The sequence below is a fragment of the Fringilla coelebs genome (genome assembly GCF_963513975.1).
Source record: "Fringilla coelebs genome assembly, chromosome: 7".
Taxonomy (NCBI): Eukaryota; Metazoa; Chordata; class Aves; order Passeriformes; family Fringillidae; genus Fringilla; species Fringilla coelebs.
The window spans coordinates 30,786,387-30,930,054 of record NC_140035.1 but is presented as its reverse complement, the minus strand read 5'-3'; the positions used below and the strand labels follow the sequence as shown (position 1 = coordinate 30,930,054).

The window sequence follows — 143,668 nt, the reverse complement described above, 5'->3', positions numbered from 1 at the left end:
ATACTAGGAAAGACACACTGGAAGGTTTTTGTGTTTTTTCTTAAATAGCATCAGACTTCAGCTCTGGGAAAAACAAGTGTAGTTGAGCAGAAATCTGTACACATGTTGCAAAAGTGCTGCTTCAAAGCCTGGTGTTGTGTTACTGTGTCAGCAACATTTAAGTGCGGCTTTAAAGGAGGAAACCTTAATATCTGTTCATGTGGGGGTTTTTTTAAATTCACATGAAAGTCAAGTGCTTTCCTGGAAGCCAAGCCGGCATGAGCAAGAGACAATTCACGTGCAAGTCAGCTTCTGAAGGTGACCTTCAGTTTTGTGTTTAGGTGGTAATGCATTGTGTTAGAAATCTTCATCAAAATACAGCTTTTAGACTTAAATCTTTTGTCATTACTGACTTGGTTTTGCTTTTCCCAGCAGACTGAACTTGCTGGGATAACAGAGGGCCCTCACTTTGTAGTTCTCTCGGTGTGTATTTTCTGCTCAAGAGGGAAATAAATTTCTGATTACAGTTTTACTACAGTTTTTACCAACCTTTTAGAAAATGTCTTCTGACTGATACTGCAATTACAACAATGAAGTATACACAGAGGGAGGGCTGCTACTGATTTGTCTGTGGCTGCTTTGGAATGCTTTCGTTTTAAAACAGTTCTCTGCTGTTCCTTCATTTTTTTTCTTTTTTTCTTTCTTTTTTCCAATCTTGTGTACCTCAGTAGCCATAATCAGTCCCTGTATTTACTGGGACTGTGATGCCCTAAGTCAAATCTTAATTTGATTTTTTGTCTTCTGCTTCTTCCTTCTAAAGGCTATTTTACAAGATTTTATTATTCTTTTATAGAAAGACACAAAAGATCATAGAGAAGAAGATTGAACTTAATCTCATGATTGCAGTCACATGATAAATACAACAGGTAAGAAAACACCTCTGCAACATGTAGAGGACAGTGTTCAATACCTGTGGGTGCCCTGTGCATCACAGCAGGACACCAGTTTGCACAGAAGCAGTCACAGCTTTATTTAGGCTGAGGGACAGAACACACAAGGGTGGCAGGTGCCTAGAAGGAGGCTTGTTTACTTCCCAAATTTTCCACTCAGACAAGTGGTTGGATAAACATGAGAGCCTGAAAATCCAGCAGCTATGGCAAGCATTACAAAAAATAAATATACAGGCAAGGCCTTATGGTGCACATCATGGCAATGGGCTTTGACTGAGGGACTGCTCCCCTGAGACTGCTCAGGTGCTGCTCTAAATGCTGAAGAGGTGACCAGTAATTTCAGCCCATTTGTTCCAGTCAACTGCAGTTCCACAGAGACTGAAAATCACTGCTCTACTCTGGCATTTTGTGAGGCCCAAAGCAGTTATTAGTTAACAGCAGCTGCAACGTGTGCCCTGTCCTTGGTGGGCAGACTTGGCAGGAAAGCCATGAGAAAGGGGCAGTAGTTGCTATGGATTTTTGAGTTCAAGAACAGGAGAAAAAACAAAAAGCCCTGCAAATTGTGCCGCGTGTTTTAGGATCACCTGGATCTTTGTATTTCAGCCTAACAATCACTGGCTGGCTGGCCTTGGGGAGGCTCTTGCAGATACCTCAATGTGCCAAATCCCAGTCTGCAGTGAGCCTTCTAAAGCACATGCTAACAGCCAGAATTAGAACCAGCAGAGAATAGGACAGAGGAAAACAACAACAGCTTCAAATATAACTCAGAGAAAGCTGAACAGACCTTCTGCCCCACAGCAGAGGAGCTGAGGTATATTTATTCTTGACAGATACTAGACTAATTTTGCAAAACTCTGATAAAAGCCATTCTATGGTATGGAATCTGTTCAGTGCTTACCTTTTCTGACAGACACAGTTTTCCCTAATAAAAGTAATCTTCCTTTCCTGCAAAATTTCTGTGCCATTCTTTAATAAGAATCTGTATGAAAAAAAACGAAAGCATGCTACTCCATTTCCTTTAAATAAAATAACATCCCTTTTAACTTTTATTTTTGCTTTTCCTTGTTCTTTAGCAACACCAGAACTGTCCTTCAGCCCTTCTTTGGGCTAATTGCTTACAAGGCAAAACTTGTCAAGGTCACTTAATACATTTTTGGATAGTCCTAAAGCCTGTTCTTTCTCTCTTCTGGCTTGTACTCCTTGCTGACTACCTTTAGTATCTGAATCTTTCTGGTGATGGCAGAAGCAAAGGCAGCAATTTGTACATCCTAACACCCCAGTGCTTCTCAGCAAACCCCTCTCCCAGTGCAGAATCCCTGCAGAGCACTGGTTTCTGTGGAAATCCCAGTTCAGACTGAACAGGGCAGGTTTAGCTTTGGCCTCTGCACAGCATTTCCTTGAGGAGTTAAGTAGTAGGCTGTAATGATGTAAACTGGAATTTAGCCAGGGCAGCAAGGTCATTCCCCTCTAAGGTTGCAAAAGACATTTCAATAATACTCTGAACAGCTCTGCATTTTAACTACTTCACTAACATAAAGGGGTGAGCTTGTCACAGTAGGGTCTCTTCACAAGACGAAATCATTATCAGAGGGCAGAAATAATGAATATTTGTGTTTGTACTGTAAAGCCAACTCAAGATGAAATCCCTACTCTTCAGAAATCACTGACAAAGCACCCTTTCACTTTACAGTCCGGGGTCACAAAGTCACATTGCCAACAACAAGGTAAAGCACCAAATCTTAAAATACTGCTATAAGCAATGTTCTGAGTTGTATGTGTGGTTTGAAAGTGAATGTAGCCCAAGCTTCTTACAAAGAATTTCTTGTTAATATTGTTGGCAATTGAGGGAACAAAGCCATTTAGGTAAATACCATCATGTGGCTGTAAGGAAAATTACCCCACAGCTCTGGAACCTGCCTATCAGCAGTTCCTGAGGCTGTGGTTTCTGAAATGCTTTGAACACACAAGTGGCCGCCATGGAAAGAAGCACTCCCACCTCCCTGCAAACATCTGCTGCCTGCTGCTGCATCTCCTGTGCCAACACAAGCTCCCATTGCCTTTGTGGGGAACTGGCTGGGGGAAAAAATCTGCATACAGCAAAACCAGATAATACATGAATAAATAGTTTAAGATGTTCCCAGAACTGCAGTTCCACTGAGAACAGGGCAGGACTTTTCTTCAAGAGGTTTTTCTATGCTCAGAACATGAAGTTTTAATGCTATACACCCAAACCTCACTCCTTTGTCCCAGAGCCTGTCCCTTGTGCTAGGAGAGCTGCAACCACACCTAGAACATTCCCAAGAGATGTTTGTTTGGTGTGATACCTGAGACAGCCCAGCTCTCATGCAGCAATTCCTGGTTTCCCCTTACACCCTCTTCCTCTTCTCCCAAAATAATAGGTAAATAAACAAATAAAGCAGTGGCCAGCAGTTCAAAGAAAATACTTTAAGGCTGATGGCATTAAACTGCTGAGGGTGATTGTTCTATTAGCTTCTAAAATGAAAACTATTAAAGAATTGTGAGCTTTTTAACATGCAAGTAACTATCATTATTGGAGCCATGACCTTTGTCTTCTGTTGACCCTGCCAGATGAAGATGTGTAACTAAGAATCGGGCTTATCATTCAAGAACAGACATTGCAGCCATCAACTCGTCTCATTTCTTCATGAGAGCAGCAACAAAGGAGTAGGTAGAAGGCAGTGCCCAGAAAAGCAAGAGTTTTTGCCAGTTTTTCAAAATGGCTTATACTGCTAGTTCCTTTATTTTAAAGTAGCTAAATTATCCCAGCCATAAAGCTGCTTATCAGTTACTGTTATTGATGCCTCAACTTATGTTTGTTTGCAGGGCTTATTTTATTTTATTTTTAGATTTGAGACTGTGATCAAAGCTTTGAATATCTTGACTATTTGATTTCCTTTAGTGACCAAAGGAGTTTTCATTTCTTCCTCAAACCAGTGGAACAAGCCAACAAACAAACTCTCCAACATTATCTGAAATGTTATCTCTTTATTTTTAGTCACTGACTTTAAAAATAATAAAGTAACTTGGCTCTCTCATAAAGTTTGCTAGTCAAAAGCAATATATAATTTTCACCAAAGTCAGACACTTCTGTAATCAAAGGTTTTGTTCAGGCTAAGTTTCCCCTGTCCTTTGAGCTTCCTTGGCCCTACTCTTCTCTTATTTGCAGTCCTAGCTCTTCTATGGAAGAAATACAGGGAAAGCAGGGACATCTTTCACAGTTCTCTTCCTTTTCCACTTTGAAAATGAAGTTTAATGTAGCACAAAGTTCCTCTTTTTCATTAAAATTATGTTAAGATAAGTTCTCAGTATGAAAGATAACTGACTCCAGTCTGAGAAGGAGGATCAGAGGGGGTTTGACACCTTGGGCTGTTGCCCTGTGATCGAGCAGGAGCACAGGGACTGTTGGGATCACGGCTGCAAAGACAGTGAAGAGCAGGTCCCAGGGCACATTGCTTTAGACTCCTGGTTTTTCTTGTGAGCTGCAGATTGCTCCATTTCCCCTACCACTTCAAAGTAGGAAAAGTACCAAAAAATATAAACACTAAAAAACAGTGCATGAGCTCTTAGTACAAAGAGACTATTTAAACCCTAAAATATCCCATCCTGAAAAGAGCCCTTTTTCATTTGGCATAGTGCAAATGAAAGCTGGATTTCTGAGAATGATCACATCTGTAGGAAAGAAAAATTTACATAGTGCTTGTTCCATCAGTCTGTACAGTATGTTATTTCTGGACTGCATATTCTGTGAGTAGGCTCAGGATACAGAGACAGTTTATCTTTCCTTTTCTATGAAATCTGCTAGCTGATCTCAAGGATTAAGTGGAAAGAAAAACTCACATCAGTTGCAAAATAAATACCCACTTCTAAATCAACAGGTTAAATGAAGCCAGAAAACCACCCTGAATGCCCATCAGTGCAAATCACCTGGAAGCCATCAATGATAGCTTTCCAATTAACCAGCAAAGAATGTTCCAAAAACCATCTCAACTTGGAATAATGCAATGTAAGTAGAACCACTTACAAAATAATTAAAGATGGGCTGAGATATACAAACAGTGGAGATTTCCAGCTGCCCCTCTCAGCTCAGAGGTAAATCAAGCCACTTACACAATTCAGGTAAAACAATTCAGTAAATCCTGTAGAAATGGTGCAAATATCTCTCTATAGATAGATAAATATAATTCAACTGTGGTCGAGACCTCAACTCAGAGATGGATATCAATGCAAACACAAACATGTCAAAAAAAGGAGAGCTTCCTATTTACATTCCAAAAATTTCAGAAGTGCTTAAATAGTTTTCCAGACTAAATACAACTGTGTGATGAATTAACATGGAAATCCTGCATCCAGAGAAATAAATTTTAAGCCTGCTTAGCTTTTTGTTAAGAGAGAAGGAATCTGCAGAGACTCACAGGTGCCGCTCAGGTTGCAAGAGTAGTGTCAGCAAGCAAAGGAATAGCAAAGGGGAAGAGGCTAAAAAACCCCATTCCTTAAAGCTTTAGGAGAAAGAAACCCAAGAAGTTCTATGCACAGCACAATGTTTCCAGTTTTCCCATCGTTTTTTGGGTTTGGTTTGATCTCTGATGACTACCTGGAGCATTCACGTCCCTTTTCCGTATGAATCTTCTGGTGCTGAGCCACAGACTCCTCTTCACTGGGATGTTCATGGAGACTCTCTGCTCTTACAACTGCTCATGTGAATTAACTCCCTGCAGTGAAACCTCCTGATCCAACAGGGCCAAACCTGACCGAAGAGTTCAAAAGTTATTTGGGAGGGGAGCGGGGCCGAGGGAGACGCGCACAGAGAAACTGCAGGAAGTTTCATTTTTCTCACGGAACCAAGGCAGAAATCAATTCTCTCCTTTTGTACAACTCCCTCCTAGGCAGTCATGCCAAGTGGGAGAGGCAGCTGCTGAGCCTTTTCCCTGAACTCACACACTGGGCCACCTGCAGTACCAGGGAGGGAAGAGGATCCAGATGATCACGCACAAATGCACAGGGACAAGAATCTCACATTAAGACCCTGCTGATCTATCGACTTAAAATATATCCCAAAAAATGAAATCCAACAAATTCAGTCTAGGTCATTGTTCTAAATAAGAATAATTAGGAAAGCACAGAAAGGAGGCTTCCTGCAAGCACATCAAATGGACTTGAAAGATTACTAAAATTTCCTAAGTGTTTTATTACACTAATTAGTGAAAAGCTGTTCAACCAGAGATGACCCAAAAACACTGCATGTGCAACACAGCAGCTCACACCACAGAGAACAACAGATTAAGTTTGACTCTGGGCAACAGTTAGGTTTGACTCTGGGTTTTACTCTAAGCTTTGATTTTTTATTTTTGTAGAAGATCCTTTTTATGCTTTAACTTTTAGTCCGTGATTATCAGTTGGAGCTTTATAGAACTGATATTCATTTCCTGTAGATTTACTGAAGTCTTATTCTGTAAGAGTTTTCTGTAGCATCTGCTGTAGCATTCTGCAGATCTGTTTTGATCTCTGTTGTTTTAATTACCATCTTACTAGTTTGCTCCAAATTTACAGGACCTAGAGCCTTACATCAATACTTTTTGTTTAAAAAAATATCAAAGCTTTAGAGACAAGGAAAATACAGATGGCATCTCAAAACTGTTTTGCCTCTGTTTTGATTTCCACACATAATCAGGCTTTGGACATCAACTGTGTGGTTCTTATAGGTGAGGTATAGTTTGCCCAAGCAAAGCCCTGATAGGAACAGTGAATTTTGCTGTTTCCAGTCCTGCACACCTCTCCCATTCCCAAGGAATCAAAGAGAATGCAAGAGCCAGAAGAGTTCACAGCTGCTTAGTATCCAGCCTGAAATGTGGAAGAAGCCATTGTGCTCAGGTTAATGTGCTAAATATTTATTACAAGAAAGCAGACCTGAGCAGGACAAGGAGGCTGTCAGTAGGATGTCTTCATTAAGGAATCTAAAACATGTGATTGTTTCTGACATATTTTTAAAAGAGATTCAGGAGTTACAAGGAAACCACATCTAGAATAATGCAAATGTGGCTATCATCAAAATAAAAAAATATTAACAGCTTAACAGAACTCACAAAACTAAAAGTTTTAATGAATTATTTGTTAAAACTTTTTTCTCCATAGGGAAAAAAAATAAGTCTGCTTAACAATAGGGATTAGGTTAATTTTGCTAACATTTTACTGAAATAATCACTTTAATTGTCATTTTACTTTAAGTTTCTTAATAACTACAGGCTCAGATCTATAGAATTTAGTAAGAATGAAATCAGCAGGGTTCCAAGGAAATGATCTTGGGATCTTTAGGTGTTGCTATTTCTCAAGAAATTAGAAGAATAAGAAATTCCATAGCAAACATTCAATTCAAAATGACAAATTGAAAAGCCTACCTTTTTATTAGATCCAGTCAACACTAATTATTTCTAAAGTAAAATATGAATGGTACAAAGCAGCTTTTTTTTTTAATCCTGTATTCATTTTCCAAATTCAAGTTGACTATTCATTAATGAGATCACACTGCAAAGAATGAAATGTGAACCAAGCCATTGTGCAAGTTTGCTAATCCTGTATTTACTTTTTGCCCACAAAAAGGTTAGGATTGCATGTTCATAAAGGAAAATTAGTGTAAATGAAAGAAATATCTGTTTAAGGGAAGAAAAACTAGAGTAATAGAAATATGGGAAAATGAACAATTCAGAAATGCTGAAGTGCCCTCCCTGAAGGTTGTTACTGAGAGAGATTCAAAAAAGGGGGGGCATTTCTGGGGCTATTTTCTGTAAAACAATAGTGAAATAAGGCTGTAATGTGCATGTTGTAGATCAGAGAGGTTGAAAGGTACTGGAAAATATTAGGCAGGTCCAAGTTTTTAGAGGGAAAAAAGTTCTCATTGCTTTTTTAGACTAGGTAAAGCCTGTCTTGTGATACCAGGGGTGTCTGCTGTCTAAATAGAGCACCAACATCATCTGGGGCAAAGAGGGCTGTGTGTGATCACTGGCACTAGCAGAGATGAGAGTCAGCACCAGGTTTGTTAGGGCTGGTAAGGCCAAATATATATTCCAGGCTTGACATACTGCTGGAGACAAAATCCATCTTAAAAGCCATTACTGGAGGCTGAAGTTTATGAATTTTATGGCTTTGAGGATTATAAACCAAAAGGCAACAACATCAGGAAAAAAACCAACCAAAACCCAGGCTGATTTCCCATCCACCCTCATGCCCCCAGTTCTGTGAGCAATAATATTTGTCATTTGAGATTATGGGCTTTGGAGAAATAGGGTTTGTTAACCCTAAGTGTTTCATTTGCTGAGTTTGTAAGTCCCTTGTGCGTGGAGTAAAAACCAAACAACCCTACAAAACAGCTGTGTTTGCATTTAAACAAACATTAATTGATTGAAGTAATGAGTAACCTCAAAAAATGGTTTGGAAAGTTCACAGCATCCTTCAAATGTTTGTAGACTATTAGAAATTAACTAATTTAATTTTTTTATGTACTCTTTAGCTAAAGCTGTATCTGGAAACGAGGGGTGGAAGGCACACCACACTTGTGTGTAATGGTTAGAAATAAAAGAAATATGAGTTAAATACTCAGAAAGGTTTTCTTGACAGTAAATCTACCTTCAGCCTCCAGTGTCCAGAGGACACAGTTCTGTCACACTTCTGCTCTTTAACAGAGAGGAAACACTGCAGCAGTAGCCTGGCAAGCGGGTCTGGGCTTGTTCTGTTCCTCCATCTCCTGCAAATGGCCTGACACATCCCACAGGTGGGAGAGTGGATGTTGGAAATACAGCATGGTCTCTTCAGAGGCACATGGCCAGTCCTACCTGACAGCTTAGGGGAGCTCTGCAGGGCTGGCTGGAGCCCCCAGAATGGCTGGGAAGGAAACACAGCACCCATCACCAATGTAATACAGTCCCACGGCTGTCCTCAACCAGAGGAAATGAAAAGATGGAAAGGTAGAACACACTGCAGATATGTGTAGTACCTCTTCAAAGGAATTTGACATGTCAATGGTATATTCCATAAAACAAGCCAAGAATTTCTTACTTTCTCAGGTATCACTCTTGTGATGATAGATATCACTGCCTGGACAGATTTTTCTAACCACTTGTTCCATTCAGTTCTTTCAATGGTGTCTATTGCTGCCCTCTGAAAGCAACTGGTTACTTTGAAAGAGGAAATGAAACTTTTTGAACTATTTGGTTTTTAATTTACCTACTAAGACGTTACTAGAAAACTGTCTGCTCTTTATTTACACTAAATTTCATGCCTGTAATTAAATTATATTCCTATAATACTTGAGCCAATTACTGCTGAGTTTTTTCTACAGAAATCATAATTATTGTAAAATGATCCTTTGAGCACCCCATAAATACAATGCAGGATGATGTTCCACAGCAAAGAATGTATTTCCTTCAGTATTTTGCCCTGTCTTTAGTTTAAGCAACATCAACTCCCAGCTGGGATGTAGCCATAGAAATCAGGAACTCTCTGGAATGCATCAACATGCTCAGAAACCACTGAGCTGGTGGCAGCCAAGTCCAAAGCATGTACCTCATTAATTAATCCCACATTTGTGGATTGTACACTGATTTGCTGAATAAGTTCCACTGTTATTCAGAAAATAAAGTGGGTAATCAGAACCAGATGATCTACACAGAAAATTTCTTATTTCCTTAGTTCAATTTTTCTAAAACAATAGTGCAGACAGTACTATTTAAAAAGGATAAAAAGAAGCAAATCTAATCAAAGTTAGCTTGCACTAATGGTAGTTTGGTGCAATAAATATTTGCCCCTGACTGTACCTACATAAAGCTGCATGTGCAGGGAAGGTAGAGCAGCAGACCAAGGGACACTGTTAATTAACCAGATCCAGTCAGAGAAAATGTTCACTTTACCAGAAAAGTTGTTCCTACAATACCAGATGCAGTTTTAGTGCTTTGATTTTTACTAGACCAAGTAAGATCTGGATTTTCCTCATCTCTGTGTTCAGTACTTTAATAGCACTAAAGTTAGAAATTAGAAGACCCAGTCCTTCCACATGAGCTCAAGCACAGAGAGTTAGTCTAATTCAATTTACTGGGACAATTCAGATGCATTAGAAATTACTTACATACACATTTACAAAAATCAGAGATTTCTAGATCCTTTCAGAGGGTAAAAATGAGGGTAGGAGATAGAAATTTCATGCCTATGAGGTAGGCACTGCAGCTGCTCAACCAGCTTCTGGTTTTCCAACACCACATAAGGTGAAGGGGTTCCAAAATGAAGCACATGCTTCTGGTGTATAAAACTTGATGACATTCTTTAACTCCCCAAAGACCTGAGCTCCTAGATCTACCAAAAGAAAAGCTAACTGGAAAGCAGTCCAGCTGCCTGTGCCTACAGCCACATCCAAACCCACAAAAAAATGCTGCTGAAGCCCATGAGGTCAATCAGATGGAGAAGCTGGGCACAGCAGAAGGGCACAGAGGACCTTTCTGCTGAGCAAAAGCCTCAGCTGAACAAACAGTGACTTGATCTTCCTTGGTTCCTGCCTGTAGCACATAACAGCTCAAGGTACTCAGGCATGCAATTATATTTGTACTTTGTATTTGCTAAGGTTGCATGGCTCAGAAGAATTTACAGCTTTGGAATACCAGTGCATATCTATAGATGCTTTTTCACATTTTCCATGATAAACATACTTCTCTATCTGCTAGCATATGGATGAAGCCTTTTTCAGAGTCATGGCAGGTATAGGTTACCTCATGTCCCTGGGCTGCACTGTCTCCTAGTTACACACACATTACCCACCACAGCAGGAGCCTTTATCTACTGCAGGCACTCCTGACAAGGAGCTGAGGCTTGTGAAGGCAGTGGAAAGCTCAAACCTTTTAATTCTAAGAGAGAAATGGTAGCACACATCCACAAACCTGAAAGTGAGGCTGCCACCAAAAGGATGAGGACTCTTGCTCCATGGCACTGAATTGATGTGTAGCTTGATAGAAACTTTCTGCATCCTTAGGGAAGCTGGCACAAGATGTCACTGCAATATTTCAGTGGTCAAGGAATTTATGAATCATAAATTATGAACAATTGGGAAAAAAAAACCCAACTCCTTGAAAAGCTTTAGCCTGTGTCAGGGACTTAAAGATTTGTTTCTTGGGATTGTTTGGGTAACTATCTGCATAACCAGATAATTTAAGGATCCTCTACTGGAGAATTAAGGATCATGTTAAGAAACTTGTTCTGTGATATGGTTGAAAAGCTTTTAAACCTACAGCCTTTTAAAAAAATATGAGGGGAAAAAAAAAGCTGTTCTGTATGAATGTAAAGGATTAGGAAAACCTTGTACTGGATTACCAAGGCCTCTTGCTACATATCCAGCTGGAGGCACCAGTGCTTGAATGAGCAGCAATGCCTCCAAGCACTCTGGTGGTGTTCAAATACACAGGGTTTGCTTTCACTTCTGGAGAAACTAAAACAATCCCAATTAATAATCAAAAGCTTCCATAGCAGACAAATAGTGGTAGATTCAAATTGTCATATGAAATGAGACAGTTTTGAGGCCACATATCCCAAAGACTAAAGCTAAAATCATGATCCATAATTACTGAGAATGCTGATCTTGCATGGGACAATAATGTTCCTGTGGACAACACCAAAGCAGTTTCCTTTAATCTCTTCTAGTTTTTAATTTCTCACACATGGCTTTATTCATATTTTGCCATGTGAAGTACCTTGTCTTTTAGTAAATGAAAGCTGGAAAACATCCCAAACTTTGCCTTAATTCTAAGAACATACTCTTCAGACCAAAATCATATGATTTGAGGGTCATTTTTATTCCTTAATCATGACTCGTGGTCATTGAACCAGTCACAGCAGTTCTCTGCTGCTAGCAGTACCTAAAGTGGTGAGAAAGCTGACACAGCACATAAGCTGTGGCTTGGATTGCTTAGAAAAGGGGATCTTTCATGCTTAGCAATCCTCACTTGTGCAGGGAGAGGAATTTGACTAACCACAAAAACAAAACAACTATTGAGTAATGTGCAGTCTTCATTTTAGTGCTCCCCTGTCCCATTTTAACATGGATTTTTCTTCAATTTTTCCAACTTTTCTTCAAGTTTTCTTACCTCACTAATTTATTTTGCTAAAGAATTAATCACACAGTAGATAAAGTAAGGGATGGTTCTGTTATTTCAATGGAATATATTCCCACAAAGGCCTCTGGAGCACCAGAAAGGACCACAGCAAGAAACATAGACAATCCTTAATAATGTACTTCCTACAGAGCACACCTTGTGATGTGTGGCCTCATCCTGCAGAAGCTGTTTATAAAAGCAATTTTTGTCTAGGATAAAATCAACTTTTTGGGAAAAAAAAACCCTGTAAAATAAGTGAGAGAAAGCATGAAGTGGGCCTTTTACTGGGTGTTTTTATCTTCAATTTTTGATGTGTGGTAACTGTATGACTAAGAAAAAATATCCTTTTTTAATTAAAAAAATGTACCTGTACCAAGGATTTATACCATGTTTGAATTTCAAAGACAAAAGACACTCAGAGAGTAGCAACATATACATCTCTCAAACTGCACTTGGCTAAATTAATCACAAAAGTAGCTTTAGAGTGTCTGGGGCCAATACAAAACAGGAAAAGTATTTCCTTCCTCCAGCTCCCCAGAGCTGGCTTTCTTCATGGGACAACATGTATTTCATAGGGCTGGGTGTGGAAGCAGCTCTCCTGCCCTCAGCAACACCACGTAGCCATCCTGACCCAAAACCCATTGTGAAGGAGAAAAAAAAAAGGGAAAAAAAAATGCAGAGCATGCAAATTCACCCCATCCACCAGTGAAGGAGAATAAGGGAATGATGACTTCCACTGAGCTCTAGTTGCTAGAAACAATTTAAATGGTTAAGTTTTTCTGTCCCTTACTCCAGAAATTAGCCCTCAGATAGAGCCACTGGGGAGTGACAGGTGGGAGAACTGGACTGTGCAATGGGGTTCATGGAATATTTGTTATTCCCCTTGGATTTGACTCCAGCAAGTCTTTCAGTCTGAACAAACCAGTCAGTCTGAAGGCAGGCAGAGAGGTCTAAGGCAGTTGAAGACATAAGAAGAAAGCACAATTTTTAAACTGGACTCCTTAGAGACTCCACTTTTATTTCTCTTCCTAAGCCTGGAAAGAAATTAGTCTTGCTAATGAATCTAGAGTCTGTAAGTATAAAAAGAAAATGGAGGTTTAAAGTAAAACCAGAAAATAAAAATGTTAACAGCACTGAGTTACAAAGAGGTAGATGCTAAGAAGAAATCTTTATTTGTTGGTCCTGAGTGGGATTTGACCTGAGATGGAGGTTTGGGGTTGAGGAGAGAGGATTCCCTGTTCTAAGAGGGCCTTTGCCCATCTCAGCCACATAAGCAGGAAGACAGTTATTTATCTGCAAGAGCTGACAGCCCTGATCTGGCTGTTACTGGTGCAGCAGAGGCCTGGAAAGCAAAACACTTGGGCTGCCTCAGCTCCTGACCACAAGGAGTACAGAAGAAAACAATTTTTGCCTTAGTTTTGTTCTTGGACATAATCAGGACCCAATTCCATTTAAAAACCATCAAGCCCAAAGAGCCCTTTACAAAGGGCTGTGAGGCAAATGTAACACTGAAAACCAACTGCACTCACCTGTTGTCCTAGGGAGGCAAAGAGCTTTCTGAAAGAAGTACAGACACAAGGGCTCAAATGGCAGTTTAGCGTAAATTCATTACAGAAGTTAAGCCATTTTAACCTTTCCAGAAAACAGAAATTCATACAAGTTTTGGACTGAGCATGAATTTCAAAAGCAAAATGTTCACAACCAGCCTTCTGCAAATAATGTGCAGAAACAGCAATTTCACAGACAGAACTAAGAGTCCCACAGGACGGGAGGGCCACTGTCACCACGGTGACAAACTGTACACAGTTCCACCAAGGGATCCCAGACAAGGCTTCCAGCTGTTCTATGATCCAATCAGCACAAACAAAATCATATTACAGTCCCCTTTTTTTTACTAGTCAACATTGAACTGTTCTTGTGAGGAAGAAGCAAATTGTCTAACATGGATAAAAAAATTTGGGTTATCTATGTTCAACAGCTGTCTCTGTTGATAGAGTCTTACAATAAAAATATTGGGGTTTTTTTTTGAATGTACAATCACATTTCTTTTAACTAATTTTACAAGTATTCTAATTGTATCATAAGGAGAAGGGCAAACAACTTGTTCAGATAGCAGTTTAGTCCATTAAATAAAAGACAACAGGCCTGTTTGTTCAAAACTGACTCACAGGAGCAACACAAGCAGCAAAAAGGGTCCTGAGAGGCAAAACTAAAAAATGTAGGATTAGATCACCCTGACATTTCAACTGAAACACTTGGAGTTACATCAGACCATAATCACACTGTAATTACACAGCAGTTTAGGTGTAGAAATGACTGCTTTTACAATTCCCTGCAAAAGAAGAAGAAATTGGCAATAATTCTTCTTCTGAAACAGCAAACCCCATTTTCTTTCTGGCAAGCAGTTGAATTATTAATGTTTGTAAAATATGTCAAGATCTATCAATAGAAAGTGTACCAGGAACAGAAAACACATCACCACCCATGTGTTACAGAGACCTCCCTTAACTTCACTCCTTTGAAATCCAGCTTGAATTCAGAGCTACATAAAACTTTGATGTAAAGCAAATAATTGTTCTGCGTAAAATACAAGCTGGTTTTGTGCTTTGAAGATGTGTGGCAGTAAAGAGAGGGAAGTCACAAATTATTTCCATGGGAAACATATGACTCCACTGCTGCACTCCTATCATTGCTCAGACATCTACTCCTGGGTCTTCTGTTTACACTGGGAAAGGATGTGAAACCTCAGAAGTATTATTTCTTGTATATTTTTACATGTCATGAGCACAATGAATTTGCTTGCTCCCAGGGGCAAATCATAGAGCAGGCTTATTGCTAGAATCAGAATGCATTAAACTCAGGTTTTGATCTATTAAAATAGACTATTTACAGCAAAGGTTTCCTTTCTGAAGGAACTTCCCTTCAAAAATTTTTGCACTTGTAGAGTTTGATGGTACCTATATGCTTAGATGAGGTTGCACCTTCATGCACAGTGTCCTTACTGTGGTTTTGGTGCTAAAGTACAAAAGCTGATCTAGCATAACCCATTTTCCTTTGAGGTCTTCACCAGAGAGAACCATCAGACTGATGTGAGATACCCACATTCCCTGTTTACAGAGGCATTTTCAGGAGTAATAAAAAAAAAATTGCATTTCTGATGCTGTAGTAAAACAAAATGAGTGAAAAATAACTCCCATTCACCAAAAGGCAGAGAAAATACCTGACTTTAGCAAATGACAGGTAAGGAAATTTATTCTTACAGCTCTGTGGGCAGACAGAATAGGATTTTACATACCTCACTGGATTTTTGTCCTGTTCTAGTTCATTTTACACCACTCACCTCTCAAAGTGTCCAAACATCTTTGCAACATCTTCTTGCTCAGAGCCTCTTGGCAATACACAGTCATTCCACAGTTTCTACCAGCCATCCCTACCCTTCTGGCAAGTACCTGCACCATGTAAAAATGACTTTTGGCCCAAAAGACCATTTCTACAAAATCAATTTTTTAATCAAAATTTCATTTGAGAATCCCTTCTTATCCTAGAATCTGAAGTTACTTGAAATTAATATTGTGCATATATTTATGACTCATTAAATATTGACCTTTCCTTTAAGTTGGTCTAGCTTGGTTTTAATTTTTAAGCCTCTCTTAGGGAAAAAAGTGACTTCTCTGAAAGAGTGCAAACAAGAGGTAGGGGTTCATTCTAGACTACATGCAAGGTGAAAGAGTGCATTGGTTCTTTTCAAGGGCAAAACCAGAGAGCATGTGAGGAATGTGCCAACTTTCCATAAATAGCCAATGGACAGCAATTCAAGTTCCTAATTGTATTTCTGTTTACCAAGGACAGGGGAAAGAGAAGGACCTCAAGGAAATGAAACTCTCCAAGTACAAGTATCAGCACAATCACGTTTGCAATATCTGAAAAACATGAGTTTTTCTTTCTAAGGACAGAAAGAGTTCTAACAAGTGACCCTGAGGTAAAGGGTACCATATGAATCTTCTGGTTCACTCAGAATTAATGTTTTGGAGTACACAGATTCTCATATAAAAGGCACAGTAAGCCCTCCTGTGCTGCATAGGCACTGGAGCAGGCTGTTCAGTGACTAATGCACCCTTGCTATTCCCAGCTTTGGAAAAAGCAGAAGAATCTGCTCTCCAGCATCATCTTCCTTATCAGTGGTTGCATGGAAGGCATTCATTTCGTGGCTGAGGTGAAGGTCATTGTGTCAATTAAGCACAGACCTGGCACACTGCAGATGGTGTTTCACCTTGCTGACCTCATAACCACATCTTTTCAATGTGCATAGAAATGTTTTACTGTACCCTGCATCTCTCTTTAAGGAAGTATTTCCACTATCTTGTCAGTAAATCAGTATTCAGAGCCAAATAAAATATAGTCAAGACTACTGATTTTCTTTCCAGATTAGTTTAATCTTTTTCAGTTATAGATACACTGAGACAGGACTGTAGTCTAAGAACTGAGCCTATAACACAGTGTGTTTAGGGGTGCAGTGTGCCAGGGAGGATGGAGGGGAAAGTGGGGATGGTGCAGGCAGGAGTTCTGAGACATTGCTTAACAAATCCCTTTAAAGTGCTACCACTCATGTGGAAGCTCAGGGAAGGAAAAAGCTCAAGCTTGGAAATCAAGCTGAAGATGTCCAGCAGGTCTGAATTTCAAAGTAACCTTTAAAAGTGGCTGACTCCCAGCTCATAGAAAGCCTTTGTATTAACTCTGTTTGAGGGCAGGACAGCTGAAATTTCTACCTTGTCTGTAGTTTTTAGGTAGAAGTTACCAGAATCCAACAATTTTCTGTTGTTTTTCTGCAAAAAGGTTGATGAACAACAACAATCTGTTCTCAAAACATGAGAGCTTCTTTTACAGTGTTGGTTACTATAGAAGATTTTTCTTGCATCCACTCCTACACCTCAGCCAGTGAACAGGACGCAGACTGTTTGGAAAACTTCCATTTTTCACTTGCAGTCTCTCAACTTTAACTGTTCAGTTTTCCTGGCTTTTTTTTTAACTCAGGAAACAGAGCCAATAAGGAGCATTGTTAGAGGCAAAGGGAGAACTCAATATTTGAGTTGGAGTGCCACAAAGCTTAATTCATTCTAGTTATTGAAATGAAACTTCTAGAAAAGAAATTTGAACTTGCAAAAAATATTAAAATCCTAGCATGCAGATTATAACTATTTTACCTCAAAGCAACAAGTTGCTTCCTGCTTAAGGTGATTCATTACTGTGTTCTGCAAGAGCTGTTTTTGTGACTTCATAATCAGAATTCAGGTTTGTGATACTTAATGCAATTCAAAATATGTATTAGTAGTAATAAACCGTCTGACAGTAGAAAACATACATTTCCTGACCCTGTGAGAAGAACTTGTAGCTGTAGTCAGAAAAGTGAGCTGTTACTGTGATCAGCTGTAATTGTCATTCTGATAATACTTTAGCAGTAAGAGACACAAAGATTTTAGCTCCTTCTCATTCCTAAATGTAGTAGTCCATGCAGGGAATCTGTGTAAAGTGCTTGATGCAATAGTTTAAAATAAAAGTTTACCACAGTGTTCAACCTTTAAGTTTATATCCTTCTCATCCTAATAATAAACATTTATAGAATCCAAAAATGAAGTCCAGTGGTAAAAGCAATATTTTTTTTATCTTTGAAATGCTGGAAGAGCCTGTACAGATTTTTTTCCCCATTTTCATTAAACTGTTTAATGTGTTTACATCACATCTAAGTGAAGTGATTTCTGTGCTTACACCAAAGGGTGTTTGAGTTTCCAGTCATCCAGAACCACTGGCATGTACAGTTTGAGTAACAGGGTGTTTCATACAGAAGAATAAAACTAAAGCAGATAAAAGCAAGGCATATCTCCATCCAGGGTGTGTTGGTAAGGGACTTTCTTACAAGGAGATAAAAAGGCTGTCACCACTGAAGAATTTCATTAGCACCTTTGCTAAAAGAATCTGAAACGACTGCAAGATGCTGTAAAATAATTACCAGTGTTACTGTCTAATAGAAGGACCTGCTTAAAGCGTTTGCAGCTTCCAACCAAATTTCAATGCTTAAGGAATTTCTCAAGGAGCAAACACAGCAGTTTCGAGAGCACAGTTGTAGTTTTTCCCCCCATTAAAATAAGATATAGATACAATGACATTTGACATTGTCTAATGTCCTCCATCAGCTTCTGAGTCAAAAGCAGGGAGATGTTCAGCACAGCTGTGGCAGGGCTCCAGCAGTGGTAGGAGGAAGCTTTGTCCTGCCTGCCAAGAATGTCAGGCAGGAGATGGAGAGCAGCGAGCTGAACTTTGCCTTACATAGTGGCTGACAAGGCCAGAGGTCTGTACAGCTTTCATATTTTCATTTGGCTTTACTTCTTACAGAACTGTTAACTCTGTGGGAATCCAGGGGAAAAAAGCTTCCATTGTAACTAATTCATACTGTGCTAAGCCTGTAGTCAGAGGTCAGCTTTCACTCTGGTACCCAGCTACTACAGAATTCTTTTAACATACCTTCTAAAAAGACTTCCCACACACACCACATATTGCCTGATGGGGTGGATTTATTAATCTCTTAACCTACAGAGCCCTGATTTGTCAGAAACACACAAGAGAAAACTTCACATGACATGTCCCACATTTGTATTTCACTGCTGAAGTTTTTCACCTTACTCATGAGCAGCTGAGGGAATATGGGAGCCCCCAAACCTTCAACAGCCATTTTCTTGTTACCTTTACTAAAGGACAACTTCTGTATTCTAGGAAGATTTTATTTTGTTAAAAATTTCTTGGTTTGTCACTATTCTGGTGCCTTGATGTGACATAACACTCATTCTTTCCATTTCATTTTCATAAACTTTTTACCCCTCTAAAATACAAATGAGTGGGTTGGGGCTATTGCAGTAAGGAAGTTTTGGTGGGAATTTGTGTTAAATCACAGAACAGCTTCAAACTCAAACAATATACACAGATTTTTCTCTTCACTGTAGTAAAGAAAAACAAGCAAGTAAGTTGTTGGGGGTCTGACATTTCATAATATTTTAATGTTCTGCCTTGCAGAGTTACTCTTGCTTAGAGATAATTTTGTGTAAGGCTCAGTATTTTGTCTTTCCCAAAATATATTTTGGAGTGTGTGTTCTTTTGTTGTGAATTTTTTGCTGGTTTTGCCAAGAATGTCCAAGTGCTTGAGTTGAGTGAGACCCATGTGTCTGGGATGTTTTTCACCTAGCCAAAAGTATCTTTTCCCCCAGCTCAGTCACTGAATCAATATCTTGTTCCACTGACTAATGGACACTTCACATTAGTTCTAGATCATGGACTGAAGCTGCAAAGGCATTTTGGTGCCTGACTGCCACACGAAGAACAGGAATCACTCCCTCCACTGAGAACTGGCTGATTTTCAGTGAGCACTGCATTATCAGGTCAGATTCTTTCCACCTCTCATTCCCAGCCCCTCCCTGCAGAGGAAATACCATGAAATGTTTTTCCAAAGGAACATGTTTGATTTCACAGATACTGGAAGCTGCCCACACAGGCTTTTTTCCTCCCCATGCACGGAATGGGGTGAACCTGCCAAGGGGCATCAGATGTGCTTTACCCTATTTCCTACCTGAAAATTATGAAGGAACCAGGAAAGCTGAGTTATGGAAAAAGCAGGCTACTGTAGCAAAGAGGCCAAAGGGTTATCCCACAGTGCAACACCAAATCAGGATTCTTCCCAGGGAAGGTCCTTCACATGCTATGAGCCAGTAACCACTGAGATGGCAGGACAGGAGGGAGAGGGGATCTGTGCAGTGCTCAGTGTGGATAAAGAAAGGGGAATTGAACTGCTCAAGTTTCTAGTATGGGTGTTTTGTTTCCTTTTTAGTTCTGATCAGGAGATTTATGGCAAAGGCAGCAAGAACACTGCTTGCCTCTCACGAAGCTGTGTTTCTCCTATACAGGGTGAACATGAGTGGTGCACCCCTGACTGCAGATTAAACAAGAGCTTCTCACACACCCCCTGTATTTTAAGGTAGTTGAATCCTACCTCTCTCATTACACTTATGCTCACACTTACACTGTCAGTTCAAATTTCCAGCCTTACAGCTGGCCTCTGACCATTGTATCCTTTTCTTGACAATGCCAAATGAGTAACTGCAACCAGAACCCCAATCTTAAAAAGACATACAGTCCTAAAAAGTTGGTATTAGTAGCCTTGAGAAGGTTTCTAACCTTCCTACCTGCCTGCAAAGTTAGTAAAATTAATATGGTTCAAAGTTAGTAAAACTAATATGCCATGGTAATATTTCATGGATTTCAGCTATCTTTAATTCAAATTAAACGTCTCACAAGAATTAAAGTTTGTCAAAGAGCCCCACAGATAATTCCATTCAGCAGGAACACCTTTAGTGATCACTGTATCCATTTGACTGAATTCTCTCACTATATTGTATAACCCAATGTTTTCCCATACTGACTAATGAGTGATGCATTAATGGAATTACTATATAACCACAGATAAAGGAAAAAAGGAAAACCATTACTAAGGAACATGTGATACCATGAGTCTTAAAATACTCTTGAGATAGGCCTGCACTACTTGCTGGCTAAGAAACTGCTGAATCATGCCCTTAGACTCATAGCAAAAATAGCATTTGGCAAAGCACATACAAGCTATTAATGTTTCCTATTGTTCCAACCTGCTGATCAGCTGCTAGTCACAGAGGATGAAAAAGCATTCTCTTACCTTTTCTGTCTCCTTGAGAGTAAGAGAATAGCAAATATGTTTTCTCCCACAGTAGTTCTCCCTTTCACAATATCAACTTTTAACAGAAAAAAAACTTTTCAAAGCATTCTGTGAGCTCTCTGCATTTAACACGCCCCAGAACAGGTGTGCCTTCTTACCTAGAATTGCTGGATAGCAAATGTCACTCCTCTCCCAGCTGTACTCCTCCCTGGTGAGACTGATTTTCTCAGTACATGATCTGTAAGTTATTTCTTAGAACTAAGGGGAGAAAAGAACATTTTTTGGTCATCTAAAGACTTTATTAATATGAGGAAAGTGATTCTCTCTGAGATCTAGGAAAATGTGACTGCTTAATGCCCTAATGAGGAGGGAAAGGTTTTAAAAAGTTGAGTTGAAAAGCTCCAGCTGGAGTTAATTATGTTCTCTAAGAGGCTTTGTAATTACTGTGTTTCCTGGCCTTCAGCATCACGTAGGTGAAAGGACAGACAAGAGCAGCCTTCTGAGCTTCTCTGTGTGCCTCATTACCTTCTCCCTTATTCCTTGTGGCCTGGAGTGACAGAGCCCTAGACTGAAGTCCTGGGTTTATCAGCAGCAAGGGTGCCGTGCAGGCTGCTGGGCTGGACTTGGACACGTCTGTCTGAGGTGGCTGGACACCCCTCTCCCAGCAGCACAAGTGCCACCCTCTTTCCAGCCCCTGTGCCAGTGTGCAGGGCCTCTCACTTTGGCCCTGTGGTACCACAGCTACTGCCAGCCTCACCCTGGCACTGTTAAGGACAGGAATAGAGATAAGGGAAGGAATAAGTCAGGTAGAGCAGCCTCTCATCAGAAGTGCCAGGGGACAAGCAATGCAAAATTGTAGAAGGAAGACTAGGAAGGGAAGACATATTTCTCAGTGAGAGTGCTACTTCCCACTTCTCTGGCTGACTTAACCTCTCCACAGTGGCCAACTGCCACCCACATAGTATCTGACTATTTAAAACATCTTGGTGTTTTTAAGAAAAACAGAAAGTGTATTACCCTTTAACCATCTGCTCTGTTACCTTTACCCAAGAGTTTGGGTCTCACATAAAGAAACATTCATATGCCATTTTTAATTTCTAATACAAGAGGGGTAAGAAAAATATCTGTGTGCCACAGCGACTTAAGCTGCACTCTTGCATTTTATCTGTAACTTACCTGTCATTATGTAAATTTTCTTACAAATAAAATCCATCTTTGAAAAGCAAAATAATCTCTAAACAGGAATAGTGGGTGGCCCAGCCCCCCAGTCTCTGTGGAGGGCAGTTCACTCAGAAAGTAGAGGGTGGTGTTTCCAGAGTTTCCTTTACAGAACTGTAACTTGTGGGAGGCTGGGCACATGGGGTCTGTTGGAGAGACAGGCTGAGTTCATTTGCTGCTTTAGCAAAGCTGCTGTATTCACATGGCATAGGGTACTCTGTGTCACATATTTCTGCTATACAGAATGAATCCTAAACACATGATAATCACAGTTAACTTTGTGCTATTTATTTCTCACAAGTGAGAGTAACTCATTGAACTCTTCAGCACAGCTCTAATTAGGTAATTTCTCTTGGTCTCTGCTTGAGAGGCTGCTCTTTCTACTGAAATCCCCAAAAACGTTTTGCTTCATGATCCTAGTATTTTAGATCTCAACAGCAAGTAACTGAGATGCTCAGAATGCAGAAAGGCTGATCCCCTGCAGTCACTGAGCCTGAGACACAACCAACCTGTAATAATTAGCTTTCAGTCAGTGTCAGTAGGATGGTACACAACTCTCTTAGTCCAGGGGACTTCAGAGGCAGCAGGAGGATCTAGAGGCAATTTACTGCAGGGGACCAAGTGATGCTTCAGACTAAGGGAACAGGGAAAGGTGGGAATGTTCATGGAATAAACTGATGATCTGAAGGGTGCAGCGACTTAAATGACTAAAAGAGAAGTAATCCCATGAAACCAGTAATCCTTAATCTGCAGCATGTCCTGTGTCACACACTCCTGCTGCACTTCCTTCTTCCTTTATCATCCCAGGCTCCCATGCCTCTCTTTTTATCAGTCTTACTTTGCTTCTCTGTGAAACCCAGCCAGAACTGTCTTGCATACTTCAAACTAATGCTTGTACTTCAGCCTCCAGGACTGGCTTACTTTCCCCATCCTGCTGTTCTGTGATTGTAGCCAAACTTGTGGCATAATTTATTTAGCATGATGTAACTTAAGAATTACTGAGTCATCCTCAAGCACACCTAATAATGCCTTGTATCACTTCCTCAGGATGGTCTTGAGAAACTGGTCTTTCCCTTTTTATCAAGTGTCATTCACAGATGTAAGCAAAGTTAGCTGAATAAAAATGCACTGTAGGAATTGATACTGACTGTGAGATATTCCTCACTATTTTATTGCTTAAACTTTGACTCAGTAACAGTTTTCACAAGCAGCAATATATAATGACTAAATTGTTTTTAATGTATCTAACAACAAGCAGGAAAGTGTACTAATATCCTCCTATTCTGAAGTATTAACAAGGAGGATTAGAATAGTAAATTTTGTTGCTGATTCTGTCTTTTAGTAAAGAGAATTAGAAGATCAAAATGGTAATAATCATTCTCTGAATATGTATTTTTGTTAATTCAGTACAACATTTGCTTGTTGTCCTCTCCCAGTGTGAAGGTTCTTGGAATTTATAATTGTGTACATTGATCTCCACAGAATTACCTCAAGTAATGCTGAAGTATGATCCCAAGAAATGCTGCACACTTTAGGTAAACTACATAAATAAAAACAGAAATGCTGTTGCCTTGGCCACCATGTTTGGTACTAGGTCACGAGGGTAGTCCATGAAAACCACTAAGAACCCTGCTGGGTGCCCCCAGTTGGCTGCCCTCTTTATCCCCCTTTTCTGGTGTTAAATTTGTCAATGCATACAAAGTTATCTTCAGCAAATACCTGACACACTGGCAATGTACAGCCTCAGAAATCAGCACCTATCCTGAACACACAGGCACAACTCCCATGGTGTGGAGCTCTGTGATGTGGAGGAATGTGGCAAGGGTTGAGGAGAATGCTGACCTGTGCTTCAAATCCTTTGTGACATTTGAGAGGATTTGCCAGAAAGTGCTGAGGTTACTCACATGATCTTCAGCACTTCTGTTTCCATGTTCTGATACTGATCTAATCTCTGTTCTCTGTGACCAAGTGGGAAATGCCAACTAGACACTAGAAGCAACATGAAAAAGAAGTACAAAATCAGCCTGAATTACAGCTTTCTGCCAAACATCCAATTATCAGCCTTGGTCTCTTCTCTTTGCTCTGGTCCATTTAGATAAGACAACATTTAGATTTTATCACAGCTAAGCAGATAAAATGAAACTGTACATTCCTACATAACCCTGAACTTCAACTGGTAACCTGTACTAAAAATCCAAGTAAATAAGCCATGTTATCATTTTCTTACTGAAAATTTACTGTTAGCAAAGCAGAACTGGATAAGAATTCATTATTTGTAGAGGGAGAACATACCTAAGCAATCACCTTAAGAAAAGGACAATCTCTCTTTTCTAATCCAGTTGCCTTTGGTGTGAAACCAAAGACTAGGCCTCCTTAGGTCTGATTCTGTAATTCACAAAGTCTGTTCCTCCTTGGGTCCAAGCAGTCACAAAAAAATAAAGAAAATAGAGGAAACAAACAGTGGGAGAACAGTTTCTTTTCCCTCTTCTGGCTAAGATGAGCCTAATGACACAGATTCAGGGGAAGGAATTAAAGGTGATGAGATGTATTTTTGTTCTTTTGTAGCTACTGTGAATTTTGCATGGAGGCTGCTGGTATCTGCCAGCATCAGGCACTAATCAGAGCAAGAAAGAAAAGGAAATAAAAAAGCCAAAGCATGATTCTACTTCTTTGACAACTGAAAATCTCTGACAAGGCTATCCTTGGATAGTAAAGGCATTAAAATTATAGTTAAAGTTCCTTAATGGATGCAAGACAAAAATGGCTTTATAGTAAGATATAAATCGAGAAACATTGTCTTAAAATGAAGTAAATAGAGGCTTCCCAACACATAAAAAGTTTCTTGGTATTCCAGAGGGGAAAGAAACTTTTCAAAAGACATTTAGGAGATGTTCTTATACAAAACTTTTCTCCCTGGAGAAGCATTTAATTTTTAATTTTTTTTTACATTCCTTTGATGGGCATATACTACCAGTGCTATTTTGTGCATTTCTCTCCAAGAGCTGTTCTTATTCCAAGTGCCTCACTGTGTGCAGGGGTTGTAGGAGATTTTCATACCATCCATTCACTCCACAGATACCTTGAGATTACACTACTGAAATTTTCAGGGGGTTTGTGCAAAGCAGCTGTGTCTGTGCTTAGACAGCCACTAAGGAAGCTCCACAGTCTGGATGGGCTGCTTGGTGTCTCTTTGGTCCCCAGCTGTGTCACAATTTGCTCCCATCAGGCATGGCTAAACAATGCCAAGGTCAGTACAGGATGACAGGGAATAGCATATTGCAGTCAAGCAAATAAAGCCAAAACTGTCCCAAAGAATGGATTCTTTATCTTGATTGGTTATCTTTAGAAGATAAATGAACTGCAGCACACTTCATACTGTAAACAGTAACTTTGACTGGCCTTACTCCAATAGCAGCTGAACAAATATTTCTAACATGGACTTCTCCTCCTCCCTCTTTCCCCACTGGACAGAGCACATATTTGGATAACTCCCTGTCAGTTCTTACATGTGATGTGGTCAGCCAGTGGAAGGAAGCTCCCAGAAATTCAGGAATTCACACATGGCATTTACTTTTTCAGCAGCCTGAGAACCAAGTTGTGCCTTTCTAGAAGCTAGCCCAAAAAATACACAGTCCCAATTTCCAACAGCTGCAGCTCTTACCTAAATCAGCACGATATCAACAGCTAAAGGAGCTCAAAGGAGGCTGGACAGGAGATGTACACATCACATGCAGGCAGGCTCTGCACAGGAATATTATGTGAGAATTCTGAAAAACAGTGAAAATTTGCTGTATTAGCACTTATTAATTGTTTTGACAGTACTAAAAAAATACCCTTAAATTCTTAAGCAGGCTTCCCAAATATTTTACTAATGCTGCAGAACTACTTTTAATAGCAAGTCCAGAAATTACGTATAAACTGAAGGTGAACAGTAAGAGTAGTCCACTGCCTCAGCAGCAGTACTAAAGGAAACACTGAAATTAAAGATCTGTAGAAATACACCACATGCAACTGAAGATCACCTCAGTCTCTAAACGTCCTGAATTCTTTCACTCATTTTACAGAATTACATAACAGGTAAGGTTGGAAGGGACCCTGGAAGTCACTTAGTCCAACCTCCTTGCTCAAGCAGGGTTCCCTAGAGCATTTCACTCAGCACTTCCCAGAGCTCTGACTGCAGCTGTTACACTGTTCTGGCTTCTCTCTGGTTATCACTGCTGAAAAATTGGATGCAAGTCTCAATTTTTTTCAATTTCAAAGAGAACAGCATCCTGTATGATTCAACTAATGAAGCATACATGCTAAAGATCCCATTTCCATTTCACATTTACCTATGTTTTCTCTTTGTTATGCTATACCTTCACAATTACTTCCTACAACAGGGGATACCCGTTCCCTACTCAGTATTTGGGAGTCAGTTGGTTGTGCCTAAATGTAGAGCCTTGCTTTGAATTTCATCTTTTTTTTTTTCTGGACTACTTCATCAGTTTGTTACAGTGTGCTGTTGGCAATAGACACACTGACATTTCACACAGGACATATTTTTACCCACTTTTTTCCAAGGACACAGAACTTGCTCAATCACACTCCTCTCTGCCACCTCCTTCACTTCCTGACAAACAGCTTTTGAAACCATTTGGTTAATTCCATCTAAATATGATGAAAGAGAAAGGTCTCAAAGATTGACTTCGGGAGGTGGGCAGAGGAGAAGCCTGGAACTGTTTGGGCTCCCCAAGGCCTTTGGCAGAGCTCAGGCCTGGCAGGTGCTGTTTGTCCTGTCAGCTGGTCCATCCCTCCCCCAGAGCGCTCACGGGTCCCTTGCACATGCGGCACTGCCCAGGATGGGAGCACAGGCTCTGCTTTGCTCTGTGGCACTGTCCAGGATCAGAGCACAGGCTCTGCTTTGCTCTGTGGCACAGCCCAGGATCAGAGCACGGGCTCTGCTTTGCTCCGTGGCACTGCCCAGGATGGGAGCACGGGCTCTGCTTTGCTCTGAGGCACAGCCCAGGATCAGGATGGGAGCACAGGCCCTGCTTTGCTCTGTGGCACTGCCCAGGATGGGAGCACAGGCTCTGCTTTGCTCTGTGGCACTGCCCAGGATGGGAGCACGGGCTCTGCTTTGCTCTGTGGCACTGCCCAGGATGGGAGCACGGGCTCTGCTTTGCTCTGTGGCACTGCCCAGGATGGGAGCACGGGCTCTGCTTTGCTCTGTGGCACTGCCCAGGATGGGAGCACAGGCTCTGCTTTGCTCTGTGGCACTGCCCAGGATGGGAGCACGGGCTCTGCTTTGCTCTGTGGCACTGCCCAGGATGGGAGCACGGGCTCTGCTTTGCTCTGTGGCACTGCCCAAGAGGGGAGCACGGGCCCTGCTTTGCTCTGTGGCACTGCCCAGGATCAGGATGGGAGCACGGGCCCTGCTTTGCTCTGTGGCACTGCCCAGGATGGGAGCACAGGCTCTGCTTTGCTCTGTGGCACTGCCCAGGATGGGAGCACGGGCTCTGCTCTGCCCACAGACCAGAGGAGGGGCAGTGCTGCGGGACCACCTTGTGGAAGGGTCAGTATGACACAAGGCAGGGGTAGGAGATACAGCTACTGCAGCTGGCAGGGGCCAAGGACACACACACAGAGAAACCCACGCTTTGCTGGTGGTGCTGCTCAAGGCAGGACTCACCCTCGGACTCGAATCTGGTGGCACTGGGATGAGGATATCCTGTTACATTGTTTCCCTCCCTCCTGACACGAACAATGACTTAGCTTAAAAAAGTTGGGATGTTTTCTGAGCCACTCTTTAAATCGTGTCTTGCTGTTGTGGGTAAGGTTTTTTCATCTTAATGAGTTATGCTTAGATATCTACTGTACCTTCTCTTTCCCTTATCAACCAAAGGAAGCGACTCCAGATTTTGTAAATGAAGTAACTTCCCTTACACTTTATACAAAGGATTAAGAACTCTTAACACTGCATGTATGAAAACAGATTGCTCCATCACCCTATACCAAGAGTAAAAAGCACACAGTTGCATGCTTCCCTTGTGACCACAAGGGAAATAAAGTTCAACTAGAAAGAAATATTGACCCACACAAGGACACGCTGAAGTATTTGAAAAAGCATTATTGAGCAGCATGCACTTTGTCCATACTCCCTGCAAGCCTTTTAGCAAATATCCTTGTTCAGTTTTTTCTGCCCTTCAGAGGGGCAAAATGGTGGCCCTTAAGCAGAAGCTAAAGGCATTTTATTCCAGGAATAAAATACTTTTTATTACACCATGCAGTTAAAGCACCCACAAGCAGGAAAGAGAATGTGTAACTACAGAGGGCAAGAGAAAAAAGGACTACTAATCTAATAGTTACTACTAACTTATCTAGTACTAAGTACTTGAGAAAGACAGGAATGCAGAGTACAGCACAATATGTTCCTGGAGAATCTGAAGGTAGGCCAGCCTTGAGGCAGACAGAAAGGCATTAACACCTCCAGAGCGCTAGATTCAGAAAAGCCACACCCACTAGTTGCACTCTTCTCTAGCAGAAACAGTCTTTACTCTGACTCCTAGGACATCCACCACCTACTTTGAAGAAGAACATACAGAAGGGACTTTAGTATTTTAAAATTACTAGATATGAACCTACTTACTGCTTTGGAATTTCTGAGTTAGATTTCTCACCAAAGAAACAAAACAGTTTAAAGTGAAGGGTCTGAGTTCAGTCTTTTCCCTTTAAGAAGATTCAACTTTCATACCCCATTACCCATGCTCACTTTTTGAAAATGCTTTTGAAAGCAAAAGCAGTTAAATATTTCAGAGGAGAGAACTACAGTACAGAATATACAATGTATCTTGCTTTCCAGAGGCAGGGCTGATATCTCAACCATCTGGTAAGCAAAGTAGTTCAACAAGCAAACAAATAGTGGTAGGTATCTCCAATCATTTTACCTTTGGCTGCTGAGCAGTGAATTCCTCAGGGGCTTAAAAAGTCAGAACTTTGCAAAATGTTTACAACTGAGTAAAAAAAAAAAGGCAGCAGTGAAACTATAGAATAGAAAATTGTGAAGGGACTTCTTCAGTTTAAAGAAGTATATTCTTTACCTATTAATTACACAATACCATTCATAAATCTTTTTCTCTGTACATTTACAGGGGTGGATATGTATGCCTACATTTTCAAATCAGTATTCTAACACTTGTCTTAATTTTAAGTGGCAGTGAAGAAGGCAAACAAGCATAAAGGTCTGTTTCTAGGAAACTCTTAGTTCAAACAGGAATCAGTTCAGAGAGCTCCTAGTGAACCAATACAACATCCTTGTCAAGGTCGATTTTGTGCAAACATATCCTAAATACACAAAGCCAGAATCAGTTCCATAAACATTCTGGGTTTAGTATTGAGAAAAACTTGACTACTAAACCTTGACCACTCCTATCTCCAGAGCTCTCACCTACAGGTTGCTGCTACAGAAGGCCATCATCTCAAATTCAGTATGGTAAAGATACATGGCAAAGATACATCTTTACTATCTTTATCATTCTGTTGCTCAGCAGGCCAAGACACAAAACTGTTCTAATGTCAATGCACGATCCAGGCTGAGGTTGCAAGACCTTCACCTATTGTGTCTTAAGCACTGTGGATGGTAAATAAAAATCAATTCACCAAAGAGTAACAGATCAAGATCATTGACAGATTTTGACATTTGTTATTTGCTTCCTCCTCAATGCTCTTTGTTTGTGCTTCATGGCAGTTCCAGCCCATCATGCAAAAAAGCTTTCTACACAGGATCCATGACAAGTGTAGCATACTCAGATACCCACAAACTGAAAAATCCAGGACAAAAGTTTTTATGCAAATTTATTAATTAGCTTTAACAACAGTAATACATAAATCAATACTATGTCCAGCATAAGGTTGTATAATAAAATATTCTGGTAAGATTGATTTCTAGTGCGTACATTTTTAAGGGCAGTTTTCATCCAATTTGGACATTTTTTTAAAAAAATAAATAAATACAAGGCCAAAAATGCTCACTTAATGAAAATCCTGCTAAGTAAGACTTCAGGCTCCACACTGCTTCAAAGCACTACTGAGTACAGGTGTCTGCACACATCTTGGACTTGCACACAAATGGGCCGTGCTCAAGCAGCATACTTTTTTTTTTACATCCAATGCAGACCAATACACACAAATTTTCAAATTTAAACCTCCTTGTTTGTCTTCAAACAAGCAGTCACTTTTCTATTTTAGGATTGTCTTGCCTTCCAGCTGTGATGTGCACATATGAATCCTAACCACATCATGTTTACCAAATACAAGGCTCCAGTCCTCTTCTCATAGTACTGCACTATCTAGTGGAACTATTTATGAAACAAATTGCTACTCAAATTAAACAAGACTAAATTGTTCTTGGAGAAAGGAAGAAAAAAAAAAAAAGTCTTTGGGAACAGGCAGGAACATGGCATGCTCCCAGCTCTATTTGTCACATTTTTGGAGCTCTCTAGACTTGAGAAATACATCCTCTCTGGGATGGCTGGTGCTTAGTACTACAGCATTACATTTTAGGCACCCTGGGTTCTGTGCACTGTAGACAGCACAAAAAATAGCTGCATTTTCAGCTTTGTCTCCCTGATGGCCAATGAGTCCAAGGTATACAGTGGCATTCAGATGTTTTTCAAAGTGCAGTACAGAGGCATTCACTGACATTTGGACTACCTTTATTTATATTTGACAACATTAAAATCTGGTCCCAATTTAAATTAGATACACATGAGAAAATATATTTGGCAAATCAGAGCTATTTTATTTGCTAGTGTACTTATCATATACCACATAAAGCTATCCTTTGGACATATTTACTCTACAAATCTAGATAAGCTTGTTTTGTCTTCTGACAAATTCTGCTGATGGCAAAATTCCCTTTTCTTTAAGTTACACTCAGGATTGAGTCACAAATTTTAAACCTACTCTAAATTACATACTTTATTATATCAAAACAAAACCCAAATGCTTGGTCAAAGTATAAACACTTATAAACCTAGTGAAAACATCCCTGAGAAGCTTTCAGCAACATGGAGTAATTATTAGGTTTGGTCCATTAGAGGAGAAAAATCGTTACACCCAGTTATTGAAAACTATGGGCTACAACTGCATTGGTTGTACATTGGATTCCCATTCATTCCATTTCATACCTCTCACAAAACAGTGTATCTGAGACAAAAGCCACTAGAGGTTCTTTACATACTTTGATGGATAATGTAATTGTTACAAAATTTGTGATGACTGGCCTAAATTCAGCCCTGATGTAACGCCTTTAATTTCAATGGAGTTCACACACTTACATTCCAGGGCTGAGTCTGGCAGCATATATGACTATGAAGGACAGTACCTAAAATTAAAAAAACACTTAAAAGTTACAGAGGATACTTTTCACAAGTTGCTGACATTATGTTTTCACATACTAATTCTGCAAACAAACATTTAACCAATGTTGAAATTTAGAAGTCAGACTGCCAAGCCATAGGAAAACTCAGAACACCACCAGGTTCAACTCTACTGAGAAAGCAAAGTGCGTAATTTCCACAAAAGTGCACGAAAGGTTAATGACTATGGAAGTACTGTGTTAGTACACATACAGGGTAAAAAAAACCCCAAAAACTAACAAATAAGGCAAGAACTTCTTGAACAGAGGGGATGTATCATTTTCATTGCTGTGAAGTTGCTTTAGAGGGCCTCTCAGTCCATCATCTCATTGGTTTCACAATATTTTAGAACAAAGTCAAAATTCATATACACATCAGATAAATGCAAGTGATCCACCTTTTGCACAGAATATTAACTATTTTCAAATGCAATTGTTTTCAGAAACCCTATTAAAGCCTGATATATTGGAAAATTAACTAAAGCTGCTTGTACTCCGAGGCAAAAACTAAGTTAGCACTAGAATTTATCTTTCTGTACCAGTACTCCTGACCTTAGCACTTTCTGCTACATCAAACCCAAGCAAACCTGCAATTTGCAATTTAAAAGCCATGCTTTGTAATATTACATCAATAGCTTCTGCTAAATGAGGCTGCTTTACTCTAAGAAGTGCAACAAAAGTGTAATACAATATCTTGTACCTAACAGTATTCTAATTTGTAAGGAAACATGCAAAAAACCTGCAAAGGTGTTTCCATAAAGTTAAACCAAAACATAAAATACTATGAAGGTTTTGGGGAAAAAAAAATAAAATTGTTTATTAGAAGAATCCAAGAAGGATCATAGAATATTGTGTGTTAGAAGGGACCCACAAGAACCATTAAAGTCCAATGTTTAGAGAGAATGTTCATACCAGTTTAGGAATAAAGGTGAGCAGAACTGTTCATGGTAAAGGAATATTGGAGAAAAACTCCAAACAATCAAATACTGTATAAAAAAATTATTCTGAAGTAACTAAAAAGGAAAAGACCTCATTTTACTCAATGAACACAAGAATTATTCAGAATTCCTGGTAAATTGAGTATGTATAACTACTTAACCACAATATCACTGTGGAGGTCAGCCGTGGAACTTGAACAGTACTTTTGTGATCAAACACCAGACTTGTGGGGAGCCTTTGATACTGCAGCTATCAAGGTCCAACCAGGCTGTCCTCTGCCAAACATGAAACGTTTACAGGGTCACTGCAAAATGAATTTTCTCTCTTGGGAAAGCTTCCCCAGAGAGCTAAGTTATGCATTCAACTCTAGAGAAACACCTCAAACAGGGTCATAAAAGGAAACATATGTGTTTAACCATGGTATTTGTGAAGCAAAGTTTAGTAAAGAGAAGTGGATCCTTTCAGACAGTAGATGTGTTACCAGGTGGTGAACTGTCAGGGGCTGCTTTGGGATCAGGAGTGTGACAAACAAAAAGTTGTTTTCCCAAGCTTTTTTGGGCAAATCTGAAGTACATTATGTGGCCCATTAAAACAAAAGACACAGAAATAAGCACCAATAAGCCAAAAGCTTCCGGGTTTGGGGCCAGGATGACCATGATGAAGTGCAGCAAGTCAAGAAGATAATTCATGGAGTTTTGGACACCGTTTATGATGCCTCTTTCAGACTCTATGACGTTTTCTTGGAGTAACTGTGTGACAGTCAAATCAAAGGACCAAAGGCCTATGGAGAGAGAAAACAATTATCCATACTGCTGGGCTTCCCATGGCAAACTCATCACTGGCACAATTCAATTCATCCTTACAAGCACTCACTTCTGCCAAAAATCCACACCATAAGATATCCTCTTGTTGACTAGAACTGATTTCACACTCATAGTCAAGAGCAATTTACTTTCCTTTTACAAAAAATTTCATTAAATAATACATAAATAAACTCGACACACAAAGTTGCCTGTCACATCCTGTTTCATCATGACTATGGAGCCAATGTTTTACTCATCCTTTTCTTGTTTAAATAGCTGGCTTACAGATATTTACAGTGTATTCATGCTAGATGCAATCACTAAAGTTCTGCATTTAAAAAAACCACAAACATCTTTTAAACTATGCAGAATACACAATTTCAAATGGGTGACATCAGCTTCCATACTGGTTTACTCTGTTCATGACTCAGCTTTAGAAGCTTATCTTGCAAAAAAACTTAATGCATGTGAATCAAGTATTTTATTACTCCAGAATTCAGCAAAAACTGCAGAAATTGAGGATAATGATTCTACAGATGACCATTACTGCACATTAAATTTATATATTTGACTGCCTATTATGTTGACAGATACTAATATTATGCTAACCAGCAATACCTCAAAAACTTAAGCTGTCATCCAAATCAAAGCTTTCCTTCTAAACACCAAAACAATTTAAATAAACAGATTCAGTAAACTCTGAAATGTGAAGGTTTTTCACAGCAGATGTGTTTAGTGCTGTTTCCTAGTAACAAGTGGTTTCATTTGGTCATGAACAAAAATAATTTAGAGATAAGCTTTCCAAAAAATACGTTACAATAATCTTCAAGTGTGGTAACCTTTCTCCTATTAGTGACATAAAATATACATTGAGTTAGTACTGCAGTCTTCACCCTAGTGATACTATTGCAGGATCATTTCATTTTTATGTGAAGTATAATCAACTAGCCCCAGAAACAAGATGTAACATTCTAATTATTGCCTCAAATTCTAAAATAAATTGTATTTAGTTCACATGGAACATAACTTTTAGAATTAAAAGCAGATATTAAACCAAATTTTAATAGAGATATGATACTTACCAACTCTAGCAGCAATGACTCCTGCAAACAGGAGACTAACAGAGATTAAAGGCACAGGCTCAGGACTCATCTCTGGGTCACTGTTAGCAGGAGCAATAGACCTGTTTAACAAGTTGGGCATTCCAGTTGCAAAAATCATTTCAGGTTCTGGAGATGCTATAGTAGGCAATGGCTCATTTTCAAACAGCCTGGCACTGATGTCAGCAAATGGAGAAACAGTCAAATCCATAGGACTTCCAGGCATAAATACAGAGATGGCACATAAGATCAGACAAGCAAACTGAGCAACTCCAGAAATAAGGCCCGTACGAATGAGGCCACATTTGCGCCGAAGCCAAGTGAAAGCTACTGTTCCCATGATTCCAGTGACTGCTGAGGCACCCATGAGGAGGCTTAGCACAGAGCCACTCAGCCCCTGAGTGTATGCATAGCCTGTAGTGATACAATCGAATCCCAGCACAGTCATATAGAGAAATGCAAGGCCCATGCCTGCAAGGAACACCGGCTGGTTGTAGTATGCAACCCATCCGTCCCGGAAGGTTATGAAAGGTTCAGCAATCCGGGCAGCGCAGCCGACTTCCTTCTCCTGCTGGGGCTCAAAGCCAGCTACATCTTTCTCAATAATGAGCTGCACTCCTTCAGCAGGTTTCATGTCATTCTCTGTAAACAGAAATGGAGCTGTCAGATACACTCCTGCCTGCAAAATGCACAGTGTAAAGCAACAGACAATAGTGTGCGGTAAGTTCACTACTGCAGAAGTGCATCAGTCAAACTCCACTGCCAAGCTTTCTCTCAATTACATAAATTAGAATAATTTAAAGCATTCTTAAGTCCTACCTGGGGAGTAAGACCGAGTAAATTTATCCCTATCAGTGATAGGGATAAACAATGATAAGAAAAAGCACTGCCTACTTCCAGACTTGTGACTGAATGCCCCAGCTCCACAGAGAAATTATTTGCCTAACAAATGCCAGTGTCTGCTGGCATTTTAACACAGATTTGTGTGCTTAAAAGCACTGACTGAAAAAAAGAAGGGCATACTTAAATGTCTGACAGTATCTCATGTCAAGGCTGAAGCCTATCCAGAGTCAAAAGCTTTCAAAGTGTGACTTAAAAAAACCAAACAAACCAAAAACCTATGCATTTCTATCACTCCATTCTCACTGCAATAAAGGAAAAAGGCACTTCCACTGATCACAAAAATCCAAAAACTCACAGCACTATTTACTCCAGTAAGGAGGGTAGAAATTCCACAGATGTCTGGATGCCTGAGTGGTGCTTTTACACTACTAAGTTCAAAACTAACTCCACATACAGCAAGTGAGACGCATGAAGTACTTCAACTTATAAAAACACAAGTCTTCTAATGAAATCAGAATATTGCAACAGCAAAGACTAATAAGTGTTTCCTACATATTGATATTTGCTAAATGCTTCATTCTCCAGAAGTATTTAAGAGCCAGTTCCAAAGCTATGGAGCCTTCTACACTCTCTTGTTCTCTAATACTCAACTGCCATCAGCCTGATCCAACAGCTTACTGGACCAGCTATTACCACCATGGATCTGATGACTGGGAAGATAGATCTCTTCAGCAGTTTTAAGAGCAGCTTTCTAACTCACAATATAGTGAGACAAGATTGTTAGTTAGCATTTAAACAAAACCCAGGAATTCTTCCTATTTAAAAAAAACCCTAAAAAACCCAATAACAAAACACAAACAAAACCCCACCACCTATGTTACAGCTAGGGGCCATAACATGAGCTTTCAGTAGTATTCATATACTGCTACCTTAAAAATGGGGAAAAACTTTAGTACTTTCGTACTTCAGCATCTGGCATTTCTACTACTTTAAAATAAAACTCTGCTTCTGAATTTAAATTTCTGATATTGAGTCTATCTAAAGCAACTTTAATATCAATTTTAGTGTTACTTATAGTAATAGCCATAGTCATCCACACTGCAAATCCCACTTGTACTGTTTGGCCCAGAAAGCAGAGCTGAAGGCCAAAAGAGTTTATTTTTTTTCCTCCAAGATTTCCTGGTGCATGTAAAAATCATTAAATCACACCAGAATAGAAGTCTGACCATCTATTCTAGAACCTCTTGAAAGCCTGTTAGTATTATGTGCAAGCAGAGATGATTTAGCAATGAATAGTCTTACAAGGCTGTAGACACTACAGAGCCAAGGGCCTGGTCCAGCTTTTCAGCTTATTGATGGGTAGGAATATTCCTTATGATCAGCCTGAAGTTACAAGGCAGACTTGCTCTAAGGGGTTAACAAAGAGAAGACAATTCATTCTGCGGCTGCATTTTATGAAATTCCTCAAAAATCTGCACAAAGTAGCGTTGCTTCACTTAGTCTCTGGTATCTATACCCAAAACCTGAAATCTCCAAGCTAGGAGTAGAAAGCTATTTAGCCTCAAAGCAGTGCCTGTGGAAGACAGAAGTCAACACTTGGCTTGACTGATGCAATGAACATACAGTGAATTTGAGTGGCTGCATTTCTGTGTTTTCAATACCTTTCTTTACATTCAGCTGTTTCAGTTCCGATGCTTCAACTTTTGCAGATTTGTGAGCCAGAGTAGGGGTTTTCTGGTAAACCTTCCAGAGCAGCAGATATTCCACACACATGGACATCAGGTTCCAGCCAGAAATGAATCCACAGCCAATCATGGGGGAGCCAAATGTCATTATCTGACCAACAGCCATTGGGGCCAAGATATTGGTTAGCTGATCAATTCTTCTTATTGTGGCATTCATATCTGTCAGAAATTATATGATGATAAAATGACTGGTGAACACGTACAGTGAAATATTCATTGGCATAACTGTGAATTGCACATGTAATAAAGGTAAAGCTACAAGTCTTGCTCCAATTGTAACTGGTTCCAGAAATAACCAGAGGCACCTTCTGTTTCAATATTTAAGTTGACTGCAATCAACCAAAGTGCTTGTAAGCCAAAAACCTACTCCTGTCAGTTTTGCCTGCATGAGGTCTTCCAGGTTTAGCATGCTGGGTTTACAGTGGCAGCATAGTCCTGTTCATCATGAGATCAGGTAAAACTGCTCATCATGAGATGAGATCACTTTTACACAGCACTGATACTGTGGACTCTGAGCTCTAGCCCTGTAACACTCAAACCTACCATGCACAGCTACAGGAATCTCAGAAGGTGGAATTGTTTCTGGGGAAGATAGTAATCTATCTCCCAACACTGGAGCACGTATTTCTTAGCCTCCTCCATTCACTTCTAATAACTGGTGGCCAAAGAACCACTGTGATAGCAGCAGAACTTTGAAATGGCTTTTACATTGCCTTGTTAAGTCACATTGGTTGATGGCAGCTGTAGGCATCCTTAGATCTTACTGAGCAAAGTCCTCACTCCTTTCTGGTCCTTTGTTTACAGTCAAAACAAGCAACCCATTCTCAGCACAAATGCATCTTTCATTTGCTGCTAGGGAATGCCTCACCCTCCTCAATCTTATCTACTTTCCTGTCATTAAACTGTCTGGGTTCCAGTAAGTGTCCAATTAATAGTGCCATTCTTCCACTCCTACAAATTGCTAGACAGTGGTTTCACATATGAAACTCCTTTTAGAGTCCTACTGTAAAACTAGAGCTTGTGAAGGCCAAGTGAAATTCTACATCAATATGAAGCTGCTTTACTGAATCTGTAGAGAATTAGTCCTCAAAGGAACATTTGGGTTACTCCATTTCAAAGTTAATTCAATGTGAACCTAGTTAACCCTCAGTCAAATCGTTAAGTGAGATACTTGCATAATATTGGCTTTAAAAATTCCAACCGACTAACCTTTGTTTTTTGAGTCGAGTTACAATCCAATCAGAAAAGGTACAAAGAGAGTAGGAAAACTAATCAAGGGCAACAAAGGAGAAGTTAAGGTAATTTTTAATTTCCCTATTCCACTAACTTGCATAATTAAGATTGCTCTTTGAGGAAAGGTAACAATGCAGAGATGGACAACAGTATTTGCTGCAAATCAGTGTCAGCACTTAATATTTTTTTTCCTACGTTAAGGAGTTTCAATAGTCTCCAGGTCACATTACATCATGGTTAAACAGAAAACAAGCCTGTTCAGCCTGGAAAGGATGTTTCAGATAAATCTGTTGAACTAAGGTGCTTAATCCAGTGGTTGTTTTCATTCTCAATCAAGTCATAAGAGAATTTACAATAATCTCTTGCCTGATTTCTCAGAAAAAAAAAATGTAAGTAGTCATACAATTGTGCCTGAGCTCATGAAGCAGTAAAGAGGCAGGACTGACTCCCAGGCAGCAGCTCACTGCAGGTGTGGTCTGTACTTTATCTCATGGGTCTATGTGGGACAGGAATGGGGAGATGATTTGCTGAGTAAGATCTGACACAACAAGAAAAGTTTTAATAGTTCTCATTAACCTAAAACTTTTACAGATAGCTGCTATTTTTCTACCTGTGATTCACCTGTGTAAAGAAAGTTCACCTGTATTACTGCTCTACAAAAGGCATGACCTAGAAAGGCACTGCAAGGTCAAAATAAAAGATTAAGGAAGATAATTTGTAGACTAGGAAATAAAAGTATGACCCTTTCAATGCATCTAAGAATTAGCCTTTCCTGGATGAAATGGGTAAATATTCCTTCACTGGAGATAAACATCAAGTAAAAATCTGAAATACGGGATTGAAATTCCCAAAAGGACTCTGAACTCTATAGGAAATTCAGCCAGCTTTATACAAAATTAGAGTCCAGAAGCTGAAATGCTGTCTAAGCCTGAAGATATCTAAACTATAGAGGTGAGCTATAGAGGTCTGGGTAATGTTAAACTGCTCTGTGCCTTGTTTGCAGTTCAGTATCAGTTCCTCTATCTGAGAAGGCTTAAGTCCCCTTATGGGGTTGATTCAGAGCCTATACAGCCTGACCAAAATCACAAAAAATGCTGCTTCGCACACTGTGTTACAATCAGAGGAACAGCACAGCCAAAGACTGTAGTAGGCCCTTTGGTGTAATTTGCCTTGTGTATCCTTGGTAAGAATCCCAATCTCTCACATCCAAGAAGTATCATGACAAAGCTGCAATAGGATATAAATGGGAATTAATTCTCTCTCCTAGTAGTATCAATGTCACTGTGCAAGTGCAGGGCACAGGGGGAGAAGCAAAACTAAATCATCTTTTGCCTAGAAAGTATTTTGTCTGTAGTCTATGCTCACAAGTTCCCGATGTCAAAGGAAAGCAGAGCTTCCAATTCCAACTGAAGGAAAGTTCATAGCTATGAGTTAGACATCTAATGCTACAGAAATGCAAGGTTTCAAATGTGCCTGCATGCACAGTATCACCTACTGGCAATTCCCTAATATACCTACTTAACTGTTCTGGACTTCATTCTCATGCATCTTTCTTTGATCCCTGAGAGGAGCCCAGTTACGCAAGAGTTCTCTGTTTCATTCCAGGGACCTAAAAATAAAGTATTGCAACACTTGGCTTGTTCAGCAAGACTAGTTTTCCTAACAGAGCTGCAGCAGGACTCAGAGGAGGGCAAAACAAGTTTGGGGATGCCTAACTGAATTGTAATCATAACAGTAATTTGTGATCTCAGTAGCTGCAGTCCAGAGCAAGGAAGAGCAAAATAAAGGCTGCCCTTTTACTTAATGTTTTCTCATAATATCTGGAACTCAAAGATGCACTGATCTCTGTAAAACTCTGTCTTAAAACAAAAATCAAATCAAGCTTGGAAAGTAAGACATGCAAGGTATTATAAAGGCAATATATTTCACCTGCCAGTTTGCTTCTGTCTTCCCCTGCAACCACAACAATCCAGTCCCTCTGAATTGTGATCGCTGTGGCAGTGCTGGCCAAATTGGCAATATTTGCTATTGTGATAACCAGGATATAGCACAATGTCTAGAGAAATGAGGGGAAAGAGTTATAATGTGAGAAAACTGATGGACATCTCCACCTTCTACACAAGCAGAAAAGACTTTTTTATTTGATTCCATACATTTCAGCATTATTCTTTACAAAAAACAAGATCAAGTCTACAATTCCTAGCAGAAAACAATCATCATCTCTGTTTACCTAACAAGTGCCGTTTCATTTGCCAATTTTGGCTCCCAGGAATGTCTGTACAGATTAAAGACTTAAAGATTAAGATAAAAATTCATCTCCCATGCTTCCCAAAGTTTTTTCACAAATTAATTTCTTATTAACAAGTTGAAACACTCACAAGAAGCCATCCATGGTATAATGTCAAGAGCTGTGTCTTAAACAAGAAGATAATCATCAGGATAACACCGCACAGGATGACAGATGAATTCTGCACAATCAAGGATGTCTGGGCCACTGTTTTAAACCAAACAGAGCAACAGTCATGAACATAAGAATGAGCTAACTATAGCCTTAAGGTGGACACAATTAAGGAACACACAGATTTATTAATTAGCCTTATTTTCCTAGTCTCCCTGAAAACATAAGCAGCAAAAGTATACTTCATAGTAGAGTCTGAATCTTCCATTGCCTTAGAGAAACAAACTAACATCTAATGTAACTTTGTAGCTCCTGATTTACACTCAAAGTAGGTCTTCCCTCAAAGTCCTCTTTAAATGCTGACAGTATGTTTCAAGTAGTAAAAACCTAGCTCAAGCCTCTAAAATTAATCTGCAAGCTACCATGGAAAGAATACTATTTTGAAAATTTTTGGAAAGTAAAAATTCATTTGAAGAACTTGATCCCGTTTTATTTGTAAAACAGACTACAGCATATATACAATATGCATAATGGAAATGCAGTGTGTTTACACTCAAGTGAAAGATGTTTGTATCCAGACAAAACACAACAAAAATACAGGTGCATTTTAGTGTTTTAACGTAAATAGAATTTGGTCTGTAGTGCTTAAAGTTACATAATTTTTACCTTTTGTGTTTCCATGCATCTCTACACATCACATGGGTTTAGCCTGAGCAACAGACATATCATGACTTAAAACTGTTTTCCTCCTGTCTTTAAGAGTACCTCTGTATAACCATCACCATTCTGAAACCTCTCTGCCCTTCTTAGATGAGCAAGTCTCATTCTCATATTTGACTTAACTGTCAGCTTCACCTTTTTAACATGAATTTGGAAGGTAAATAACCTGCTCAAGGCATCTAACCTTTGAGCCTGGAGTTCTTGTCCACCCAGTCTCCAATAAGGGCTCCCAGGAGAAGAACTGATCCCGCCACAACCAGGCCATAGACAGCAGTCAGGAGCAAGCTGTTTCCATAAAGTTCAACCAGGAACACAGACACAGCAAAATGCCACATCCGATCTCCCTTGAAGAGTAAGAGAACATACACATTACTGGTTGCTCTTCAGAGGTACACAGGTTTACTATTTTACTAAAGCTCTGGACTAAAATAGAGGTTTGTTACACGTACAGAGGTGGTGTGGGGTTTTTGTGGTTGTTGGTTTCTTAGGTTTGTTGATTGATACATCCTGTCACCATTGATTTTATCCCAGTGTCATTAAGATCATCTATCTTACTCAAGTGGATCATTACAGTTTGCAATACCACAAATCCAAAAATCCCAGATATTTTCTATTAGTATATTACTGGACAAAGTCTGTCACCAGTCACATCCAGCAAGCCTCAAAAAGCTTACACAAATTCTCTGGCACAGATCAAATATTAACAACAGATTTACCATCACTATTTAAATAGCTTTTCAAGGCAGCAGTTTGCTCTTAGATGATCAAAGCCTAACTGCTGCTTTACAACACAAGAGTGAGTCAAGTGGAAACAAGTCATCATACAATTCAGGATAGATATAGGTAAATGTTAACTGAAGTTTCTAAAATCAATGGACTTCAGCTGGTTTTAGTGTTCAGCACTGGCATATTACTCAGAGGAGGTAGAATAGCAATGCTCATTTAACCTGTCGTAAACTCACTGCTAGTTCACCCTATTGCTAATTTAACCTAGTGCTTAAAATAAAACACATTCATGTCCTGGTAACCACTTGCTACAGGTACAAAAAGGATGCCCAAATTGTTAAACACATCCAAGTGAAGTAATTTTCATTCTATTCAAAACATTCTTAGGTTTGCTAATAAATACATGGAGGTTTTTGTCACTTCACACTTTACTTTTGAACCTATTGCAGCAATCCATGACAGAAAATCCTTTCTGCAATCAGTAAAAAAAAAGAAGAATAGAAATTATTCATACCATTCTAGTGCATACAGGTTGTTTAATAAGGGTCTCTAACATTAGTCTCCTACAAACCAAATATGAAACAGTTTTCTTCTGTTGCCTTATCTTAAATAAATAGTTGCTATGTGATATAGCAGAGTACAAATTTCTAGGGACCTCAAATATTCGGAAGGGCTGGGGGAGGTGTAACATAAAAGAACTTTTAAAAATCAAAGCCAGCCAAATCTAATCATGTAACACAGCAATCAAAAGCTACATAAAAAGCATACTGTTTGGAGGGTCAAAATAATTGCAAAGTGTGATTAGCCCTCAGTATAGTACAGACAAAAAGCACTTGCCTTTTAATGTTATTTCAGTTCACTGGCGTTTTCTGCAAACATTGTAACATGTAAACTTTGATACTTGTTTCCTTAAACACAGGCTGAAAAAATTATACTCCAATCATGGAAAGAAAAATCCCATCTTTTCAAATAAAATCCCCAGGGTATTTTGTATATATTTTTAAACTAAATTGACAAATGCTACTATAAGCATGATCATCTTGTGTCTCCTCTCATATATTATAAACCATTTTTCACTCAAGAGACACCCAAAGCCTTCTGTAAAAATGTTCCACTCACATTCCATGGTTAGTTAGTAGAAATATACAGAAAATATCCCAGCAATGAATCCACAGGCATATAATTTCCTAATTCCTGCTTTCCCTTAAATTTAATATGACTTCCTGAAGTGGTACTTTATAGAATTTCACTTAAAATAGATGCAGGTGAATTAGCCTAGATAACTGTTTATTAAGCTAGGAAAACAATCAAAAAACCCCCTTTCATATTAAGTTTGGCTTTTTTCTTTATGCATAGATGTTGCATTTACTGGATTCTGACAAAATGAAAAAGGCATTTTTAAAAAAACCTAAGCATGTGTGAGTCAGGGCCAGTCACTACTGTCAGAGTAAAAAATTGAAACTCACTTCAAACTCATGGAAAGGTGAATTTGACTCCACAGACATCATGATTTTGCTGTACACTTACCTGAAAGCCTGTGAACACTGTTCAATTTTATCTAACAGATTTACCCAGAGTATTTTGATCAGGTCAACCCACAGAGAAGATTTTTGGGGAAACCACAGCTACTACAACCAGAAAGTATGATTTTCTTTCGGAATTAAAAACCATAAAGAATAGGCAAAGATAAAGGAGAAGAACAGTATTAATGGATTGCAGAGCTTTGTAGTAGGTATGTAATTTCAAGCTAGAGCTATTGAAATTTGAACAGCAAATGTTGTTTACAGAAACAAGCAGATCCTTCCTTTGATTACATACACTTAGTTCCACCTTAAAATGTCTCAAAATGTGGCTTTTTGAAAACTTTTAAATAGCTGCAGCTCAGCATCACTATGCTTTAAAAGACAGCTCCTCCCCTTCTGTAATTATAATTACCCTTATAATCACCGTATACTGAATGTATACAATCCCATGTCAGAACTGAAGCCAACAAGTTAAGGAATAGCCAGGCCACCACCTACTCCCAGCTTCCTGAGGGGCACAGATAAGGCTGGGAAGTTGGAATCAGCTGATCTGGAAAACATTAGGCCTGACACCAACAACGTGAACCCAGTTCCATGCTGTTCCTTTATTGCTGAGGGATAGACAGCAACAGCATAAGGTCTGGGGCTCCAGTGCAGCATTGCTGGCCAGCCTATTAAGATCCCAGAGGCCAGGCACACATTCAAATACTTGACTGAGCAAGGGCCCAACAGAGTCTAGACATTGTTCAAGTCTGAACATTTCTGGAGATGTGACATGTTTAATCATTTACAGCTTCTCTTGGCATTTGGGAATGGCATAGTAACACAGAAACCTAATCAGCTCTCAATTACAGCAAAACCCCATTCCTCTTGGGTTTTGTGTTGTGGACAGAGCCATTCTAAAACAAAGATGATCTATTACTTGGTGTTCTGAAGATTGAGGTATTTGTTTACTGTTTCTGGTAGCAAAAACCTTCACACAACAGGAACACCAAAGCTTAGGAGATACAAAAGGTGAAGTCACAGACCCAGTTCTGTCGAAATAAGCTATTGCAGAATAACTTCTGCTGTTTGAGCAGATTTGGTTGAGGGTATTTTGAGTCAAGATTTTCAGCACAAAACCCACCAAGACCTGACTAGGTTATATTAATATTGCTAAACAGACATCTTGTAGTCTATAATTTGTTACTTTGTGCAAGACTGTTTTCTAACTCTGCTTTGCCACCTTTACTCAGGGACTCAGAGCAAGCCCACCACAGAGCTGTGAAGCACTGGCCAGAGAGGAGTAAGCAGGGCTGGCCAACTTGCCAGTGAGACACTTTGTGGGACTGATAAAAACTGTGGCAGGCAATAAGCCCTGACTTCTGAAGGGCTGTTTGGCTCCCTACTTTTTAATATTAACAACTGCCAAAATATTGCATTTGTTTAAACAAACATTTGATACTACTCAAAGACTGCTTTCATTAAGAGAAACATCAGTACAACCTTTCAGGCTAGCAAAAGCAAGACGCTCCAGAGTTAGGCATGCGCTGTTGCAACTGGAGATCAGCCACTTGTTCAACACATACATCAAACCAATCCAAATGTTCCAACACAGGACCAAAACACAGAACAAAGAAAATGGGGAGGGAACCTTCCATTTATTTTTGAACCAAGCCATTGTATGAAGACTTAAGATTGTGTTAAAATACACACATATTCTTAATTTTATTCTGTGGAACAGAATCAGACTATTTTCAGTGCATATCTTAAGGTAGCCTTTTTTTTAGTATTCTAAAAATGAGTAAAAGCTAGTATACTAAGTTGTATTAGCACAGAAGGAAATCATTTCAGGAGGCAAGCAGCTTTACAGAGGACAACTCCTGACGCTGTCAACAAGTTAGCTAGTGAGTGGCAGTATTGAGCCCATTGTAAACACTGAGCAATTGCCATTAGTAAATATGAGTCCTTTCCATATAATGCTGCAATGGGCTGTCTCTCATTGTGCTTCTCTATAAGGAGTCTCACTGGTTCTAAAGTTATTTAAAAGCATTAAAAGGTACAGAACCCTCCAAAAATTGATTACTGCACTACTCTGCACTAAAACTAAACGTACTGCAACATATTTTGTAAAGATTATGAAGACTTTTAACAGCAAGGTGTTGTAACAAGACCTCTACGGTGGTGTGTTAATTTGTGAAGATTTTTGGAAAGCACCATAAAGATCAGGTAAATCATAGCCAGATTAATAAAATCCTACATCTACCAGGCCAGTATTTTACTTACCCAAGTGGACAGTGCATGTCCAAGATAAAGAAGAAACTTTGCAGACGTAAAATAGGCAATCACAGATCCTAAATGAGAAATAAGAAACAGATGCTAAAGCAAATGCGGGCACATCCACCGCATTTCGCTACAGCAGGCACAGCTCGCTGCCGCGGACACCGTTCTGAGAGCGGAGGCGCCACCGGGACACGGCGCGACTTGGTGCCCCCCACCCGCGGGCAGCCCCTCCCGGTCACCCGCGCCCGCTCCGCGCCCGGAACCGCTCGGGGGGCGGCCCGTCCGCACTGACCGCCGCGCCGCCGGCCCTCCGGCTCCGCTGCCCGCGCCATGCCGGCCCGCTCCGCCGCTGCCCGCTGCCGAGAGAAGGGGGGGACACGCGGCTTCGCTCCGTGTTGCCTTCCCCGACTTAGCTAGCACTGTAGCTGAAGTCGGAAAGCCTTGGCCTTATGCGCCGCGGGCGGCGGGGACGCTCCGCCGCGCAAGGGCCGAGCGCCGCTCGACGCCCGGCTGGGTGCTCTGAGCTGCCGAAAGCGTCGGGCTGGGAAGTGGCGGCGCAGCGCCTTTTGTAGCCGGCGGCGGCACCGCCCCCGCCCGGCCCGCCCCGGGGGCGGCCCCGGCCCCGCCACCGCCAGAGCCCGGCGGAGCAGGAGGGGCGCCCTGCGCGGCTGCGGGTGAGCAGAGCTTGATGCTGAGCCGGGGCTCTGGGCACCGCGAGTGGCACCCCGGCAACCGTGAGCCCCTTAGTGCTGCCTCTGGCTCGGATCTTTGCTGTTGCCTTTTTGTTTTCCGGCATCTTAGAAAACGTGACGTCTTTGAATATGCAGATTCAAAAACCTGGGGTTGTAAGAGAAGCGCCAAGTACCTCAAGCGGTGGTTGAAACACTGCCAAGGACAGTGCTCTCAATTCTGAGCTTCCAAGAAAAAAAAAAAAAAACAAACTAAACAGGGTACCAAAACTTAAGCTAATTAATTGAAATAGCTTTTCTATTCTAATGAAGGTGGCGTAGAATTGACCCAGTTGCTGCTGGCTCAGGCTCTCTGCTTCAGATGAAGCATCCCAGTTCCTACCATAAATACTTTTTTTGCACACTACGTGACCTACTTTTGGTATTGGCCACCACAAAAAACTGCATGTTTATAGAACTCAAGAAACAGACAAAATGTACAATAAGCTAGATCTATTTCAGGATACTATGAAAATATTTAAGAATTATCTGTCCTGGTGTGGTTGAAATCATAATGATTATTCTTGACTGCCAGAGCTGAGATTATATTTTGTGTAATTGTGTAATACTGTGAAGTTCCCTCATCTGTGTGTAAAATTGCTTTTGGTTTGGGTTGTGGGTTTTTTTGTTTTTTGTTTTGGGGTTTTTTTTTTTTTTTTTTTTTGTGTTTTGTTGTTGTTGTTGTTTGGTTGGTTTTTTTCCCCCCAAGTATATAGGCCACCCCAGAAGCAAATGCCTGACATAACAGACCAATAACCTGTCCTGGTGTTGCCACTCCTGTGATCTTGTTCAAAGTATTCTTACATTAATTAGATGACTTTCTATGCATGAATCATGGATTGTACTTTGCATAATGGGAACTATACCCTGGGAAAAAAGAATTCAGAAGTAAAATTCAATATAAACATAGGAAGCCTAAAATTGCTATTTTAATGGTATTGGTTATCCTAGGTGAGTTAAGTGTTTTCTTCTCATGATACATTCCTTAAAATTTTGCAGAAAATCTTTTCTCAGATTGTCATCAAAAGCAGAGTAAATTTTCTTGATGGTTTTTCTTATACAGCCTTACTGCCTAAACTGTACTCTTCTTTACTAACAGCTAAAAATAGAATTACTTTTCCTAAACCTTAACAATTTTAATATTATTAGCCCATATTAAATAAAAACCCCACAGTGTATCAAAACTAATATTTTGTGGGTTTAAGCCTCTTAACTGTCAGTTCTTGCACTTCTACTGACAAGGGCAGTGTATTCCACAGGTAGATACAGATGAACTCTGGTCTAAACCCTGATTGTTACTTGTATCTCAGCTGGAAGGCAGCACGATCTGGAGGAGCTCTGTGTCACAGATGCCTGCCCTGCTCCATTGCAGACCATCCCACTGGACTCACATCTTCTCCATCGCTGTCCCTGGTGGCACTTGTGGCCACTGTTGTGGTTTGGTTACTGGATTGATGAGGTCTAATCTGATCTGTGATGTACATAATACTCACTTACATATATGTGATACAGCAGCAGTTCATCCAGGGACACTTAACAGCACAGTACTGCTGGTTAGACCTTTTTTTGTTATAAGAGAATGGTGTGCTCTCTAGTTTCTAGTCCTCTAGAATTAGAGTTTAAATAATCATTTCTGATTGAGTGTTTGCTGAACTTTATACAAGTGCATTGGATTGTATAGGTGAAATCATCATCTCGGCAATTTTGTCTACTGGTAATGAATTGGGTTCAGGTGATATTAAAGCTATGCCAAGAGGCAAAGAAAACACGGACAACATTCTTTGGTTGCTGTATGTCTCTGGGATTTCTCTCATGGAAAAATGTGTGCCGTGTCCAGTGGGACACGGAGTGAGCACAGTGTGAGTCTGGGATGCTGCTGTAGGGGATGGCAGCAGAGGCTGTATTGTGTGTGCAGTGAGGTCGGCCTGTCCTCAGCGCACAGTGGGTGATGCACAGGACTGAAGGTGCAGATAAACCCTGCAGTTTGTCCACTGCAGCTTACACGTGTCCCAGCCACACCAGTCACTGCACACAATGACACAGGGTACTTGCTGCCAGCAGGCACCAGCCAGAATTTCTTACATCCACAGGCATGTGTGTTATACCCTTCTCTAACAATTGCCCTGCCGCATGTCCAGAGGACTTAGATATATAGCTAAAAGGCCATAGCTGATTTGTGAGGTGTTTCCAGAAGCAGGGGAGTTGGCAGGTAGGGGAAACTCATCGTTTTCTTCTAAATTTGCCACCACTTTGCTGATGATCTTCCCAACATGCTTACTAAAGTAAGTCTGTGCTCAGGGTTTTTCCCCTTACAATACTGATGTCCAACATAATACAGTAGCTTGAGCACTTTGATTTTTACATCTAAGATGCTGCTAAAAAAAGCCTCAAATATTTTTATAAATACTCCACTAAATCCAAATTTTATCAGATTGCTTTGTAAAGCCCCTGTAAATATATTTTTAAAGATGCTGGTCTTTTTTTCAGGTTGACTGGCTCACCAGAGTCTTTTCACAACATTTACAGATTTCTGATGTATTTAGGATGTTTAATAGCTGGAAGTTGTATGAGAGGAGTTGCCAGTTTTACTTGGTACACCTCCGACTCAGCAGTCTTGCAGCAACAATTTACACAATGGCACAGCACACCAGCCATGGATTTGAGACCAGGCCTGACTATTGGTCACTGGCAGAATGAACACGGACATTTGAATTAAGAAGACATATATTTATTTTATAGTCTTCCTAGCTAAAGTTTTTTCAGTAGATAAATTCCATAAGCTTTCTTAAAAATATATTACTAATATAATTTCTCTAGTTATTATTTGAATGAAGAAATACAAATACTAAACTATTTTTTAGATTTTTAAAGTTTCTGATTTAAATACAAAAAAATTTCATTCAAAAGGCATTCTTCAAAGTATTTATAATAAGACAGGTGTCTAGAACAAAAAACCCCTTATATTTAATTTTTCTGGCAACAAGGGCAACAATTAAACTATTAGATGCAAATAGCAGGAAATATTTTCATTATTGGTAAGTGCATAACTATGATGTCAGTAATAGTCAAAGACACACTTTCAGGAAAAACACAGATTAAAAAATAAGAGAGGATGTATTTTGGCTTTAAACAACTGCCCACATCAGTGGCAGCTTCTTTAAGCACTGTGCTTATAATAGAGCTGCTGAATGTAGAACAATAGCAATTTTACCAAATAATACTCACAATTGTCATCATGGTTTAACCAAAGAGGCATGAATCATAGTGAGAGACCTCATGCACACTCAGATCTTACACTCAGCTGAGAGGTTTCATGAAGTTTAATTATCATGCTGTTGCCACTCTTCATTAAGACACACCTCTTGGTGTGCAAAGTGGTTTTTTATTCATTCAGCTCCCACAAAGCCAAGCAAAACTGGAAAGAATATATATAATCTGTGTCTTTTGAAGGGTGAAGCTCAGAAGCCTTTACTGCACTGCCCCCTGCTATGACTTAGGCATGGGAAGCTGTGGCTCTGCTGCTCATAACCCCACATGTTCAACTCCCAGAACTGCCATCTGTACTTGCTGACACTCCAAGTTTGCAAGGTTCTTGCACAGGGAAACAGGCAGAGGTGGGATAGAAAAGTCTCCCAGGTGTTAATCCAGACCTGTTCCGGTCACTTATATATTATCTATACCTACTAACAGTCATTAACTAAACATCTACTCCCTCCCACTTTCTCTAAGATCCACAGTGGGATGGTCTTATGAGATTTATTTCATTCAGACTTCAAAGTGACAGCTCCTGTTTCTCAGGGTTAGATGACAGATCAATCATTTTAACCTGAAACAATCATTATTTTCAGAGCTAGGCTCCTGTGACAAACTCTTGTGAGAAAACCATGCAGAACCTCCAGCAAATTCAGAATTGAGAGGGTTGTTTGCAGAAGCTAGAATTATCTAGCTTCTACACAACTCCAGCTCAGGGAGCTGAACCAGCTCTGTGTTCCCATAAGCAAGCTAAACGTTTGTAACTGATAAGTGATAGCCTGACCAGTGACCAAAACAACTGAAAATCATACCTTATATTGTTATGCCATATGTTACAGGACAACTGGTTTCAACAAGAGACTTCTTTTGTCCTTTTGTCATAAGAAAACACTGTACCCTAAACTCAAAAAAAGAAAACATCTTGTACCAAATGAGAAAAAAGTAATTAAAAGAAGTCACCACATCTACTTAGGGACAAGTGGATGTTTTGCACCCAAATGTCAAGAGTACCATTTCTGCAAACTGCCTATATCATACTGCACATTCACTCTCAAGAGAGAGTATTATTTACTTGAACTGGAACACTGTGTTGAGGAAGGGACTGAAATGAGTCTGGAGGGTAAGATAACAGCCTATCTGCAATTTAAGCTCATTTGGTTTGTTTTCTTCATTAGAACTTACTGCAGTTTTTCTTCTATCGTGTCTCATTGTTCTGTTACTAAACAATAAAAGAATGCTTTATAAACAGAATTTTGTTTCCTGTGTGTATTTTAGTATGTAATATGAAAAAGCTGGGATTTGTTATTTTTCCCACAGCCTTCTAATACCTATGAATTTTGCATTTATTCCTTAATTCATTGTTAAGGAATTTTGATACATACAATAAAATCAAATATGAACACAAGTCAGACAGTATTTGTATCCCTTAAAAAAAAATCATTTGTTAGAAGTAAAAGGTATCCTTCTCTTAAATAACTCCTATTGGAGGTAATGGTTGACCTCTTTAAGACAATCAGATTTTGATATCCCTGTTCACCTTTCTGCAATGTTTTATTCTGATTCTATGCCAAGAAAATACTTTAAAAAACATTTTTAACTTCAGGCACATATTTAGTTCCCATTAATTTCAATTAAATAAAGACCAAACAAAAACATTTCTAGATTTAAGACAATGTTGAAAAACTTCTTGGAATAGAAGTGAATCAGGGAATACAAGTTTCTTTTGACCTGCCACTAGCTTGAATTGAACAACCTGTAGTATCAGTGATCCCACAGCAGGAAAAGGGAAGAGCTTCAGTTGCACTATCAATTTCTGTTTCTGGGTGTCTCCAGAACAGTCTTTATAAAAACATGTTTGTCTTTGGAGACCAAGATACAGTTATGTTCAAACCAGCCACAACTTGAAAGCAATTTTTTGGAAGGTAAAGCATAAAGTACAAGATGTACTTAGAATGACGTGGTGAAGGAAGCATATGCCAACAAACAAAATCATTTTTTTGAACTGTTCTGGAGTTATGCAAATAACATGCACTTCAACAGCCATCAATTGTGCAGCCATTCATCTTGCAGGTAGAGCTCTTCACCCATACACAGCACCCTGTGTGAACAGGGCTCTGCACTGGGGCGTGACACTGAGCCAGATACATCTTTAGCAAAACCTGCAGAGATGAGTCTGACACACAGTTCTGAGCACCAGAAAAACTTCATACTACCACCTGCCTGTATTTGATGTTAGACAGTGATTAACTAAGTTGCCATATCTTATTAAGAATAATAAGCCAGGCTTTTTCCCTTTGCAATGTCATTACCATAACCCTTTGATGTTAGTACTATATTGATTATTTACAATAATAATGACAACATAATCATCTAGTAATTAGTCATCGTTCTACAAGTACTTAGCCTTCAATTCTCATAAATCCTAACCTTAGCTTTCAAAGAACAGTTTACCCATCAGACTCAATCAGACACCTTCTTGTCACTGCTGGTATATGCCTTCACTAACACAGTAAACTTCAACTAAGAGACAGGGAAAGCTGTTCCCACAGAAAGCTTTGTCCATCTTCAAGCTATTTTCTTTAAGGGTGACAAGCACAATAATATATTTAAAAATTTTAAAAAACCCAAAACCTGAAAAATTCAGTTTGTTCTGAAATGTCTTTTATAAGGGCTCTAATAAAAATATTCATATTAATATTGTTTTGTTAATTTTCTAACTAATCTGAAGTGAAAGTTCAGATAATACCACAGAAAGCACTCTCTCTGTTTCATTAATGACACTCAGGGCTTGAATCATATTCCAGAGATACTGCCAGGGAGACCCTGCAATGTCCAAAATGGAACGTGGAATCTGCTAGCAGAAATATATTTATGTAGTGTGCTCAGGGACTGGACACAAACTCCTCTGCCTCAGAAAGTTCTTCAAAGCCTTTGGCCCCAGAGGAAGTTTTAGCCCTCAGCTTCAGCTCTGTGCAAACACTGTTCTAGCAGAGCTGGAAACATGGCTTACCTGTTTCTGCAGAGCTCTTATTTTTTTAAATATCTTAAGCACAAATCTACTCAGTACCCTTAATCATCTAACAAGAAAACACACATATGACTGATAACTTGCTGCTATCTAATACTTCTCCACCCTATTATTATGGCTAGCACTCCCAAATGGATGATCATTAATAAATTAAGGGAACTGATACAGAAAGTTAGCAACATCATGGGGTACTGGTCTTATGAAGCCTGGCACGTGAATCTTGAGGTAACAAGAATCCTTTCCTGACACATTAATGTCAGGAAAAAGGGAAAATAATTTCAAACAACTTAAAACAACTAGGAGAAGGAAAAAAATCTGAAGAAGTCTGTATATTACTGGTACTGCCAAGAACAGATATATAATAGCTAAATTCTTAAACTACACCACATGGGTTCTCACACAGAAAACATAAAACAATGGCAAGATCAAAGGATTTGAAATTGTCTTAATACGGTACATTGATTTTTTTTTTCTGTCCTCAGCTGGGGCTGAGGGAGGGCTCTTGCTTCACTACAGAAGAGGTTGACTTAAGTTGCTTTTCAAGGTAAATTTCAAGTAGTCTTTTAAATCTATGGGCTGCTCACTAATTATGTCTTCAGTCCTTTAAAACACATAACTGCCCATTACTGTATTCAGTAGAAATACTCAAACATTAATTATGCACGTGCTTCCAGGTGTTTTCAGGATGACAATCCATGCCAAAGTCAATTAAGTATAGGGCTCCAAAGTGGTTGGGAAATTATAAAGGATAAACAGGCAGAGGATGTTTCTTAAGTGAAGGTGCAATTCTGGAAGTCAGACATGGTCAGAAGCATTGTTGTGATGTGTTTAACCTTGCGAGCAAACAGAAGAGTTGTTGTAACCTATAATTATGAGAGACAACGTTGTCACAATTAAACCTCTAACTAATGTCTATTTACACAATATTCACATCCATCCTGAGGAGCACAGGTTTTTCATTTGTGAATTCCTTTCTTCTGTAGTCTTTCTGTTTTGACCACATTCTTATTGCCAGCAATCGATTTCATACCTCCCCTTGCAAAACAAGTGTTTTGTTTATGCTTTGTCCATAACAAGTTTCAAGACAGTGATTAATTTAGATGAAAAACTTCACAGCAACTACATGTTATGTAGGGTCAAAATAAGTTGCCAAACATAGGCATCTGACTCAAGAGATCCTGTGAAAGTAAAACATCCAAATGGCAACTATAACATAGGTCCTGCAAGAGACCTGAGCTCTACAGGTGTACTAATTGAGTGGCAGACAGGACGGCCTCTGTCATCTCATATGGTAATGGATGTCTAAATTTAGAAAAACAGATCAAATTCCCACTTTATAATAACCTTACTAAGGCTTTTGTATCTTCAGGACAGCACGTGTTTGGCAAACTTTTGTCTTAGAGTACTTTGCCAATCTTTCCACACTGAGATTCAGCAGCACTTCTGGACTAGGTTTTACAGCAGCTACAGGGAAGAACATAGGTCCAGGGAGATTGAGAGCCACCTTCAGTTTTCCCAAATCTACTTCAGATTGTAAAAGTCTTTGTGTCCAGCATTTTCCACTGGAAACTCCGACACACAACCAATTGAAACGCTCTCACTTAGTAGCAATTTACATGGTCAGAGTTTGGCCAGCTTTCTCCAGGATGATCCCTTGGAGCCAAGAGAACCTTTGGATGGAGTCTTAGTGGGGAACCTGACAGGTTTTTAGGAGGCAGTCTGAAAGGAGAAAATGAGGCCTCTACTATATATGAGCTCCTGCTCTGGTAGTGAATTGTAGTTGTAATTGGATAAGGTACTGACTAAGAAGGTAAGAATCATCCCAAATTGTCCAAGGGAACATGCCTGTCTTCACAACCATTACTCCTTAGATAGTTAAATACATGGCTATAGGCTGTGGGAATCACTGGAATAAAATATTTGAGATCCTTAACATTTTGTACAGAAACCTAGACTTGGAGATTTATAGGAAACCATCAAAAGAAGTATTTCATTAATTGATTCAAGACATGAGATCCATTCTTGTGATTTTTTAGGTACAGCCATTTAATTAGAAAAATTACATCATTAGGCTCTGATATGTCAAATTAATGAATGTAAGATTCAGTAAATTCAAGGTTTATTACTTTCTCAAAAATGCACAGCCCAAGGATAGGGCATAAGGGGACAAGAAGGCTGGGCATTTACTTAAGTAGGAAGGCTGAGGGAAGAAAGAAAAATGAAAACTGTACCTGCCAATTTGCACATGATCTGATCTCCAGTGAGGCCTGCAGGAAGCAGAAGGCAAATGGGAAGAAAACCAGCAAAACAAAGAAATCAAGTCTTTGGCACACAGGAAGACAAGACCACGAAAGAGACTAACTGCAGCGAGTGACCAGGAGCGCGGGTGCCGGCCCCTTCTGGATTTTGATCTTAGATTCCGTGCTGACTCACCACGTGGCCGCCAAGCAATGGCTCCACCTTCGTGTTTCAGTTTCTTCTAAGAAGGCGGCTATTTATCTATTAGCCTTACGGACTGCTGTAAAGATAATTAATAAACGTTTGGAAAGTGCTTTGAAGATGAAAGGCCAAATTCACAGTAGGAGGGCATTGAGCTGATTTGTTCATTCCTTTGCATCAAAAATGGTCTATGCTTAGAGAGAGCAAGCAAGAAATTGCCATTTGTTATTGCCATCTACTCCCTTCTCTACCTTCTACCTGTTTTCACCTATTACTATACTGTGTTTAGTTAATGTTTGATTCAAGTAAATCATATGTGTACAACTATTTATCAGCTAATCATGTGCCCAACTGATTGTCAGATTAGATTCCAAGAGTAAATAATATACAGGGGACTGTTGATTATCATATATATGACAAATATATTTAGCACTGGTCATCAGCTCTCTCAAATTAGGACCATTTTTAAGAGTTTTTTCCTACCTTAGCATCAAAGTAAACTGTTGATGACAGGTGTTTGTTAAAATTTTGTATTATTAAATATATTCATAAAAATCACCACAGTCTGACTTTCCCTAACAATTCCTCTGCTCAAGACTGAAGTCTTTCAGGAAGGCAAAATAGTCTTATCTGTTAGGCCATTGCTGTTTTATGGCTGCCATAAATCAACTGCAATTTCCATCCAACTTAATATGCCTGTCTTTTCTATGAATCTACTTAAGGTTTTGTGTGTCAGGTTTTATAGATTCAACTATCTATGAAATCACAACTTGACCTAATTTGGTAGTGTTGCGTAACAGAAGAAAGCTCACTTGAGAAAACGCATTAGCCATCCTGAAATAAAGTTTATTTCTAAATTATTCAAACAAATTATTTCATAAGTATTTTGAATTATATTTTTTGTTTGTTGAAAATTAAGATTTGCTCTGTTTGGTCAGGTACTGCCACTGACTAAAGTATATTACCATGATCTAATATAGGAATAGAAAAGTCAGTTATTCAGTGTGAATTAGGACATGAAATATCAGATATGCCACACTAATCAAGTGACTAGTCCACTTCTGTTTCTCCTCTAAATAATCAGTGAATAAGTCATATTTTTAATTCTAAGAACTAGAAAGACTAATGAAAGGCAAAAATATTATTAAATTCCGAGATGAAATTTACTTATAGAGCTTAATACATTTATAATTCAAGGCAACCCAGCGAAAAATAATTTGACATCTCTGCAAGATGTTCAAATGGGAACACAATCAAGGACACACATAGGTTTTGTAAAAAAACTACAGCAAGTTGTACTTATTTAACAAAAAATAACAGCTAGTTTAAAAAATACAGGCTGCATCCCCAAACTATAGAACACAATTGCTACTTTTCAAGAACACCACGTATAACATGACTTGAGAAGTTGCAGAAAGTGACATTGCATCTAAATATTCACATGTGAATATGAAGGAAAAATAAGGATATTTTTGTGGCTTAACTGGCTTAACTGAAAGTTGGATGGAAGCGCTGATAATTCACTGCTTGCTTTCTCCCCACTGATACCAAAATGAAATTATATAGCAGCGTGCTAACCAGTAATCCCAGTAATCTTGGATTCCCCCTGCCTGGGGGACTTGTCACTGACGCTAGTGCTGTCTCTCCCTCCAGTCTTGTTCTGGCACCATGGGGTTGAGCAGCAGCTACAGGGCCTGGCTAGGAAAATAGGGTACATGCTCAGAAAGCTCATGGTAAGATTTATGCTGCCAAACCTACTGGTACCAATGCTGAACTCATGCTGCACAAGCTCCCAACTCCAGGAAAAGCATATCAATAGCTTGTCATATTTTCCTCTAAGTTTTATCAGCACCTCACTGTCTGCAGAGTGAGAACCCACTGGTCAGCCTACGTTTTGTTCTATCACAGGGTTTTTCAGTGTCTTTCCAAACAAGGGCATTTTTTGTCTTAATTTCCTGTGCTATAAAAAGGGAGAGATTTTCTAAAGTCTTCTAAAATTTTTGTATGAATAGTGTCCTGCACAGTAAATTCAGAGTGCTGTCATATGCAGGCATGTCTAGTTTTATGTCCTTCAATTTTCTCATCTATAGAATGAGGATTTTTCTATGTATCACTAAGATGTTAAATTAATGAGTGTCAGTCAAGTATTCTGAAAACTTGAAAATGGAGACAGCATTGAATTAGTTTCCTAATTAGTTCCACCACATGCATACTTCATGAAGTTTAACTCTGCAGAGAGACCAGGGAGGAGGAGGTGTGGAACAGTGGTTATGGTGAGTAGGGTGATATTAAATTAATGACCATTATAAGCAGATGATAGTTTATCAACTGACTAATGTTGGCTATTTGTTGGGAATTGGTTTTATAGAAAATATGTAATTCAGTTTACAGATAGACTGTACTAAAAATGAGCTCCTTCCCCAATGGTACCAGTCAAGTTCATTTGTGGCAGGATGCTGAGCCCTTCTTAAAATCCAAGCAAGAAAAAGAAAAGCTTACAGACAGCTTGGGCACTTTGCAGGATTGACATGTCATGATTTGTCACACTGGTAACACCTAAAACATATGTTTGCACACTGTCCACAGTACTGGGTGTTCCTCAGAACACAGAGCACATGGACAAAGTATTGGGGCTACCACTGTATTTTTCCTGACCTGCTTGGTCAGTATATATATATAAATATATATATAGTAACTAAAGAACTACTGGCCAGCTAATATCCAGTGTGTCCGACCTTACTGTAGTTCCCCCAGGAAAGAAGATCCTTGTGTAATGAGTAAAGAGGTGCTAAGTTTAGTCAGACTTCACTTTCTCTGAAGGTTCTTCAGAGCCCTCTCCTCACTGCATGCCTTGCAGGCGTTTGCTGTGTGCTTTCTGATATGACACAGCTTTTTGGTGAGCAGTCTGCACAGAAATTGTGGCATGAAGTGCAGTTGTTAGAGCAGTGACTGTGCTGCCATACAGCAAAGCTCATAGCTGCAGGATCAGAGGGGACAATAGGAAATGTGGAGTGAGTAACAGTAACATCAGAAATGCAAGATGCAAGCCATTTATTTTAGGTATTAGAAAAACATGGAAATTAATGAATGGCCGGAGTAGGACAATGGAAGTGGTTTCACTGGCCAGGTCGAAGTAAACAGTGTGATAAAAGCATGAAAGGAAGAAAAACAGATTAATTGATCTCAGTAGTATTGTCAGCATGGAAGAAGTAAGGAATTAAATTTCTGTAGCTAAGCATGCAGAAGAAAATAAAGTATACTGCAAATAAAAATGGTATGGTACGCACTGTCCTTGTTCTCTCTCTCCACTATAACTTCACAGAGGACAAACAGAATTTTTGTTGCAGCCTTGGGGCCGACTGATAAGCATAATCTTTGTATTGGACTCCGTGGCAGATCAGTAAATAAGGGAAACGGGGTTTAACTAGCATTCCACACAGGTCATCTCACAGAAGCAGGAGATGAGAGCAGGCTCAGTGGAAAGAAGGGTCATGAATTAAAAGAAGACCTTGCTGGTAAACATTAGGCTACACTGTGGCAGGTTTTATAGACCTTGTGAGATGCTAGAGCTTTTCGAGCTTTTCTTGATCTCAAAAACATTTCAATACTAGGACAATTCATACTGAAAAAAAGCTCAAAAGGTCTCTTCCCTATTCTCCTGCTCCAAGCAAAGTCAGCTATGAGATCAGGTTACTCAAAGCTTTATCCAGTTCCAAGGCTGGAGACTGCAAAATCTCCCTGAACAACCCGTTCCACTGCTTCTCTGTCATCATCTGCATCTTCTTTTATCTCATCTGAGAAATTAATTAATGTTTCCAGTTGCCAAATATCACCTATATCTGTTCCTGGTTCATCCAATAGTGGCACCTTGGAATTTTTTATTCTGCTAAGGAGTCATAACTAGCTGGTTAGTTGGTTTTTTTTCACTGTTCATACAGTATGGGCTGTGGCATTGTGTGGAGAATAAGAACCAAGGAAGATGATGCTGTGCTAAAAATTTAACTCCTCACCTTTGTTCAGGGAATCATAAAGCATTAGAGGATGGCCATATTATGAACAGTCTCACAGTCAGTATATTCAAATTCTGTAGGCTGAAAGGCTCTAGTGCAGTGCTTTTAGGAGAACCACCTGACTTCTGTACAAGCTGAAAATATTCTCACTGTCATCAGAACAAAGATTTCAGTCCCCAGGGATGTTTTACGAAAGAAAAGAAGCAGCTGTACAAGCATTCCTGCCAAAATAATCCACAAAACATAACTATCAGTAATTGCAGTAAATGGCTGCATATTTTGCTTCTGAGAACCACAGGGAATCAAAATGAGAGCAACAGCTGTGGAAGAAGCCATTAAATCATAGGGGAAATAGAAAAGGACAGCAAGACACTCCATGATAAAGATTTTTCTTAATTTTGAGGTATGCCTTTGTGCCCTCTGAGACAGAGGTCAGGCTGCTCATCACCTCAGCAAATTAAAAATCAGCAACGTCATTTGGGTACCAAACCAAACAATGATAAATGTTCTTCCCACACCTATGCACAAGGTGTGGCACTGATCTTTCATCAAATCTCTGTTTGCAGGAAAACAGCTTGCTAGATAAAGCTACTGCCTAGCAAGAGCATTTCATAATGACCACTCTACATCTGGCTGGGTTACCCAGGAAATTTCCTCTAATGAATAATCCCTCCTATCTGAAGTTGGCATGTTTTGTATAATTCTGCAGACGCTGCAGGGTGCTCAAGGACAGAATATTGGCCTGATTACACCACACTCCCTCCTCAGACATAATGCAGAATTTTCAGTCAGGATGTTGCAGCTGTTCCACCGCTGTGCATTGCAGTGTTATGCAACAATTAAGGCCAGGAAATGGAGATTACTTCATACCTAGTGCAGAGTGGGTGATGACTTTTAAATATCCTCAGAAGTAAAGTTTTATTTTACAATTAAACAATAAGCAAATAAACACATGAAGCAACGGCACTGAAGTCAAGCAGGAAGTATCTTAATGACTTTCAAATATGAAGAACTGAAAGTACAGTCTAACATCAAATCAGAGTAACACATGGAACATGAATTAACCAGAGCTGAGTTTACCAGAAATATTTCACCTATTGGGTCATACAGAATATGCTCCACAGGCAGTGAGAGTTACTTGATCCAAACACACAGTACACTGATGAGAAATAAACCATAAAGAATTAAACAATAAAATGCTTTGCTATGCATGAGCACTGTTCTGAAAATCAGAAATTGACAGATATATAATAAATAAAACCTTGCAAAAAGACCTATTTACCAGATAAATATATATTGCAAAATCTTACTTTTAAAGATGAACTAGTTAGAAAAAACATGAAAAATTAATTGTGTTAACGTCTAAGCAGAATGCCCTGCAGTTATATCTCAGGAAAACTCTAGTAAATGCTTCTGTGGAAAAACAATATTCTAATGCTAAAAAGTAAATGCAACAAACCTCAGGGAATCCAGTTATTTTTAATTAGTCACACTAATTAGCACAGTGAAAGCCTCAAAATGAAGATGATAGCCAAAGCTTAGCATTGCCAGCTGCCTATCTTCTGATACAAGACAACTGAGACTACACTGGCACTTGTGCAATTGCTAGAATACTGAACAGCCAGCAGTAGTGAGTATAATGCAAGATACTGTGCTTTTTTGTGGTTGTTGTTCACTTAACAGGAACACTTGACCCTGCAGTATAAGATCTCTCAGATTCACCTAAGTTCATGACATTCTGGTCTGCCCTACAACAGCCAGTACAACAGAGGAGATTTCAGTAGCTGTGCAACTCACTATTCCTTTTGTACTCACAACTACAGGAGAGTTAGGGGCTTAAATTAATTCTCTTCCAATAATTATTGAAGTATGAGATTTCATTCTTCTTATTTAACTGTATTCTATGACAAAAAAATACCATTAGTGCTCAGAAAATTAGTGTATTAAAAAAATCAGCATTTCAAAACTAAGAATTTCTACTGGATTACATTTCACCAACCATGAGCAACATATACATTTTCAGTTCTAAATATATTAAACCACTCAGTGCTTTTTGTGTTATAAAATTAAATTTAAAAGAGGCAACAATCTCTACTAGTTGGATGTCTCTTTCAACCGTGCTTCCAGTTCTGATAGAGTCGTAAATAATTCTCCCACATGTCAAACACACAGTATCAGTGAAGTGCCAGATCAGAAAGATAACTACTGTCAACACTGCTAGCAAACATCTTGCCAATCATCTAGCAAGTATTTCCTCATTTTTGTTCTGCATAGGGTTAGATATGCAGGCAGAATAGATAGTGCAACCTGTCATTAGAAGGTCTGCTGGGAAGAAGCTGAACACTACAAACCTCCTTTTCCTCCACTTCCCTATCTACATGTTGGAACAGAAAACCCTTACCCTCAGTTTCCTCAGCTTTGTCCTCTGCATCGGAATATGAGACACACTCAAACTCTGCAATGGCAAGAAACTGAATTGTTCAGTAACTAGAGGCAAATGTTCAGCTTTCTTCATCAGCTAAGTGCATGATGCAGCCTGGTCAAAGAAAAACACCTTCAGTTTGAAAATCTAAAAGCAGCTTGAGCACTGACTATACTGTCAAGATAATATACTGAGGTATACATTAAGTACTGAATATGCTTGCCAAGATAAATACTAAAATATCCTGCATGGTTTTGGAGTGGAGTAGTGCCTGAAAGAAAATAGCAAACTGCAGTGGTATCAGATGCATATTTAGGTCTGATTCATTACATGTGAAATTTCCTCCTTTGCTGTTCTGCTGTTCTGTTTGTAGAAATTTTAATTTTGTCCAAGTGTTAACTTACTTGAGTTTAGGTTTCAATGACTTCTGTAAACTTGAAAAAATATTATTTGAGTTATCCACGATGACTTAAAAATCCTTTTCAAAACAGCATCTGGCATCCTCGGAGGTCATCAAGCCCACGACAAAATTGTGTATCAGCAGGCAAGAGAGATCAGATGTGAAGCAAGAACAATACCTCTTAAGGTATAAAGCTATTTAAAATTCTTTGTGGTTTTTTTGTTGGTTTGCAGGGGTTTTCAAGTGCTTAATATTGTCTAACATCCACCATATTTGTCCTTATTTGACAACATAAATACATATGAAACATAGAATTCTGCAATATAAAGAAATGCTACTAACAATAAATAGAATATATAGAATTATTTTCTAATGAAGTAGGCTTATGTGCATATATATAAACTTGTATTTCTGTATTCATAAACTTATCCACAGTTAAATTTATACAGATGAGACCTGAAATTTTATTAAATCTAATGCAAATCCCCCAGCAGCAAGATGTTCAAGACTGTGCTGCTTAAATTCCCTGCAAGAAGAATGCAATAACCCAAATAGTTCTTCAGCACCTAAACCTTGCTCATCTTGCTTTGTAATCAAGTAATTTGATTCATATTATCTACAGGAGGAAAGCAGCAGAATTTAGCTTTGCAGAGTACTATTAATTTAAACAAGCAAGATGAGGATCACATATCCAAGTTCTTCTGTAATAAGATGATAATGACTTTATTACAGTTTAAAATACTAAATATGGGAGTAAACAAAAAATAAATGCTTTTTTATTGTTCTTATTCAGAACAAGAATTTGTTTTCCCAGTGTCACCTCTGAAGAAAATTTTCCAATTTTTCAGTCATTCAAATAATATATTTTATTCTGCAGGGTGTTAGCTGTTTTATTAAAGGGATAAAGGCAGAGCACTGATGGAGGAAGAATCCAGTCTGCTGGAGTCTAGTTTAGTGCATGATTGAAAATAAGCCTAGCAAAGTCTCCTGGCAACACTTTGTGGAAAACACAGTAAACAAATAAGTGTAAGTTACATGAACAGTAACTGAATGCTAAAGCCTTCATTTCTTAGCCAAAAATACTTCCAATGCCTCTGTGTGCAGCTGAGGAGGAGCTGTTGCATCCATTTCAGTGACAAACAATATGTGTTAGGCTGTATTTGGTGGACATACTCAACAGGGGATTAAGTCAATTAAATACTTCAGATAAAAAGCAAAATTAAAAAAAAGGAGCAATTATTGTCTTCCTCTGATTTTAAAGGGATCATGACCTCCTTCTATTTAATACCATTTTAAATCAGATACCTTAATGTAGTCTGTGTAAGTAGCTGTGTAAGTAATGGGTAAATCTGATAGTTGCAAGGACTGTGAGGCCTCTTCAGCAAGTGTTGGCCAAACTTGCTCTGCTTTAATTGTGCTGATTACTGTATAAATTCTACAACAGTTGTGACAGAATTGCCACTTTAACTCTGCTAACCATTAAGACAAGCACAGCCTGTGACACCACTATTCAGGGGCTCCCCTCCTACTGGGACAGAGAACTCAAGAACCCCTGCAGTCAAATCTTAACCATACTCTGTGTCTAAGAGTTGATTTAAATTTTGAATTGTCTTTTGAGCTCTGAACACTGTCCATAAGAGGATTTTGACGAATGCATTGTCTCCTGGATATTAATTTTTTCAAGATTTTATTGAAAGTGAAGACAGCAGACAAGGCTAAGAAGATACAAAAGAAGTAAAAAATAGTTGCCTGTTTTCCCTTCTTTAGGGAGAACTTTAATCCTTTTGGACTGGAATAATTTTAGAAATGTATGTTCCTTCATTAAAATTTATTGTCATGCCTCTTTATTTGTTCTGGTCTGGAGAGAATCAAATGTAATCACATCTTGTCCATGTTGCTAGCAATTTTACCATTTTACTAATGGCCACTCTAAATTTTCCTCCTTTATGCCATGTAAACTGATGCTGACAGTACTGTCACTTCAACCGAGACCTATAAGCAACCTATAAGCAAAATTTGGCAAAGCTTGTTTATTGTAAATTCAGTATTTTTATTTCTGATTTCCACTGCTAACAAAGGTCACTACTTCTCAGTAAGTATGTCAGGTTACACTGACAGTGTCATATTTATAACCTTGAAAAAAGGTTTTAGAAGTTTGCTTTAACAGTATTAACTGAACTTACATTGTGAGATATTAATTTATAAGTATCTAGTGCTAGCTTGGGGTTGTTTTGTTTTCCAGACAGCTACTGTACTGATTTCTGAAGTGCTAAATATCAGTACCTTTCTTTAAAGAAATTTCAGAATATTAATAAAAAGGATGTTACTCAAATGATCAATATTAAAAATTTGTATGATTTTATCTAGGTAGAAGGCTTACCTCTCTCACATGTGATAATGTATGTCAGGGGCAGAAAGACCTTAATTCTATTGCCTAAATTCAGAGCCATAGGCAAAGTTTTGCTAAATATTCAACAATCAAAATACATACCAGGAATTATGCATTGATACCTTGTGGTTATTCTTGCTCCAAATGATAAATTAACATTTTAAAAATCAGCACTGAAAATACCAGGAATGCAGACAGCATTACTGCATTTTAAGTAACTATACCAGATACAGATATGGCAAACATTCAAAACCTATCAGCATTTTCCTTGCTGGTTTCTCCATTCTAGTGGCTCCTCCTTGAAAGAGAAGGAAATCTTTTGAGGGCTATTAAACTACTTAAAACTTGAGATTCTTACACCTCACAGTAGTGAGGCACCTTACAGGCTGCCCTTTGTACTTCCATAGGCCTTCTTCCTTAATTGCAACAGCTGTACTTATTCCAAAAACTCTGTTAAAATGGGAAAGCGCATAGGATCAGTGCTGGTGTTTCACAGGAGAGCATTTGGGGAAAACAGTTACATCTCAGTGATGTTTAGACTTCAAATACGATGACAATCATTGTAAAGCTTAAGGCACAGTAATGTGCAAGCAGGGAATTTGCCTTTTTAAATTTTATGTTAACATGACAAATAGAAATGTTTTGTGCTGTGATAACCCAAAATAAATGTTTCACAAACTTTTTCCTGTGAGCTTTTCTGTCAGAGGTCACCAAGCTGTGTAATGTTTAGTCTGCTGTTCCATGAGAACTTGATCAGAATATTTTCTTTCCAGCTACGGAGATGAAAGGTCTAGATTGCCAAGCAGGAATTGCCTGATTTTTAAACTGAGGTTTAAAACAGTCAACATAAATACTGTGATAAAATTAAAATAGATACACATTTGTCATTCAGTGCAGTGAATATTTCTGCAATGAGTAGTTTTCTGACTGTGACTTCCCAAAGCAAAAAAAAGCCCAATTGAATTTTAAATATGGAAATAATAATTTAAACATGTAAATACTAATGTTCATAGGTGGATCATGAATAAAAGCTAGGACCTCCAAGTTTTGTTCCTCACCCTGGAAAATCAAGCAGGTTTGGCTTAGATTTCCTATCTGTATTCATTGATCTCAGCTGGGCATTTTGAGTTCTATTGACCTGAAAGCACTAAGTATCCCATTCACCATAAAAGGATGGTGAACAAGTACAACCCTCAAGACTGAAAGTTCTACCAAGAGTTCCATTTCTTTGGGTCCCAGGTTGTTTTTCCATGTGTGCAGGCTGATTTGTACCAAAATTTCAAGTAGAAAGAAGAAAAATAAAAACAAAACTGGAGAGGAATAAGGATAGTGTGTAACGGCATAAATGGGAAGGCCCCAGCGCAGCTTAAGACAGAAAGAATGAAGTTTAAAAATAAATGAAAGCCAATAAAGCTGTTTGATAACATGGCCTCTGGCACATTAGAATTTGAAAACTTTCGTGTTTCCTTTCAAATAACTCCCATCCCCATACCTGGAAAAACAGTCTCTCTAGTGGCTCTATTTGCCCAGTAGCAGGAGCCAAGTCCAAATGTATGTGACAGTGAGAACAAAGGCACAAAAAGCACATGAGAGCTACACATTTAATAAAACAACCTAGGCAAGATTCGAATCCAACTGGGCATCTCAGAGCAAACGTCCTTTCCTTCACTCTTGCCTCAGAGAGCCTTACAAAGGTATTATGCCTTTCCCCCTCTCTGCAGCCTGCTCAGACATGTTCTGTTCTGCCCAAGCTCTCACTTAGGTGTCTGTTGTTTGTCTAAGGAATATGCTTTATGGGGCTGTAACCTATCTCAGCTGAAATTACCAATTTCCTGATTCCAGGAGCCCCATATCATGGGAGCAAAAGCAGGCTGCCACTTCTATGCCATCAGCTTATCCTGCTCAGGCCTGCCTACTCCTCCAAAACAATCTAATCTCTGGGTTTTATCTTCCAGAAAATATCAGTTGTTCATAGTATTAAACACAGTACTTACTGTCATGGAGGCACTCCCAACAGGAAAGAGAAGCAAGCCCATAATTATCCCTCCAGTCTTCTCCAGACTTCCTAATGCAGCTTCCAAAAAGCACTTACTGGGCAGTAAGTCTTGAATGACTTCTTGACACTTCATCCAGAGTTTTTGGTGCAGTTAGCAGTAATCTGATTTTATATCAAGATGCCTAATCCAAGATCATCCAAATGAGGCATCTGTCTATCCAAAGTTCCTGAGCAGTTCTAAGCCTCTCATATGCCTGCTCTTTGGTGGCACCAACAGAAGAGCTTCCAGCATCCAGGCACCAGGCTTCCATCTTCATACTGCAAACAAAATGTTTGTTTTGTAAGACACAGCTCTTGATTTTTTAAGATCCCTGAACATTCCACTGCTTAAAATGTGTATCTGGAACTCTGATCCCATACTCAAAGTAGTTACTGGAATAAACCTGTGCATTGGTTATTCAGAGCATATGAGGGACTGCCCTGCAACAGACAAACCCAAATCTCATAGTTCTGCATTTCTAAGTGAAACTAGCACTAACATGAACTTAACTCTCTTCTAAAGTCTAACAAAGTGCACAACAAATTGTTCCGCACTAAGGAAGGAAAAAATATGAAAATTAAAGGTCAAATTGTCTTCTCAACTACAGCAACATAAGAAAGGCTCTCATTAGAGCTACTTCAGTTTTACTCTGAAGAACAGATTGAACTTTTAAAAGTCTATTTTTGAATCCTCTCTTACTTAAATCATCAGATGAAAGACTGCTAGGAGTATTTTACAAATAAGCTGCTTGGTTCAGCACTTTTAGAAGCTCTGAGGTATGCAATCAGATTGTAAAAACTAATGAGAGACTGATGATATTTCTCAGCTATTTTGACAACAGACTTAAAATCCTCCATGTGAAAATGAAATTCTGCTTTTATTTAGAAAATTAATAAATTAATGCTTGTGAACTACCCAATTTTTGCGCAAACGAGTTCTCAGATTGCTTGAACAGTGTATCAGAAGTGCTGAAAAAACTGACTGTACTTCAAGACCATAAAAGTGCTCAGACTTCTTGTTTTACTTGCAGTTGCAGGACTTTTAAAGTAGAATGATTACAGGTTTTGCAAGGTTTCTTATGTCATTGACAATCTAGGTGCTTAACATAAGGAAACAAACCACAACTTTGCCTAGATTCCAGATCCCTGGCTGTGTAAATTAACCTAACTCCCTTCAAATCCTGATGTCTCAGACAAATTAGCAGAAGGATTGCCATAAAGGAAACCCAACTAATTTCAACAATTTGAATTTTCTTAGACCGGTGTAAATTAGAAAATTATTAAAATATAGGTTCAACTGTGAAATTAACATGGAGATTGTTGCTACATCTAAGATTCTACTTATTTGGATTATGAGGATACAATGTCTGAATACAAAATAACCCAGGAACTGAGGGAGAGATCAGAACTGAGGATGCTCCAAAACAGACAAAACCCCACATAAATGCAATATCCTCTGACTGTGCTCTCCCCTTTTAGAGACCTCATCCACCTTAGATGACTGGCCCCACTCTTTCCTTGACTGTCTCTGAGCAGCCAGCACAGTTTCAGCTTGCTCTCTTGTGGCCAACATTAGAGCTACAATAGTCCCGGTGCTATTCCCCTTCAGGGACCTCTGTGAGCGGCTCTTCTAAAGCATGACAAGTTTCCTCAGAGTACAGTCACTCACAGCTGAACCTCAGACTTGAACCCAACGCTGATTATGATGGCTGAACATGTTTCCAACCTGAACAGACTTAAACCCAACGCTGATTATGATGGCTGAACATGTTTCCAAGTGTCAGCTGAGAGACAGAATCGAGTGCATGTGGATTTCCAGCCCACACAAAAGCCAGGGAAACTTTGAGGCTGCTAAGCCTCCAAGGCAGTATCAGTCCTACCCTGTGCCTCTCACAGCTGTAAAATCCTCTGACACAAATGTACTGCCAACATCATGAACAGAGGTCTTCAAGACTTGACAGCGCTGTCACAAGGATGGCCTCACCTCTTCAGTGTGGCTTTAACAGCAGCCTTTTGGAGCTTGAGCTTGGTTATTTAAAGGTTACTGTTTTGGCCATGCATTTGCAACAGGTCATGGCAACTTCAAAGAGTTTATGACATTAGTAACTACTTCTGGTTTTTAGCTGTTTACATGACTTGTTGGGTAATTTGTGTCATTTTTTATATTTTTAAGGATGCCAGGTACTGAAAAAGTGAGGGCTTTAAAAGACTGAAATATTTGTTGATACTTTATTAACATTGTGTCAGGCATTATTAACCTCCAGAAATAGTTTATGCTGGTAAAAGAAAAATAGTTTAGAGCACCAGAGGTGGCACCAGTGCACAGACACAAGCAGAATGACCAGAGATGTGTCACTGAATGACATTTCCCACTCAGTTGTCAGCCAGATGAGCTCTAAGTGCCCACCCCAACTCTCAGGAATAACAGTGCAGGCACATTGCAACACCAGAACTGCAGCAGCCCTGAAGGGAGCTTGAATGGAGATGACACTGCCCTGCACAGAGAGTGAAAAGGTGCCAACCTTTCTCTTTGCTGAGCTGCAAACACAGTTGCTCTTATTGTGGGTATCACTGTAATTTCAGGAGTGATCTTGTCACAGGAATCCATTCATTTTAAATGGAACTGTCAAAAGCCTACTCCATATCAGTAGAAGAATCATCAATTTGTGGTAAAACCAGAAGTTAAAACCATTTGCCATTTGCTATTATGCCTCAAAACCATTATCATCACTCTTCTGAAACAGTCAATAACACTGAGTGTTGGGGTTTTGATTAATAAACATTAACTGCATTTATTACTGAACATAAAAAGGATAATCAGTACAGAAATTATACTTTGACTACTGGGTTACTTGATCATCAACCTTTGTAACGTATGAACAATAAATAAAACTTGGGCAGCAGAGGGTTGGGAGTTACTCAGATTAAACACATTACTCACCAGAACAACAGTGACAAACTACAAAGCACACTGAGCAATAGCACCAAAACTGATCTGTGTGACCCAGATATGTATATTTCTTCTAGAAGTCAAGGCACAAGCCCCAGAACCAACTCCAACAACTCCCCAGCAGCCTCAGCTGCTCTGCTTTGGGACTGCCAGGATCACAGCAGCACTGTGCACTGCTGAGAAAAACAGATCAGCCCCCTGACCTGTCCCACCACACAGCCCCTCAGCCAGACATTGTGGGCAAGGCTGGAGGCACAAGTGTGAGCTTTAAGTGTACAAAAGAGCAGGACTGACCACTGAGGCAAGTGTAACCTCAGTTTCTCTTTCTGTTAAAAGCAAATAAGGACAAATTTTGCAAGTAAGTGTATTGCCAAATACACTTCTGATAGCCAAATTGTCTTTCTTCATCCTTCTGCTAGGAGCCAAAATCCTTGTTCTTCCTATACTGCTGTCCAAAATTTTGATCAACATCACAGACATTCCAACCAAGTTCATGGATACAACCAAGGTGTAATTTTGGTCACAAACTCTAAGTATTATCAAAATATATAATATGTATGTGAGATTAAGGCATAAAACCACTCCAACCTCTCTTACTAAAATTGCAAATATTTCAAATGGTTCATGAAGATTTGAACTATTTAGTACCACAAGGACCACGAGCGGGATAGAAATCTCATAAAATCCTACAATCGGCAGCAATTGGTCTGTAAGTTTGGATTACTCTTGAGTGTTTAGAATAATTATACAATGTTTAAAAAGGAAAGGGATAAAAATGAGACGATGTATTTTTAAGACAGGTAGATATATGCATCACTGTGACATATCTATAGTGGAATAGAAGAGACAAAGAAATGTTAGGATTATCTTAGGTGGACTGTCTTAAACATCCATCTTGTGTAATAATAGAATCCTGGAATGCTTTGGGTTGGAAGGGACCTTAAAGATTATCTCATTTCAACCCCCTGCCATGGGCAGGGACTAGACCAGGTGTCTCAGAGCCCTCAGCAACCTGGCCTTGAACACTTGCAAGGATGGAGCTGCCTCAGGTTCTCTGGGCTACCCGTGGAGTGTCTCACATCCTCCGTGTAGGCAACTTCCATCAAGTATCCAATGTAAACCTGCCCTCTGCCAGCGTGAGTCCATCCCTCCTTGTCATGTCACTACATGCCCCTCGAAAAAGTGCCTCTCTAACTTTCTTGTAGAAACATACCCTAATAATGAACATAATTAAACATATGATCCTAATGTCTGTAAAGTGTGTATGATTCATATCTCTTCTGGAATACCTTTAAGCAAACCGCTCAAAGGGGTTTGAGAGCCCGACAGCAACCCGGGGTCACACCACACCAAGCCGACACACTCCACAGTTTCCAAGCCTCATTCCCAACATCTTCCAAGGATGCACAGTTTCCAAGACACATGCCAAACATCTTCTCCACCTTGGGCCGGTCCCGATGCGCTCCCGGACTCGGCTCCCGGAGCTCCGTCCCGCCCGGCACAAGCCGCCGCACTCCCGGCTTCCCCCGGCCGGGGGCGCGAGCCCCCTCAGGATTCGCGCCGCCGGCCCGCGCCCCCGCGCGTGCTCCGCCCCGCCTGCTGATTGGTGCTCCGTCAGGCGCGCGCTCGGCCGCACCTGCTGATTGGTGCTCCGTCAGGCGCGCTCTCGGCCACACCTGCTGATTGGTGCTCCGTCAGGCGCGCTCTCGGCCACACCTGCTGATTGGTGCTCCGTCAGGCGCGCGCTCGGCCGCACCTGCTGATTGGTGGTGTTCTGCGCGGCCCCGCCTGCGCGCATGTGCTCTGGTGCGACGGGTTTGGGTGTCTGTGTGTCGGAAGCGGGGCCGTCGCCGCTGCCGGGTGAGAGCGCCCGGTGCCCGTCGGGGCCATGTCGGGCCGGCCGCCGCGGCAGGAGAATGGGGAGAGCGCGGTGCTGCGCCACAAGGAGGAGCTGAGCCGGCGGGTGAGCGGAGGCGGCCCCGCGGGGCCCTGTGCCGGGCGCGGGCGGCCCCCGGAACCTGTCGCCTGGGGTGCGAGCAGCGTGAGGCAGAGGAGGGCGGGTGCTGCCAGGGACCGGGGCTCCCCGAGAGCGGCCCCCATTTAGCGACCCCGCTGATAGTTCGCTTGTCAGATCGTATTTTGGGTCTTACTGCTTCAAGTTGAGCTTGAAATGTTAAGTGAGGCGCAGTGAGGTTTTTCTCACAGAATATCGTGAGTTTCAAGAGACGAGTTTCAGTGGTTGAGTCTAACTCGTGCACTGCACAGGACAGCCCAAGAATCTCACCATGTGCCTGAGCACGTTATCGAAAGCTATTTGAACTCTGTCAGGCTGGCACTGTGACCGCTTTCCTTGGGGAGTTCAATCCCTAATCACCTTTTGGGTGAAGAACCTTTTCCTGGTATCCAATCTAAACATCCTCTGACCCATCTCCAGGCTGTTCCGTGTAGTACTGTCACTGGTCACCAGAGAGAAGACATCAGTGTCTGCCTCTCCACTTCCCCTCCTAAGGAACTTGAAGACTGCTGTGAGGTCTCCCCTCCAATTACCCTCACCTGCTTCTCATATGGCTTCCTTCTAGCCAAGTTCATTTTTATCTGCCCAAAATGTCCCAAGGGATTTCAGCCATAGAGGCTGATACTCCTCACTTACCCACTCCCTCCTTCCTGGTGCAGTATGCAATCTGCCAAGCCTGTGGAACTTTAACTCCAAAAAACACCTCATATCAACCTGCCAGTATTCCAATAGGGCCTACAGGGAAGCCAGAGAAGGGGCTCTTTGTCAGGAGCTGTAGTGACAAGGAAGACCAAGGGCAATATGTACAAATTGAAAGAGGGCAGATTTGGGTTAGATGCTAGGCAGACATTATTTGCTGTGAGAATGGTGAGGCACTGACACATGTTACCCTGAGAAGCTCTGGATGCCCCAGCCCTGGAAGTGTTCAAGGCCAGGTTGGATAAGGCCTGGAGCACCCAGGTCTAGTGGGATGTGTCCCTGCCCGTAGCAGGGGGCAGCTTGGGACTAGATGATCTTTAAAGCCCCTTGCAACCCCTTAACATTATGTGATTATATTTTAAAAAGTTACTCCTGCATGGCCACGTGTAGAGACAGTGATATTTTTGATTGCCTGGAAGCTGCAAAGATGGGACATCACAGAGCTACACGTTGTCACTTCTGTTGTGCCTAAATGGCTGGTTTAGTCTGTAGCAGAGGATGGCTCTGCTGCTTTGCCTTGTTGGTGTGTAGATACAAGAGATTGATGTAGCTGCTGGAAAAGTTGCAGTTTCAGTGTGCCACATTCAGTTTGGCTGACCTCACTCTGTGGCTTTTGAAGGTAGGAGAAATACCAATGTATGCAAAATAGCCTGTTTCTAGGAAAATTAAGTATGTAATTTTTATACTTACTTTGTCTTCAGTGATTCAGCTAGACATGCATGTTGCTGTCTTAAAATATCAGTAGACATGCTCAGCACTAGGATTCGAATATGATGTCTTGTTCTTAGCATTAAATTCAAATGCATCTTTTGCCTTTTAGATTAAAGAGCAGAAGGTTGTAGTCGATGAGCTTTCTAATTTGAAGAAGAATCGGGTAAGGTTTTACAAATTTGCTTTTAACTATTTCGTTTTAGCAGAGAAATAAACATGGAGGGGCAACAAAATCAGAGCATGCTGTCTTTAATTTGTTGTAATCCAGATTTCAATAAACATGTGGTCTGCTGTGCTCAGAGTAATTTGTCCTGCAAATTATTTGATTATGTATACTTGGGCAGTGTTGGGGTTTTTTGCTTTTTCATGTTTCATTTGAGTTGTTTCATTAAGATGCTGGGATTCATGAAGTATTCTTACTTTTTCTGTGCATTTGTTTAAAATAGAATGTGATCCCTTGTGGATGAGGAAAAGAGAAATTCAGAAATGTCTGAGGTTGAGCATTAAATGCTTTTGATGGTACAGCATTAGAATGCTGGTATTCACGGGGCAGAACTTACCCCTTCACCTTTATACCAGGAGTGTCTCTTTGGACCCACACCAGCCTCTGCTGCAGTGTGGTTCCAGCATCTGCTGCTTTGACTTAATACAGTGTGGGTTTTGTTTTACAGAAAGTTTATAAGCAGCAACCCAATAGCAACATATTCTTCCTTGCAGACCGGACAGAAATGCTGTCTCAGTGCAAAAGTAAGTTTGTAGTGTAAAAGTATCTCAAATAGTTAATGTTTAAAAGCTGGATTTGTAGCTGATTTCAAAGGTATAATAAAATGAGAAAATTGCAGCTGTGTGTCCAATACAAAGTAATAGGAGAATGGATAATAGAGGTGTTGATGGAACAAGCATTAGAAGAGTATAATTTAGAAGTATATATTTACTTTTCTGGAGTGAACAATTGCTGCTTCTCTTTGCTTTGATTTGGGTTAATAGCATTGCCATTTTCATTGTCAGTTCCCTTTTCCTACTACAAATGTTGCAGTCATACTGATTATATAAGAGTTGGCCATTCCCCTATTGCACTGTGGCTTTCTTTGGAAAAAAATCATCATCTTTGTACAATTAAAAAGGAATATGCTACAGCAAGCTTAAATAGCTTGTGTTAGTAATGATGGAACACAAACATAGCACTTTGCTTAATTAGTGTTTTATGTTTATCACTTTAATTGAACAAATGCTGGAATTATTAATGTTGTAGATATACACTTAAACTTACCTATGTGTAAACTTTTGTGTTTATGAAACTGATTGTGTAATTTTCTCTTCCACAGATACATTAGATGAATTGAAGAAGGCACATCAGGAGCTGGAAAATTCAGAAAAAGCTAAAATCAAGAAGTAGTTGATGTGAATTCCTCGTTGCAATGTGTGGTATTTGCTCTGTTGTTACCTTGTGCAGCCAGCGTGCGATCCATGATTTCCTCAGTGAAGACATCCTCTGCCATCTAAGAAGAAGAGGACCAGACAGTAGCCAACAGTTAATAAAAACTGTGTCTGATCTCTCTTATGCATGCCTGTTTTCAGGCCATGTACTTCACTTGAGGGGACTGGTGACTCCTCAGCCTCTGGAAGATGCCAATAACAATGTTTTTCTTTGGAATGGAGAAATTTTCAGTGGAGTGCATGTAGGAAATGAAGAGAATGACACTGAAGTAATGTTTCATCATCTGGCTTCATGCAGCAGTGAAATGGACATTTTGTCACTCTTCTCATCACTTCAGGGTCCCTGGTCTTTTATTTATTATGAAGCAGGCAGACACAGTTTATGGTTTGGCAGAGATTACTTTGGCCGTCGTAGTTTGCTTTGGCAATTCACTAATGAGATTGACAGCGCTTTCTGTCTCACATCTGTAAGCGGTTGTTCTGAATCAGGGAACCAATGGCAGGAAGTCCCAGCATCTGGAATTTTCAAAATTGATCTCAAAGGTTGTGCAGCAGCTAAATCTTTGTCATTAACATTGTTTCCATGGAAGTACAGCTGCAGAGAGAAAGCAGTAGAAGAAACATGCTTTAATGTTCTTGACCAAGTGTCAAAAGACTTACCAAACCATGTACATCTCATGGTGAATGAATCAAAGCTGTGTCTTAGAGCACCAGTTATCCCCTTAAATAAAACAGTTTCTAAAGCTTCAGGTGCATGTCCAGGCTCTAATTTTAGCAATATTAACTGTATGGTTTCTGTAGAAACCCTTCAAGAATTTCTTGCAGAGGAACACAAGAAAAAATTAGCCTGTCAGTTTATTGATGTTTTAAATGAAGCAGTCAAGAGACGAGTCCTGTGTCTCTTTAGAGATCCAGATCAGGTAACAAGAGAAGTTCCAAGGATGTCTCATAGGAAAGCACATATTGCAGTGCTCTTTTCTGGGGGCATTGATTCTATGGTTATTGCAGCCCTGGCTGATAAACACGTGCCTTTGGAAGAGCCAATTGATCTTCTTAATGTAGCTTTCATGATGAAAGAGCAAGCTAAGCACAGGGGTACCACTAAAAGACATACCAGCCATGAAGTACAGCTTGATTTGCTCTGTCCTCAAGGAAGCTGTCAAGATCCTGCTGCTAACACTGGTACTCATTCATCTTGCTTTGATGTTCCTGACAGAATCACTGGTAGGGCAGGATTGAAGGAATTAGAAGCAATTAACCCTTCAAGAACCTGGAACTTTGTGGAAATTAATGTTACACTAGAGGAATTGAAAAAAATGAGAAAACAGCGTATTAATTACTTAATCTATCCACTGGATACAGTCTTGGATGACAGTATTGGCTGTGCAATTTGGTTTGCTTCCAGAGGAGAGGGCTTCATTAGTAACCAAGGAGAACTGAAACCATATAAAAGTCCTGCAAAGGTACTGTTTTGTTTTGTTTTGTTTTCTGCCTAGTGTTTGACTTCTGAATGTAAAAACAGTTTTGTTGATTTAGAAATCAGCTGGGATTTTTGCTACTCATAAGGCTTCTGAAATTCAGCGTCAGAATGTAGAATATTCCATAATTATAATATTTGTGTAATTCTAGAGTTAAAAAATCACATTCAGTTCTTTTGTCATGTAATGGGCATGGCTTTTCAGTGAACTTGGATATGCCATAATATCCAGTGGAAACAAATAACCACCACCTATCATTTTTGATTCTGATTTCTCATGTCTCTGCTCCTGATGGTTTGTGTAGGGAAGAAGGAACTGTTTAATTTCAGCTGTTGAAGGCACAGTAATGGACCAGATGTAATAGTGGTTTTTTTCTTGATAAAACATTTTACTGTACTTACTGAGTAGTGTAAGCCATTTTTATTTTGTGTAATGTAGCTGTTACTAACTCAGTAGCTGGTAAATGAATAGTACTCTGGGTGTACATTCAGGTAACTACAACATATGACACAGTCTTTGGCAATAATTTTTAAAGGCTGGTGTTTAACAAATGCTGTTTATTATCCTAGAAACTAACAAAGACATTCTTCAAATATACTGGTGTATTTGTGATATATCTGGCATTATTTTGATGTTTTTTCCTTGCTCTACTAGCAATGTTTGTATGTACTTTAGGGTCTGATAATTTAAGTTACCATTGACTGTGCTGGGAATTGTTTCAGGCTTTGTACATGTGTAAGGTACAGCCCATTCTCATAAGTAATACTTTTAAAAAATGTGTATTAAAATTTTTCTCCTTAAGATGCAGTTAAAGATTTAAGGTCTGTTGCATATTAACTTGCATAGATCCTAAGATTTCTTCTATTCTGTTTCCTCAGGTTGTGCTTACAGGTATTGGAGCAGATGAGCAGCTTGCTGGGTATTCTCGACATCGTGTTTGCTTCACAAAAGATGGCTTAGAGGGTCTTAATAAAGAACTAGAAATGGAGTTAGGGCGCATTTCTTCTCGAAATCTCGGTAGGGATGACAGGATCATTGGTGATCACGGAAAAGAAGCCAGGTATTACTGTTTTAACATGGAGCAAAACTGATTTTGCTGGTTGGATGCAGCTTTTAACACCCCTAACAAAATCTTAATTGAAATTTCTGTGTGTTTTATTGTCTCTAGTTTGGCTGCAGTTTTGTTAATGTGTACTTTGTTGTGCAGCTTTTGGGTTTGTTTTTTATAAAAGCGGTCTGTAGTATATTGTGGAAGAGTTTACTTAAGGAAATTTAGCAACTTCACTTCCATCTAAAAGTTTTAAGAAGAAGCAGCAGATGTTGAAATAGGCAAATTCTAGCTGTTTTTATAATTCTAAGCTAAACAGTCTTTTGCACAACTTTGAAGTGTTCCGGTGTGGACCTTTTGGGAGTGTCTCTGGAGAAAGTGTAACAGGAGCTGTGTATTCCTATCCATCCATGCAGTAAAGGCATAGTCAATAACCACCACATTTCCTGGCTGTTAAGTCTGAAGAGTTGAAGAATCATTTTATTTGTGCCTACTTCCTCCATGCTACCATCAACTTGAAAAAAATTCCTTAGGTGTTGTCCAGGAGCAGAGGCCACTCAGATGCATGAAAGGTTTTCTCATGTGATTCAATGTGCCAGTATTTTTCCAAATCTGGTCTTAGTTGCACATTTTCACTTCAGCACAAGAACAGTTGGAGTGGTGGATATGCAGTGCTCTTAACTATGTACCAAGATTAGGTATGAATGCCTGAAATTCAGAATGATACCAGCATTTGTTGTATAAATCTTTTTGTTTCAAAGTTACAGTGTAGTTTCATATGGTCTTTGCATGTGGTAAAGGGGGAAAACCAAGATTTTCACCTATGGAATTTTTAAAGGGTCTTTTCCCCATGTAAATCTCTTTCAGGTTTCCTTTTCTTGATGAAGATGTTGTCTCATTCCTGAATTCTCTGCCTGTCTCAGAAAAAGCTGATTTGACTTTACCTCGAGGAATTGGCGAGAAACTGATTCTGCGCCTTGCAGCCAAGGAGCTGGGCCTGACAGCCTCAACTGTTTTGCCAAAAAGGGCAGTACAGTTTGGATCTCGGATTGCAAAACTAGAGAGCAACAGTGAAAAAGCATCTGACACATGCAGCAGGCTGAAGTTACTTTCAGTAGATGAATTATAGAGCTGTGTCTGGAAATGTTGCATTTATTCTATACACAAAGTCAGTAAATCAAGTTTTCTTACAATGTTTGGTCTGGGTTTTTTTTACACACTTGGACATAATTATTAATAATCAGAGTTGTACATGTCTACGAGGAACTCACTATGAATGCATCCTGCACTTTTAAGTTTTTTTGTTTTAATACTGAGAATACTTAGTTTTCAGTGATAACTGGAATCACTTTGGTGATAGCAACACAGCATTTGTTTCTCTGACAGATGATTTTCAACTTGTAATCCACATATTGTCCCTAAGCGTAACAGCATTGAAACACTTTTCATTGAACTATTTATAGTTGCATTTATTTTATTAAGTTACTTTTTAAGATGCCAGCCATCGTATCTCTTTTAATTTTGGCACCTTGATGGAATCTTCTTCAACTCTTTTTGAAATATCAATTCCCAGGGGAGCTCTAGAAAACAAAATTATGTATTTGTTAAAAATGAACATCGCCATTGCCATATCACACAGATATACAGCTTCACAGACCTTTTTTACAATCAGCACGAGAGTCAAAGTATTTCAGTACATTCCCTGCACTTCTAACACTGTGACCATTAAAATAGTCTGTACCTGGAAATATATTTACAATGAGGAAATATTTGTGTTTGTAGCCATTCCAAACTCTAGAAACACAGCTGTGATTTCAAAGCCATCTTCTTGGTCTATTGTTCTATTTAGATTCTGATTTTAGTTGGTAATTCATTTTATGTCCTGCTGATACATGCAAAACACTAGAGATTCACAGGTAACTCCTATGATAATCTTAAATAATTCATTGTCTACAGCAAGTAAAACTTAGTTTTTTTATTCACTGAAATATATACAGCAAATTATTTTTGAAGTAGAGTTTTATAATTTTTAATCTGAAAATTGCAACACAATTTTTTTATATTGAGACCATCCAAGTCTGTTTTTCTGAAAAGGGAAAAATAACTGAAAAAAATCCCAACTTTAAGACCAGCTGGTACTTTTGAGATATCTGCATTTTGTTTGGCCTTAAGCCTAACATCTGGGCAATCATGGTAAGAAAGCACACAGAACTCTTATGATGTATGGTAAATTAAGTTTCTGAGCCAAAACAAACATAAATACTAGCCACGACCATTTGTATTTAAAACTGTCCTGGAAAGTAACTTTTAAAATTTCTGTGTGCTGCAGAGAGACTCAGCAGCTTGTGCCTGTTTTTCATGTGACCTGTTCCCCTTTCCCAGCCCGCAGTGAGCAGTGAGAACAGAGCCTGGGAACGAGCAGTCACTTACCTTGGCTCATAGCGGATGCCAGCAGTGCTGTGAAGGACCCCCAGCCCTGCACGTAACCTTTCAATGCCATTCCTGAGCAACAAAGCAATTACATAAAAATGTACATCACAACTCTGCATAGGAGCACATCATTCAGTCTGCACAAAAAAAAGCTGCTTGACTCTCATGTCAGCTTTGCATGTGCTCCTGTAATGTTTAAAGAGAAACAACTCTTACCATGCAATCATCACACCATTATCAGTGCAGAGTCTTGGAGGAGGACACAGCAAAGCAAAATCATTTGCATCTGCCAGATTCTGTAGGACTTTTCGGATATACTGATTACTTGCAACTCCTCCTGATACAACCTGACAGCATTTCAGAAAGAAAAAAAGGCATTAACTCAAACATACTTATGGGTCACACACAACTAGCATCATGTTTAGAAAAGGGTTATCAGTTGAAGTTCTAAAGACAGCAATAAATGCTGCATTTAAGATAAAACATACCAGAAAAGAGTATGCTAAGTTTGCTTATTATGCAAAAAGACATTCCTGAAGCATGTCAATCTAATGGAAGGTGTCCCTGCCCATGGCAGGAGGGTTGGAACTGGATAGTCTTTAAGGTCCTTTCCAAGCTAAACCAGTCCATGGTTCTAGTGTAACTAGAACAGCTATCAAGTATTGGGCAGCACTAGGACAAGTTGTTATGGGAGGTTAGATTGGATGGTAAGAAAATCTCTCTCTAGCTTAAAACCCAGATAAATATTTATATGACTATTACTTCAATATTGTTGGTATTTTAACAATATAATACATACTGAGATCTTCCTCATATGTCAAAGGTAGAAAGTACAACAAGGCATCTGCATCTTCAAATGAAGTTTTAGTGTCACATATAAAAAGGAAAAAAAAAAGGTATACCCACCAAAGTGGCATTTGTTGATGGCAATATGCTGTTTTTGATGCAGAAGAGCATAGCTCGATACGTCCTCTGGATAATATGAACAGCTACTGCATGCTGTACGGCAGCAGCAACATCCTTAACACAGGACAGGATCTCACCTTCCTGAATACCTACAAAAGTATATCATCAAAGGGGGCTCCTGAGTGTAGGTCATCAAAAGCTCAGTTTGTATCTGACTGCCTAAAAATACCTTCTTCTTTTTCTTTCTGTACAATGGCATTATTGACAACGTTTTGAAGTCCGGAGAAAGAGAAGTCGCAGTTCCGATACTGCCGCATGGGCAGTCGGAAGGTGAGCAGTTCCTGGTTCCCAGTCTGAGCCAAGTGCTCTATGGCCTTCCCCCCAGCCATGCTGTGGCACTCTGGGTGCTTTCTTAGAGACAGTCTTCGTGCCACCTAAGGAGATGACAAACAACAGACTTGGAATCAGTTCCTCCTGGAACAGCATCACCGTACTGCAGTCCTTGGAGTAAAATGTGACACCAAAACATCCAATCCAATGTGAAATTGCAAACAGGGCATGGTAAGGGTAACACAAAACATCAGCCCAACTGGATATTTTTTTTCTTGGAGTATTTAGAAATGCAATTCTAGAACAATCTGGGCAAACATAAGGATCAACAAAATTTTCAGGAAATATTAATTACTACATTTTTAAGCTATAGGAAACACACACAGTCTGCCATACTGTATTACCAGACACACAGGAACAAAGCTGGTTTCAACTTTTGAAAATCCCCTTTATGATTCCATGCACTCCCCCAATTTTTTAATTAATATGCACAAATACTGTTTAAAAACAGTGCTGAGAACAAAGTCATAAGTGACCAACTTTACAGACTGTACTCAGGGATCCAGAAAACTTAAGATTGTGAAGGCCAAAGCATCTTTTCAAACTCTAAAAACTAAAATTAGTAAGAAATGCTTTGACATGCATTGTTGTAAACCTGACAGCATAGTAATACCTCTATAAAATACCTCTAAAAATCTTCTCTAATTAATACGGCATCTTTGTATAATCAGTGTCAATGAAACATCCAACACCAGTTTTGGTTATGTTGCCTATTTGCTAAAATATAATTAATGTACATAAGTTACAGTTGATATTTTGTGTACATTTTTAACAGTAAACTATGGCATTTCAAAGTAGGAAAAAAGTTACATAAAACTTGTATTGCATTGAATTGCTGTCCTTAGGCTGATGATATTACTACCATTATGTAGCATAAATGCAATAAAAAGAAGAGGACAACTAAGGAAAGGAGGTATTACCTTATCCAGCATGTCACCCGGTGCGATGTCGATGGACTGTCCAAGCAGGAGGAAATCTGAAACTCCTTGTGCTACTGCCAAGAGACAGTGGCCTCCAGAGATGAGGAGAACTAAGAAGGGAAATTCCAGGTGATGTGTGAGCCTGATGGTCAGTGCGTGAGCCTCCATGTGATGGATGGGGATGAAGGGCTTCTGGTGCCTGCTGACCAGGCTGCGGCTGTACTGCAGCCCCACGCCCAGGCTCAGAGCGAGCCCGGGTTTCACTGTGGTGGCCACAGCCGCAAGCTCGGCCACAGAAACGCCGCTGGCACACAGGGCCTCTTGAACCACTCGGTCGATGTTTTCTCTGTGAAGCTGCTGTGCCACCACGGGAATTATTCCTCCTGATCTAGTAAAGTCAAGGAATTGCAAAGCATTGGTAGCTTATAACAGATAGAATGCCATAAAAATAGTTTTCAGGCACCTCTTAACCTCGTATCCTGCCTGCTTCCTTAGTGCATTCTCAAATGCCTTGTTTAGTGTCAAGGGCACTGAAGGCAGCATAATTATCAGTGGAAGGCCAGAAAAGGATGTAACTTGCCCTTTTTTGGTACAGATGCTTTTTAAACGTATCTCAACACTGTGCTAAAACAATGTAACTTAATATTGACAACCCCTCACTTGTCAGCTCATGTTCTTAAACCACCAATGCTTATATTTGATTAATTTTCCCTTTAAAAAGGGAAAACTAAAATCTGATTTTGCAGATTTTAACAGTAGCAATATATTCATCTGTTATTCAAGCTAGAGAAGCAATCAATCTTTGAAAGAAAATACTGGAGGAAACTTAGTGAAATGCATGACATTTTTTCCTCCCTCCTAGTACTATCTCAGGCAGTATGGCCAACGTGATACAACTTCACACCTACCCACCACTAACTGAGTTTTATGGGGCACAGAATACTTTTATATGGATGATATTATAAGTAACAATAACAGCAAAATCGTTATTAAGGCAGAACCCTTGAGAGAAGTCTGTTCTTACTGTAAATGAACTTCCTTCTGACAGTGCAGTGCTTCTCCCAGAACACAGCCAGCTTCATCCACCACAGCAGCGCCGGTGTCGTCACAGCTCGTCTCTATTCCCAAAACCAGCCTGCCAAAACGCTGCTTCCCAGAGTGAGTAGAGCTGGTCCTCAGCCACGCAGCTTGGCCGTGCTTCACGGACCGCAAAACGCTTTTGGCAATGCTGCTCATTGTGTATCATCTACCTGGTGGTTATGTCTAGAATAGAACTGTATAGTTTATTATTAGTGGAGGGTTTTCAAGCACGTGTTCCGCTCTTGATTTTCTGAAGAGCTTCTAAAGTCATGAATGGACACACTAAACATTTAAGACCCTACGAAAAAAACAGCTGGGAGGTAACGTCTTTTTTTACCTGAATTACGTGTGAAGAGAGCTCCTCACTACGCTCGGTGGCGGTGCCTCTTGCAGCCCTAAGGGAGGTCGCAGCCCTAAGGGAGGTCACAGCCCGCCTGTGGCCCGCAGCAGGAGCGCTGCCGTGCGGGCAGGACAGGGCAGGGCAGCTCGGGCAGCTCTGGCCGTTCTGCCGGCTCACGGGCTCGGCCCCACCACCGCAGATCCTCCAGCCCCATGCAGGGGGAGCGGCGGCCGGAACCCCCACGCCCCGCCCCGCCCGAGACGCGGCGCACTCGCGTCGTCCCCGTGTCGCGATCTATCGCCACCCCCTGCCGGGCCCGGCTCCGCCCCGCCGCGGACGCGGGCGGTGCTCCGGGCCGGCGCAGCCGCCGTGCGGAGAGCGGGGACTCCTCCGCAAGCCAGGAGCTTTGTCCAGCCGCCCCCAGGCACCCGGCCCCCGGACCTCGGGACACAACGTTCGAGCCGTGTCTTGCAGTCCCTGCCCCTCGGCAGCGACTGTCAAAGGTAGCACAGCCTTGTGATGCCCATTATTTAAAAATGAGCCAGTTACCGCTTTCTGTGCAAGCAACAGACAGAACTAATTACTGCCAATTGCTAAAGAAAATTTTTGACTCATTGCCCTTTTTTTAACAGCATCTTTATCAATAAAGTAAATAGCCAGGAAATTGCTGTAGAAAAAAAGTAAATACACCACTGTAGGCTTGTCTTTTGATATTTTTAATTTTTTTTCCAGCTCACTGGCTGCCACTGCAACCAAAATGTAAATCAAGTTTTAAATGGGGGTCTTCCATTAAATCTGAGCTGGTTTGGGCTGGCAGACACACAGCAGATTTCAGAATTCATCCTTTTTCCACGACAGAGAAATAAGTGCTCAGAGCAGTAGATGTACCTCCTTCACTCTAATTCCAGAGCTGATAATATACAAGATTACCCCATACTACACAGTACCCCTAAAATACAGCATTCCTCCAGATTTCCAAGACATGCAAGTTATCTATACCTTTTTCTGCAAAAGCATAGTTAGTCCATGTGATTTGCCTACTCACCTACTTCTAGTTCAGCTTCTATTCTAGCTTACGACCTACACAGCTTCCATGTTCAGACACTTGCTCTGTAACAGAGCACCTTCTCCTACAACAGCAGCAAGCCTTTCCCCACCACCTCAAAGGCCTCTCAGCTACTGAAAAATAACCCATCAGTGAATAGCAGAGAAAACAGTCAAAAATTCACACCTAAAATGAAATTGCAATTTTTCAGGATGTCCCACTTACACATAGAAAAGTCAGTATCCTGGTAAGCAAAATGAAATAAACACAACAGTAGCAACTTCTAAAAACATACATAAAGTGAGCTCTTGAGTTGATGTGGAACTCCCCTGAGCTGGCAGTTAAGGACTTTGTTCAGTTATTGTGACAAAAAAAAATAATTAAAAAAACCACAAGAACAGAGAAGGCAGGAATTATACCATCAATTTACACTTGCTGTCACAGTACTTACTGTGGGACAAACTTTCACAATGCAGAAACAAGCACAACCACTTACAATCCATTACAGCAGAAACTACCTAATTTCTCTTAATCTAAGAATGTGGCCTCACCAGTCCTTGGCATCAAGGATTCTGGAGTTATATGTAAAGTTACCACCTGCATTATGGATGATGGGTATTTGTGAAACTGCTCTCCATTTCAGCTGTTACTTGAACCTTCCTTACAAGCCACTTGCATCAGCCACACGTACAGTCTTAGTGGGGATTAGGCTTTAGAACTGGGCCTGCCCAGTTCTTCATGAAAATCTTTCTTCTACACATTTCCAATCCACATTGAAGTATCTGAAGGCATCTTCTTACAAAGTCGATTTTCATCCCAGACAATGCTGCAGGAAGCAGGAATTGTATCTCAGACGTAAAAGCATCTCTCCCCGGCTACGATGAGATGCTCAGCACAGCAGACTACTCATTTCCTTCACCTGGGGAGCAGCAGCAGCCATGTCAGGGGCAGCCAGTGTTGAACCTTCTGCTCAGTATTTATTGATGCCAAAGATTCGAACCCCATGCAACTGTGGCAGCTTGGGGATAAGCACGGTCAGGAGAGAGGCTGTGTTGAGGATAAAGTGTGTGGGATCATACTTTGTATAGAAACTCGTCAGGAAGTACCTGCAGGAGAAAAGGGAGCTAGCTTAGCTGATGGCAGCCTTGTCTAAAACACATACAAAGCATAGCTGAAAAAAGTGCTTTAGTGATTAATAAGATTTTACTGGCTAACATCTGTATCTGTATTAAATATCTCACCTGAGGTTCTAGATTATCTACAGCAAAATTATGGTCCAAGTTTCTTCTTCCCATACCTCTCAAGGTGCTAAAAAGCAACTCTTACTTTACTGTTTTTTTCCAGCACTTCTCCCCACCTTGAAGAGTTATATATATTTTCTCAGTTTCTGTCCTTTATGAGCCAACCTTCCCAACAGCATGCAGGATCTTCCCTCCCCTCTCACTCTGCCATATAAGTGGACACATAAATTTTCTTCAGGGACAAACAGAAAGACTTTTAGAGTCGGATATTAAATAAGCATCTGATTTTTCTTAGTTACACAACCACACTTGTCAACGGAGACAGGTGTATAGAATTCCTATGCTATTTGCATAGTGTAAATAGAAGACAATATATACAAAGTAAAACTGACACCAGATCCCATTCACTGGGGACTGACACATTTCTAGCTCACAAGTTGCAAAACAGTTAATAAATGCTGTCACAAAAGCAATTAGTTTAGATTTTCAATATTTATGACTTCACAATCTCTTAAAGAAATTCAAGAGTTAACAGAAATTTTCCTCACAACATTTCTGATCATTAAAACCTGCTCCATTAATAACTGTTTACAAGCTTTGACTTCAGTATGTGGAGTGTCAAAAGCAGAAGAAAGATTATTGATTACATAGACTGTAAATAAATACTCCCTACAGCTGTGATGTAGAAATAAACAAACAAATAAGAAAAAAAGACAGAAAATGCTTTTAGACTGTAAATTGCAACCCATCATGTTGCAGCTTTTGAAATCATGGCTTTATGTGTCACTTGATCTATAACACAGTTTTGAACTCACAGAATTATAGGAGAGATTGTGAAGAACTTCCTTGAAGATGTGAATTGTACTCCATAATCCAGTTGTTCCCAGTGTGTTAGTAGCCTAGCTTTGCCCTGATCAGGCGTTTCAAAAGGAGTTCCCTTTACTGCATGCAAAAACACGTACATTCCCTGGGGAAAATAAACAGTGAATACAGAGGCAGTTTTAGTAATATTTTTAAATAATTGTAACATTGTTCAATGCATTATAAAATTTAAAAAATAAAAAGAGAGAGTGAGTGAATTCTCACCCAGAAGAGCTGCTAGCCTGTAATGACAAATTATTGAAGAGGAAGGAAGAGACAAGAAGTGATTTGCCTGAGATTGTGCAGAGTCAGAATTAAAGCCTGTCTGTGTGGCATCCAGTCCACTCCCTTGCCTCCTGCACTAGTAGGCAAAAGTTCCTTGAATTCAACAGAATTTTAACAAGCACTGTAACAAGTGTGGGGCTGCTGATTTTCATCACCACTTTCCTAGCACAGTGTTAACAAAGTGATGAGTAGTAGAGTGTGCAAAAAGCAAAAATCTACCTACAAACACTGACAATATCACACCAGCTCCTGAAAGCTTTCTCACCCCCTTACCAGCTTCAAATCCTTAGAAACTGACTAAGCATTCTGCTGAATACCATCTGTCCACCTCTTTACTGCTTCTCCTTAAACATGGTGGACTTTCCTTGTGACTGTTCCTGTTTGATGGGAACATGCCATGCATGGTTTGTTCTGAAAGACCAGTTTGGACCTCTTGGTTTCAAACAAGAGAGTACACCTTCTTCCAGTTTTAAAAAACACTTATTTTCTATCAAAGAGAGCACACCAACTTCAGGGAAGAGTCTCTATGAAACACCATCAAAGATTTCCTTCTCTCTCTATACACATACAAAAATTTTCATAAGAAAGCCTTATGTAGAAAAAAAAAATAACATTTCTTCCAAACTCTTATAATGGAGGAGAAATCTCAGCAAATCACTTCATGTCTCCTTCCACCTTTTTTTGGAACAGCCTCCAGACCAGAGCCCTGTGAACGTAGGACAATTGATTTGTTTAATTAATTTTTTGATTCATGACATTTGCAGTGTCTATTTTAATAACCATAAAGACACTTTTAGGAGAGATCCAAATGCTTACTCCACATTTTATTTCCCAGTGGTACTTGCAGAAAGAAGCATCAAAAATGCTTTCAAGGTTAGCTAAGAGTTTTCCATAAGTGGAAACGTGAGATTTTTTTTTTTTTGGTCAAACCATTTGAGGATTTGTTTCCAAAAGAAGTGCCATTTAAATTCTGAAATATCCAACAGTGCAATTTATACTCATCTTCTAGTGCTCCACTACAAAACTACTTGCCAGTGCATGTTCTCATCCCTGTTGTCATTACAGCTACTTGCAATGAGTTCAGTAAGGCATGTGGGAAATATTTAGTAATACTTGTCTCTGCCAACATCTTCTGAAGTCAGACATGTCTGATGCTGTCAAAGATAACACAAAACGCTCTAATGACAGTTACAATTCCACCAGTAGTTTTAAACCTATCTACAAAACAAAAGCTCAAATAAAAATTAAAACTTTACATTCAAGAGGATATTACCTATCCACAGTGAACTATCATTTTCCTCAATAAGGAAGGAGCTATCTTTTTGTCTTCTTTGCTGGCAATGTTAGAAAGCTGAGCTAGTAAACCTCAAGTATGATGTAAATTGCTGGGTTATGGTCCTCTTTCCTCTAAGCATGGCAGGACCAGTATAGATAGCTGCACTACTTTAAGTGGTTACAGGAAAACCATAGCATCCTGAGGAGAGGAGCAGAAAGCAGCTCACAAAATCTTTTGCATACAAAAGTCATCATGCAAGTCACAACCCTCTGAATAACAAATGGTTTCAGGGTTGGGGTCAAAGTAGTTCAGTTTTCCCCACTGCTTTCAAGTGAGATTTCTCTGATGTCCTGTATGGTGTCAAGATTGCATGCTGAAGTAATTCTGAGTTATGCAGCTTGGCCAGATAGCAAAACTAGAAGAAATAGAATAGAAGCATTTTTTTAAAAGAAAATAGGTAGGCTACTAAAATTAAACATTTCGGGATACTAACAGATTTATGTGGAAAAACTAGGAGATAGTGTCCAAGAATTAAAAATGTGGTAGTTTTTGGATTCAGCACAGCTCTCTAATAACATACAGAACACTGTGAAAGTTGGTTAGCATGTCTGCAACCTTCCAGCCTAATTAAACGACATTTAAAAGAATACATAAAGAATATCTCATGTCTTTCATGCTTAAACTGAAAGTGGTTGTGTATCACCCCTCCTCCCCAAAAGAGCCAATCCTTTGTGGATAGGCCAAGGAGAGGTGGTGTTTTGGATAGCAGGATTTCATTGTCCATACAGACTGGCTACTTTTCACTTCCCTTGCTACTGAAAATAAGCACTTATGAACAACCACTATTCAAACTTTGTTCCAAGAGAGGCTACTCACCAGGTTGTGAATGACATTTGTTAAAGTCCAGGCGACAGGGACACTAAAGAAGGGAATGCTGAGCAGGACAATGTGCAGCATGCCGACTCCCAGCGCGTATGTCAGCCACATTCCACGGCTGTTCATCACTCGAGTGTTTGGATTTACCTCGCTGTGGGCAACTCCTACGTTCATTTTTACCCTATAAAACAGATCTGTTTGAAGACTGAGACTACTGTTGCAGAGGAATACTTAACATATGCAATTTTCAAATGTGGGAAAAAACTGCTTTAAAGAAGCAGGTCTGGAGAGAGAACAGATGTACCTCAAGATCTTCAAGCTATGGTTTATAGAGAAATCAGTACAAAGGGACAGCTGGGAACCATTTGTTTAAAACAAGTTCAAACAAATAAAACTCACAAGCCTGCTACAGAAGGGACATTTAAAAAAATTAGTAAGCCGTGATGTCAGAAACTACAGTTGCAAAGCTGTAATAAACCAAGCTAATAACTCCTATTCTCTGAATTAAGTTTCTTCATCCATGACAATATCAAGAGCTCTTTTCCACTTCCCACATCAGAAAATCTTCCTCCTCTTTATTGTGCATATAATGGTTAGTGAAGAATTCTGCATATACCAACTGCCCAGCCACCTACTTCTAAAAACAGTAATGAAGGAGTAATCTACGCCTCCTTTTCTTGAAACAAAGTGCGGATTCCCTCCCCTCCCCATCTATTAGCTTCCAGACAGACATTTCCATCTTCTAAATCCAGCTGAAATTAGAGAACAGGTTCAAAAGTTTTCTAAGCAACAGACACATGCAGAGATACACAGGATAATTTCATACGCTGATATATCCAGGAAATTGACAGAACTTACCTACAATGCCACTCTCATCCTATGGCAGTAAAATTTGTAATTATAATTTTTAAAAAACCCCTAAACTATTGCTCACTTAAAACTCACATGATCTCTGGGACTATGGATATTCATTTATGGAAGGGGGATGAAGAGGTTTTTTTTTTTAGCAATTATCTGAATCAGAATACAAAAGCACTGTTTTAACCAGCAAAAGCAAGCTTGCTTTCAGTGGGAAGTTTGTTTCTGACACTTACTTAGTGAGGTATGGAGCATAAAATAAATATAAAATACCCGAATATTCTGCAATATGAACAGCCGTAGACTAAAAACAGCCACGCTGAACCTGAACCCGAACCGGGGTACTGCCGACCTTACCCAGTACCTGTGGCAAAGCATTCCAAGCCGTGCACTTGTAGGGCACACATTACCTGGGATGGGCGACGCGAGGCTGTTCCTCTCTCCCTGGGATGCAGCACCCGCCGAGCCAGCACCTAGACAGACATCTTGACGTGACCCACCATCCCTTCCCATTCCACGCCGCGACTCCAGCCCCATCCGAGGGGCAGCTCGCTGCACCGCCGCGTTTCCTCTGCCATCCCTCCCCTGCCGGCCCCGCTCCGCCGCCGCCGCCCCGGCCCCGCCGCTGCCCCAGGCCGGCCGTGCCCGTGGCCTTCTCCCCAGCCCCGGCGCGCAGGCGGCCCCGGCCGCCCGTCCCTCCGCCCCCCGCCAGGGCCCCACCTTTCCGCAGCCCCGCGGCCGCCGAGCAGCCGGAGCGGAGCGTCGGGCACCGGCCGCAGGTAGAGCCCGCGGTGCCCGTGGGCAGGGCCGGTCAGGAGAGGAGCGGAGGGGCCGGGCCGGGCCGTCCGTACCGCCCACGGGCGCGGGGCGGGCGCGCAGGTAGCGCAGCCGCGGGGCGGGAACGGGAGCGGGAGGGAAGCGCCGCCGCCTCGCTGAGGCCGCGCCGGGGCCGGGGCGCCGCTTCCCGCGGGCGGCTGGGCCGGGGCGGCCCTCGGCAGAGGCCGGGCAGGCCCCGGGGAGCAGCGGGCGCCTCGCCTCTCGCAGCGAGAACCGGGAACTGCGGACGGCTCTGTGGTTTGGGGTAAACTTGAGGGCCCGCAGGGTTTATCTGCAGCTTTTCGCCCCTTTTTTTGTCTCGTAAACCGAATAAATGCCTCAGTGCGTGCTGAGGGAGGGCCTCTGAGGAAGGCGGTGCTCGGAAGGGGGGGCGGGGTTCTTACTGTGGCTCCAGACATCTGTGGGGCCGGAACCGTGAAATGTAGGGGGATTTTATTCCCGGTTTAGCTGAGGATGTGTAGAACCGCAGTTGTTGGCATGTCGGACATGTCTGTAGAAGGATCCAAGGGTTAGATCAGTGATGGGGCTCCCACGCAGAAAATGCTGCGCTTTCCCACAGAGCACGGCTGTAACGCCTCTGGTCCGTCGAGAGTTACAGTAGTAAGGTGGCTTGAGCTGAGGTACTTGTCTCTTAGCTAAAAGGCATCGTGGGTTAGGTTCCTTTCCATGGGTAAGACGTCCCAGAGGTCCCTTTGTGCCTCCCAAGAGGTGTTCCCGAGATGTGGCCAGCGTTGTGTCCCTCCATTGGGGTCCAGAGCAGGGGACGCCACACAGCCGGGAGCTGATTCCTCTCCCAAGCTGCCTGCGTCAGTCACACATCATAGAAAACTTGCCTTTGAGGTCTCCAGCGTTTTTGTTTTAAGATCCTCCCATATCTTAATTAGTGTATTTTGATGGAGAGACATCCAGCTCCCATCTGACTTACTCCCATGAGTAAATCATGAAGCAGTTGATACAGGAGTCCTGTACAGTGCATGAATGCCTCAAAACCTGCCTCTCTGAACACGTGTAAATGATATTAACATCGGCCTGTCTTCAGCAGCGCACATGTTCTCCCGCTCCTCTTGTTTTCCAGTTGGTGGAAAAACAGTTCATTGGCTCCTTTTACCACATTTGTAAGGCAAACTCCCTTTGCAATGTAAATAACAATAATAAAGAGAAACCCCCTTTGTAGCTGTTCCTAGAAAAGTTTCAGTGCTGCTTGTGCTTCATAATACTGTACTCCCTTCCCCTGCTGCCCCCAAAGCCAAGTAACAACATTTTTACTTAGTCTTTTATGTTTAAAGGTAGCTGTCTTCAGAAGGATGTTGAGGCATAGAAACGTCCTGTAATTGTAGTATCAGCAGCATGCACCCTGCAGGGCTGTGATGCTTAGGGGTGTTGGCTGCAATCCCTCACCAGGACCTGGCTGTGTCAGGGGAAATCTGTGTTTGTTTCATTCCTCCACGTGTGCTCATATCCTTGGAACAGGTGCTGAGTGTGCAGTCTGTGTTCTTCAGCAGATACCTTGGACTGAATCAATGGGAAAGCCAGGACTGCCAGGATTGTTTGCCTTTCAGTGTAAATAGCATTATATAATATAAACTAGAGAAGAGAAGAAACCTGTCTGGACCATTCCCCTGCCTCTCTCATATATGTATAAAACTGTGGTTGAATTCTTTTGTGGCAAGCTACATGGATCAGCAAAATAGTTTTCCTGGGGCTTGGCTGTTTGTGTCAATGTAGGTACTTAAACAGAAATGCATGCTAAAATTCACAGATCAGTGTACAGTCTCTTCATGGGAGAGTGTCTCTATAATATAGCAAGAATTTTATAACCCTTTGTATTTCCAATAATTAAAAAAAGAAATCTCCACTGGTTTATAAGGATCTGCATTTTCAAGTGAGAGAGTGAAATAGAAATAAAATGACCTGCCTGAGGGCACACAGTACATCAGATCAGAGAGGCAAGACTGTAACAGAGAACTTTTTTGGGTTTGGTTTTTATTTTTGCCAGTAGATCACATTGCCATTGAATATGGCTTTTCCTCAGCACCAGTGTGTTGCCTCCCCATTTCTCCTCCGACACCTATTGACAGCAGAGGAAGTGGGTCCTACTGTAACTTGATAATTTCACTTTCCAGCCATAATGCTGCATTTTTCTACATTTCAAATTCCTGTGAAACAGTTTCTTAGAATTGTGTAATTGTAGTGTTCCTTTTACGTTATTTTTCTGTTATTTTTCTGTGCAGCTGAATCTTTCCACCATGAAACAGCTCCCTGGAGAGACAATTCGGCTCCTTTCAAGTTCTCAGGTGATTACTTCAGTTGTCAGTGTGGTGAAGGAGCTGATAGAAAATTCCTTGGATGCCAGTGCTACAGGCATTGATATTAAACTGGTAAGTCTTTCTCTCAGAAATAACTGGATATAAAATAAGATGCCAATAAAATTGTTCCATTGCAAATGTGATTTTTGAGGCTATTGTTATTTGGGGAATGGCGCTGGCTATTATATATTTAGATGTATATATTTTTACCTCAAGTAGAAATGGTACAAAATTAATTTCCATTTGGGTTTTTGAGGCCCTGCTCTGAAACAGTAAGGCATATTTGTGCTTCGGAGTGTATTATGGGGAAAAAAACTGTCAGCTTTCTTAATCTTCCTTTTCCTATGTAAAATTTATGTTTTCTGACTAATAGCCTGTTTTAAAAGATGTTGGATTAGGTTTGTTTTAGGCTGACATATTTAAGTCTCATTACAAAGTATTGTAAGAAAGGTGAAAATGGAGACAGTGAAAAAGGTTGATGGCCATTCAAAACAAAAGATATTTTTGTAATACAAATTACCACCCTATCTAATTAGCATGGTGAATTCTGGCTACTTCTAGCTCTTTATTTTTATAAGCTGTTCAAAAAAATTGACATGTCATTCAGGGATAGTTTCTGACAATAGAAATTACTACTTTTAATAAAGAATTTGAGCCTTTTTTACCCAACATTGGGTGAATGGGTAACTGGTCAGCTCCTCTTGCTGTCCTATTTCTGCTTTTGCAGTCTTTTGTCAGCAGCTGTATAGTAGCAGTATCTCCTGCTTAGTAAGAAAGAAGTGTTGCTATATCCTGTATGTATGTATGTATGTATGTATGTATTCAGAATAGTACCCAGTTTCCTTTCTGCAGATAACAGTGAATGCATAGGATATTCTTGAATTAAGTGTTAGACCAATCCTCTTAACTAGGAGAGCAATTCATTTTCTCCTTATTTCTTTGTCTATGTTTGCTGTATTTTCTGAATGAGTCTGAAAGCATTCTCGCATGTTCCATGTGAGAATGCTTTCCTGTAGATTTCAAGGCATATGTTTCTTATTGCTTTGAGTGAGCTGAAGATGTTCTGTCTTTGCTATGGTCTCTCATAATCTCTGTCTTCTCAATATTTAGATTGCAGAGTATCTTTCTTCTTGAGTAACTCCAAAGTGAGTAGTGTGTACACAGTTGTGGGGGTAAAGGGTGTGGGGATCAGATCCTGGGAGCTGATCAGTAACTGCAAGGAGTGAACAGAAAGGTTTTGGAGTGTTCCAGAATGGTTGGAACAAACTTTGCAGAGAAGAGAGCTAACTAGTGTGGGTTTCACAGCACAGTAACCAGCTTTGTCCCAAATCAATGAAAAAAAGCATTTTTAACCATTTTCAGTGCATGAGTCATCTGCACTACTCTGGCATTCTTGTGTCAGTCCAGCCAAATCCCGAACACTGTACTTACAAACAAACAAACATGGCTTTACAAAAGTTGTCAGCAATTGAAAGAAATTTGGTGATTGTTTTTCTGTGGGTAATAGGGGAGAAGAGGAAACCTGCAGTCTGTACAACTCTAGACAGTAATATTGTAAAACAATGGATTTTTTTTTCTGGTAGTCTTTAATGGGAAATTAAAATAACTCTGACCATGTAATAGAGGTCAGTGACCACATTAATTCTGGATTAGTTCAAAAGCATAACAGAGAAGAGAAGAGAAACTTTGAAATTCCATTTTACAGCTTGAAGGGTTTTGCCTGAAACTGCAGCATTTTCATTGTTTTAATCTTTTTCAGCTGGAATAGGAGGGCATAGTTTATCCAATTTGCTTGAGCAAAGATAAGAATTCCTTTCTGACAGACAGATATTACCCTGAAGATGGAATGGGTCTCAGATAAGAGTCATGGCAGTGGTGAACTATAGTGAAAAGCTTTGGCTGGTGTTTCAGTCTTGATTGGCCATAGGTCATGTTATTTGGCATCTTTGCACTGTGTACCAAAGCTGAATCATACTGATTGGCATCAGTGACCTGGCAGAGCAACTGAAACATTTCATGGGTTCATAAACTTGGTAAGAGTCAGCTCATGAAGGAGTGTGTTACAAAATACAAAGTTTAAGCATATTTACACAATATTTACATAAAACATGCATCTTAATTAATAAGATTAAGAAGAGAAGGAGAGAATAATTTATCTACCATTTTGATTCAAGATAAATCTCACTTTTTTTAAACAACTAACTGGTCAGAAAGTAAAAATTAGAATGGAAAATAGGGGCTCATTGTAAAATTCTCAAACCTTTCATTAGCACATACAGCAGCAGGGTAGAGGGCTTCCTGCCTCTATTTCCTTTTGGTTTTTTTGTGCTCACTTGAGGTGTATTGCTGAGTTGTTTTGCTGCCCAGTGGGAAGTTGACTCAAACATTGAGCAAAAGCATAGTCTTTCACCTGAAGACAGCTTTTGCACCATGCATTAAAACAGAAAGTGAAATGTACCCATATTTCTATTGTTTTTTGTGTATTGTGGTTTGAGCCTACCCCAGAGTCTTTTGATGTTTCCTAAATCAGATTGTGTGAATGCAGATGGTTTCTTTAGATCCCTTTCTTTTGTTTTTGATTGCATCATTTTTTTTGTACTTCAAGAAATAACCTTGTGAGAGTACATTTTAATTTCTCATAACTGTTTTCAACATAGACCCAGGTAGGATAGCAAAGTTCTGTTTAATCAACCTGCTTTTAGTGATCAACCATCACATGCTCTGTCCAGCATCAGTGATGGCAGCCACTGTTAGATAATCTTTCTAAGCAAAACTACTTGTAAGGTCACCTAGATGTATTACACACTGCAGCACATTTTTTTGTTTGTTGCATCATAATCTTTTCAAAGAGCCAGTCTTGCTTCTGTGAAAGAAGCTTAGTTAGTGATCCTGCAGCTCTGATTACTTTCTCCTTTTGGTTCCTCCAGGTGCTGCTCAATTTTGCAGACTATAGTGTAGCAGGAAAGAAGAATTTTTTGCTGCACTTGTTTGAGATGTTACAGAACCTAAATTTCATCTTTTATTTAGCTGTTGTAAATATCTGGGCTTCAGAATTTTACCCTATTTATGCTGGTGCTTACTGGAATGACAAATTTAAACTGGAATTCAGTAAAAGTAAAGGTAAATCACAAAGATTGAACTTTGCTTCTGTGATGGCTGTTTTAAAAGAGCCTCTGGGAACTTTTACTTCTTTTTGTAAAATACTGTATCTCTTTAGAAACTTTTTATTACCCTTACAGTTCATGCCTTGCCCCATATTAGAATTTCAGCTTCTGTGTATTGAACTTGGAAAGCAGAACTTAGAAAATGTAGTAGAATCACATCTATCAAAATTGAAACTGAAAATGGTGTGAAGTGAGGGTCTAGTGAATTCAATGGATGCAGAACTGCATTCAAGTGATTTCAAAAAAATCAATACCAAGTAGGTACAAGAGGTGAAAAGAGACAAAAAAATCTTCAGCTTTCTAGCTATAGGTCTCCTTTTGAGCTTAGGTTTTGCTGTTTCCCAATCACAGGAGATTAAGTATGTTATTTAATTAGAGAAACCATCACTATTATCCTAACATGGTATATTTTTCCTTTTTTTTTTCCTTAAACAGAGACATTTAATGGTTGCTTAGGTCCTCCAAACAAGCAAAGCTTCCACTTCTGTATGTCTAGTTAGAAGCTATAACCTTAGCTGCTTCAAAATTACATCTTATTCAATTCGGTTGTTTTACTGCTCCTTTGTGTTTTGTTCTTTTTTTAGGAGAATTACGGGTTTAGCAAAATAGAAGTAAGAGACAATGGCAGTGGAATCAAGGTTGATGATGTCCCGGTTATGGCAATCAAACACTACACCTCAAAAATCAGCTCTTCTGAGGACCTTGAGAGGCTGACAACATATGGTTTCCGTGGGGAAGCTTTGGGATCGATTTGCAGCATATCAGAAGTGAGCACCTGCAATAAATGTGGAGCCTTTGTGTTATGATTTTTGTTGCCTGTATGTGTTAATGGAAGTTTTATTCTGTGCAAAGAGTTTAAATGTTCCAGTGACTTGCCAGGGATATGCTTGTGTATGCTGCTTTTCTCCCCAGCCCCAGAAGCCAAGTCATGCAAATTTCTTGTTTGTGTCAGTCCTGCCTTTCTGTCACACAGGTCACAGCAGTGCTCTGTTTATTTTGCTTAGTCAGAACAGGTAACAGACAGATTGTGTTGTATTTTCTTTCCTTTTGTGTCAGGGAGTGTCATGTCAAAGAGTATGGCTGGCTTTGCTACTTGAATAAGGGCCGATCAAGAAAGGAGCAGAAGGTGATGGCCAGGAGGAGTAATTTCAGGGAACTAATGGCCCACATAGCCACCATTCCAGTAATGACTTCTGCCTTGTTATCTAGGTGATCAGCAGTCATGGGATCTTGCTGGGCTCCTTATTGCTCTTTGACATGTATGTGACTGCAATTGCACAAACTTTGTCCCTATGAGTAAACAGGAACCTGCTACCTGACCTATCTGAGTCTGAGCCATGTGTTTGTATTAAGAGGATTGGCAGTGTACTGACATTTGCTACTTAACTTGTTGGCTAAAAGTAAATATGTTTGTTCAAAACCTGCTGAAAAGTGTTCAGGCTGCTGAAGGCACAGCATCTGCCAGATCTCTTTTGCTCTCCCTTTCTGAATTCATGCTGCACCAAGGCCAAGTTTTAGGTGCAAGTCTGCCGAGGATTAGCTCATGCAGGAAGATACCAATGCCTGTGTCTGGTTGGAAGAATCAGCTGCTGAGCTCAGGAGAGATGATGGTACAGCTTCACTCCTTGGTACCTTGGGCTGCATTCACATTGCACTAAGCAGGAGTGAGTTGTGTATTTGGATGGAGATTTCCAAAGATGCTTTCGAAAATGTTGGTGTTTTGATAGATGATGACAGACCTCAATCATTGGTTCCTTCTAATGACCTCTCAGAGCAGAATGCCATCTGTTCAGAGCTTCTAATCAGCTCTATGGTACGTTTCATAAGAGATGGGAGGTGTCCTGAGTGTATGAAGTGCTTTAATATGTATTACTCCTTGTATCAGTAATTATGTTAATTAACACTCCTGGCATTAATTGTGTTCTGCCTACCCAAACTGCCCCCTGAAATTTCAGTTTGAAGGTATTTTGCTATTAGCCCTTAAGTAGGTCTGCAATACTGTAATTTCCAGTTAATCAATTATTGTTTTTGTCTCCAGGGGCATGACTGAATGCTGAATGATTTGTGTGAGACACTAAAATAAACCAAAATATCCTGAAACTCTGTATGTGTGTTAAACTGTGTCTTCCAGGTGGTTAAAAGGCAGTGGTTCTGTTACTCACAGTGTTGGTAACTGAACTCTGATTTATGACTGCTCTTGCTAAAGCAATCTGTGAATTACCTTAATAGCTTACAAAACTTGCTGTGACTGATTGCCAGATATGTTTAGGTGTGGAAAGAAAATACATTGTTTGTTTGAGAGTAGTCTTTAAGTTTATGGAATCTCACATGGATTTAAGTTGTCATAGTGTGTTTGTCTCACGGAGGGTAAAAATGCAGAACTGTCAATTGATAAAGTTTACTTAATCTGTGCTAGAATAGAAAATAGAGCAGTGTGTGTTGTAGGTAGCAGGAATTGCTGTGTTTTGTAAATCAGCATGGTAGACATGCATTTAGTTGAATAGCAGGAAACATGCAGAATAATGCTGAATGTTTCTGTGCCTGTAAGAAATACCTGTTCAAGAAAAATTTTATAAACTAATTAAATGTAATTATGGTGACTAAAGTAACAGATTGGTGTGGTGAGTGCTAGCAAAGCTTATCTAAGCTCATTCTGAACTTTGTCTATCCCTGATTAACGTAGGCTTTTTTTACATCACTCTCTTCAGGTTTTGGTCACCACAAAGACAGCTGCTGATGATTTCAGCATTCAGTATGCTTTGGATAGCAGTGGACGTGTAACCTCTAAAAAGCCTTCCCATCTTGGGCAAGGTAGGCTATCACTGTTCTGGTGTTGCAAGGTGACAGGTGTATTTTGTGTTTCTCTGAGGCTCTATCTGATGTTGAAATACCTGTTGAGTACTTAAAGGCTAAGTATGAAATCTTTGCAGCTGTAAACATTTCATGCCTTGTGTCTGAGAATGTGTTGTCATAGCATAAGAAATGATACGTCTTGGAAGTTGTTCTGGATTGTAATTATAAACTAGTTTCTCCTTCTCTGACTCACTTCTTCAAGCTGACAATGGAAATAAAACCTGTAAAAATTAAATGTTCCAAGTCTGTGTAAGTGTATGAAAGATTTCTTCAAGACCAAAGTAATGTTTCTGTATGTAGCAAAATCCTTGCTTAAAGGAGGAGGAGTTGCCCTGCTGCCATCCATAGGAATTGGTGGAAGCAGTGTGGCTGTAGGGCCAGGCAAAGTCACAGATCTTTCTAACCTGCAGGAAGGGTGTGTACCTAATTTTTACTAAGGATTAGTAAAAATTAAGATTTAGCCTGTATAAAGCCTCTATATAAGATTTAGTCTGTAGCCAGAATGCCTGTCTTTCATTGAAATTGTTGAGTTCGCTGGCATATCTAATGCTTTGCAATATCCTTATGGGCTAGGAATTCATGTGGTTGTGTTGGTAGATGAATATTCCTCCTCCTACTGTATACTGTACAGAGGTATTCGGCACTTCAGGTACTACCCTAAAGCAAATGCTTGTGAAGGCCCTTGGTGAAGCACAGTGTTCTTTGCCTCCAGATACGTGTGATTAGATTCTAGTCTTTAAATTAATAATTTTGCTAATGAAAGCTAACTTACGCATTGAGACATCTTTATTTAGTGCTGGTTCTTGCTGTTGTTAGTGTGTATGAAAGAAAGCTTAATGCTGCTGTCAACTCTAAATAAAGGAGAAGAATCAAAAGTCTCAATGCCTTTTTGGGAGGAGTGACTGCTAATTTGGTATATTTCTTCTCATGCTAATAACCTGATTCAGTGCAGCGGCATACAAACCCGTCTGTTTAAGTAAAAATAGTTTCCTCAATATCCAATCAGTGATTTGCTTTCAGTGTAATTTCTGCTTTATTTTTTATCACCTTCTTGCAGGTACTACAGTAACAGTCCTAAATTTGTTTAAGAATCTTCCTGTAAGAAAGCAGTTTTACTCAACTAATAGAAAATGTAAGGAAGAACTGAAAAAAGTTCAAGATCTACTGACAGCATATGGTATCATAAAACCAGATCTGAGGATAACATTAACACATAATAAGGTAATAATGAGGTTTTTTCTGTCAGCTATCTTAAGGATCAGTTTCTGATGAATCCATGCAGTTCATGTAATACTTACACAAAATCTTTCATTCCTAAAATTTTTCTTTCGTCATGGCTTTGTTTTGGACTTCTGCTTACTTTCTCCTTTCATAGGTGTATATTTTTAATGGTTACAGATTTTGATGTTAAGCTCCTAAAACTCAGTGTCAGGTATTTTTAGTCTCTTGCAGGAGATGCCTGGCTAGATATATGAAGTATAAAAATTATTTTACATGCTAGTGGTTTGTAAAGATGGTAGTGATGTTTTGCAAACCAAGTGAGACCTTATTAGACCACGGGGCCTGATAAAGTATTAACCAAAGTGACCTGAAAAACTTGCAAAACTTACTATTTTAGGCAGTCTACCTGGATAGAAGCTATAGTTCATACAGGCAGCTTGCTGTATTCTGAGTCATAAGAGCTCAGTACATAAAAATGATTTTATTTAAAAAGGCTGGAAAGTTAAAAACAATTTGTGTCATTGGTGTGAGAACAGTAACATGTTATAACAACAACAACACTTAGTTGAGCTAGTTGCTCTTGGTTAAACTTGGGAGGATGAGTGCAGGGGTTACTTGGATACTTTGACTTCATTGCATGCTGAATGGTAATTCTACATCACAGCTACAGAAATGACATGTTGAGCAGCTCCCCTTAACCTAACCTAAATTTAACAGAACAGATTTCATTGGCTGTACCCTGGCTTTTTACACCTCTGAGGGGGAGGCTGTGCTAATGAACTTCCAAGCCACTAAGTAGAGAGTGACATCTCGTGGCCAGATCCCTCAGTAATTCTGTTTCTGTTCTAAAATAATGCTGTTTGTTGATATTTGTCATGCTCACTGAGACTTGATCAGTTACCCCATCAATCAAGCATTCACACTTCAGTTCCTCTGCAGTGGGAGTAGGAAAAGGCGCTGTACTTTTCTGAAATGACAACAGATTTCCCATACTCCTCTGGACTTGTTTAACTGCTTTGATTGTATTTTTGTCTGTATTTTTAAATATCACTGTGTAGATACTGTAAAAAACTAAAGCTAGCTACAGAATTAGTATTTCAAGGCTGAGACAGAGTAGTTATTTGCAGTCCTACTTTGCTGAGGTCCCTGAGAATTTGAAACCAGACATCTTGGGGGGTGTCTGCCTCCAAGATTGTATTGAGCTCCTCAACATATTTACCAGTGGTTCACAGTACTGATGTTGGTCAATAAAACTAATTTGTCATCTTGGTCGTTTGTTTTTACCCTCTTCCCTCTTCAACAAGTCACTAATGCTATTTTCTTTATGTTATTTTGATTTCAACCCTTTGATCAGGCTGTAGGCTATCTTGGGATGGTTTTTTCTCTGCTTATTTTAATACAATGGCAGTAAGGTCCAAGAAGGTGATTACGTGTATTTTTCCCAACACTTCCTGCAAAAATGGTGTGAAGGGTGGCATGATAGTTGCCATTGCACGCTGGGGTTTTTTTTAAACCTCACTTATAAGTTTCAGAGGTACATTCTTCAATACCCAATTTTAGGAATTATATGAATGGGTAAAAAAGTTTCATTCATTATAATGATAAAGATGATGCTGGGTTTTTGTATTTTTCATTTTGCACTGCCAGCCTTTTGTTCGTTTTAATTTATTTTTTAAAAAGAGGAAAAGAAGTGAGAAAGTGCTCAAACCGTTTCATCACAAGAGGTCGCTCAGTAGCCATTGCTGAGACAGGAAAATTAAAGGCTTAAGTAGACAGAAAGTGTAGTCTGTCTCTGTGCCTGTGGAGATGCTTTAAAATAGTCTGAAAGTTAAAAACTGAACTGAACTTTATAAAATCTGTATTCAGATTCCTGCCTTTCTGCTGCTGTTGGCATTCTGTGCAAAATAAAAAGTCACCTGTTGTATCATACCTTTTAAAAGATTTGAAATTCTGAATTTCCAGTGTGTAGCAACTTGCAGTAGGTCAATGGTGCATTTGTTTTAAGAATAGCTTTTTTTTAATGTAACTCATAGTTAATGTGTTCATTTAAAAGACAAATTGTATATGCAGTCATTCAGAGAACTTCTTAGAATCCCAAATTCTTGAGGCTGAACTAGTACTTTGTGTTACAATGGAAGAAGGTACACATTGAGAGTACAATCAGGTTCCTGGGCTTAAAAGGGCAAGAAGATAGCAGAGATGAACTATTACAAAAGGAGACAAGGAAAGATGGATTGAAAGACTAGAAAAGATAGTAAGTGAAAAAAGTGTAAATAAAAATGTATTTCAAGGAAATTTTCTAAATAAATTACAAAACTGATACTTAAAAAAAAAAAAGCCAGGGCAGAAAACAAAACTAAAAACAACCCTCCACCAGAAAAACCAAATTCTCTCCAGTTTTTACAGTCCTGTATTTTAAATGAAGTTGAAGGAGAATGGTGGGTTGGATGGGGTTTGAGAAACTGGTCTTGAGAAAGGTGCCCATGGCTGGGGAGTTGGACCCAGATGATCTGCAAGATCCCTTTCAACCCAAACCATTCTGTGATTCTGTGAAAGCATAGTCCTGGCTTTACTGGGGAAGAATGTAGTAAGGCTGAAGCTGCCATAAGGTGTCTGAGGTTTGACATCTGAAAATGTTGCCTAATGAATTCCAGCAGAAACTTATTTTGAGCTGTTGAAATATAGATTGTTTTAGGATGCATGCTACATTGCATGGTGAATTTCCACCATGTCTGACTGTATTTTTCAAAAGGTGTGTGTCTTATGCTTTTGAATGAGATTTCCAGAATTTTTTTCTTCTTCCTACATTTCATGTCTGTGTTAGTTTTGAAAATATTGATTGCTGTTAAGTGTGGTTCTCCACAGAAAAGAGCCACCTCTTCCAGCCTTTGGTTGATTTTTAGTGGGTAAGAAAATAGATATTCTGTATTCCTCCTCAGATTTATTTATTGTGGATTCTCCATCAGTGGCTTTCCAAGATAGGAAACACTCAATTGCTCTTTCTGCTCAGAATGTTTTGTTTGCATTAGCAATAAATAATGAATCACTTTGCAGATCAACCCTTGAGGTACTATTGCTATTTTGACAACTTGGATTAGCTAGTGCTCCTTCTTTTTATGAAGGTTTATCCTGCCAAGACATTCTTTGAATACTGATAATGTTGATCCTCTTGCCAGTATGGTTATGTTAGAAAGAGGTATTTTTCTTCTTTCATCACCATGTTCCTTGAAAGCATATTGAATAATGAGACAGCCAAATGGAAATAATTTACATGAGTATTCAGCAAGTTTATTTAAAGTTAATGTTATCTGAAGGCGTGTTAAGAACATTTCAAAGTCAGCTACTGCTTAAACTGCCTCAAACCCTTCAGCCCCAAATGCTGTGTTCTAGCAACCTGTGAGCTCTGGCTGTGTTTTACCCAAGGTGGTAAAACACAGCTTTTAGTAGTTCCAGCTCTTCTCTAGAACTGCAGTTTTCACACTCTTCTCTGTTTAATACCAGTAGCCCTCAGCTCAGTCTCTATAAACCACTGATGTTGAAGAAATAGAAGGGTATTTCATCAGTGTTTTGTAAGACTGAGGAATGATTTAATTCTGTTTCAGTTGCCTTTATTCCACAAATGCCAAAATGAGCAAGGACACCCAGTAGCTATACCTATTTTAACAATATCATATATAGTAGAGCCAAAAAAATTTCAGCAACAGATGGTTTAGATGGTGCCTATCAGCAGGTCATGCTGTGCACAAGTGGTCCCATGTCTTGTGCAAAGTACAGATGGGCCATTAGTAGGCTCAGTAAATTTTCCAGTTCCTGTTGAGGAAAACGTGGCATAAGTGATTTTTTTTTTTACCAGTGTTTTTCACACATAACATTTGAAGCTTGGTCACATGCAGTTCTGCCTAAAACTTTCTTGTTTGTTTCTTGAGAGAGTCGTGAGTCAGAACTTTTGGATGCAAAGTCCGTTTAAAAAGTCTTGTAATAACTGTGGGTAGTAGTCTTCCCCAAAACCTCTTTCGTTGGTAGAATTGACTTAAAGGATGCCATCTTTGTTTTCTTTACAGTAAGTCTCCTCTATTTTCCTAAGTTGCATAATCTTAACGAGCAGTATTTATGAAATAATCCAAATCCAGGTTTTTTTTCTGTGTCCCTGTCCTCTGTAATAAGTGTGGATTTTTAAAAAGTGAGTGTGTTAGGGTAAATTTACCATTTTTAATAATGTCAGTATACTTTTCATTCATTCATTGTGCTTCCAAACTCTGCTGTAGCTGCATGTTTAAAAAAATCTGAATTGAACAGAAATAGCAGCACATAAACTCTATCTTGAATTGGAAAGACTACTCTGTTTAATGTAACAATGATGAATTAAATCCTTCCTTAATCTGTGTGTCTTAAAATATAAAGAGGAATTATGATTAAGAATCTGCAGTGCTCTGCAGCCAGCATGCTTCCATTCTAACCTGGAATACAGCTCAGTCTTTGCTTCTATTCGTTGTTCAGTGGCTTTGCTGAGAAAGCCAAACAGAGAGTTAATTATGGTGTTTTTTTGTGCTGAGGACACCTGTCCACTAGGAAATGCGCTGAGACCCTCAACTCAATTTACATCAGCTAGAGAACAGCTGCCAGATGGTAACTACTTTTGGTCACTACCAACCTGGTTGAATTTGAACTGGTGACCCAGAGGTGAAATGCTTTATATCCTATTACTAATTCCTTGAGGTTTCCAGTTTCTCATCCATCACTTTTTACAAATGACAGCACAGTATATGTCAAAAATCTCAAAACAATTACTGTTTCACATATGCAGTGTGTTGCAGAATGTGAGATGTGCCTTTGCAAGGCTTTTGCACTCACACTGACGGCTTAAAAAGGTACATGGAAAAAAAGGATGTTTCCAAAGCTGCATGGGAATTTTCCCTCTTCTTTAGCAATGTACTTTGTCACTGTTATATATGTTCTTTTTGTTAACTGCTGCTTTATGAAAGGCCTTAAAACCTCCCTTTATTTAAATAGAATTCATTGTGATGTACATTTTCTGAATCACAGTTTAGGATTGAAAACTTGGTTTTGACAGTAGTTTGATTGTTTAGGAGGCTTTATTTATTTATTTTTTTCCTCCTGCTAGGGAAGTGGAATTTAATAGAATCTTAGAATATCTTGAGTTGGAGGGGACCCACAGGATCATTGAGTTCAACTGCTAGCTCTGCACAGGATGCCCCAAGAATCCCACCATATGTGTGAGAGTGTTGTCCAGATACTTCTGGAACTCTGTCATGCTGGGTGCTGGGACCAGGCATGGGGAGTCTGTTTCAGTGCCCAACCACCCTCTGGGGGAAAGAACCTTTTCATAGAGTCTGAGAATCATTAAGGTTGGAAAAGACCTCCAAGAGCATCAGGTCTAACCTTTGACCAAATACCTCTGTGCCCACTAAACCCCACTGTGAAGTGCCACTTCTGCTCAGTGTTTGAACACTCCCAGGGATGGTGACTCCACCACTTCCCAGGGGCGCCTGTTCCAATACCGAACCACTCTTGCAGTGAAGAAATTTTTCCTAACACCTAGTCTGGACCTCCCTGGTGCACCTTGAGGCCGTTTCCCCTTGTCCTGTTGCTGCTTGCATGGGAGGAGAGCCTGACCCCTACCTGGCTATGACCTGTGAGGCAGTGAGCAATAAGATCTCCTCTGAGCCTCCTTTTCTCAGGCTAAACACCCCCGGCTCCCTCAGGCTCTCCTCATCACACTTGTGTCCTAGCTTCATTGCCCTTCTCTGGACACACTCCAGCACCTCCATGTCTTTTTTGTAGTGAGGGACCCAAGACTGCACTCTGGACATGGGGTGTGGCCTCACCAGTGGTGAGTCCAGAAAGACTATCACTGCCCTGGTCCTGCTGGCTACACTATTCCTGATAGAGAGCAGGGATGCCATTGGTCTTCTTGGCCATACGCTGGCTCATGTTCAGCTGCAGTCAACCAGTGCCCCCAGGTCTTTTTCCAGTGGGCACCTTAATAGCCACTCTTCCCCCAGCCTGTAGTGCTGCAGGGGGTTGTTGTGATCCAGGTTCAGGACCTGGCACTTCATCTTGTTGAACTTCACACCACTGGCCTTGGCCCATCAATTCAGCCTGTCCAGATCCCTCTGCAGAGCCTTCCTGCCCTCCAGCAGATCAACACTCCAACCCAGCTAGATGTTGCCTGCAAACTGGCTGAGGGTACTGGCTCAGTCCCCTTCTCCAGATAACTGGAAAAGATGTTAAACAGGCCTAGCCATGATTCTGACCTCTGGAGAGCACCGGTAGTGACCAGTTGCCAGCTGCATTTCATTCCATTCTCTACTACTCTCTGGACTTGGCCATCCAGACAGAGTGCATCCAAAAAGAGTGCACCTGTCCAAACCATGGTTTCTCCAGGAGAATGCTGTGGGAGACAGTGCCTAGAACTTTACTGGAGTTAAGGTTACATCCACAGCCTTCTCCTCATCCACTAGGTGGGTCACCTGGTCATAAGAGATCAGGTTCCCTGGACATCCATGGCTGAACATGTGTGATTAAAGCATTCAAAAAGCATGTGACTCTCAATAGTCTTTGGAATTCTTAAAAGGCTTTGAAGACAGGTGTTACCACATGAAGATCTTTGGCTCCTTGTAATGTCTGTTAGCTCCTCTCCTAACTCCCAAATGCAAGCATTTCTCCACTGTGTCATGCTCAAGACAGTCTTTTTGTTGGGAGAGTACTCTCGTGTCATGAAAGGGAAATCTGAGTAAGGAATACACTGGAATTTGTAGAATGAACAGTGCTGTGGAATATGACTGTCTTTCAACAAATCCCCTAATAGCTCTAATATGCAATGCCATTGGGTAGACAGGTATGTAGCTGCATCTCATGAGGGGGGAAAACTGGTGCCTTGAGTTTCTGTACTGGATATCTCCGCTGGTAATTGTCCCAGCATCACATACAAATGGAGGGGGCAACTGATTCCTTAGGGGTGAGTGTAAAATATCTAGGAAAAGAATTGATTAGTTGCTTAATTTTTTTATAAGCTAAATTGAAAAATTTTTGTGATTTCTGTTTTCAAGGGCAATCTGTGTAAGGGTTCCTTAGTAAGGTAACTTACCACTGGTTTTAAAACAGGACACCAGTTAAGGCGTGGAGCTGAAAAACAGCAGCGCTTCTCAAGGCTGGCATTCTAAAGAATGTGGTGAGGAATACACATTGATCAGTTTTGATCTTAGCAGACAGATTTTCCTCCACTGCAGAGAATGTGCCAGCCCTTGGAGCTAGGTGTCTGTGCATCATTATGATGAAGAAGTTATAGACACAGTATTGGAGGATGTGGTTTTGTTTCCCTTGGGCTCAATTCAATTTTGGGATATTGCTGCCTAGTTTTGTTTATGTACTCTCAACAGGTAGGCAGCAATGCTTCCAGTTGAAACCTAATACGCTATTAGGTTTTAGGTCAAGAAGCTGAGGAACATACTGGCCCAAAGAGTTAGCTGCAGTGAGATCTCAGATGCCAGGGTGACAAGATTTTTGAAGCATGTAGCACAAAACTAGAGAGACTGAAATGCAGTTCTCTTTTAAAGAGCTAACTCAAGTTACGTTACCAGCCTACAGCTCATGTACAACAGCTTGCTCAAATAGACTTTTACACCCCCAAACCTTATTACAGGATGAATAGTATGACTGTCATGAAATAAATAAAGAAAATAGGTGGGGTTTGGGTACTAAAAGTCTACTTTTAAGTGTACTGCCATTATGTAGTAATAAGGCAAGTGGAATGAGTCAGTTTAACTTTCAGCATCATAATTGTGCTGAAGTGGCTAGAGTTGGAAACGGCATCTGGTCGCAGGTCTAATTAAGATTTTCCTTTTATCTGGGATTGCAAATCACTGTAGCTGCTGGTAGAAATTCTAAAATATAAAGGATAGTTAGGGATGCAGAGCAACTGGGTTTTTTTCCCTGTTCTTCCTTAAGGTCTTCGAAGAAACAAATACTGAGCAACTCTTAATTCTCTCTAGTCCTGTATAGCAGGCACCCCAGTGGGAAGAGGTTGCACACTCCTTCTCTGCACTTCACACATTTTTCAAGGAATCCTCCTGCAATATATGTGTTCATCCTGAAATAACAGATGCCTAGTCTGTGTGCACATGGAGTCATACAATCATTTAGGTTGGAGTGTACACTGTCATCCTCCAAAAAACTATGCCTCCTCCATGGGGTGGAGGAATAGGTACACGCAGACACACACATCATTATGTTCTGCATATGTGCAATAGATTTTAGATGCATTAGGACATTTTGTAAGATCTGGATCGTGCAATCCGTTTCAATGAAACAGAGAGGTGGAATATATTTGGCTAGCTCTTGCAGAATCTAAGATGGGCCATATGTAATAATATATCTTTGAGTAGGCTGTTTCTGCAGCGTCATCATACTGACTAGAGTCAGATTCTTCCTTGGCTCATCCTAGACACCCGCTTTATATGACCTAGAAAAAAATATGGGGGGTGTGTGAGAGGGGTGTATTTTTAGCTAAACTAAAGGGTATAAGCAAAGTTAAAAAAATAGGGTAATGCAGGAACCTCATGGCAACACTTTCCAAAATAAATGAAATGGAACAGGCATTGTTTCTCTGATTTTTTCATGCCTGTTGATACTTTTGGGGAATATAGAAAAATAATTTTCTGTAAATTACCAGCTCTTCCTATGTTGTTGCTTCATAATGTGCAGTCAGGGCTGGAAATGAATACACACTCTATTCTGTCTTTATAGAAATTTAGGAGTTGGCATGGCCTCTTTAGTTTGTGGCTTTAATTTAACCTACAGTGGTAACTATTTCCTAAAATTCTGTCTGTAGTACTGAGTATCTGGTGAGTATATGACTATTTAAAAAACTAATCTGAACCTATGACAGTATCTACTTTTCGCAAGTTTGCATTTAATAAATTCTCATTTTTCACAGCTTTCTTAAAACCACCTTACTCAAGTGATCTTTTCAAAGTTCTGAGTATCAGCCATTTGAGCAGGTCAAGTGGTGTAATAACCTTGGATTAATCAGCAGCTAAGATTTATATCTGTACCTGCAGCATCACACTAGGATACCCGAAAATAAACAGCATGATGTTTATATTAGTCATGTAACAAGTGTCTTTCTCAGTTTGGTCACATGCATTTAATTTAAAATACATCCAGTAAAGAAAAAACTCACTTGGCACTTTCTGTTTCCATTTTAAGTAATCAATTTTAAAATAGAAACAGTACAGGATATGTTTTATAAGAGGAGCTATAAAGAAGAGGACAGATTCTTTCATCACTCCAGAATGTCTTTGAGGAGGCTTAGAGCAGGTGTAAAGGAGAGAGGCTGAGGCAGCCCTGGGCTGTCCTTCACCTCTGCCTGCTCTGGAGCACAGGGGGACTCCCTGCCAGAGCTGTGGACACCCGACCTGTGGCTCTCCTCACTCGTTTCTTCTTCTCCCCTTTTTCTGTTCCCTGCCCCTCGATGTAAATTGTGTTTTATGTTTGAGGGGTTCACCTCGCTGTGGAATAACCAAGCTGTGATCCAGCATGTGCAAAGGGCTGTCAGGCTGCTCTATAGGAGATGAATTACATTCAGGCAGGACTAAAAAGCCCCACTTCACAAATGCTGTAGAAGGTAGTAGAACTGGAAAATTAAAGATTTGGGAAATAGTTTAGGGAAATAGTCTCAAAGCTTTACAATTCCACCTGTCCTGTAGGAAGGGAATATCATGTTCCAGGAGAACTGTGTTCTTCTGTGGAATTCACCCCTGAAGGCCAGCAAATATTCCATTGGACAGGTGGAATTTTAAGGCTATGTATAGCATTTCTTGAGATGGGTGCTCGTGTATTTTTTGCTCTCTCACCATCCTTTCACTTAACAGCTTGCACTTAAATACTGTGAGCTCATTTTGAATTTATTGGACAGCTAGTACCTACTGAAAGTATAAATTTCAACACCGCTGTAACATCCAATTTAAAATGCAACATGCTGCATTGTTTTTCCTTTTGTATTTAAAGGAAAACATTGAATACACTCAGGAAACTAACAGTGGCAAAAATGAAGTGGACCTGAGTGTAGCAGTCTCAGTTGCCTAGAAGCAGAAAACCAACCAAGGATAACATTTTTGTTGTCGATACACAGCAAAGAAAGTCAGCAGATTCTGAATTAAATTTGTGACTATTTGGCATAGGACTTCTCATTAGTGATAGACAAAATTTCACTTCCCAAAGTAAGTAATACCTTCTGTATGCATAAGTGGACTTCACAAGTAACTTCTGTTGCAAGTTGCAGTTCATATTGCCTTATTGTATTTATTAAGTCTTTGTAATTATATTTCAAGATGTGTAGCTAATACAGCAGATGGTCCTTCATCCTTCTAACTTGTAAAAGTTTTCATTAGACAAATAACTGCTTTCCTAATATATAGTTCCTTAGAAACTGCTTTTCTTTCTAAATGGCAGGCTTATCATACACCTAGAGTATCCAGGTGAGAGCTATGGATGGACAGCTAATAGCCTGATTTCTACTGAAACAAGCTCTTTTGTACAAGTAACTTAAACATTTCAGTGCCCACTTTCAAATATTGACCAGCCTGTGAGAGACCTGTCCTAAACCCTCACTTTAACTGCTCAGGAAAAGCACAAATCCCAAAGCTGTATATCTAAGAGGAGAAGTAGTATTTGTATTGACTTTGTTTTAACAGTTGCCCTCAGGTACAGAAGTCCAGAATAGCCACAAAACATGCATGAATACAAGCTTTGATTAGTTTTCCAATTGCTATGTGTCTAAATAAGTAACAGAATATGAGAAGACGTGTCAAAAGGTACCATATTTAGTCTGTTAACACAGAAAGTTATGATTTTCAGAGGGTCAAGGTACAGAATGTTACATATACAGTGTGTGTGCAGTTGCATATGCATGTTCATAGACATGACATGAGTTCAACAAATATAATGTCAAAAATTTGACTCTGTGCCATTTGTTTCAGGCAGTTATTTGGCAGAAGACCAGGGTATCAGATCACAAAATGGCCTGTATGTCAGTTCTGGGAACAGCCGTTATGAGCAGTATGGTACCTTTTCAACACTGCTGCGAATATCCTGAGGTGAGTTTTAACTTCCTTCTCCCAAATTCACTTCAGGTCTGGAAGAGAGCTAAAGAAATACTCATAAAGAAGAAGACTTTGAAAAAGAAGGTGTGTCTCCAGATTGACATCTGATTAATGCATTTGATTCTATTACTGTCCTCTCTGTAAAATTAATTGGTTTGGTGATTGAAAATCCACTCCAAGAATCACCTCGTCATGACTCATGTGGCACTGATCAAATGGCAGTAAAAACAGTTGTGATGACAAATGCAGAATTGCTGATTGCTCAGAGCTGTCTCAGTTGGGATTCCTGGCCCACAGGCAGGTTGTGCTCTCATTAATATCTAAGCATTTAGATAGCTCTCATCTTCGTGGCCTCTTAGCCTTGTACTCTAAGGAGTATTCCCTCAATTTCAGTGGGGGCACCTGAGCAGTAAGAGAAACACATACTTAGAAGGACAAGTTATGCAAAACTTCCACCAAACACATATTTCAACTAAACACTTTCTAGTTTTCAAAAAATGCTGTGTTCTTGGCTTCTTTTTCCCCTTCTGAAAATGAGGGAATTCCCCATGATACCCTCCTTTGTCTAATGTTTTCAAAAATTTTTTACTCTGCTTCCATTTTTGTTGGAGAAATTTTTTATTAAAGGGGAATCTTGCTACCTTGGAACCTTCTATGCTGCATTTTCCTGTATCACATAGTAATAAACCTTGACAAGATGAGATGAATCCCTCTCAAGTCACAATGGCTCTTGGACACAACCAATGCTGTATTCAGCATGGTGATCAATAATATTATTCAGACTTTAAGGTGTCACTGTTTATATGTGCAGCTTAATAGCATTATTCAGACTTAAATCTTGAGTTTGCCAGAGTGCTTTTATACATGCAGTAGAATGAGGGGGAACAAAGCAAAGTCACTTCTAGTACTTTACAAAGTTTTATTGTTTATATCTGAACTGAACATCCAGAGCTATTCTTACCTGAATGTAGCTTGGATGTGCCCCCAGGACACGTGCAGGGGGCTCCAAAGGGAAGATAAGGGGGTACTTAGAAGGGACTAGCTTGGAGGAGGCACTTAGGTTCTCACATTACTTCTCTGCTATATCGTGAGGCATCCATATTCCTTGAATAGAAGTTGGGGAACATTCCATCTCTCTCTCTGTCTCTAAATAGTGTGTAAAATACCATGTGCATCATTTATAGGTGTATAAGTGATCCATGCATAATGTTGACGTTCAGAAACTGTGGACATTACTAAACTAGGCAGCCAAACACTATGGAGTGGCAGAGTTAAGTTGCCTGTGTAATCATTTTTTCCTCCCTTGTGTGCAGGTATTGGAGCAGGTATTTAAGGGCCAGGCATATACTGTTTTTTCCCCTTCCCATTCAGTCTGTCTCTCATTTACTACACAGACCAGTGGGCAGCTCTTTAATTTTTTTGATTCCTATTTGTTCATAGTGTAGCTTCATGCTCCTTTGCTGCAAAGTCTAGTTTTGTCTGAAGACAAAACTGATCTTGCTGTTCCTTAATGCAGAGTTAAAACTTCTTCAACAGGTGATCCAGGGATTTTAAAGACTGGCCTTCTTGAAAACATCTCCATTACGGGCACTGGATGAAACAGGAACACATTTCAAATTAGCTTTGAAGCCTGCAAACTCAGAAGCTATGTGTAAAATAAAAATAAAACCAAGAAAATAAAGAACCGAAACATCTTTTTAAACTTTTCAAATCCCCAGTCTTGTAAATGGATAGATAGATTCATTTGGGCTGAAAACTTTCACACAGGAAATTTCCCTAGTGTCTTCTTTTCCTATGAAGGTTAAGTTTAGCAGCTACATGTGCCACTGGGAGAAAGAGAAGTATAAAAGAAAGGCGTTCTGCTGTCCACCTGTCACAGATATATTTTAATGCCTATAGAAGTTGTGGTTTTTATTAAAGTAATAATTTTGTAAACAGTTGATCTAGTATGAAATCAAAGCTTCATTAATCTCTAATTTTGTCTTCATACTTCATACACTTTCATATATGAAAATTCTACTAAGACTAGTATTACAAATTGTAGGTAACTTTTAATGAGCATACTGATATTCTACATGGCTGTAAATAGTAACAGCAGTCAGCCATTTCTAAATCTGGCAACTTGTTAAATGAGTTATTTAGAGACTTTCAGTTTTGCTTTAATGTTTTCTGTATATAAAAATACTGTTGGAAGTGAAAGACTTGTACAAATATTTGTGAATTAGAAAAAGAAGCGCAGAGGAGGAACATTGAGGGAGGATGTGCTAAAGCTGCAGAATAAAATCTCAAAGTGCTGCATGTTGTTTTCTGATAATCATCCAACAGATACTTGACACCTCTTTAATTTGACCAGTGGTGTTTGGTTCTTTGCAACGTTGCTGACCAGAACACGCCAGCTTTAGCACAGAATGCTTGGTACAAGGTCAGGAGGGAATAAGGGAGCACATGAGCAGATAGCTGTGTGACGTAGATGAATGGGAAGGATAGGCCAAGTCCCATGGATCTTAAATTCCATTTCAAATGCATGATAATTTGGATTTTAGCAAATACAAGGGGTTCTGCCAAAAGTAGAGCTTATGAGGACTCATTTCTGTGTTCAGTGATCCACCCTGCTACCAGAACATTCTCCAGACTTTCTCATATCTCCAAAATCCTCATGCTGCCCCAGTGTTCTTTCACCTGTTTGTTTGGGCCGGTGAAGGAGGGCAATGTGTGGGGCAGGATGTGGGCTGCCCAGGATGTCAGTTCTTGCATGCTGCTGTTCCTGGCTTTTGAAAAGTTACAATTGCCTTTTCTTTAGTAAGGTCATTATCTTGAGGCCGTTCTCTCCAAACAGCTGTCAGTTATCACAGGAATTGTAGAAATACATCTTTGGGATTTCTGGTTCTTTATCAGATTGATTTGAAATCCATCCAACAGTTTCAAAGTTGCTTAGTGAAGGGAGAGGGGGAAGGGATGGGACAAGCAGCCTTATTAAGGCAGTCATCGGCCTTATTTTGACCTGAAAAACCTGTTAAAGAATCTCAACAGAAAAATCTTCAAACTTGGAGTTCATGTTAGGTACACAAATCATGTGCTGTTTCCAAGGCTCCCTGGCAGTGCTGTGCTCACAGGTTCTGCTGCAGCCTGTGAATCGTGGGTGCTCAGCACTCTTGAGAGTCAGATGATTTGGATACAGGTGGCGTAGGTAAATTTAGGTGCCCTGAATAAATGCCCTGTGACAGGCTATTTAAGGTGCTCTGTACATAGAGAAGGAGGGATTGTGTGTTTTGGGCTTTCCCTGTAGGGGTGGTTCACTGCTGCCCTGGCCAGGTTGGGCAGCACTCCGTGCCTTTGGCTTGGACAGGGCTTAGGTTGGCAACCCCACAGTCAGGAAGCCAAGAGATGCTGGCCTGGCTCTCCACAGCCTCAGCTCCAGGCAGCATCCTGCTGCAACTGGCATTCCAAATGGGAAATATGTCAATAAATTGACCAAGGGAAATAGATACAAACCCATCTTTCTCACCCTTTTTTTTTTTCCCTCTGCCTTTATCTTTGTATATTGTAGCTGTCAAGAAGCAGCGCATCCATTTGAATGACTTGGACTCCCGTACAATTTTGTTTTACTATCTCACCTTTATAAAAAAACATTTTGGGTTCTTTAAAAAAACTTTTGCACTGTATTTGTTTTATTATTGCAGATAAATCTTTCTGGATTTCTCCCAAAACCTGAGTCAGACACTTCTTTGACAAGCCTTTCAAGTTCAGAAAGGAGTTTCATTTTTATAAATAATCGTCCAGTTCTTCAGAAGGAAATACTGAAGGTATCTAGCTTTTAATTCAAGGAATAAAAATGTGATTTCTTTGAGGACAGAGACACCTAAGCAATCTATAATTTTTTTCCCCTGTGCAATAGTTTAGAGTATTACAGGTGAAAATACTAGCATTTACAACAGAGAGCCCTTCCACAAGTTTGACACTGCTGGTTCCTCAGTTCTATTCCATATGCTGCAGCCAGACCACAGAGTTGGAGGTTGTGGTTTTGGCTGTTTAACAAAATTAGTTTCAGATCCTCTATGCAAGACAGCAGAATAGTTGATTCTTTGCATTAGCCTGTAGAAATCACCTGTGGAATTTCCCATAAGGGAACTTTATGTAGTTTTTTGTAAGAGAATTCTTCTCTAGTTTTGGTTTTGTCTGCTTCCAGCTGTGGGCTTATCAAGCAAACACCCATGCTTTCCCTTTAAATTTGTGTATGCATTGGGTAGAAATGAAAGTGATAGTGCAGCAGCATTGGCTACAGCTAGGCATCGTGTAGGCAGAATTTGATACTCTTGGGTTTCTCTCACTACTGAACCTTGCAGCACTTCACTTGGAGCAGCCTTGCTGTCCTAATCCTTGTCATCGCCAGGGAAGAAAATCATGCTCATGCCAAAGTGTTCCTGCAGGTTTTAAAGTGGACACAATGACAGTTTTCAGTTGGCAGGCAAAGCTTTGTGTATGTAAACCCTGAACTTATGTTGGTATGTAAATGCTGAATAAGGGTAATCCATCTCCATGCATTATTTGATGTGCCTGGCTCTTCTGGGAGTTCAAAGCTTAGTTTGAATCCCATGACAGAGATCATTTCTTAACAAGAGCAGGGAAGCCTGGATGCAAGGTGGGATTGAGCACACAAAGTAAAAATACAGTGCCCTGCATGGAAAATAGGCTATATATCACATTTACCTCCATGCTATGAAGGCATGGAAACCACCAGGAACTGCCCTTTTGGTGATTATTCTGGCATACATGAATATGAGGACCTTTGAAGCATTTCTTTAACTTGAAAAACTGACAAAACCAGTAAACCAGTTATGCTTTTATAATGTCACATTTTGTTTCTATGCATTTTTGTCTATTTTATTGCCTTTACTGATGTCTCTTTATTACATCAATCTAGTTAATTCGACAATACTACAATCAGGTGACACAAAAGGACTGTACTCGTTTATATCCTGTTTTCTTTTTGAGTATTACTGTACCTGCCTCTGCTGTGGATGTGAATATAACACCTGATAAAACACAAGTTTTGCTTCATAATAAGGTAATTAAGGTTTGTTCTGTTTCTGAGTTGTAAGTCCTTATATAAGTATGATAAGGGCCTTGGGACTACCAGAATGTTCAAACATAAACACTGTCAGTGGGTTTTGGGGGTTTTTTTAGTTACATGACAGCTTGCCTTTGTCAGAGCACTGTTTTGATCAAAAAGTACTGAACAGGCTAACTGGGGGATTCTTCAAAATTAGTTTCCCAGTTCATTTAAAAGGTTTTCATGCTGTCAGATATATGCATGTGCCACTTTGGTTTCAGATGGCTTTTCAGGGAGAGAAGCTAAGTGGAATTATGTTATATGGCCCTGTATAAATTAGATGGTTAACACCACCATTAAGGTGAGGCTGGGCAGGAGGGGAATTTATTTCTCATCAAAGCACTATTTTGTCACTATGTGTGATATATTATTGATGACATCAATTAAGTGCCACAAAAATTAGAAAGGTTGCATTGGTGGTTATTAATGTGCTTATTCAAAGTGAGTATAGGTAGTCACACCAGTATGTTAATCCTCTTATTCATAAAAACCTTTTGTATTTGTCTGTGTTATTCTTGTAAATGTCCTGCCTGTTAAGGGTCACTTGTATGAAAATTAATACAGCATTTTTACATTTGATCTAGTTTTCCTTTGGCATTAGAAAAAGGGTTGGAATTTCTTTTCTCTCTTTTCTTTTTATTTTTCTTTTTATTTTCTTTTTTAAAAATTTATTTCTGTTTTTTATGGATTTGGGTTTTTTATCTTACTCATTTCCATCACTTGGTGTAAAGTTGAATTGGAAACGTGGACCATGAAAGCACATCCACATGAAATTGGATGTTGCTGGTGCACCTGTTTTGGCTGTAAACTTCTAACTCCATATAAGGTAGGAATAACTTTACATGATACTGGTATAAGAAGTCAGAACCCTGTTACAAAGAAAGCATTTAATTTGCTCTGTGATATCAGAGTAAACTAGTAAAGCAGAATACCTATCACAAAATATTTGAAGCTGAAAGTGTCCAGTTCAGAATCTTTTGGGATGTGTGAACGAGTGAAATGCAACGATCTGCCCAGATGTGTCTAAAGATTATTCCAAATAATAGCACTTTGCATATTTTTCCATATTTTTGGTATCTGACAGTTACATTTTCAGGTGCACTTTAGTGTGTGTGTTTTCTTCTTTTTTTTTGCAGGAATCTGTCTTACTTGCAGTTGAAAATGTGTTGAAATCACTGTATGGGCCACTACCTGCTGCAGTCCCTGGTGAAAGTAATAAAACAGATGTTACCTCAGAAGACATGTTTGTTCATAGAACAGACCAAGCAGATGTGGCTGTTAATGAAACGGGACCATCTGGAAATGATGAGCTACATGCTCATACTTCATTCCTTTCACTCAGAAGTGATGTGCAAAACTGTCAAGCAGGAAAAAACGCAGAGATCTGCTTAAATCATCAGACATATAGTGGTGATAATGTACACAGTTGCCTGGACAAAAGAGAGGCTTCGAAGAGTGATGCCTTTCCAGACAATTCCTTCAATTTATTGCTTGAGGAGGAACAGAATGGACAGAATATGGCTGATATTGAAAATAATAGTGTTCCTGTGGACCCCGAGTCTAAAAAAGCCAATGAGCATGTTTTGAGCTCTGATAATATTGACAAAATAGATAAAAATGAGGAAGCCTTAGTCCCTAAGGACTTACCTGAAATCTCTGCTGATAGTTGGAGTATGGGAAATGCATTTAAAGACAGTCTGGGAGACAAGCTGGAACCTGTTAAGATCTTGATTCCTGAAGTTGGAGGGACAACTAATAAGCAAAATGAATACACTGGTGAAAAAAACAGTGAACCACAAAGCTCAAATCAAAGCATAAAGAAAAAAAATGTGATAAGTGAAAAATTTGGACGTGTGACAGCTTATGACTTAATTAATAGCAAAATAATTAAGAAACCAAAGTCTGCATTTGAATTTTTCACACATGAGTGTCGTCCAAAATTGATAGATGATAATCCAAAGACCAGCATGAATGACATCCTGCTGACAATTGAAGAGCAGTGGAAGAATTTGAATGAAGAGGAAAAACAGAAGTAAGTTCAGGCTATGTCTTGCTTCTGAATCTGGAAGCTACCTAAGAGTCACTTGTAATGAATTAAAAAAATTGTAATGTTCCAGTTATTTATGAAAAAATAGATAATGAATTTTGACTTCTCAAGATCAGAATCATTATTGTTTCACATCAGAGTTTTTGTGTTTTGCTGTGTGCAGTTGTGTACTGCAGATTGGAATTACTCCTTTTGCCATTGTGCTGTGCAGCAGTTGGATTAGGGACAGCAGTAGTTAGGGACAGTTCTGCTGAACAGTTATTTAAGATAACAGGCAAGAAACTGACTGTTTGAATCCTACAAACTTCTAAGGGCAGCCTTTACAGCATCACTCCCAGTGCAGTGTCCTTGAAAACCAGCATGGTGATGCATGAGGCACTGTTGAGTTCTTCAGAGGTTTTTCAGCTTTTATTACTATAAAGTGAGAATTCTTTTTTAGGAACTTTGATACTCAAACATTGTGTAAATTGCATTCTTCTAAATTTCATTTGTATCCCAAGCAAGGCTATCTCAGAATTGTATTTGCAAAACCCAGTCAAAGCACACAAGGAATTACTTTTTCCCCCGAACTAGCTATTCCATTGCTGATTCAAAACAATTGCTAAAAATTAATCTGTCTAAATTTTAATCTGTTTCAAACAAGACCAATTCTCTCCTGGATTACAATCTGAATAGCTAAATTCCATATTTTTCTAAAATTAATTGTTACTGAGTTTTTGAAATCCATCTGCAAGAAAAGGAAATATTTTAATAAGACATCTGCACTGTTCTGAATGTTAGCTGTATCAGAGTTAATTGAAACCTTTTCAGCTAGCTTCTGGTTTACCTAATTTAAAGTTTACTATGCAAGCAACATGCCATGGTCACAAACCCATACATATGAGAAAGTGTTTTGTCCATCTCTGCATAAGCAGAAATATTAATGTAATAGTAGAAATCTACTCCAATTATATTCATGCTTTTAATGAAATGAAACAAAAGCTTCTGCCAGCTGTTTCAGAAAATTTTAATTTGCTCTGCTTTAGCTTTTGAGATTTCATGGTTGCTTTCCTGGTACAACTGTTATGTTAAAGAGTGTGCCTACAGATTAACTTTGCATTAGTTCAGGAAGGAGACCTCTCTAGCAATCAAGTTTTCCTTATATGTGGGGTTGAATGCAATATATTACACACAGTGTATATATATTTTCCTTATATTTAGAATTGAGTCCCATGGCTGTTGAGGGAAGTGAAGAATTAACCACTAGTTGTATCTATAGATACCAGCCTTGGTTTACCTTTCCACATTTATGATCTTAAAATTGCCTCAGAGAATAGCAAATAGGAGGAGATACACAGACAACTTTTCCTGCAGAGCAGCAGTCCAGAAGGACTTGTGGCAGAGAACATGAGTCTTGCCTCCAGGTACTCTGGATAAATTGGGCCACCTAGAGGTAACAACAAACGTAAATACATCAGGGCAGCCAAGTGCCACAGCTCTACTTCATGCATCCTTGCTGGCACAACCCCACATTTCCTGGGCTCCAGTCCTTCATCCTTCTGTGATAAAGTCCTGCCTTGTGCAATGGGTATGCATGGTTTCAGCATCTCTGTTTCTCTCTGTGGCCCCTCCATCAGGTCTCAATTAATTTAAATCCCTTTTGGGAGTAGTACAAGCACCAGATGTCTCGTAGTGACACAGGATGGCCTTTTCAAAACAAGCCAGCATTTATTACACAACCGGAATGTCAAATGTTATGGTCTTTAGGTTATAATAGAGGAGGAAAGCTCTGTGCATGTCCATGCTGGCAGCATCACATATCCCCCTGCTTTGCAAAGGATTTCATTCCTTGCAGTCACTTGGCTCTTACTTAATACAGCTTGCATGTGTTTCTGGCCTTCATGTTTCCTGCATATCAGGCTCAGGTAGGAGTGGGAAAAATCCCTCCAAGTGCCGTAACAGTGGCAGAAGTAGTTACCTTGAAGGTGTAGGAAAGGTTCAAAGTTACACACGTTGTCATGGGACTAACAAATCACCTTGTCAGCACTCTGCAGTAATTCTTCATGAGTAGATTTGTACCTTGGGAGAAATATTTTTTCAGGTAGCATGGTCTTTGCTGTCAGAGTTTGCAACAAATACTCAAATTCAGATTATTTGTCTTGTAAGGGCTGAGAGACATACATTAAAAGGGGTTTCTTAGTATGCTTATTATTTTGTTTGGGTTTATGTTGCAAGGGGGAAAGAATATATCATTGGTCCATTTTTCTAGTTAAACCAAAGCTGGCTTTGGAACTAGACTTCATTCTACTCTTCCACTCTCTGCTTACACCCAGTTTTGCAGATTTTCATGTCCTTAAGTTTTGTAGCATCAGAAAAAGATCCTGAATTTGCAGAGTTAATTCACAAAGCAGAGAAACACTGTTCTTGTAGCTCTTGTTGATTAAATGTTCCTCTGTGGAAGGATTTTCAGAAAGGCAAAGGTGTTCCCTCATAGTTTGTAAATCTGCAGTTTTTCTTTGGCTCTGGGCAAATCACTGATATTGATGTGTATGAATTTGGAAGATGCTCACAATCAAAGTTTGTAAGACTAGAATTTTTCTGGTGGTAGCCTAAACTGACAGGCAAGTTGGACTTTGTTTGGAAGTGCTTTTCATTTTGGATTATCAGTGATCACTGAAGGCTCAATTTTTCTACACTTAAATATTCTTCTGCATTACAGTTAGGTCTGTTCAAAACAAAGTATTTATTGATCTGGTCAAAGCTGTAAATGAATTTGGGATTAAAAAAATTCTGTTCAAGTGATTTCATCCATTCATTTTAAAAGGAGCAGATGTTTTTTATCTTAATGTTTGCTCCATATTTTCTAGGACGTGATTTATTGCAAGAAACTATTTAAGCTGACTTTTTTAGTTAACTAAATATTGGTACCATATGTGAATGCTAGCACATCATAATTAATTGCAAATGGTGACCCTTTTGTTGACCTTAATTTTCCAGCGTGCATACACACATAATTGAATCAAACTGTTCCAGCAAGTAGCAATAAATAAATATGACCAGCTAAAATACTTATTTCCAATACTAACATATGATAGTACTTTTTTTTTTTTGGTTTTTCTTTTAATTGAAAATTAGACTGGTTTGAATTACTTTCTAGAATTCAGAATATCAAATAAGGGCGAAAAGAGGGAGTTCAGCAAATCACAACCTTTGCTTTCAGAAAAGTAAAATTCATAAGCAGTAGACAAGCATAAACCTGGGACCTATAAAAGTTTAGTTATCTCACTGACATTTATAAACTCATTAAGAATCCATTCATGTTGTAGAGGTTTAGTATGTAGTAATGTTTTAACCATTTAGACAGCATTTAGGAGTAGTTTTTTATTGACTGCTTTTGAAAAATGTGTAAGATTGAGTATTACTTACAGATTTCTGTGATAATCATACATATCCTCTATTCTTACACTTCATATGGCTAATTTTAGGCCATTTGAAATCAAATACGCTTTTAAGTAAGTAAGACCTGGGGCTTGGAAAATGATTCAAGCTCCAAAGTCCTGCTGGGCCCCATGGCCTCCCCTGCAAGGCTGTAGAGCTCTAGAAGCTTAAACTACTTTGTGAATTGAGCTGGATGTGCCTGTGACAAAAAACTCCTTCAAAAACTCTGTATTTGATTGCAAATTAATTAAGGGACTGAGTTGAAAAGAACCTTGCTGTAGATCTTTATAAGATGCACTCTATTCCTTACAGTAATTCCTCCCCCTTACAGTAATTGAGGTTTTGCTGGCTGTCTTAATGAAGGAAAATCTCCAGCTTTTGTTCAAGGTGTGATGTAATAGAGGCACCATCACCATCTTCATTGCAGTGGGATGGACCACGGATGTGGTTCTTGGCTCTTGAAATGGTTACCTTTCCTTCTGCTTTAGTGTGGTAGGGGTTGGGGTCTGGAGCTTTTTATCTGCTGATGCTGCTGGTTTGTTTTCTCCTTTAAGTTATGAAATAAAAGCCACTAAGGACCAGGAACGGTACAACAGAGAGGTCAAGAAAGCCAGTGCACAGCCAATGCACCGACCAGCAAAGGAGGCAGAAAAACACAAACCCAAGCTAAAGAGTTCTGCATCTGACCAACAGAAGCTTGACAAGATATTTCATAACCAGATTGAAAAGAAGGGAAAACTGGAACAGCCTGTGAAAATTGTGACAGTGCCTTTTTCTCTGAGTTCCTGTAGACGTCACCTTCAGAGACAAGAGAGAAATGTTTCAGATGAACATGAGCTTTTCCTCATCCGTCGTCAGAGTTTTCCTGATGTGTGGATACTTGCTTCTGAAAAAAATGTCAAGTTGCTGAATCCATATAGACTGGAAGAGGCCTTGCTATGCAAGAGATTATTGGTGAACCATAAGCTTCCAGTAGAGAAACTGGACAATCCAATTATGTTAACAGACAGGTATAGTGCTATTGAGCAAAAATATGTATGTTACTTGAAACATCAGTTGATAATTATTTACAGTAAACTCTGGCAAGGCCCTGTTTGCTAATGCTGTGCTTATTTGTGCACTCACATCTATTAAAACAGAGTTTTGGTTTTTATACTTTGATCTTGAAATACTGAGCACACTTGGTCTTTTTCTAGTTGAAATAAGTATGATCTTTGACCCATTTCATTGGTAGCGCAGCAAATACAAATTTCCTCCCCTGGAAGAAAACTAAATGCTCCACATTTTTACAACTTCACTTTAGCTGATTTTCCTCCAAGAATTAGGAAATGGCTGATAGAATTATTATTACTGTATGCCTAAGCTCAGTCCCTTCGCTAAAATAAGTGAATAGTTCTCACTTTGTTTCTTTAAACAATTGCTTTTCCAAATGCTTTTCCAAATTTTACTTTATAAAATCTTGATGACTCCTTATCACTTGATTACCTTTTTCTGTGGTTTTTGCACACTTGTAATTTTCACATTAGGAATGGTGGTTTTTAACACTTTGGGAATTTTTTTTTCCAGTCTTATTGGTGGATCTCAGTATATGGCTGCTCTTTATAAAATGCAGAAGAATTACCAGAGTTTCCGTGGATCAGGTTATTTGTCAGATCCAAGGCTTGTAGCAAATGGATTCCAGATAAAAGTGATAGAAGGTATGATGTTTTTAAAATCTATTAGTTGCACTGGAGCTTGCTTCCTATGATTTAATGATTTAAATTATTGTTAATGTGGATCATGTTATTTTGCATCACCTTGTCTTTTAAAACACTAGCATTGTGCTTTCCTTAACATTGAGATTTTATTTCTTGGCAAAGAGTGTAATCTTCCATACAGAACACTGACTAATGGAAACTGATGACTGAAGAGAAAACTTTAATAGTATTTCAAAGAATTCTCTGAAATGCATGTTTTCCTCACTTCTTTCTTCTTTCCTCAAAATGCTCAATGCCCATATCCTCAGTTGCCATTCTAATTTAATTTAGATTAAACTGACAGGAATTCCTGAGCCCAGGCACCTTCTGCAAGTATGTGCTTTAGCTGACTCCTGTACTCCTGAGCATTGAGGAGGTCCAGTAAGGAGCTGGATCCTGGTTAATGTCATACTTTTCTATTAAAATTGTAACCCAGAGCCCAAAGGGGCCAGCAAAGAGATGGTCAAAGGATCACCACACTTTTTCTCAGAGTTTGATCTGAATATATCTTGTAGGAGTATACTTTTCAATACCTCTCTGTTGATCACAAAAAAATGCATTTCATAGATTTTTTTACTTTATCAAAAGAACTCAAAGGTCTTTACATCTTTCTGAAGAATGTTTTCTAGGGATGCATTGGAAGCACAGGGGTGACCCAGTGGAGGTTCTGCAGATCATAAGTTCTATAGCAAAATTCCAAGAAAAGCAAGCCTGCTTGGGGGTAGCACCTAGCTGACAGCTCAGGGAAAAGATTGGCCATAAGAGCTGTTAGAAATGCTATAGCTTCATGTGTTACAGATCCCCACATATGTACAGTGATGACAGATGTACTGTAACATATGGGATCTTTTAAGGGTGGGTACAAAAAAGGGATGTAGACCAACTCCTTCACTCAGAGGCTGGCTCTTGTGAAGAACAGAGCCAAAGCTGTTTTCCTTACTGGATCATGCACAGCAAAAACAGGGAAACTTCCTTCTGACTGACTAAATCTCTACATAAATACCAACACCTTAGGTGTTGATAATATTCTTGATAATAATCATGGAGTGAATGATTAGGGAAATTAAGCATGGACTGTAAGAGGCTGCTCTTACATGGTTTACTCAGACAAGCAGTTCAAAAGCTGAGGAGGTCTATGATAGGTCCTTAGGCAAATATGGGAGGGAAGGATTATGGCTTCTCACTTTTGCTCACCAACTTTTTTTTTTTTTTACCTCCTGATATTCTAAGTTTGCTCAAAATCTAATTAGTGTAAACTAGACATGAATAAATTGAATGTGAAAATTTGAAGACAAATAATTTTTCATCCTGAGTGAAGAGTTCAATTTCTAGTTTATTTCTAAGCAACAACAGAAAGTTGTTGACCAATCTTGTAGCACTGCAGTTGTGTCATGGTTAATCACAGCCAGCAGCTCAGCCCCATACATCCACTCGTTCACTCCTCCCTCAGCGGGATGGGGGAGAGGACTGGAAGGGTGAAAATGAGAAAACTTGTGGGTTGAGATATAAAGACATTTAACAGGTAAAGCAAAAGTTGTATACAGAAATGAAACAGAAAAAGGAATTAATTCACTGCTTCCCATGGGCAGGCAGGTGTTCACCTATCTCCAGAAAAGCTGGGCTCCATCCCATGGAATGGTCATTTGGGAGGACAAACATCATCACAGCACTCCACTTCCTTCTCCTTCTCCAAGCTCTGTGAGCTTGGTGCCACATGGTCTGGAACGTCCCTTTGGTCAGCTGGGGTCAGCTGCACAGCTGTGTCCCCTCCCAGCTCCTTGTGCACCCCCAGCCTCCTCACTGGTGGGGTGGGATGAGGAGCAGAAAGGGCCTTGATGCTGTGTAAGCCCTGCTCAGCTTTGACAAAAACATCCCTGTCTTACCAGCACTGCTACCTGCACAAATCCAAAACAGCCCATACTAGCTGCTGTGAACAAAAGTGGCTGTCTTGGCCAAAACCTAATTTCAAACTGTTTTTAAGACAGCTTGCTTAGTTTAGGAGCAGCATTGTAACACTATAATAATGGATTTGACACAGTACCTGGGACATAGTCTTCCCATCCTGTGTTTCTAAGATGTAAATTTAAGTAAATGAAACCTCAAGGAAACTGTTCTCATTTGGTTTACAGTAAGTGAAAGTGCTTTGTATGCACTGTGGAGGTTGATGAACTATAGGAATAGCCCAGTAAAGAATGGCAGTCTAATTCAGTTCTTTGTCCCACTTTTCTATTTTAACTACTTGACTGAGAAATTAATAACATGAGTCTTGTCAGTCATGTTTATAAGCTTCTGCTGATGACATTATAGCAGTTACAGCCTTTTTTATTAAAAGAGCATGCCACTGTAGATGAAGGTAGAAATACCAGCAAACAAATGGAATTTCTTTCTTCTTCCCAGCTTTTTTCCAACTGACCCAAGGATTTCTTCTTAATCAGTTTCTCCTTTTTCTTAAATTTGTCCCTGAAATACACTATCTTCTACAAATACTTATTAGAGTTGATTTTTAGACACACAGGTATTAATTTTTAACATTCCTAATGTGTCCTTCTCTGGGAATTTCACTATGAAGTTTAAGGTTATTTAATTCATAGATTCTTGTATAATCTTTACAGAAGGGGGCTTGCATATCAGGAGTGATTTTTCCCACTTAGACCTGAGTATTCTGTAGGATCTCTCAGCTTTGAAAGAACCAGTTTGTTTCATAAAACATCTTTCACAGTCCTTATTAGAAGCATTACCTTTTTTCACTGTCTGTATTCACTGTCTGTTTTTGTGGGGTTTTTGAAATTCAGACACATCCTGAAAGAGAGGCATTCTGATGTTCGTGAACTAGAATTTCCTTCAGAAAAGTTATGTTTCTTCAGGATATATGGTAAGTTTTTTGGGCCAGAGGTTTCTACTTTGCATGGTGGATGATGCTCACTGTGGAGAGGTCCTAGAATGGAAATGTGCCATTAATCCGTGGTAACTGGAGAGTTTCTCCTTAGCAGCATCCATAGGAGCACACCAAAATCCCATTCTCTGTGCACACAACCTTTGTAACTAATTCTTTCCTATCTTTTGGGGTTAATTGGATCAGTCCTAGTATTTGCTGTTTCTCACCTGAACTGAACTATCAGTTCTTTCTCTCTGCCAGGGTCCAGTGCAGCATATTCAGAAGTCTGTGTTTTTCTCTGGGACTTCAGCCCTGATATGATCATAATAGATATTCCTTTCTAACTGCTGATTGATTTCTCATTAATAGACACTTATTAGCACTTATTAATATCCATGGCTTCCTTTTTCATCCTGAGTGAAAAGGTTTTTTTTCTGTAGTAGAACGTTTGCTTTTTCTGCCAGAGAGATCCTCTTACATCACAAGCAAATTTGTTAAATGATTGATTGATTTCTTAAGATTTGAATTTCAGCATGCAAGTGGTATTTCTAGTAATTTCTTTTTGCAAAATAACAAGCCTTTCTGCAGATAAGTCTGTGATGCCATCATAGCTCTAAGACACCTCCCAAAACAAGAGCAAAGGAAATTTAGCTGCTCCAGTTTGACATTCAGATGTTTTAGTCATAGAAGAGGCTTTTCTTGACCCATGGTGGTTTCTTAAGAGGACTGTCAGTCTAGTAGGTTGCACTGATTATTTGTTTAAATCTCTGCAGATACTCTTCTACCAAAGAGAAGGACCCAGAGTATTGCTGCTCATTACCATATATTATTAAGTCTACTCATAATACCCAGATGCTGGAACATTGGACTTCATGCCTTTGGTACTGTGCACCCCACTAGGACAGTTTCCTAGATAAGTTGATGCCTTAAGCTTTAGCTTTCATATTTTTCACATTCTGTACTGCCTTAGTGTGTAACTCTGAACTTCATACTAAGTGTTAGCAAGTCCTCCTCACAGTTTAGTCAGACAAAAGAATCCTTTTCCAGCCTGAGAACCAAGGACACCATTGCAGCTTCAGGCCCAAAAAGTGTAAACGGCAAATTGAAGAGAGCAATCTGGGAGGATGGGATTTCTTAACCTGAAGCTGTAATTGGACAATTAACCCCAATATTTAAATGAACCAAAACTTTAAAAGTGTGAAAACTTGTGACTCAGGGTCCATCTTGGGTAGAGCCATAGCCAGACTCTTGTACTGCCCAAGTTGTATCCTTTGAAGGTCTTTTAATAAATTCCTACTTTATTCCTTTAACTCTGTCTAGCCTCTGTTCCAGGTAGCCTCTCTAGGCATCCCTATAATGGTTCAAATTTAAATATAGGACCATAGATTTATTCCTTATTTCCTTGTGCTGTTGGGGTGTTTTGCAGAACTGACTGTTTATTTATTTTAAAAAACCCTGAGCAGCTGCCTTAATCTGGAAGGTGACCAGTAATTGTGTTGCATTAGGTTTTCATCTCAACTGATCTTTTTAAAAAATGCTTCTTTGTGGTTCAGAATCTTAGCTTCTGGTAACTTGTGGCACAGAGGGGCTTTTTAGAAGATTTTTATTCTTACAGTTTCTTACTTGAAAAAGAACCCAGCCAGAAAGTATTAATTTTTCCTTACTTGGATGACATGTTAGGGGCAATGTCATTCATAGGATAAAAAATGACTCATTCATTAATCTTGCATTAATCTTGGAATTAATACTCAGAAACTGAATCTTATTTCCTTGCACTGCTTGGAATTTATAGAAATACAACTCTGTTCTTTAATGGCCCATACCTTTTAGCTAGTGGGGTGGTTCTGAGCTTTATTTACTTTCATAATTTACCAGTAGTCTTTCTCACAGGCCTTGCTCTGAACTCCATGGCACCATGTGGCACTAGATACACTATTCCTAATAGGTTTTTGAAAGGTCTAAATAGCTGTTCACTTCCTGAAAAGAACTCAGTTCCACATGGAGTTTTGTTCTTGTTCTGCCATTTTGGTGGTAATACTCCTTAAATGTCTTTATTTTCACAAATGCACCTTTGGGTGTTAATTTTTGCAAGAGTGTGGGAGTTAGAGATCTTGCTTGCCTATTGTTTCATTTGAGGATAAGTCTGCCTTTTGAATGTGTTCTTGCTAGGAGACAGAAAGGTAAACTACCTTTACTCTCTTCAGAGACTATATGACTGCAGCCAGAGTTGTTCCAAGTATCCTAGATTTTGGAAGTACCCCATCTAGTTCTTGTTTTTGGTAGGCTAAGATCTTTGTATTGTCTCCCTGTTAATATTAACTGCTCATCAGTCTAAGGAGTTTTCGACTAGATTTTTCTCTGGATAGCTCACAGTGAAAAACATGTTGTGAAATAGCCAAGAAAACACTTCTTGCTGTCAGTGTGTCAGTTAGGCAAAATCAATGGTTTCTTTGTGGAATGTGCCAGTTGTTGTAATTTGCAAAGCTGTGACGCTGAGCTCCAGTCTGTCTTCCACTGTCCTCCCACCCCCTCATGTTCTGGCCTTACTGAGGCTTCAAGTGATGCTACCTTTGGGAGAGCAGTCTGTTTGCTTTTACTTAATAAAGCAAATTACTTAATACTCAGTGTTCTGGGACCTGCCAGGCATTTGTTTGCTCACAGTGACCCCTACGTGCAGGGAACACTTCAAGAAGTAAGATGGATTACTTTCTCTCCAGTTCTTTTTAAGATGTGTTTATTATATGTGCCTTCACTGCACATCTGTCTGTTTGCCTTTGGGAAAGGCCTAGAGAGAGATGGGAATTCTTGGTTGGAGAGGAACTGAGACCAAGGAACACACCTTAGCTGGTATTGTATCAATGTTGGGTCTTGGGCCATGCTCCAGGGTAGGCTTTTAGGGTAGAATTGTCTGCCTCATGCAGTCAATATGAATATGTCCAAAGAATGTGCTTATAAGGCCTCAAAGAGCAGTAATAGGTAAATACCCATTGTTCTTGGTGATATAAATTGCCTCTGCTCTTGTAACCCACCAGTGGAAAACCATGCTGCAATTTAATTTCAGTTTGATTTTGACCATAGACTGGGAGATAGACAGTGTTTAGTGTCACCTGATCCAGGTGGCAGCTGGAAGAGAGCAGTTTTTCCTGGCCATCAAGAAGGAATTATCCAAAGATGATTGTTAATGCTTTGTTTGGAAGGTGAAAGGGGAAATTTGTAACAATGAGAAATCCACATTTTTACTCATTTGAAAGCTAGTTTATTTGTTCATGGAAACACTTTCCTTGGAAGTTGCAAAGTATTTCAGAGAAACTACTATGGCAGCTGTTTGAGAACTGCTGTTTGAATACTCAAAAATCCTAATATATATTTTGTTAAAAATTTACAAGTACACTGAGGCTTGGACATCTGCTTATATCATCAAGTGTTGCCAATATCAGAGTTCCTGCAGAGGCTTGCAGATAAATACTTGTTAATCAGCATGCATCAGGGCTTCTTTGCGGTTAAAAGAATGTTAGCAGAAAAGGAGAGTGGCACACAAACAGAAATGCCAAAGAGATAAACCCTCCCTTAGCCAGGGTTTGTATTGTTTGTTCTTATATTAAACTCTTTCAAGCCCACTTTGACTTTGAGATGAAAGAGGAAAATGGTGAAGTCAAATCTGGCTGTCAGAATTTGCAGATGGAACAATGGCTATTGGTGAAGTTGAAGAGCATATGAGGAAATGTTTTGCAAATTCAGAGCCTCACTGTCATAAAAGTTTAAAAGGAAGTACAGGAAATACAAGTTTTTAAACTGAGTGTCTAAATACCTGAAGCTTTAAAAAAATTGTGTCCTGTCTTTGGTAGCAAATAGAGGGGTAATTATTAAAAGGTTTTCAAATAGATTTGAGTCCTAATTTCAGAGAGAAAGCAGCATAATCAAATAGTCTGGAATAGTTCCTCAAGTCTAATCTGTAATTAAATCAAAAATAGGACAAAAATTAAGAGAAAATAGCTGAAGGAGATTTTTTAAAAGAGACTTTATCTTTTCCTCCTGTACTTTACTGACAGGCTTGCCCATGGGGAAATATTAGCATAGTACATCATCTTTTCTCACCTTTCTATCTGGCAAACATTCAGATAATTTAACATTTTGCTTTAAGCTGAATCTGAACACAGGTTTTATATTATGATATAAAAATATGTCTCTGCTTGCTGGCTGCAATTAGGGAAAAGCAGTTTGAAAAGTGAAGGAAGACAATGCTGGGTGAAAAATGAAATAAAGTTTCAGATGTAAAGCAGTGTTTATTACATATCTGGAAGAAGGTTATGTGATTTTGGGGGGGAGGGGGGATGAGGGGCTGTTCCCTATATCAGATTCCCACTGGTCAAAGTATCTCATGCCATGAAGCTTAAAAAGGCCCAAGAGCATTATTTACCCAGTGACACACCCATATTTAGGAGAAGTTTCAACCTGCACAGTTATCCTGTTCATCTTATTTAATGACTGTCAGATAGTGCCTGGACATGGATAACTCAGCTTCATTCTACCACCTTATGAAAGTACATCTAGCTGACTTATGATGCATATGTATTTTCTCTCACTTCTGAAATATTTCATGGTTTTGTTTGAATTAGGAACAGGAATTATGCCTTGTGAGAGTTAGTTTAATCCACTTTGGAGCAATCTATTTGTCTCCTGTAAGTTTTGACTTTACAAAAGCCATTTATGACTTGAGCTGAAGGTAATTTATCCTACCTGGAGCCATTACACAAGAGTGGATTTATTTTCATTAGTAATTCAATTTTTTTAGGTCTATGTCAAAGTTTGTACTTGTTAGGCTTGTAGGGGAGGAAAAGCAAAGGTAGCTGTGCAGGTTGGGCTGAGGTTTCTCAGATGCACACAACATGAATGAGAGGATAGTCTGAATGAGAATATGTGAGCCTGACCACCAGAGAAGTTGCTTCTAACTGGCAGTGGAAAAAAAGCTGCTATACTGGAACAACTTCAATCTTTTTCCTTTCCTGAAGTGTGAATAAGAAGGGAAGTCATATAGACCTCAATGCTTGAATAGATACTGTGTTAGAAAGGCTGTTTAATTTTTTATTCATCATTCCTACTCAGAGTGTTACCTGCTCCAGCAGTGATACCATATGAATTATAATATGAACTCAGTCACAGAGCCTCTAGTTTTATGGGTTTGAGTTTTTCCTCAGATGTGGTAGAAGAAAAAACTGCTTTTTATTTCAGTAGAATCCAAATTTGTTATAACATTTGAACTCTACAGATGTTTAAACCACTTACATAGGAAATAGTGCCAACACTGTTTTAATTTTTTTCAGACTAAATTGTGTTTTATTGCTAGTATCAATTTTAATTTTATGTATGTTTAATTAAAGTCACAGAAGCTTTAATTAAAGCTGTGCTCAATACTAGGAATGCTGCAAATGTTTTAAGCATTAAACGGTGCCAGCTAGGATTTGGATTAATGTAAGCTGAGACATTTGTGATGTGAATAAACACACATCATCATAATGAAACATTGTGCAAATAAATGCTTTTCATTCCAAGGGAGGAACAAAAAAGTTTCCTAATTGTATTGGGCTAAAGTACTAAATTACTTTGCATCAGTTTAATTTTCTGTGAATTGCTATCGAATAGAAATCAAAGCAGTGCATGAATTACTGTTTTGTTTTTGTATTTTCAGGTGTTTCGGCTACAGAAAGTCATCTGGAAATAGAAGGGATGGCAAATTGTCTGCCATATTATGGAATTTCTGATTTGAAAGAAATTCTGAATGCAGTAGTTAACAGAAATGCAAAGGAAGTATACGAATGTAGGCCTCTCAAAGTGATAAATTACTTGGAGGTGAGACAGAAGCTTTCTTTTAGTATTAGCCAGCTAAACTTGAAATAATTCCTGAAACAGCTTGAAAATCTTCTTTCAGCTTTGTCTTTTAATTAATTTCATTGTGTTCTAAACAGAAGTAACTCTTGAAAAAGAGAGTATCATATCCTTTCTGAGTTGTGTATTCCTTACGAAAATGTTTCCATCAGCTGTACCCAAAGGCAGTCACCCAGTGTGATATAACACATGCCAAAAGGTGATTTTCACAAAGTTTTCCGTTTTCAGAAAAAGTGCCACAGAATGGCAGTGACTCATGTTCATGTTTTCTGTGCAAATAAATAAATTGTCTATCCAGAGACAGTAATGGCATGAAGTTTCAGAGACAACTAATAGATGTGGAACTAGTTAAAGCTGGAGTAACCAACAGCAATAGCAATTACTTCCTGTCTAGCTGTTTTACTAATGATCTTCAATTCCAATTCTCTTCAAAAATGTTACCAAAATGCATGTAAAGTCTCTTCTTACTTGGTCATTCACAGCATGCCTTCCTGAATTGGGTTACTTCAAACTGGGACCTAGGCACATACTTACAAAGGGTATGTGTTTTATCTTTTAAGAATTATTACACAAATCTTTCCCTATCTTTTGGAGGTAGTAAGCTGCCTTTGTAGCAAGTGATTCTGTTATGTACTACTGAACCACTCTCATGCATTCAGGAAAGAAGCTTAAAGAAGGGATAAGTTCAGTGTTGAGACAGGAATGGTTTGTAAAAAAACCCAGACAGCTATAAAAGCTGTTATTCAGAAATAAGCACTGAATTTTTTGACCATTCTGGAAGGTTAAACACTGGAAATGCCATTCACTGTCATGTTCAGAATCACTATTTTAATAATTCATTTAATGTTTGAGCTGGCAGCATGTCTGCAGCTTTTGCTGTCAGTGGATAGATGGAGAAGAAAGCATAGGGTAATGATTGAAGCAGCAGCCTTCCAGGGTGTCAAACAGTCCACAGTGATCTTTTTCCACTTGGAGGAGTGGGAGAAAATCTCAGACAAAGAAAATTAGATGATTTAGATTAAATCATTATGAATGGTGCTCAGGTTTGTACAGTGTGAAGGTGCGCTACATACATTTCTGTCCAGGTAACATGGCTTAAGTACAGAAGAGAAGGCAGTGGCAGGAAAGCCCATCTTGGAGGAGGAAACAAAAGTTCTTTTTGAAGTTCCTTAGTTCTTTGAGGGTGGGTGCTTAACAGTTACTTCTCCTTTCTAGTGTTAAGTGAATGCAATAGACCATAGTAAATGCAAATTAATCTATGCAGATTTGCTGTAATATTTTTCAAATTGTACTTATTGACTGCTAGATACTTCTAAAGTTTGTGGTGTGAAATGTGTCTTGTGAACTGGTAAACATGTACAGTTGATGCTGGTGACAACAGGAAATAAGAAACACAAAACATCTTGCAAAAAGTAGGCTAAAAGAGTGCAAACATAACTAGGGGGCTGACTGTGCATGCCTCCATTGTAGAAATGTCATGAACTGACCAGTAAGAAATGTTTAAAGTTATATTTAGATTTCTTAGATTTGGAATATTGAGCAGCAGAAAAGGATGACCTTTAAACAGTGAGTTTTTAATTCCTGCTTTCTTGTAGCCACAGGCTGATGTGCTAAAAAGTGGTACTTCAAAACTATTGGGGTTTTGGTTTTGTTTTTCCTTTCCACAGGGAGAAGCAGTACGTTTAGCTCGGCAGCTGCCCTTACATTTGTCAAAAGAAGATGTGCAAAACACAATTTACAGGATGAAGCAACAGCTTGGAAAGGAAAATAAAGGCTGTGTTCATGGTCGTCCTTTTTTTCATCACTTAACAGATATTCCAGAAGTTGACAAGCACAACTCCATGGAAATTATTCAGTAAATGGAACATTTTGTTTGGGGTCATACTTCTCTTGCTTAATTTTGATCACTACTCTGTAATTTCAGTATGTTTTGTGCAAAGGTTTTGTTTAATGACTTTTCATTGTTACATGTTCACTTCCTAAAGACTTTATTTAAATAAAAATTCTATTTGAAAACAGAAAAAAATACTGTAGAAAAAGAGCTCACCACTATTTTCTGGTTTTTAAAAAAGAATTTATTAAAGAAGTATTCTCAACTGGTTTCCTCCTTCTCTTATTGCTGCAGGTTTAAGAAATACCAGTATGTCAGAATTTTTTAGATGTGAAGTGGTTAGAAGTTGCTTTCAACAGAGCATGGCAAAGTTTATTATACTAGAGGACATCAGCTGTTAATATTCAAAGGAATGCCAGATAGCTGTAAGTATTTGAATATAGCATTGCCATATGCAATTATTATAGTTAGTTATGCCATATGCAGTTATTATGGTGTTGTATTTCTATTTGGAAATTCTTAGCTCATGTAAATGAGTACTGACAGTCCTAGTGTTTAATCTCCAAAAATTCTACACTTACAGAAGTATGGTTCTCAAAAATACAGTACAAAAGTTTAAAATCTTCAGATCAATAAAAACTGGCCAGTTCCACAAAAGCAGAATGGATGTGAGTCACAGGAGTGCAGGTTAGCACTGAAATCAGGTGCCCATGGCTGTTTATTGGTGCAGTGCTATACACAAACTGTTTGGGGGTGGGAGACATAAACTGTCCTCCCTCAGGGAGAATGTGGCATAACTAGGACATAGTCTGCTATATAGAGAGATACTGATTTTGGTAAATTGGTTCATTCTCTTCTACCAGAACACAATGTTTACTCCTCTATTTCAAGTAGTGGCCTACTTCTGTAAACCTACCCCCTAGGCCTTCTGTGCACAGCAGATGCCTTGTCTCTGCAAGAGTATGTTTTAAAAGTTTCAAGCTCACCTGAAAATTCCTGTTTATCCCCAGCTGTTGTTTGCAAACCTTGGCACTATGAAAATGTGGTGGTAGGACCTAGCTTTGTAGTGTTTCTGTGACTCCTGGGTAAATGGTTGAAGGTTGCTGAAAGGCCCAAGTGCAAGTTAGTTTGTGGACAGGAGTGTTGGACCAGACAAGCAAACGTAGTGTTTGAATCTGTAAATCACTGATGCTGAACTGGTGAACTAATTTAAGAAATCACATCACAGGTATACATCACAACATGTAAATTCTAACCTGAAAGGCAATGATTATCTTTTTCACAGAGCCTGTTGCAACAGAGCAAGGGGTCATTGTTTTAAACCAAGGAGGATCAATCTAGATTACATATAAGAAAGAAGTTTTTTACAATGAGGGTGGTAAGGCACTAGAGCAGGTTGCCCAGACACACAGTAGGTGCCCCATCTGTGGGAGTACTCAAGGTCAGGTAGGATGGGGCTCTAGGCAGCTCAATCTAGTGAAGATGTCCTGCTCACTGCAGGGGAGTTGCACTAGGTGACCTTTATGATTATTTCTTTATGCCATTAAAGTAAGTTTGTCCTTTTCATAAAGAGCAAGGATGATCAGAGGGCATAAGCAGGATGTCTTTCCAAGCTTAATGGTAGCAAGGTACAAAATGAGAATGTCACTTGCAAACTGGACACTTGGCTCTAAATGTCACTCAGTGCAGAAGATGTGAATTTTTAGAATCGAAGTGAGAAGGTGGATGGAGATAGAGAAAGGAGACGTGACCCTTGGCTCTGATGGGGAAACAGGATCCCAGCCTTGCATGGGATATAGAAGGTTATAGTTTGTTTATTTTTATTCTTGTTGGAATACAAATTCTGAGAGTTTAGAGACGTGCCATTACAGTGAGAAAAGCCAGAAGCAAGCTGCAGAATAGAAGTTAATCTCCCAAGGTTGTTGGAAATTAAATTAATGTGTGCACCACTTTTAGTCAATTTGGAGTATAATATACAGTATTTAATGAGATGAATAATTGCTGCTTCTTTTCCAAAAGGTAAGATAGAAGATACCTATAGCCTAATTGTACTGAAGCCAGTGCTAGTATCTTTTGAAACACTTAAGTCTACATCAAGAGGACAAGTCTTAATTGGTATCAGGCCCTAGACTGAGGGCAGAACATGATTGGTAAATGGTATTCACAGGTGCCAGGGTGGGTTTAGTTGCTATGGAAGCAAATTAGCATCAGGCTTTTAAGTGCAGGTGCAACAGGTTAGGCAATTATGAGTTGGGGCTTCCCTCCTTTCCTTGCTGTGTTTGCTGGACTTTCATCTTGGAGAGCTGCTCTGGAGTTCTTCCTTAGGTACGTGTACATAGAGTTTGTTTTCTGTCTCTGGGGGATGTTGTGTGGCTGGGTGCCAGCAGTGACTGCTGGAGCACGGCTTGGGAGCTGTAAGTCTGGGTGTTTCCCCGCCAGAGTACTGGTTGGAACTGCAAGCTGAAATTGGGAGTTGCACTGTTGTTCTGCTGATGGGAGATGGCTTTAGATAGGACCAGAGTGGAGATCTCTCCTTGCTTTATCTAGTGTGAACAAAAAGAAATGTTACTTTCTGTTCTTAGAGATGTTCTCACTGATGCCTCTAGTGATGCATCCATTTAATGTTCTTTGTTTAAACAATAGAAATACCCCAGTTCTAGGTTTCCAAGTTGGAAGAAGTTAAATGGTGTGCCTGAGGTAGGAGTTCTGGAGAAGGACTTCTGCCATTGCATCAGCACGGGGTGCTACACGGTGACCCCCACGAGGCTCTCGGGGAAGCATACAAAGGCTGCCTTTCCCTGCAGTCAGTCTGTCCCCAGCTCCGCAGGCAATTTGTTTAAAAGAAAGAAGAAAACCTGAAATGTGCAACGTTGGGTGGAGTTGCATGTTGCCGTCCTCGATCTCTTCCCAGGGAGGAAGAGCTGCGGAGCGGAGCGTGGTGGGTGCGTGTCCCAGCGGCCAGCGAGTGGCAGCCACCTCCTTGTCCCCACGAGTGACTGGGCTGGGGCATTCCAGGGACTTGTCGTATTTGCGCTGCCCTCTGCTGGCATTTCGGTTTTGTACAATTTGGTCTTAAAATTAAGGTCCGGGGCTGACCATGGATGAGCATCATTCCTTCCTCGCTTCGCGTCTCCTGCAGGTGAAAGCGTTATTGCTTACCTTGCTCCTCGTGGCGTGCTTGTTCACTTTCCTAAAATATGCCTAGGGCAGATGGCATTGTTCCCTAGGGGAGGGTCAGGAGCTTTCCAGACTCGTTGGAAGACTTGCAAAGCCTTTTGGTCATACGTGGCTTTGCATTTTTCAGAGGATCGCTTGTATCATTGGTTGAGGCAGGTTTGGTTCTGGTAGTGTGTTTGCAGCTCAGGTGTCCCCTTCACCCAAATTTTGAGAAGTTGCACATTCCTTTAATGGGAAACAACTGAATATAAATTTGACTTTATAAATAGAGGAAAATCTCATTGAAAAAAACAATTATTTTTCCTTGCATGTAAATATAGGTATGAACATGAAATTGAGGTAGCACCTTTTATATGTGTCTTTTCTGGATGCAGTAGAAATCTTATTAATGAAGTTTCTGTTCCAGTTAACCAGTGTGTGTGGGAAGGAGTTTGGACTATTTCTTGTTTGGTTTTTTTCCCTTTAACGAGTCGTATAGTTTAGAGAACTATAGCAAAACCAGAGGAATGTTGAAGTTATTTCAGGAGCACCTAGCAGTCATTGGCAACAGAAAAATCTAGATGATGGAGTTTGGGATTTGTTAGAATGGATTCTGATATGGAATATTTAAAATATCTATCAACAGGAGTAATATTCCCAAGCACTTTATTTAGTTATACAAGCAAACATTCCCTGGTCTCAAGGATTTCATTCCTTTTTTTTCCTCCTGCAAACTTATTGGTCTTACTTTAATGAAAGCTAACATCAGCAAACAAGTTTTTAGGTTTTTGAAGGGTTGTAATATTTGATCTTCAGAGTTTGTTTTATCTTCCATAAAGCAGGTCAGGTTTTGGGTTTGTATTGAGGTTTGGTTTCTTTTGCTAAATACACTTATAATTCTGAATTTATTTTTTGGTTGCAATAGAATACTGGAGAGTTCTTGAGAATTTTGTTTCATTTGTACCCAGCATTTAACAGGATGGGTTAGCAATTATAAGAAACTTCAGGTACATCCATTTAATTTTGCAAATGGAAGGCTACCAGAGCTTTTATTTTTTTCCCCTCCTCTCCCTCTCTCTGTAAGTATGGAGTATCATATCTGAAATTATGGAGAGTATAAATGTGGAAATGTTAAATCTTTTGTTAATGGCTTCGAATTAAGCACACATTGTTGCAGATGATTTGGAGGACTTATTTAAAGTAAATATACAATTTCAAGCTCAATTATCATTCATAGTTTAACCGAGCATAGTGAGATATTCAGTCTGTGAATTTGATACAGTGTTACTTCATAATTACGATGCTTTTTTACAGTAAATTTGATATAGAACAGTTGCTAAAGGAAAGCTGCTGAACAGTGTGACCAACCATTTTATGGGACACATCTGGTGCATTAGTTCAGGATGTGCAGTGCAGGAGAACAGAGCCTTTTGCCCAAAAGGAGAAGGAAGCTAACTCCACATGTATACGTTTTGGGGACATGCAGAGAGGTTAAACAATTACGAGTTAATTGTGTAAGCTAATAGGAGGGGTGTTTGTAATGTCATTTCGGAATAGCTAAGGAGGAAACAGAGGAGAATTATTGTTTTAAAATCTCAAATGAATGGTTTACACCTGTTAATGTTACATTTAGAACAGCTGTTTCTTTTATTATCAGTAAACAGATGCAGAAAGTAATGGAATGTTTTAAAGCAATATGTTAATCCTGTCTTCCACTACTGAATATTCTCATAATGTCATGATTCAATATTAACTGTACTGCTGTTGTCATCTGCATTTAAAGAATATTTACTTACATTTTTAATCACTTTTTATTTGACGTTGTAAATGTTTATCCAAAGTTATTGTAGTTTTTCATCAACCCAGCCTAAATGTTTTTTCACACCAGTAATTTTATTGATGATTTCATTGGTCTGAGCTACTCAGTCAAAGTAACCCTGATTTTGGTTTTGCTCAAAGGTTATTTCTGTATTGGAAATTTCACCTGAAATGAAACAAGCTATATTTATAAGGGGTGGGGGAATTGCTCTTAAGGGCCCAGTCTAGCACATATTTTATAAACTCCTTGTGAAGTTCATTATAGGTGAAGCTTTTGCAGAGTGTACTCAGGTTAAGCACTGCTGTTGGAATAGTACCAGTTAGGTGGTACAGGAGAGGGTGGGTTTTTGGGGGGGTTATGTGAAAATAGTTTTAGTTCATTTATTTTCAAATGTGTTGTGCTGCCTCAGTTTTAAAGAGAAGCTGTGAATCTGACAGTCTCTTGGAAGGAAATATCTAAAAACTGCAGACCCAATATCATGTACTTAGAAAACAAAACCAAAACAAGTATTCCAAAATAATTACAAATTAATGCCTAAACTGGCTGGAAGTTTCCTAAAAACCTGTAGTGTCCACTAGATGCTCAGAGGTGACAGTAGGACTTCTTCAACTGGCAATGCATGTCTTAACCTTGGAATTGCAGTGTGTGTGAGTGTTCTGAAGCGTGCAGCATTGCAGTGACCCAGTGTGCGTGGTGGAGCGTTACCGAGTGACCCTCGAAGAACGGAAGCACAGCAGATTCATGCTCTGTGACTTGTTTGGCAGATTAGTTTTCAGGAAATGCACAGACCAACGAATATGGCAGCTGCATTATTAAAAATACTGTATTCAAGCCCAGGTCAAATTGTTCATTCATGCATGGAGTAACTCAGCATTAATTGAATCATTGCATTTTTGACATATTTTAGATCACTGATATTTTTTGCTTCAGCACTAAAAATGCCTGATAAATTACTATATTCACAAGGGGCAAGCATTTTGACAGAGGAATGCTTTATAAAGCGTTTATGTGTGAGTGTTTGCTCATCAGGTCATTGCAGTAATAAAAATGCATTGGTAGAACTAAGATTCTGTGTTAATTCTAATGTCAGTCTATTTATGGAGGATTTCAAGATGCTTAGGTAAAAATGTCTAAAATTATACAAAATAATCAAAATTAATTAATGTCTTCCTTAGTTCTTATTAGCTTGACACAGCTTATATTACATAAATTAGAGATGTTCCTGATGAAAGGTAAGAGAGTTGATTTTCTCAATAAAAAAAACAAAATGGGAGAGTAGGGAGAAACCCTCTCATGTCCATTAAGCAAATTTAAGATTCCTGTCATCTCACTTCAGTAGAATGGAAAGGAAAATTCTTTTTGAAATAATTTGAGTTTTTCATATAAATTAGTTTTTGAAGGGCTAATAATTCCAGCTTGTGAGGGGCAAATCTAGGTATGATTCTTGTTAGACTTTGCCAAAACAGACTAGTAGTAAATAGATTATTTCAAAGGAATGCTTTGTTGGAGGTCTATTCTTCCCTTAAGCAGACAGAGTAGAAATGTTATTAGTCAGTTAACATTCCTGATGCTCCCTGATACCTTAGGTGTGTATAATTTAGAACAGGAACCATTTAATATTTACTAAGACAAGTGGAACTGTAGGAAACTGTTCCCTCATCAGAAGAATTCACTCAGTTACTTCTCCCACAAGAGAGTTACAGAACTTTTCCCTGAGGCTTCACACTGAGCTTCAAAATGCCCTTTTCCAAAAGTGGTTGTCCCAGATCCCATTGCCATTTAGGAGAGCCATATCTTCTATGCTTTATTTACAATGACCTTTGAGCAACTGAAAATGCTGCCAGCTCCTTTAGAAAGTGTGGCTTTGAAATTTCAATTTTGATCTGTGTTTGCAAATGAGCAACTGTGATTATGCATCAACTACAGCAGCAGTAAAATGGATACTGACCTTTTGCAATAATAGTGTTTTATACTCTTAGTAAGCTTCACTGTGGAATCTGAAAATGCTTAATAGTGCACCAGCCACTTGTAGGTTATGGAAACTGAAGAAACAGCTCAGTCAACCATGAGAGGGATGCAGAGTTTACAAGGGTAAAAACTCGAAATGCTGCAATGCAGATTTAGACTTGTATTTTTACTAGGATGAGCATGAACCTAATGTTTAATGGGTGTGTGCAGTTCATTCTTGCCTGATTGCAAACTTCTTCTGGAGTTCTCAATATAATTTCTTATTCTGTATTAATCCAAGTCATCAGAAGTTATGCACCTTTTCATTATTGTGTCCTGCTTCTTGTGAGTTTATTTAGGTGCTCTGTAGCAACAAAGGTTGTGTTAAATTCCTTAATCATATCAAGTAATGAAGGTTTCAAGCGCCATGAGGTTTTTTTAATTTTATTTTTTTTAAGGCTGTGTGGATGCAGAACTAATAAAAATTGAATCCATTTAAAGAAAGGTTTGAATGACAAAATACAGCACAATAACTCTCTTGCCAGTTTTCTTCTGGTTACCAGTCTAAGTCTTTTAAATCTAGCTCAGAAATCTGGAGCAAGTACTTTGGCATTGCAGTTTGTTGTAAGGAAGATTTAATAGCTTGTTATGTCCTATTTCTATAAACAGAAGTCATTTAGAGTTCAGCAGATATATTTAGAATCAGCATTTGTGCTGGTAGTTACAAGCTGAATAAAATAATCTTTGAAAAGCTCAATATGCAGAAGGGAATATTCAGGTTCAAATTTACCTCACAACAAATTCTCTTTTAGGAGACTTAGGGATTTTCACAAATAGGAACCTACAAAATTGAGTATCAGACTTATTACTTTATTTTAAATCTTTTTAGTAATGAGGTTTTGTGGTGTGCAAATGTTAATAGTTTTAAGAGAACTGTGTGGCTACTGCTGTTCAAGAGGTCAGGTCCTGTACTCTTTACTCTGGCAAAATTCCCTAACCTTCAGAGAGGGACATATCCCTGTCTCGGGGAGTACAGAGCAAGGCCCAGTAAAATGGACAGCCAGAAGCTTTGGAGAGGTCTCCTCTACTCTCAGCTGGTTTGGGACAGAATATTAATGCAAGTTTGCTCTGAGTGATTTGTAATCTAACCTCTGATTTGTTGTCTTCAAGGTATGCGTGATAACTGAGAAACATATGCAAAGTCAGTTTAAGAGATGAGTTTTATAGCAAATAGTAAATTAAAACCATAGTGACCTTTTAGTCTTGCTGATCATGTGCAGAAGGATGTTCATGTGGTGCCCTGTACTAATCACAGTAACAGGGCTCTTGCTCAGGGAACAGCAGGCACAAGCAGTACTCCTGTGTATTTGTTCTTCTACTGCATTTTTTTAACTGAAAAAAATTTGCAATTAAAATTTGCTGTTATACCTTGATGCTATTTTTGCATATTCTCTTCTGGAAAAGATAGCACTTCTTTTCTTATGAAAGAGGTTTTTACTTAGTGGTGCAAATAATCGTCAATCCCTAGTTCAAATTTCAGTTGTTATTGCTGTCTTGATTGCTGGCTCTGGCCATGTTTGATGCAAAGTCTAATGATTTTTATTATACCAGTTCTTGTATAAATTTTGCTAGACACTCCAGGAGCTTGAAGGCTACTAATTAAAAGCATCTTAGATATTTAACTTAAATATCTTTTTCCTCCTGTATTTTAACACAGTAATAACTGCTGTAGTTTATTTTATATTAAGTATCCGTGCTTTCAGCATCACAAAAAATTGCACTCAGTCATATGATCACCCCATCCTTAAAGAAGTGTCTTGTAAGGATGGTTTTGCAAACAACAAAAACCTTCATTTTCTCTTCTCATGTCTAAGCAGATAATTTTTTTGTTTTTATCATGTTTGAATTCTGGTTTTTTCAGTAAGTCTCAGAGAAGGCTTCATGTAGGTGTATTTTTTTAAACGTCAGTGCTGAAGAAAGAGAAAACAGTACTTTTTTTTTTCCCTATGTTTTCATTCTTTACAGTGTTGCTAGCTGTTCACCCAAGTGTTAGAAGTGTGAAGTTGTGAACACAAATGATCCTTATGATGCCCCTTTATCCCCTCACCAAACTGGAGTATTGGGAAGAGGACTGGCAGTGTGGCTGGCTCTTGGCAAATCTGGTAGCTGAACGCACTGACGGAGTTTCCCCATTTTAACTACATGGGGACTCTACTGAAGGGGGAAATGAAATACTGGTACCAAATGAACTATATGATGTGCAACACAAAAGTTTTTCTGTTTTGTGGGGGTTTCTATGACATGACCTGTGGGCTAACTGAAGAAAACATCACTGGGAAAGTGCTCCATATACAGATACAAGTGCTCCTATTGATACATTATTTTTCTAAGATTTTGCTGAGTAAAGCTCTTTCCATACATAAGCGTTTTGGCCATCTGCAACTGCTTGTCAGTGAGGCTGGTTTGAGAACACTAGCTGTAATTGTAACCTCAGGAATGTGTGACCAGCTCGCGGCCAGCTGTGCATGCCCTGACTTTTCCCAGGTGTTAAGATACATGGCCACTTTTGTTCCCCTTAACCAATGGGGCAAAATACAGTCCTTGTTTTTCTGCACCTTGTATTAAGCCTAAGAACTGCTGGGTTTTGTTAGTTTTTCAATAGGTCATAGCAAACAACTACGTGAAGTTGTCCATGTTGTTTAATTATTGGGCATCTGTGACACAGTGTGCTGCATCTGTAGGACAGCATGTATTTTGAGAAATACAAAAAGGGTACTCAGTTCACCATGGCCTTGCTATAAATTAGCAGTGCTGACCCTGCAAATCACATAAGTGCTCCTTTTTTATTGTTGTTGCATGGAAAAGATTTTACTTGTGTTTTGATGGCATAGATATTTCTGCAGTTTAAGCCTCTTGAACCAGAGTGAGTTCTGATGCATTTTTCAATTAGTCTTATTTTAATGATCTATTTCATGTTCAGAGGAACACTTAGTAGCTGTTTGCTGCACAGGAACCTAATTGGAACAACTCCTAAATCAAGCCTGGAGTTGTCTGCATAGAGTGTTCTGCATTTTCTCATTACCT

At 39.5% G+C, this 143,668-nt stretch overlaps 5 protein-coding genes across 10 annotated transcripts; 2 read left to right on the top strand and 3 right to left on the bottom strand.

Annotated features, from left to right (window-relative positions):
• Window positions 1–29,844: 29,844 nt before the first annotated feature.
• Window positions 29,845–46,238, bottom strand: SLC40A1 (solute carrier family 40 member 1). The gene is made up of 8 exons (XM_084209453.1): window positions 46,004–46,238; window positions 45,715–45,782; window positions 41,385–41,544; window positions 40,461–40,576; window positions 40,012–40,138; window positions 36,766–37,008; window positions 34,244–34,903; window positions 29,845–33,139 (listed from the first exon to the last, which is right to left on the bottom strand). Exons 1-8 carry the CDS (start codon window positions 46,041–46,043, stop codon window positions 32,820–32,822), a joined length of 1,734 nt encoding a protein of 577 aa, XP_084065579.1. The 5' UTR covers window positions 46,044–46,238; the 3' UTR covers window positions 29,845–32,819.
• A 24,946-nt stretch (window positions 46,239–71,184) lies between these two features.
• Window positions 71,185–77,906, top strand: LOC311155798 (asparagine synthetase domain-containing protein 1-like). Of its 2 annotated transcripts, none has more exons than XM_084209224.1 (4): window positions 71,185–71,327; window positions 72,898–72,951; window positions 73,460–73,535; window positions 74,114–74,328. In XM_084209224.1, exons 1-4 carry the CDS (start codon window positions 71,253–71,255, stop codon window positions 74,182–74,184), a joined length of 276 nt encoding a protein of 91 aa, XP_084065350.1. In that variant the 5' UTR covers window positions 71,185–71,252; the 3' UTR covers window positions 74,185–74,328. The 2 variants fall into 2 exon arrangements, with proteins under 2 accessions (XP_084065350.1, XP_084065349.1); XM_084209223.1 differs by lacking the exons at window positions 71,185–71,327; window positions 72,898–72,951 and adding exons at window positions 76,582–76,763; window positions 77,619–77,906 and having other exon boundaries at window positions 73,464–73,535; window positions 74,114–75,688.
• Window positions 77,907–78,067: 161 nt separating this feature from the next.
• OSGEPL1 (O-sialoglycoprotein endopeptidase like 1) lies at window positions 78,068–83,096 on the bottom strand. The gene is made up of 8 exons (XM_084209225.1): window positions 82,815–83,096; window positions 82,422–82,671; window positions 81,398–81,785; window positions 80,317–80,521; window positions 80,088–80,236; window positions 79,398–79,528; window positions 79,182–79,253; window positions 78,068–78,331 (listed from the first exon to the last, which is right to left on the bottom strand). The coding sequence occupies exons 2-8, from the start codon at window positions 82,631–82,633 to the stop codon at window positions 78,241–78,243; spliced, it is 1,248 nt and encodes a 415-aa protein (XP_084065351.1). The 5' UTR covers window positions 82,634–82,671; window positions 82,815–83,096; the 3' UTR covers window positions 78,068–78,240.
• A 429-nt stretch (window positions 83,097–83,525) lies between these two features.
• On the bottom strand, window positions 83,526–90,161 carry ORMDL1 (ORMDL sphingolipid biosynthesis regulator 1). Its single transcript, XM_084209626.1, has 5 exons — window positions 89,980–90,161; window positions 89,670–89,732; window positions 88,402–88,582; window positions 85,919–86,070; window positions 83,526–84,968 (listed from the first exon to the last, which is right to left on the bottom strand). The coding sequence occupies exons 3-5, from the start codon at window positions 88,573–88,575 to the stop codon at window positions 84,833–84,835; spliced, it is 462 nt and encodes a 153-aa protein (XP_084065752.1). The 5' UTR covers window positions 88,576–88,582; window positions 89,670–89,732; window positions 89,980–90,161; the 3' UTR covers window positions 83,526–84,832.
• On the top strand, window positions 89,988–133,872 carry PMS1 (PMS1 homolog 1, mismatch repair system component). 5 transcript variants are annotated; one of them, XM_084209623.1, is made up of 13 exons: window positions 89,988–90,038; window positions 92,328–92,474; window positions 96,151–96,333; window positions 98,275–98,377; window positions 99,477–99,640; window positions 110,641–110,757; window positions 114,444–114,566; window positions 115,685–115,828; window positions 117,010–117,905; window positions 121,892–122,347; window positions 122,904–123,034; window positions 131,635–131,795; window positions 133,499–133,872. In XM_084209623.1, the coding sequence occupies exons 2-13, from the start codon at window positions 92,343–92,345 to the stop codon at window positions 133,688–133,690; spliced, it is 2,802 nt and encodes a 933-aa protein (XP_084065749.1). In that variant the 5' UTR covers window positions 89,988–90,038; window positions 92,328–92,342; the 3' UTR covers window positions 133,691–133,872. The 5 variants fall into 5 exon arrangements, 4 of the variants coding, with proteins under 4 accessions (XP_084065749.1, XP_084065748.1, XP_084065750.1 ...); XR_014616319.1 differs by lacking the exon at window positions 133,499–133,872 and adding an exon at window positions 125,866–125,945 and having other exon boundaries at window positions 90,000–90,138; window positions 131,635–131,739; XM_084209622.1 differs by having other exon boundaries at window positions 90,000–90,138.
• The last annotated feature ends 9,796 nt before the right edge of the window (window positions 133,873–143,668 follow it).

What these genes read in the sequence shown, in the direction of transcription:
- PMS1 (XM_084209623.1), top strand. Translation starts at nt 92,343, where the DNA reads ATGAAACAGCTCCCTGGAGAGACAATTCGGCTCCTTTCAAGTTCTCAG. An exon ending in CGATTTGCAGCATATCAGAA is followed by an intron (nt 96,334 to 98,274) that starts GTGAGCACCTGC and finishes CACTCTCTTCAG; the next exon opens with GTTTTGGTCACCACAAAGAC. An exon ending in TAACATTAACACATAATAAG is followed by an intron (nt 99,641 to 110,640) that starts GTAATAATGAGG and finishes CATTTGTTTCAG; the next exon opens with GCAGTTATTTGGCAGAAGAC.
- OSGEPL1 (XM_084209225.1), bottom strand. Translation starts at nt 82,633, where the DNA reads ATGAGCAGCATTGCCAAAAGCGTTTTGCGGTCCGTGAAGCACGGCCAA. An exon ending in AATGGTGTGATGATTGCATG is followed by an intron (nt 79,254 to 79,397) that starts GTAAGAGTTGTT and finishes TTTGTTGCTCAG; the next exon opens with GAATGGCATTGAAAGGTTAC. An exon ending in GGCATCCGCTATGAGCCAAG is followed by an intron (nt 78,332 to 79,181) that starts GTAAGTGACTGC and finishes TTTGTTTTCTAG; the next exon opens with AGCTCCCCTGGGAATTGATA.
- ORMDL1 (XM_084209626.1), bottom strand. Translation starts at nt 88,575, where the DNA reads ATGAACGTAGGAGTTGCCCACAGCGAGGTAAATCCAAACACTCGAGTG. An exon ending in CAAATGTCATTCACAACCTG is followed by an intron (nt 86,071 to 88,401) that starts GTGAGTAGCCTC and finishes TATTTTCCCCAG; the next exon opens with GGAATGTACGTGTTTTTGCA. An exon ending in ACAATCTCTCCTATAATTCT is followed by an intron (nt 84,969 to 85,918) that starts GTGAGTTCAAAA and finishes TTTCTCCTGCAG; the next exon opens with GTACTTCCTGACGAGTTTCT.
- LOC311155798 (XM_084209223.1), top strand. Translation starts at nt 74,207, where the DNA reads ATGTGTGGTATTTGCTCTGTTGTTACCTTGTGCAGCCAGCGTGCGATC. An exon ending in CATATAAAAGTCCTGCAAAG is followed by an intron (nt 75,689 to 76,581) that starts GTACTGTTTTGT and finishes CTGTTTCCTCAG; the next exon opens with GTTGTGCTTACAGGTATTGG. An exon ending in GATCACGGAAAAGAAGCCAG is followed by an intron (nt 76,764 to 77,618) that starts GTATTACTGTTT and finishes AATCTCTTTCAG; the next exon opens with GTTTCCTTTTCTTGATGAAG.
- SLC40A1 (XM_084209453.1), bottom strand. Translation starts at nt 46,043, where the DNA reads ATGGCGCGGGCAGCGGAGCCGGAGGGCCGGCGGCGCGGCG. An exon ending in GGAGGGCCGGCGGCGCGGCG is followed by an intron (nt 45,783 to 46,003) that starts GTCAGTGCGGAC and finishes TTTCTCATTTAG; the next exon opens with GATCTGTGATTGCCTATTTT. An exon ending in GACATGCACTGTCCACTTGG is followed by an intron (nt 41,545 to 45,714) that starts GTAAGTAAAATA and finishes TTACTCTTCAAG; the next exon opens with GGAGATCGGATGTGGCATTT.